Source organism: Hyperoodon ampullatus, assembly GCF_949752795.1.
Source record: "Hyperoodon ampullatus genome assembly, chromosome: 6".
NCBI lineage: Eukaryota > Metazoa > Chordata > Mammalia > Artiodactyla > Ziphiidae > Hyperoodon > Hyperoodon ampullatus.
This window is the reverse complement of record NC_136919.1, coordinates 116,469,487-116,601,569: the sequence shown is the minus strand read 5'-3', so window position 1 is coordinate 116,601,569 and position 132,083 is coordinate 116,469,487. Positions and strand designations below refer to the sequence as shown.

At 39.4% G+C, this 132,083-nt stretch overlaps 1 protein-coding gene across 2 annotated transcripts; it reads right to left on the bottom strand.

Annotated features, from left to right (window-relative positions):
- Nucleotides 1-16,505: 16,505 nt before the first annotated feature.
- PPP2R2A (protein phosphatase 2 regulatory subunit Balpha) lies at nt 16,506-101,529 on the bottom strand (the record flags this gene model as incomplete). 2 transcript variants are annotated; one of them, XM_079705670.1, is made up of 10 exons in its annotated part: nt 16,506-17,506; nt 20,047-20,138; nt 22,620-22,789; nt 23,715-23,879; nt 25,693-25,870; nt 26,583-26,695; nt 33,859-34,024; nt 48,121-48,218; nt 99,364-99,438; nt 101,288-101,529. In XM_079705670.1, the coding sequence occupies 10 exons, from the start codon at nt 101,292-101,294 to the stop codon at nt 17,227-17,229; spliced, it is 1,344 nt and encodes a 447-aa protein (XP_079561796.1). In that variant the 3' UTR covers nt 16,506-17,226. The 2 variants fall into 2 exon arrangements, with proteins under 2 accessions (XP_079561796.1, XP_079561795.1); XM_079705669.1 differs by lacking the exon at nt 101,288-101,529 and adding an exon at nt 99,841-99,877.
- Nucleotides 101,530-132,083: the final 30,554 nt, after the last annotated feature.

The following is a 132,083-nucleotide window of genomic DNA, read 5'->3' as shown; positions in this document are numbered from 1 at the left end:
CCATCGAATCTGAATGAGATCCTTGCGGGGTAGAGTAATCTTGGTTGTAGATTCTTCCCTTTCATCACTTTAGGTATATCATGCCACTCCCTTTTGGCTTGTAGAGTTTCTGCTGAGAAATCAGCTGTTAACCTTATGGGAGTTCCCTTGTATGTTATTTGTCATTTTTCCTTTGCTGCTTTCAATAATTTTTCTTTGTCTTTAAGTTTTGCCAATTTGATTACTATGTGTCTAGGTGTGTTTGTCCTTGGGTTTATCCTGTATGGGACTCTCTGCACTTCCTGGACTTGGGTGGCTCTTTCCTTTCCCATGTTAGGGAAGTTTTTGACTATAATCTCTTCAAATATTTTCTCTGGTCCTTTCTCTCTCTCTTCTCCTTCTGGGACCCCTATAATGTGAATGTTGCTGCATTTAATGTTATCCCAGAAATGAATGTTGTCTTTATTTCTTTTCATTCTTTTTTCTTTATTCTGTTCCGCAGCAGTGAATTCCACCATTCTCTCTTCCAGGTCACTTATCAGTTCTTCTGCCTCAGTTATTCTGCTATTGATTCCTTCTAGTGTATTTTTCATTTCAGTTATTGTGTTGTTCATCTCTGTTTGTTCTTTAATTCTTCTAGATCTTTGTTAAACATTTCTTGTGTCTTCTTGATCTTTGCCTCCATTCTTTTTCCAAGGTCCTGGATCACCTTCACTATCATTATTCTGAATTCTTTTTCTGGAAGGTTTCCTATCTCCACTTCATTTAGTTGTTTTTCTGGGGTTTTATCGTGTTCCTTCATCTGCTGCATAGCCCTCTGCCTTTTCATCTTGTCCATCTTTCTGTGAATGTGGTTTTTGTTCCACAGGCTGCAGGATTGTAGTTCTTCCTGCTTCTGCTGTCTGCCCTCTGGTGGATGAGGCTGTCTAAGAGGCTTGTGCAAGTTTCCTAATGGGAGGCACTGGTGGTGGGTAGAGCTGGCTGTTGCTTTCGTGGGCAGAGCTCAGTAAAACTTTAATCCACTTGTCTGCTGATGGGTGGGGCTGGGTTCCCTTCCTGTTGGTTGTTTGGCCTGAGGTGACCCAACACTGGAGCCTACCTGGGCTCTTTGGTGGGGCTAATGGTGGACTCTGGGAGGGCTCACGCCAAGGAGTACTTCCCAGAACTTCTGCTGCCAGTGTCCTTGTTTTCACGGTGAGACACTGCCACCCCCTGCCTCTGCAGGAGACCCTCCAGCACTAGCAGGTAGGTCTGGTTCAGTCTTCTATGGCGTCACTGCTCCTTCCCCTGGGTCCCAGTGCACACACTACTTTGTGTGTGCCCTCCAAGAGTGGAGTCTCTGTTTCCCCGAGTTCTGTCGAAGTCCTGCAATCAAATCCCACTAGCCTTCAAAGTCTGATTCTTTAGGAATTCCTCCTCCCATTGCCGGACCCCCAGATTGGGAAGCCTGATGTGGGGCTCAGAACCTTCACTCCAGTGGGTGGACTTCTGTGGTATAAGTGTTCTCCAGTTTGTGTGTCACCCACCCAGCAGTTATGGGATTTGATTTTATTGTGTTTGTGCCCCTCCTACCATCTCATTGTGGCTTCTCCTTTGTCTTTGAGTGTGGAGTATCTTTTATGATGAGTTCCAGTTTCTTCCTGTCGTTGACTGTTCAGCAGTTAGTTGTGATTCTGGTGTTCTTGCAAGAGGGAGCGAGAGCATGTCCTTCTATTCCTCCATCTTGAACCAATCCTCTCCATTTTTTTTGTTTTTCATATATGATGTGAGGAAATGTGCTAATTTCATTCTTTTACATATAGCTGTCCTGTTTTCCTGGCACCACTTATTGAAGATACTGTCTTTTCTCAATTTTATATTCTTGCCTCCTCTGTCGTAGATTAATTGAGCATAAATATGTGGGTTTATTTCTGGGCTCTCTGTTCTGTTCCTTTCATCTACGTATCTGTTTTTATGCCAGTACCATACTGTTTTGATTACTGTAGCTCTGTAGTGTAGTCTGAAGTCAAGGAGCATGATACCTCCAGCTTTGTTCTTTTTTTCTTAAGACTGTTTTGGCAATTTAGGGTCTTTTGTGGTTCCATATAAATTTTAGGATTAGTTGTTCTAGGTCTGTGAAAAATGTCATGGGTATTTTGATAGGGATTGCATTAAATCTGCAGATTGCTTTGGGTAGTATGGACATTTAAAAAATATTAATTATTTTAATCCAAGAACACAGGATATCTTTCCATCTTTGTACCATCTTCAGTTTCCTTCATCAGTATTTTATGGTTTTCAGAGTATAGCTCTTTCACCTCCGTAATTAAGTTTATTCTTAGTTATTTTATTTTATTTTTTATGAGATTTAAATAGGATTATTTTCTTGCTTTCTCTTTCTGATAGTTATTAGTGTACAAAAAAGCAACAGATTTCTGTATATTAAGCTTGTATCCTGCAACTTTGTGAATTCATTTATTACTTCTCCAATAGCTTTTTGGTGGAGATTTTAGGTTTTTCTCTGTGCAGTGTCTGTCATCTGCAAATAGTGACAGTTTACTTCTTTCTATATTTTCTTTGGGAAGGTGTCTGTTAAGGTCTTTGGCCCATTTTTTAAAAATCAGATCGTTTGTTTTCTTTGTTGAGTTTTAAAAGTTCTTTGTATATTTTGCAGAACAGTCCTTTATGAGATATGTCTTTTACAAATATCTTCTCCCAGTCTGTAAATTATCTTTTCTTTCTCTTGTCAGTGTCTTTCAAAGAGCTGAAGTTTTTTATTTTAATGAAGTTCACCTTATCAATTATTTCTTTCACAGATTGTGCCCTTGGTGTTGCAATGAAAAAGTCATTGCCAAAAGCAAGGTCTTCTAGACTTTTTTCCTATGTCATCTTCCAGTTTTATAGTTTTATGTTTTACATTTAGATCTGTGATCTGTTTTGAGCTAATTTTTGTGAAGGATGTAAAGTCTGTGTCTAGATTCATTTTTCTTCTTTAGCCTATTGATGTGATGGTTTACATTAATTGATTTTCTAATGTGAACTGGCCTTGCATACCTGGGATAAGTCCCACTTAGTTGTGGTATATACTTTTTTTAATACATTGTTGGCTTTGATTTGCTAATATCTTTTGAGGATTTTTAAGTTTATGTTCATGGGAGATATTGGCTTGCAGTTTTCTTATAATGTCTTAGTCTGGTTTTGGTATTTGATACCCCAAGTTTGGTATTTGGTATTAGGGTGTGCTGGCCTCATGGAATGCATTAAGAAGAATCCTCTCTGCTTCTATCTTCTGAAATAGATTCTAGAGAATTAATATGATTTCTTCATTAAATGGTTGTTATAATTCACCAGTGAACCCATCGTGGCCTAGTGCTTTATGTTTTGGAAGATTTTTAATTATTAATTCAATTTTGTTAATAGATATAGGCCTATTTAAATGGCCTGTCGCTTCTGGTGTGAGTTTTTGCACATCTTATCTTTCAAGAAATTCATCTGTTTCATGTAGACGGTCAAATTTGTAAGTAGAGAGTTATTCATAGCATTCCTTTATTTTCCTTTTAATGTTCATGGGATCTGTATTGATGTTCCCCTGTTCATTTCTTATATTAATAGTTTGTGTCCTTTCTCTTTTATTCTTAATTAGCCTAGTGAGTGGTTGATTGATTTTATTGATCTTTGAAAAGAACCAGCTATTTGTTACTTTTATTTTTTCTATCAATTTTCTGTTTTCTATTTCATTGATTTTTCTTTTAGTTTTTATTACTTATTTTCTTCTGTGTAGTTTTGACTTAATTTGTTCTTCTTTTTCTAGTTTCCTAAGATGGAACCTTACATTATTTATTTTAGATCTCTCTTCTTATTTTAATACATGCATTCAATAGTATAAATGTCTTTAAAGCATTGCTTTCACTGCCTTCCACAGATTGTGATTACTTATGCTTTAATTTTCATTTAGGTCAAATATTTTTATATTTCTCTTGAGATTTATTTGTTGACCCATGTGTTATTTAGAAGTGTGTTGTTTAATCTGAGTCTTTTGTGATTTTCCAGCTTCTTTCTGTTATTGAATGCTAGTTTAATTCCACTGTGGACTGAGAGCAGTTATTATATGACTTCTATTCTTTTAAATTTGTAAAGGTATGTTTTAGGGCCAGAATGTAATCTAGCTTGGTGAATGTTTGATGTGAATTTGAGAAAAATGTGTATTCTGTGGTTTTGCATGAAGTAGTTTATAGATATACGTTATATCCAGTTGAACAATGGTGCTGTTGATTTCCACTATGTCTTTAATGGTTTTCTGCCAGTCTAATCTGTCCATTTCTTACAGAGGTGTGTTGACGTCTCTGACCATAATAATGGATTCATCTATTTCTCCTTGCAGTTCTAGCTGTAAAGTATAAAGCTTTTTTTTAAATTAATTAATTAATTTATTTTTTATTTTTGGCTGTGTTGGGTCTTTGTTGCTGCACACGGGCTTTCTTTAGTTGCAACGAGTGGGGGCTACTCTTCATTGCAATGAACGGGTTTCTCATTGCGGTGGCTTCTCTTGTTGCGGAACATGGGCTCTAGGAGAGTGGGCTCAGTAGTTGTGGCTTGTGGGCTCTAGAGCACAGGCTCAGTAGTTGTGGCGCACAGGCTTAGTTGCTGCACGGCATGTGGCATCTTCCCGGACCAGGGCTCAAACCCACATCCCCCGCATTGGCAGGCAGATTCTTAACCTCTGTGCCACCAAGGAAGTCCCCATTCCTTTACTTTTAATCTATGTTTGTTTTTCTGTTTAAAATAAACTTTTTTGTAGGTAACATGTAGGTGGGTGGTGTTTTTTGATTCACTCTGACAATCTCTGTCTTTTATTTGGCACATTTAGGCCATTTATATTCAAAGTGATTATTGACATAGTTGGATTAATATTTACCACATTTATCACCATTTACTTTTTTTTTCTTTTCTTTTTATTCAGTTTATTTAAACTAACTAAATAAAAACAGTTTACCCATTTCTCCTACCCCTGTATTGTGCCTCTGGTGACCACCAATCTCTTCTCTGTATCTATGTGCTTGGTTTTATTTATTTATTTATTTGATTCCACATAAAAGAGAGATCATATGGTAATTGTCTTTCTCTGTCTGACTTATTTCAGTTAGCATAATGCCTTCAAGATACATCCATGTTGTGGCAAATGGCATGATTTCATTCTTTATTATTGCTGTTGCTTGTTACTGTTTTCTGTTTTTTGCCCAGGTTCTTCCTATTTTTGTCTTCCACTCTTTTCCTGTCTTATGTAATTTTATGGGACATTTTATATGATTCCATTTCTCTCCTTTCTTAGCATATCATTTATACTTTTTCCCCTCTTTTTTCAGTGGTTACCTTAGAGTTTGCAATATACATTTACAACTAATTCAGATCTACTTTCAAATAACACTGTACTGCTTCCCAGGTAGTGTGAGCAACTTATGATAACAAAATAATCCTAATTCTTCCATCCCTTCTCTAGTATTATTTATTTATTTAGGGCTCTGTCGGGTCTTCATTGCTGCACGTGGGCTTTCTCTAGTTACAGTGAGCGGGGGCTGCTCTTTGTTGCAGTGCATGAGCTTCTTATTGCGGTGGCTTCTCTTGTTGCAGAGCACGGGCTCTAGAGCGCAGGCTCAGTAGTTGTGGCGCATGGGCCTAGCTTCTCTGCGACATGTGGGATCTACCCGGACCAGGGCTCGAACCCATGTCCCCTGCATTGGCAGGCGGATTCTTAACCACTGTGCGACCAGGGAAGTCCCTTCTCTAGTATTATTGTTGTCATTTATTTCACTTACACGTGAGCATATACACATCGTTGATATTATTATTATTTTGAATAAACTGTTATCTGTTAAGTCAGTTAAGAATAAGAAAAATACCTTTTTATTTCACCTTCAGTTATTCCTTCTCCAATGCTTTTCCTGTCTTTCTGTAGATCCGAGTTTCTGACCTATATCATTTTCTTTCTCAAGAAAAACATTTCTTGCAAGGCAGGTCTACTGGAACAAATTTCCTCAATTTTTGTTTGAGAAAATCTTTATTTCTCTTTCAGTTTTGAAGAATAATTTCACAGTATACAGAATTCTAGATTTTTTTTCTCTCAACATTTTAATATTTTACTCTCTTCTTGCTTTCATGATTTCAGAGGAGAGGTCACTTGTAATTCTTATCTTTGTTCCTCTATAGATAAGGTGTTTTTTTCTTTAGTTTCTTAAGAATTTTTTTCTTTATCTTTGATTTTCTGTACTTTGAAAACAATATGCCTTGGTGTCATTTTATTTTGTTTTGTTTTGTTTTTTAAATTTTATTCAATTTTATTTATTTTTGGCTGCATTGGGTCTTTGTTATGGCACGCGGGATCTTTTCGTTGTGACCTGTGAGGTTCTCTCTAGTTGTGGTGCGCGGGTTCCAGAGTGTGTGGGCTTTGTAGTTGCAGCACGCAGGCTTAGTTGCACCGTGGCATGTGGGATCTTAGTTCCCTGACCAGGGATCGGACCCCTGTCCCCTGCATTGGAAGGCGGATTCTTACCACTAGACTACCAGGAAAGTCCCTGTTTTGTTTTGCTTTTTTTTTTTTTGTGGTACACGGTCCTCTCACTGTTGTGGCCTCTCCCGTTGCGGAGCACAGGCTCCGGACGCGCAGGCTCAGCGGCCATGGCTCATGGGCCCAGCCGCTCAGCGGCATGTGGGATCTTCCTGGACCGGGAAACGAACCCATGTCCCCTGCATCGGCAAGCGGACTCTCAACCACTGCGCCACCAGGGAAGCCCTTGTTTTGCTTTTATCCTGCTTGGTGTTCTGTGTTTTTTGTATCAGTAATTTGGTATTTGACGTTAATCTAGGGGAAAACTCTTAGTCATTTTTTTCAAATATTTCTTTTTTTCCTTTTTCTCCTTTTTTCTCCTTCTGTTATAAGCTGTGTATGTTACACCTTTTGTAGTTGTCCTACAGTTCTTTTGTAGTTTCCCTAAACGGGAAAACGATGAAGGAGATCATAGCAAGGAACATCATAATTATGTGGCCAAAAAAAAAAAGTGATAAAGAGAAAATCTTAAAAGCAGTAGCTAAAAAACGACACACGACTTACAGAGAGACAAAGATAAGAAAACAGCAAACTCCTCATTGAAAACTATGGAAGGCAGAGAGTATTGGAATTTCTTAAAAGTGCTGAAAGTAAAAAGTCTACCTAGACTCTATATCCAATGAAAATTTCCTTTAATAAATACATTACAAGATATCACATCATCATTAAATATGCCAACATCATAATAGCTACTGTTTAATGCCAGGAAGTTTGCCACGTAAATTACTTCATTTGATCCGCATCACACCCTGTGAGTTTAAGTATCATTATCAGTATCATTTTACCAATGAGGAGTCTAAAGCTTAGATACATTGAGTAGCTTTAGCAGGGTTATAGAGGACTAATCAAAAAGCCAGGATGTATTCACTCAATCATTCAATAAAATATTCTTTGAGCACTTATCAAGTGCCAGGCATGTTTTGGCATCCAGATCACTGCAGTTAAGAAAGCCTCTTTATTGTAGCTTCCTATCTCAGTAGTGAGACAGGTAATTATCAAGTGTGTGATTGAAATAACTTCAGATAGTAACGAGCACCGAGAAGAAAATAGAAGGTCAGTGGTTGGTGATTAAGACTCACTGAAGGAGATGTGGACTAGAATATAGTCTGCAGAAACCTCTCTGAGGAGTAGACATTTGAACTAAGACATAAAGGAGCAGCCTTGTGATGATCGGAAACTTGGCATGCTCAGAGCGCAGGCAGGAGGCCTGGGAATGGGAGCAGAAGGCACGGACGGGAGCACGAGAAGAGGAAAAGGGAGCGAGAGACAACGGGCTGTTCTTTAGCACTTGGTAAACTGCATTAGGGTTTCCTTGAGGTAGGGAAGCAGATTTCAGTTAAGGCAAAGTACATTACTGAGTAAAGCCTGAATTACTCCCAACTGCCCTGGTCAATGTCCCTTTCCCATATTTATTATGATGAGAAAAGCCACATGCGAGTTCCTAGTTAGGGGGGCAGGACATGTGGCCTAGCCGGCCCCACTTTGGGGGAAGGCCTGAAGATGAGTCTATACCATAACACATGTTATTTACCATGAGGGAACATTTGTGTATTACGTATGAGTTAAGCTGGGTCTAGATGCCAAAGAGTTTGTAAATACTACACTGTATGTAGTGGATGTATACACATTGCCTTCATCCAAACCCAGTTAGCTAATACATCAGGTAGAAGGTGGTGTCAGACATTTACAATAGCAGCTAAAGTTATTGTGTACTTAATATGAGCCAGGCTTTATAGGTACCTCATATAGATAATTTCCTATTTAGTTCTCACAACAATCTTACAAGTTAGGTATTATTACCATTTTACAAATAAGAAATCTGAGACACTTGCAAAGTACCATACACAAGATGACAGTGATAGAGCTAGTACTCGAACCCAGAACCATTTGACTGCAAAGTACAGACTCACCGCTACTATGCTCCCTTTTCATTTTCACACACATGTGAATGAAGTGGCCAGTGTATTCTGGTTGTAATCTAGTTTCTTGGCCTCCAAGGCACTGTCTAGAAAAATGGCTCCAGTTGGGCCAGATTCTTCTTTACCCGGATTTACAGAGATCCCACCTGAACACATCAGCTGCACTGCCAGGCACCCTTCCTTCAGAACTTTTTACTAATCACAGAGTTCCTACTTATTAGTTATGGGGTTATGCGAAGTTTAGTCTATGAGGTGTAATTATTTAGCATTTGACTTGTAGGAAAGGATTGGTTTCCTTTCAAATGCTCAAAAAAAAAAAAAAATGCTGGCTGCCTGTGCATTCACCCGGGGAATGATTTCTCTCAAATTATAGTTTTACTCTCCTGTCAAGAGAAAGAGCCACAGTTGTATCATGCAGAAAATATTTTGCCTTGATCCCTGAAGTTTCATCGAGTTTGAGAACTCTGCAGTGTTATTGCTTTTGGAAAAATAAGGACCAAATGATATAAATCAGTCAGGAAATGGACGTACTGATCCACAATTTTGGGAACTGCTTTGGCACCTGTAATATTGATATCTAAATTAGGATCTTAAGGGAATTCCCTGGAGGTCCAGTGGTTAAGAATCCGAGCTTTCACTGCTAAGGGCCTGGGTTCGATCCCTGGTGGGAGAACTAAGATCCCACAAGCCACACGGTGCAGGGCCAAAAGAAACAAACAAAAATAAATTAGGATCTTAAGCTTGTCGCACTAACAAAGCTTTGTCTACACCCTTTCTGGTGGATACTGTGTATCCAAATTTTAAATGTAGTCTATTGATCTAGAACTTTCACTTTCAGGAAATTGGCCTAACAAAATAATCAAAGAGTCTGTACATGGATAGTCATTGCAGCATTATTAGCAACAAAAAATTTAGGAAAAAAAACTAGATGTGGCCAATAAAGTCAGTTTAATACGCAATGGTATATCCTTGTAATTCAGTCATTAAAAATGAAAATGTTTATCAGTGATGGGAAAAATGTGGGCCATAATGTGAAAATAGTTTACAGAACAGTACGAATAGCACTCCATGTTTTGTATATATGAAAGCAAAACAAATGATCTCTGAGAGGTAGAACTGTGGACGGACTTTTTTTTTTCTTTACTGGCAGTCTAAAGTAGTGGTAGGACTGTGGGCTCTGGAGATGACCAACTGGGTAGTATTTACTAGCTGTGTAGCTCTAGGCAGGTTATTTGGAGAAAATTAATTTATGTAAAATCCTTAGTACAGTGCAATTATCATCATCGTCATCACCATTATAAAATGGAACTTAGGTAAAAATACAGATGTCTTTAACCTCAGAGAGGCATTGTGTGTAATGTAGCGCAAAAAACCATGGGACCCGGAGTACGAAAAACCGGGTCCCGTGTCCAGGCTTACCAGTGGTGAGACGCTGGGCGAGTCACATCCTCTCTGAGCCTGATCAAGGGTCGAACAGGGACAGTCATCCTCTCTCACTATCTCAGGGATGTAGTAGGGATCAAATGGGATGTTTCTAAGAGCGCTACATAAACCATGATGTACTCTGCAAACTATTTTATAATTATTAATTATATTCAGTATGAATTCCATGTCATACCCAATTACAAATAATATTGCCTTGTTTTGGCCCTAATTCTAAAGCAGAAGAGGTGTAAACTTAGTGGTTTCAGAAGGAAGAGAAGTAAGTAAACATGGTAGAATAAATTGAAGAATGAGCTGTTGAGAGGCCTTCTCATCCAGTGACCAAATCAACTTTTCTGCAAGATCGGTCATCATTTGCTGCCAGCTGAGAGTGAAGGGAGGCTAAGAGGAGGAAAGAACTTTATAATATTTTCTTAGACTGGCAGGGTTCCAGGCGTGGCATCACACCACATCCTGACCACCTTGTTCTTTGCCACTTAAGGTAACAACTACATAACCTGATCAGTGGGCAGCAAGAGTCTGATCTAGATTGGGGCTAATAAATGAACATTTTCGTAGATACTGTGAGGAAGCAAAATGTCACTTGGAAAACTTCAAATTATGGTGCTTCATTCCGCGGACTCTGCTGAGAAATTCAGAGAATAATACAATAATAATAAATTTCAGTTCTCCAAAGGGACGTATGTTACAGTTCTCTTTGTAGAGTTACTCACAGCTGTTGTGACCCTTGACAGAACAATTTTATATTGTGTCATCTTTCAAATGAGGAGTCTGGTTTAATGACATTTGAGGTCCCTTTAAGCCATAAAGTAATTCTTTATTGATGTATATAGATCAAGGTTAATTAATGCTACTGGGGCACATTATTTGGTATTTTGGAGTGAATACTTCACCTATACCAAATTTTCCGTCTTATAACCTTAATGGAGTTCAGAATTAGAACACCACTAATAGAAATGAGAATGCAATGAAGGAATAAAATGATTCATAATAAAACCATCAAACATAAAAATGAACATAAAATAACTTTTTCTCATTTTAAGTTGGAGAAGGACTTTCTAACCATAAATAACTCTTTGGTTTGACTATGAAATAATAAATGAAAACCCAGTTTATGGTATTTTGTTAAAGTAGTCTGAGCAGACTAAGACAAAAGATAAGAGAATGTTATGAATAACTGTGCTCATAAATGTGACAGCTTAGGTGAAATGGACAGTTTCCTTGAAGGGCAAACTGCCAAAACTCATTTAAGAAGTGATAGATAATTTGTGTAATTTTATGTCTTCAAAACAATTGAATTCAGATAACAACCTTTCAGTAAGGAGGCCCAAGTGGCATCACTGGTGAATTCTACCCAACATTTAAGGAAGAAATTATATGAATTCTATCTACAACCTTCAATAATACAGGTGAGGAGAGAAACATTTTATGAGGTCAGTATTACACTGACCAATGACATTAAAAAGTAAGGAAACTAGAGATCAATATCTCTCATGAACCTTGAAGCAAAAATACTGGTTCCACAATTAAAAATCAGTGTAATTCACCATGTCAACATTATGAAGAATGATCATTTTAATAGATGCAGAAAAAACATCTGACAAAATCCAACATCCATTCATGATTAAGAACTCTCAGAAAACTAGGAGTAAAAGGGAATTTCCTCAACCTGATAAAGACCATCTACAAAAATCTACACCTGATACACTTAATGGTAAAAGACTGCATGCTTGCCCCCTAATACTGGTGACAAGGCAAGGATGTGTCTGATATCACCATTCCTTTCACCATCATACTGGAAGGTCTAACCAGTGCAGCAAGACAAGAAAAAGAAATAAAAGGCGTTGGAAAGGAAAACTGGAAAGACTGGAAAAAAATAAAACATTTATTATAAATAATAATCTGCAGACATGACTACGTAGAAAACTTTTTAAAAATCTACATAAGTGAATCTGGCAAGGTGTCAGGATACAAGGTCAAAATACAAAAATCAATTGTATTTCTAGATATTAGCAATGAACATTTTGGAAATTGAAAATTTTTAAAGTACCATTTACAAAAGCACACACAAAAAAACCCATAAAGTACTAACAATATATGTGCAAGATCTGTATGCTAAAATCTAAAAACACCGATAAAAGAAATCAAAGACCTATATAAATGGAGCAACATGCTGCATTCATGGATCGGAGGACAAATATTAAGAGGTCCACTCTCCCTGGTCTATGGATTCAGTGCAATCATCAAAATCCAAGCAGGTGGTTTTGTTCTTGTCAACAGGCTGATTCTAAAATGTACATAGCAAGGCAAAGGAACTAAAATTAGCAAAACAGTTTTCAAAAAGAACATAGTTGCATTACTTATGCAAAGCTACAGTGATCACGCAATGTAGTATGGGTGAAAGCTCAGACGTATAAACTAATGGAATAGTTCAGAAATAGACTAATGCTGTGTCAACTGATTTTCAGCAAAGGTGCAAAGAAAAATGAACCTCAATCTATATATGGTACATATATAATTTTTATATGTAAACAGATACAAAAACCAACTCAAATCAATCAGACGTAAATATAAAAACTGGAAACTATTAAACTTCTAAAAATATTAAAAATTTTTGTCACCTTAAGTTAGGCAGATTTCTTAGATATGACACCAAAACATAACCCATTAAAGAAAAAGTTGAAAAAGTGGACTTCTGTGAAAATTAAGAATTTCTGCTCTTCAAAAAGCTCTGTGCCAAGACAAACCTCATACTGGGAGAAAATACTTATAAAGCATATGTGATAAAGTCTGGTATCCAGATTATAGAAAATAATGTCTGACTAGAAATATGTAAACACAAATTGGGTTACCATTTTTGACTTTTTCTGATTGGCCAAGATAAAACACGAGGTTTTTGTCCATTATTGAGAGTGTGAAGATAGGGGTGTATTTGTGATGGAACTTCCATTTTTGGAACAGAAATTTGACAATATGTACCAAATCTTAAATACACCCATATCCTTTAATACAGTAATTACAGTTCTAGGAATGTATCCTAAAAATCTTACACACCAAGGCTGGTATGTATGGTCACTATTCCAATATTTCCACTTGCAAAAATGAAAATAAAAATCAATCTTGGTAACAGGCACCAGTTAAATAAATAAAGGATCAGCCACAGATTATGAGGCTATGCAGAGGGGAAATCTGGCTTAAAGTATGCCCAGAAGAGAGAGAACAAAAGAAATTCATACAAATGTGAATGGGAGTTTTCTCGGCATGATTAACTGCTGGGGTATTTTTTCTTTTTTTTTGGTCTATTTGAAGAACATGTATTCAGAAGGCAGAAGTTACTTTTTTTGTAAAGGAATTTAGACATTCCAGAGTTAACTCAGCATAAACGTGCAACCTGAAATTCCCGGTCTCCTTGTAAAGGAGAAAGCTAACATGGTACCTAAGGATCTGATTTTCCCAGGGGAAGGGTGCAGACTGAGTCATCTGTGAGAGGGCAGTTCATAATTCTCTTCCCGTTTCATTTTTGCTATTCCTCCCGTAAGGTATGACCATGACAGCATAGTTGGTATTTGGGTTCCCCTCCATCACTCACTCCAGGATCATGCTGAATAGCGGTTTTATTTGGGCATAAATACACTTCGGACTTTCCCTTTATCAGGTTCCCAATTTCGTTTTTAATAATGAAGCTCTTTCAATATAGAAACAGAATCTCATTTATGCATTCTCAAAAATCGAAACTTGTGTTGGTCAAGGCTTAACTGGTGTCCCCTAGTGGGAAAGTCCTCAACTAACTGGCTGCTGTTCACGTAAGTGCAAAACATTTTAAAAAGGTAAATAAATACTAGCTTTCTCCCTTTAGGCCAGTTTAATTATTTTTGTTTGCCAAATTCCTCCTTTTGCAGGAAACTGAAGTTTGTAGTGCCTTCCTTTTTATAGGTACGTGCTAAGGTGGGCCTTTTCATACGTATTATTAACTTTAAGCCTGCAAGGTGGGCGTTCATTTCTTACGCAGTAGGTCACAAAGTTCAATACCATTATGCAATAACATGTCAAGGAGACAAAACTCAATTTATCATTACACTTAAAACCAGCACCTGAGAACCTCAAGATTTTGTAAATTCTCTAAGCTTTTGATCAACACCAAAGAGTGAGATATAGTGTCTTGACCTTATATGCACAGTTACAAGATGAAGCTGAACGAGTTTCCAAGGCTTTCTGGAGAGGAGGGGTGTGTAAACAACCTCTTTTAACCATGGTCTCTCTCTCACACACACACAAAGCTTTAATTATCAACCGTCTGAACAGATAAATATCTAAAATAGTAGTGCTCTCAAATACTACAGTAAAACTGACTTGATTCTTGATTACCTAGCATATACCTGTCTTTTCTTTCTGTTTTGGGGGTAGGGGTTGGGCTTGGCTTTGTTCTTCCAGAAGTGCACATTACTATCTCCCCTTGAGTTTTTATGTGGTAGAAAGAAGATGCTGAAGCAGTGTTCCCCAACAAGGTAATGGTTTAAATTTCACTAAAATACTTCTATCAGTAACTGTTTAGCTTTCACAAATAATTTTCCAAGAATAAACACGTTACTTGTATAAATACTGTTACAAACTAAAAGAACCTGTTTTATTATTTTTAGCTTTCCTTAGGAATGTCTGTGAACAGAATAATCCTCACATTGAAGGTTTTTTTTTTTTTTTTAAATCCTCACTTAATTTGAAAGGAAAAAGAGTGTGAATGTACTTTTCTATTCCAGAAAGTCTCAGGGCTTCACAGAAGAAAGCTTAATATCCAATAGTTAAGTTATATAAACATGAGTTTATACAGATACAGATTTTATATAACTATTGCCCAGCCACTAAATAAAGATCAAGAGATTAACAGAATGAAAGTTCTTTTTCCTACCATAATTTTTCAAAAAGGTTAAGACAGAGGAATAGAATATGTATATATTTGTAGGTGTCAAGAGAAGAGGAGAATACAAGCAACTTGACAAGACTAAGTTTATTCTATAAAAGATTAACCATGACCATGAGTGGCTGGGCTTATAGTTTGCTACACCAAAGAAATTAAAAATTGATACTTGAGAATATTGTTATAATAATTTATGATAGCATTCCTTTATAGAGGCATTTTAATTTAAGCAGTGTTTCTCTCTTAAATACATAAAACTAACCCCTAGTGTCATGGATGAGAATCATCATAGCTACTGCTAAATGAAACAATTTCCAAGAGCTGTTTGATGGTGTTATTTCAATACCTACACCCAAACTTTAGGGAAACAATCTCCCAAAAAGATCTTCTGGAAAACTGCCTGATCAGAGATAAAGAGTATCAGTGTCTGCTCATGGCAGGGGAATAGCCCACTTCCAAGTCAAGCATGAAGAAAAACACAAATTATGTATGTACCCAAGATCCCCAAATAAATTAGTAAAAGTACCATTAAGAATTATCAGACATATAATCAAAGTGTTTAAATACAAATTCAAATTTGTTAAGTCCAAAAGATACAGTAATTTTATTACATATAATTTCTCCTGTGTGCTAAAAACGTTAACTTACAAGACATAATATCTGTATAAGTGTAGAGGGAATTACGGTGGAATTCTTTATAATCATTTTTCATTGGTGAGAAGAGAACAATAAGGTAGTGGACAAATAATAAGCAGCACTCAGAGTCCTCAAAGATTCAAGGTTGTATATTACTGCTCAACCAAAACATACTACCATTCTCTACTAGAAATGCCTACTCATTTATCTTTTAAAAATAAAGGTCATTCTTTCTCCATTAAAGCTTCTGCAAGACTGACACAAAGGTTCATTCTACCTACTAAAAATAGGGGTACTCTTCATCTTTGGATAAGGTCTCACCATTTAGGGAAAATGTAGTCATATACATATTACTAAATTTTTATTTGAGGCAGCTGTTAGAATCCATTAAGCACTTTTGGAACACTGTACCTTTAAAGTTTGTCTTTAACATTAATAGCTTTGGAAAACCAAAAATAAAAGAAAAACATCTATGACAAAGTACATTTCATTCAGATTTGATAGCAGTAAAATACAAAAAAAAATTTAGTGCAGTGTCAATTTTATCTTTGTAAATCCCTTGAAGATAGTTTTATGTTATGGTTTATGACTGACTGATAAAAAAAGTTTTAACTTGTTTAAAAAGTTTAAGACTTTGACTTAGTATTTAGTAACGCAAAAATGAGATTAAGCACTGTAAAGTCTTTAAAAATGAAGTTCTACAAATTTGGTTCCCATTTACAACAGTTTCATTAACAGATAATGAATGAAGTGTAGATACAATGTATCCAATACCCTTATAACTACAGTAAAAAAAAAAAAAATCTCTAGTAGCATGTATAGATCATGATATCCTTAGTAATATCAATATATAGTCAAAACATGTTCGTACAGAACCGATACCTCTCCTTCTCCATGTAAAAGGACACTGGTTAAAAATAATTAACAAAAATTCCCATAAAACAATGGAACCTCATTTCATTTCACTGCACCCAAAGCTATGACACAAAATATTGGCTTAAAGGGGTAGATAATTAAAAAGAAAAAGAAAACCAGATTCTCCATTCTTTGTCACTTTTATTCAGTAGTAGTTTTTTTTTTTGTCCTTATTTTCAGTGCCAGACACGGCAAGGAGTGATTACAGCCAACTGTTATGAAAACATTTGTTCGCAACACGCACCCCCTTTACCACTGACCCCAGACTGACTCGTTCCGTGTGCTTTCGTTCCTGCCTTGTTTCTACCACCACCAAGACTGGGCGGAGGGGCGAGGGTAAGAGAGGTGACGGGGAGAGTCCAGGAGGCCGGAAGAGGAGGAATGCTGCAAGCCACAGTAAGAAGGAGCGGTATTTAATTTAAAAAAGGGGGGAGGGGTGTACCCCACAAATGATACAGGAATGAGGATACACAATTAAATCCCATAAGCATGACTGAAGGCTTTCACTGTGTTTGACGTCATCACAATGGAAGGCATAAAAAGTGGAGTAAATCAATGTTGATACAGTCCAATCTAGTCCATTAGGCAAGATGGTGCAAGAAGTCATTTAAATTAAAAGTGCCCTACCCTTACCTAAATGGCTAGCAGACATGGAGAACACCACAGGGAGGAATCCACAGAGCTTTCTCCATGTAGCTATTAAAAATGTGTTGTCGAATGGCACATTGTCAAACACTGGAAAAGGGGCGCCACAATGGACCTCTCTCTTTTTTAAGTATGAATGCTAGATTCAACTATCTCAACTAAGCAGGAAGTGGGCTCTTCTGCTAGGAATGCCAACCCTAATTCACTTTGTCTTGAAATATATACAGATTGTTTGTAGTAGCTACAGCAATGATATTTTCCTTGGGGTGCCAGGCTGTATGAAGTATTTTCTTGTTGAAGTCTAGGCTGTCAACACTTATTTCATCTTTCTTTCGCTTGCCACTTGCACACACTTTGCGTGGCTTCAGAACTGTGCGAGGTTTATTGTTTTCCCGTGATGCTTCTAGGGTTATGTCTCGCTTTGTGTTCCGGTCAAACATTCTGAAGAAATTATTGTAAGATCCAGTCATGACAACACTGTAAAAGTAGACAAAGCACTCAGTCAAATAATGAACATTAGTTTTCATTGGTGAAACCTTGCCTAGTACTCCAAAGAAAGAGCTACTTCAAGCAGATTTGGATTTAAGGAGGGGGCGGCTGACACCAATCCAGGGAACAATCACTGGAATAAACTAGGAATACAGTATTAGTAAACTTGATTTTCTATTAATGACTCCTTTTTCACGACTACCAAAACTGTCACCAAAGTTGAAAGCATCCTCAAGTAAAGCTTGTAAGCAGTACTGAATTATCTTAGTTGAATGTTTTTGCAACTTCAGTCTATGCAACCAACCAGACCAGCCAGCTTCTACCAACCAACCAACAACAGAAAACAAAACAAAACGATGGTATACAGCTTAATGTAAGAAACCAATGCTTTATTTTATGATTTACATTATAAGCTATTTATGTCCCCAGGACCCTGTCTGGTTCAGACAGTAATGCCTTATGTATGCTTGTAAGAAATCTGCTTCAGAGTATATAAAGGAAGTAGCATATAATACAACTATTATTAACAGAAAATCGTTTAACCTATCATACTAAATATATTTTAAGCAAGTATTTTTTGACCAATATTTTTAATAGCATCAGCCTGCAGGGGCGCCACGTTCTTGCCTAAACCCTAAGACAATTTCTCTGTCAGTCCTACTCGCCATCCATCACGGCTCAACATCTGCAAAGCAGCCCAATGAGCAAAACTTCACATGTTTGAAACCATTAATAAATTACTTACATCCTTCCCACATGGTTTAAATTATTATTGTAAATAAGATTATAGGACACCGGGAACTGTTTAAGGTAATGCTTGAAAACATCTCTGAATACTTACAAATATTATACATTATACAGGGTCACATATTAAATACAAATGATTATGACCTATTCATTAATGTCAGTTCTCCCAAAGTACACGTCACAACATTTTAACCAAACTCAGGTCGGTGCACATACCTGAAGGTAATAAAACTATTTCTTTTAAAATAATTTCTGTAGTTTAGACTGGCATCCCCATGTTAGCTGAACTTGTGAGGTTTTAATGGATTAGGGCACCTAGTCTATGCTATTTTAAAAGGTGTTGTTAGCCAGCATTTCTGTGGTATTCTTGCCAAAAATGTATAACTGGAATCTAAACACGAGAGAATATTAGACAACACTCAAATTAAGGAAAATTCTACAAAATAAATTGCCTGGGGTTTTCAAAAAAGCCAGGGTCATGAAAGACAAGGGAAGAAGGAAGAACTCTTACAGATTAAAGGAGACTAATGAGATGTGACAATTAAATGAAACATATACTTTTGGATTGGATACCAGATTTTTTTTCTCTGCTAGAAAGGACATCATTGAGAGAACTCGTGTTCTTTATGGGGACCTGTGGATTAGACGGCAGTACTGCATCAATGCAAATTTTTCTGCTTTAGATGCCTATACTGTCATTATATAGGAGAGAGTCTTTCAAAAAAAATTTTTTTATGTTAAGGGAAATAAACAATTTTCCCTGACAATGGAACACGATGTTTAAACACACTACGAGGACGAGCTGGCCGTAGCACTGCGCCATATCCTGCTCCACCAGTGTCGCCTTCCCTTTCCTGTCTCCTTGAGGCCTCGGGTGAGCAGTGGCATTCAGAGACGAAGCCTCCTTGCTCCTACTCCAGGTGTGCTGTGGCCAGCCTACAGGGCCTCATATTATAATCAGATAAAAACAATTTTAAAAATCAGACAAAAGATAAATTATCCAAGTTCTATTATCTTCAAAAGCACCATGAAACCTGACTCATATCAAGCTTCAGCAATAAAACTATTGTTGAATAAAATACTCTAATGAGTACCTTGAAAGCAAGTTTAATAATACCAGAATTATGTTTTCTTTTACTATTGTCTGTTCTATTGGAACATAATAAATGAAATACTGACATTTAAAAATGGAATGATTAAGACTTACTTATCCTTCGAAATAATGGTACACATTTTGATGAAGTTGTGGATTATAAAAAGCTTAATTACTCATGGTAATATGGTTAAAATAATACATGGTAATTACCTCTTCTCTTCTATGAGGTATTAATGTAGTACCTGGAAAAACCAGTGTGTAATGCTGCAAATGAAGTATCTACTGCCTAAATATTTCTAAAAACAATTTAATAGCAAAGTAACAACCAAACTGAAATTTCACCATTTTAACCACTGGCATGTCAAAAATGTGACTGATCTGTTTCATAAAAGGTAAAGTTTAAAATTTATATCATAATATATCTAGAATTTTTTGGTATACTTTCACATTTACTAGTGAAACATAATGTTTAATTTTTATCTGCCAATACCGCTGTAAGATTACTAAATTTATTTCAAGGAAGCCCTAGGAAAAATGAAGTTGGGAAATGTAATTTATGTCAGTTTAAAAACAGGTTGGCCGTTAGTAAATGCAGCAACCATACTAGGAGTCAAGTAGTAAAATTCTCTCCTCTAATGAAATTCAATTTGAATAAGAGGTTCAGTTCAAATTAAAATCAATTTACCTGTCAGATCCATTCCAACAACATTCAAATTTGTCAAATATGCAGTCATTTTCATATAGTGAACAAAGTTTACTTCTGAGGTATTCATGCACCTGGGGAAAAAACAAATATATATGTATACTTAGCTTACACCTTAAGATCTGCTGCTCTTGAAATTAGAAAATGGTTTAACAAGTCTATATTTTTTTAAGGCATATACAAACACGTATACATACCTTTTAATCTCATTAAAACTCAATTCTCAAAACAAACAAACAAAAAACTCAGTTCTCTGAGAAACAGTAAAGGTATTTTATCCTTTCACAGACATCTGATCCCCCTTCCATGAACACACATTTTCCTCTCGTACAACAGAGAAAAATACCCCTCTGGGCATGGCACATGTACTCCACAAGCTCGACTGAAATATTTAGGCCAGAAAACATTTAAAACTGGCACAGATAAGAGACTAATTAAAGAATATTATAGCAATATTTGAATTTGCTAACACTTGATTTTCAGCCCATTAATTGTTGATAAAAAACACGCAATACTGTGGCTTTACTTCCTTTTTAACTACCATTTTTGGGGCATAAATAACTGAAGCCTACAATATCTTATTAAGTGCATACGTTATGCATTGCATGACCCTGCCCTAGTTTGGTGATAAATTATATGGTTATTCCAGGTATGTGTTATGGAAATATTTGATATACTTGTAATTACTTATACAATATCCAAAGATAATGAAAATGTAGCTCTGTTTTTTGAAGTATAATTCTACGTTTACTCACTAGTATTTCACAAAGGGATCAACTAGAAAATAAATTAGTTACATAAAAAGTATTCTGAGAAATGATACAATTCTATATTAATATTACTAAATTACAAAGGACAGTTCCAAAGTATTTGTTGTGATCATAAGGGGAAAAAAAACAAGTTTCTATCTCACTATTCTTTTTTACTTAAAGAGAACCTTAAAAAGAAGTAATGATAGAAAAGAGTAGGTACCTTGGGACTTCCCTGGTGGCACAGTGGTTAAGAATCCGCCTGCCAATGCAGGGGACATGGGTTCAAGCCCTAGTCCAGGAAGATCCCACATGCCGCGGAGCAACTAAGCCCGTGCGCCACAACTACTGAGCCTGCACTCTAGAGCCCACAAACCACAACTACTGAGCCCACGTGCTACAACTACTGAAGCCCGCGCGCCTAGAGCCCATGCTCCGGAACGAGAAGCCACCGCAATGAGAAGCCCGCGCACCGCAACGAAGAGTAGCCCCTGCTCGCCAACTAGAGAAAGCCCACCTGCAGCAACAAAGACCCAACGCAGCCAAAAATAAATAAATAAATAAATAAATAAAGAGTAGGTACCTTCTCAATGCTTAGAATTCTCTATGAAACAACCTAAAGTCACTTTAAGTGTCCATTTCAATTATACATATTCAATAATAGCTGAATCTGCATTGCTACATTTGAGCATGATGTGACTGTACTCCCAATCACTAATCTAGTACAGCATAGGTAGAAAAACTTGCAAATCAGGTAAAATAGGTAAATCATGATAACTTCAGCCAAGTTTTAGAGTGCACATACAGGGTTTCTCACCAAACAATCTAAGAGAATGAAGTTAAGGTTCAGATCGATTACTCTCAGTGGGAATGGGGTGGTGGTGATAGTGGTGAGGATCACTAGAATAGATCAGAATCTTGGCAGTTACACAAATTAATTTAAAAACAAAGCAGTATTGTATCCCTTTGTTGTTTCAATGTAGCGTTTATTTTGAAATTTCAAATACCATTAAGGAGACTCCTAAGTGGTTCATGTTTGTCAAAGAGGATTAAAAAGCTTGAGGAACATCCTTCTAATTTTACTGAGAACGTACAATGTGAAGAAGGTACCATTTATAAAGTCTGTGTTCCTATAGCAGTGTTAAATGTTTCCTACACTGCAGCTTAGGGCATAACACAGGTTTCTACTGGCCCCCCGACCCTGTTCCCAGCTGTGCACATCTTCATTCTCTTCTCCAGAAGAAAGGGATCCACGGTAGCGGCTCGGCTGACAAGAAGAGAATCCAGAACTGACATCCTACAACAGAAAGGCAGCTCCTAAAGCTGTCTGCTGGGTTCTCACAAGTCCTTCTCCTTTAGGTTAAGACAACAGTTATTAGCCAAAAGGAGAATGCCAGTTCACTTGACTGGGCACACCAAAGCTAAGCTCTAGTTCAACTAGCACGATCCAGACTCCATCCAGGACACCTCGACTAGGACTGACCATTCTCCCCAATCCTCTTCCCCCAGACCTTGATAGAGACCGTAATCCCATCCTCACTTTAAATGTAGATAACGGGAAAAAAGTTATTACTGAACCAAATTGGTAGCTTTACACTTTGAATACACAAACACAACCTATAAAAGTATATATAAATTTAACATAAGGAAAGGCAGTGTACTCATGGATCTCTGAAGGAAAAAGCCGAATGGTGAACACGCACTGCATGGAACTGGGATTAACACATAGTACAAAATCCTTCTCTATAAACACTTAAAAGTAAGTAAACAGGTTATATACTCACTGAAAGAAAAAATTGCAAATACCTGGTATGTTTCCACAGGCCTGTTTTCCATATTTAAGTCCCAAATTTTGACTGACAAATAGTCTCTAGTCATCATATATCGACCACTATGGCTGAATTTTACATCAGAAATTGAAGAGATGATTTCAGAAAAAAAAGACCTGTTACTCGGATCTTCAGGTTCTTCAAACACTAAAAACAAGCAAAATAGGAGGGCTGAGGGCAATTTGTAAATATTCTGGCTTGGACAAAGCATTTACTCAAAACACCATTCATCAACTTCCTAAGAGTGAGCTAAAAATGGCAGGGTAATAACCGAAAAACATCTCTCTGGCTATAAGAACATACCCTCCCTGAGAGCTTCTTAAGAGAATGAGAGTGACTTAGTACTGAAGTCGAAGATGCAAAAGGACGTATGTAGCACAGCACCTTCCAGAGTCACTGGGCTAATTCAGCAGAACCAGATTCACTCAAGATGTCTGACTTCAGTGCACCAATCTGAGGTCCTGCACATACCTCACTGACTTTGCCTGTACTGTCACCATGAGAAACACACCATCCTCACCATTCCAACTCATACCCGCATTTTATTTTTTTAGTGGCCAGGTAAAATTATTTTGATAAGCAGCATGTACCAATCTTCATGAGTTTTTAAAATCTTCAACAACTTGAAGATAAGAATAATGCAATCCTTTAATTTTTTTAACCTGGTACTTTTCAAACTTGTTTAAGCCAAAGAAACCTCATCTCAGAAGAAATCTTCCTAGGAAGCTCAAAACATAAAGGAAGAAAGGAAGGGAGGGAGCAAAAGAGAGAAGGGAGACAGGGAAGAAAGGAACTGCTCTACTTGAGTACAGGACTGGAGAACCCAACCCAAGTTCCCAAAGAATAAATAGCATTCCATTAACAATACATCCACTGGGACTCAACAGACATGCCCCCAAGACAGCCTTCTATGCTCTTCCAGTACAATAACCTATAATCCCTCATGTTGAGTCAGGCAGCTTACCAAAGGGAACAGGAGGTTTAAGACTTGTAAACCTATGTAAATGTAGTTACCATGTCTGAAGACAAACAGAAAATGTTATCTTTTGAAAACAAGATGCAATAAACTTACGTTTAGAATGCCTATCACAGAGGGCGGATGCCCTCATGTCACATAACCGAATAGTTCCTTTACTGCTGCTGTATACAAATGTGTTACAACTGTTTGGATGGAATTCTGCTGCTGTAATCACCTCTGTCAGCTCCTCCATATTGGCAGGCTTGATATCCACAATATCTGGACAGCATTTTATTAAGGAATTTCCACTTAGAAAAAAGGTCAAGCATAATTTTATGTTTTTCAAATCTAAAATTCATTCATAGACTTAATAAGCACAACTATTAATTCTAAACTGCATATTACTACTTACATGAGTATAAATCCCAGAGGGATCAAAACTCTTAATGTGTGAAAAAAAGTCTGAGACGAAAACACGGGTGAATTTTAAATCACCTTAGAATGTAGAGGTCTTTTTTTTCTGAGTACGATACAAACCCCAGAAGCCATAACAAAAAGACTGACACGCCATCTTCCTAAATATTAAGAACTTAGTGTACACTCCAAACAAAACAAAAGGAAAAATCTGAAAGGCGGCAAAAAAGGGAAACTGTTTGCACACAAACAATGGAGATGATTTACTTGATGTCAAAAAGGTGCTTTAAAAACAAAGAAATTCCAATAAGAATATAGGCAAATCCAACGAAAAATATGGAAAAGAACAAAAAGAAATATAAATGGTTGATAAATATGAAAACATGCTCAAATCTACTCAGGATGAAAGAAGCGAATCAAAACAAGAGAAGTTTTCACTAACTACACTGCTAAAGGTATAGGAAAACAGGCTCTTTTATACACTATAAACATACCTCGTTTCATTGTGCTTCGCTTTTATTGAGCTTCACAGATACTGCATTTTTTTATAAATTGAAGTTTTGTAGCAACCCTGCATCTAGCAAGTCTATCAGCGCCATTTTTCCAACTGCATTTGCTCACTTTGTGTCTCTGTCACATTTTGGTTATTATCACAATATTTCAAACTTTTACATTATTATTACATTTGTTACGGTGATCTGTGATCTTTGATGTCACTATTGTAATTGTTTTGGGGTGCCATGAACTGTGCCCACAAGATGGTGAATTTAGTCAGTTGTTGAAAGGACAACCAAGGGCTTAGAACATTACATAAACTTAGTTGATAAAGCAGCAGCAAGGTTTGCGGGTACTGACTCCAGTTCTGAAGGGAAGTTCTACTGTGGGTGAAATGCTGTCAAACAGCACTGCAGACTACAGAGAAATCATTCATGAAAGGAAGAGTCAAAACTGACGTGGCAAACTTCGCTGTTGTCTTATTTCAGAGAAGTTGCCACACCTCCTCCACCCTTCAGCAGCCACCACTACAGGTATGCCTGTATTGGTAGAGTATGAATAATAGTAGTGTTAATTTTTCAAATGATACCTATTTGGAAAGACATACATTAATACTAGTTATAATAACTAACATTTATCAAGAACTTAAATACTTAAAAACAAACATATATATACATTTCTATATTTATATGTGTATAGTATATGTGTGTGTATATATCTCATATATCACACATTTGTATATGCACAGAAAAATTTCAGGAGGATAACATAAACAATGAAAATGAGGTTTGGGAAAGTATTTATACTGCCATGCATCATGACTTGTATGAATTTCTTTTTCCAATCTTATTTTTATAATTAAAAACATTTTTTAAGAATAATACTCCACATATTTGTTTCTGTTACAAGAAACAGCTATTTAAAAATTTTTCTATTTTCATAGGTACAAAACAGATGAATTCCTTAAAATTCTAAGAATCCAATTTTTAAATTGATACATTATGCTTTTTATCAAATAACTTCAGCCAGTGTTTAATCGCTTAAACACAAAGAAAAAATGGTATAAAGTAAGAAGCTACTATAAAAAGAATCAAAACACACTAAGGAGAGATGAAAATAAATCCAGTATGGGCACAACATGCATTCTTTACCAAACACCCAAAAAAAGAAACCAAATGGATACTAAAACTCCTGTCTGTAATTTCCAGGTGCCAAAGATTAATCCGCAAGTCATCTGCAGATAAATACGTTTCATAATCACTATTAATAGAAATTGAGTTGATGTGATATGTATGAGCATTGGCAAATATTCGTCGTGGACTGGCCTCAACCATTAGATCCATGGGCCTAAAGACCGGCACCTGTCAATAAGACACATGAAAAACCGTTGATTACAAGATGTTTATTGTTTACAAGAGCGCTGAAGGTCCAGAACGCTGCATTACTCCAGTTTTTGAGGGAACATAAGACAGTATAATATTACACAGATATAGTTTTATAAAGCAACTGATGTTGACTGCTTATTTAAAGTGTTGAAATGGGAAGAAAAATGAAAATTTACCTTCTTTTACAGACAGCAGTACTATGAGAATCTGCAGTTTTTCCCAGTTTCAATCTTTTGCTTGAAAGACTTGCAAAGCTAATAAATGTTTATAATTTAAAGTGGCTAAAAAGGAAATTAGCCCAAAGCATCTAATTCTTGGTATTTTTTTTAATTGCAACTAGAAGATTTAGTCCATTTCTACTTTTTTCATCTCCAAAGAAAGTTAACCTTGAAACTTAACCTTCTAACAGCTGACAATCAAACCATGAGAGCAGAAGAGAGTACGGTGGCACAGTATAAAACACAGGCTTGTGCTGAGTCCTGGTTCAGCCCCTGACCACAGTGAAACCTCTCTGTAGATCAGGGTCTGTTTAAAATTTGAGTTATTAACGTTCTATGTGGTTACCGAATCTTGGGAAAGAGCAGACTGTAATTATTCCTATTCATGTTCTGCTGAGTATCTATAACAGGAATACAAAACGTAATTCATCAGAATTAGAACCTTTTTTTTTTTTTTTAAATGTACTTACACGTAGTGTAGTGACTGTAGTAGGATCTCTATACCTTCCATCTTCCTCTTTCAAGTTATACCCTTCTGGTCTTTTGTCCCTTTCACTGATTTTCCATAATTTTATTGTTTTATCTGGGGAGAAAATAAAGAAAGTCCTCAAAAAAAAGATTAAAACTGATGGAAGAAGAACACTTTAAGATATATTTAAACACACCATTTCGTATCCCAAGAATAAAATCCCTGATCTGACTTAACAGAAAACAAATTTCCTACTACCAGATGAATAAAAACATCCATACATAGAAAAACAGTAAAGAAATCGCACATTTATGTTAATGGCACTTGTAAAATTCCATTTGATATTAAAATCAAGTCACAGCCAGGTCCTTACCCTTCAAAAATAATTAAAGCTAAAGGGAAAAAATTGTATATTTATGTACATATAAACACATATATGTCTATACATATATACAAACATATACATATATAATGCTTAATATTTAATTTTGCCAGGAGATGGAAACAACCTAAGTGTCCATCATCGGATGAATGGATAAAGAACATGTGGCACATATATACAATGGAATATTACTCAGCCATAAAAAGAAACGAAATTGAGCTATTTGTAATGAGGTTGATGGACCTAGAGTCTGTCATACAGAGTGAAGTAAGTCAGAAAGAGAAAAACAAATACCGTATGCTAACACATATATACGGAATCCAAAAAAAAAAAAAAAATGTCATGAAGAACCTAGGGGTAAGACAGGAATAAAGATACAGACCTACTAGAGAATGGACTTGAGGATATGGGGAGGGGGAAGGGTAAGCTGTGACAAAGTGAGAGAGGCATGGACATATATACACTACCAAATGTAAAATAGATAGCTAGTGGGAAGCAGCCGCATAGCACAGGGAGATCAGCTCGGTGCTTTGTGACCACCTAGAGGGGTGGGATAGGGAGGGTGGGAGGGAGGGAGACGCAAGAGGGAAGAGATATGGGAACATATGTATATGTATAACTGATTCACTTTGTTATAAAGCAGAAACTAACACACCATTGTAAAGCAATTATACTCCAATAAAGATTTTAAAAAATTAATTTTTACACAAACAACAAAGTCAGTTAAAATAGCCTACTATTTAGAATAAAAATGATAAAGAATATCTATCTCCCTTGGTCACACACTTCCTAGCAGTTGCTATCAAAGACTCCATAAATTTCTTCATAGGTCTGGATGGATCTGTTTTTAAAATCTTTCTTTTCCTCTGTTGCATCAGGGATTCAATTCAAGTAAGTAACAGGGCCTGAAAATAATTTACCAATTAAAAGCATACGTCCCCAAGTCCTTCGATCCCTGGTCTGGGAAGATCCCACATGCCATGGAGCAACTATGCCCGTGCGCCACAAATACTGAAGCCCGCGCACCTAGAGCCCATGCTCCACAACAAGAGAAGCCGCTGCAATTAGAAGACCTCGCACCGCAACTAGAGAAAAAGCCCATGCACAGCAACAAAGACCCGATGCAGCCGTAAATAAATAAATAAATAAGAATATGTTAAAAGAAAAAAAAGAATATATAGCGTTTTTTAAAATAAGCTTTAATTGTGAAGTAAGTTTAGAGTTACAGAGCAGTTGCAAAGAGTGTTTCCATATACCCTTCACCCAGTTTTTTCTAATGTCAGCATCTTATGCAACCTCAGTACATTTGTTAAAACTAAGAAATTAACATTTTACATTACCATTAACTGAACTCCAGACTTGACTCTGATTTCACCAGGTTTTCCACTAATGCCTCTTTTCTGTTCCAGGATCCAAATAACACTGTATTAGTTGTCAAGCTTCCTTGGTCTCTCTGACCTTACCGATTTCTCAGACTTCCCTTCGTTTTCCTCACCCTGACAGCTCTGAGAAGCAGTGGCGAGGTGCTGTGTAGAACGTCCCTGAACTGGGTATGTCTGCTCTTTCCTCATGAGCAGACTGGGATCATGGGTTTTTAGGAAGAGCCCAGAGGCGAAGCGAGTGTACACATAGCACCAACGTGACTTTTCCGCTGGTGATGTTAGATTTGATCACTTGGTTAAGGCAGTAACTGCCAGGTTTCACTACTTCCCCCTTGCCATACTCTATTCTTTGGAAGTGAGTCACTAAGTCCAGTCTACACTTAAAAGGACAATTAAGTTACAGTCCCTGCACGGAGGAATATCTGTCCACATATTATTTGTAATTCTCCTTTGTAACAAGCGTTCCTTCTCCCCACTTATTTATTTATTCAGTCAACCATTTATATCACTATGGACTCAAGCACGTTCATTTAATATTACACTTTGTGTTACAATCCTGAAACTACACTTATAAAAGTATCACATTCTTCTTTTTTTTTTTTTTTTTTTTGCGATATGCGGGCCTCTCACTGTTGTGGCCTCTCCCGCTGCGGAGCACAGGCTCCGGACGCGCAGGCCCAGCGGCCATGGCTCACGGGCCCAGCCGCTCCGCGGCATGTGGGATCTTCCCGGACCGGGGCATGAACCCGTGTCCCCTGCATCGGCAGGCGGACTCTCAACCACTGCGCCACCAGGGAAGCCCAAAAGTATCACATTCTTAATGGCCCTTCATAAGCAAATGGATATAACACAATTTGAAAAAGCAGTGCATAAAGGCACCGTAGAACTCTGTCATAGAGAGGTAGCAGGGACTCCTCCAGCCTGGCCACCCCTCTCTGCCTGGTACAGAAGAGCATGCTAAGCTGCCCCTGGGGGTGCCCTTTGCAGAGGTGAAGTGTACACAGAGAAAAACTGCTAACTTTACTAACTTGTAGCCTAGTATTTCATCTGAACCCTCTGTAATCTTGTTTTTCAGCTATATTGCAGTTAAGTTCTATGTGTTTTCTATGTGCTATTTAGTTTATATATATTTATATAATTTAGGTAAAGAATGATATATTTTAGAATATTTAACTTGTCCCCAAATCTGTAATATAAATGAACCAAGGCCTGAATTCTACATTTTGGGAGAAAGTATCACCTAAATATGATAAGGATGACCCCCCTCCCCCGGCACATACACATCCCCATGACTATCTTATGGCCTGTTCAAATTCTTCATCCTTACTAAAGATCCAAATAAAGAAATCACGATACACTTATCAAACATTTGAAATAAGACATAATTAGTGTTTGTGGTTCCTAGTAGTGTTACAGGAAGAAAATTCTAAACAAAAAGAAAGAAAAAAACTTGGGTGAACAGAATTTTAAAACAAATTAAACTTCAAAACAAAAATTTTTAAGTGATAAAATTTGTAACTTAAGAGACTTTTAAAAACGTTTAATGGCCTAAACAAAGGATCCAGAAGTACTACACAGTTTTAGTGCAGTGCCTGGGAACAAGGCAGGTCAGGAACTTTTTAAAAATCAAAATTCTTATGTTCTACAGTAGTGACCTTTTTATCTGGAGTTTTTGGTCCACAGTTGGAGGTACATGAGAATAATCAAACTCCATAAAACTGCATGCACGATTATGTGAATATACTCATTTTCTGTGAAGGGGATTATTAGATTCCTCAAAGAGAACTGTTGCTTCCAAAAAGTTAAGAACCACTGCTCTGCAGTGTTTCCCTGCACTGTGAACACTGATAACTTAAGAAGTCCACAACCCCAGCACCCCCCTCACCAGAGGGTCAGACCAGGGAGAGCCATGCCACCAACTCTCCTCTGTGGGTGTGCAGCTTTTTACATAAAATCCAAAAAGCTTCTTAATAATAAGCTGTTAAAACACAACCTGTTTACGAGTGAACTTTGTATTATTCATATATTCAAAGATCCAGGGTCAAGAGATTAGAGTTGGACGTTTTTGCAATGTAGAGAAACTGAGGAGAATTCAGAGAAAGGCAAAAGAAGGTGAAAGAGAAAGAGAATAAAACCACTTGAACAAACATTAAGTGAATAAAGTTATAAGAAGGTGACTATGAAGTTATTTAAGTAAAAACAATCTGGGAGGGCTTCCCTGGTGGCACAGTGGTTGAGAGTCCGCCTGCCGATGCAGGGGACACGGGTTCGTGCCCTGGTCTGGGAGGATCCCACATGCCGTGGAGCGGCTGGGCCCGTGAGCCATGGCCGCTGAGCCTGCGTGTCCGGAGCCTGTGCTCCGCGACGGGAGAGGCCACAGCAGTGAGAGGCCCGCGTACCGCCAGGAAAAAAAAAAAAAAATCTGGGAAACACTGAACAGTTTGTGATGATCGTGGAAAGCCAATACAAAGATGAAAGTAAGATTAATTTGGGTTATTCAAAGCTGGAACGTTTGATCCTGTTTTCCACCGCTCTCCCCAGTAGTTTCTAATCTTTTTGTGAGTGTAAAGACCCATTACGTGTGGGGGGAAAAGGTACTACTGTGCTATATCTCACAAAGAAAACTATACGAAATAACAGAAAGATACTGCTCAGATTTAACAGAAGTTGACATTTTCCCATACTTGCTTTCTCTCTTTTGAAAGAGTAAAGCTTTTCAGATACAGAGTTTTAAGTCCTACTCCTCCTATCCTTTTCCCTATCTCACCAAACCCAGACACAGCAGTTTGTAAAATGTCCATACTTGTTCTAGCCTTCCACAATGGACTCTATTTTTAGCACAAAAAATACAGCCCCCACCCCAAAATTTGTATTTTACTTAGTATTCATTAACAACAAAAAGACAGAAACCTACAATGCACTGTGTAGTGTCCTTTAAAATAATCTGTATTATTAATCAATGATTTTTCAAATTTACACAGGAATCCTATTTGGGAAACACTGTTGATTCTGTCCATAGAAAAATATTACATAGATTCACATAACCCGACCCAACCACTGCAATTTCCAGTGGTTTCTCCTTCCACTGAGCTTTTGTAGAGTTTAGTGTCTAGAAAGGCTCGCCTGGTTAAATGATGCCTTATCTCAAATCACAGAGAAGCACATGGAAACCTGCATGGAAGACACATGTGGATATAAATAAGAACTGAAAGAGATTTAAGATTTAATCCATAAGTGAACTGAAATGGGATTTGCTTCCAAATAATACTGAGAAGGAGGGGGAGGAGAAGTACCTGAGAAACACAACTGGTGATGAACTGAGAACTGTTGAAGCTGGGTGTTGGGTATATGGGGCTTCATTATTCTGCTTCAGCTTGTACTTTAAAAATTCCCCTCTATAAAAAGTAAAATGATTTAGCCTATAAGAAGTGAACTGGGACTTCCCTGGTGGCGCAGAGGTTAAGAATCCGCCAGCCAGTACAGGGGACGTGGGTTCGCGCCCTGGTCCGGGAAGATCCCACATGCCACGGAGCAACTAAGCCCGTTCGCCACAACTACTGAGTCCGTTCGCCACAACTACTGAGCCCGCGTGTCTACCGCCCGTGCTCTGCAACAAGAGAAGCCACCGCAATGAGAAGCCCGCACACTGCAACGAAGAGTAGCCCCTGCTCGCTGCAACTAGAGAAAGCCCACGTACAGCAATGAAGACCCAACGCAGCCAAAATTTTTTTTTAAAAGTGAACCGCCAAAATTACTAAGAGCAAACACACTTCCTGGGACATTTACTTCCAAAGCAGAAACTACGTAAATGGTGTAATTACATATTATTTGTGTCAAAGAGCAGTGTCTGAAGTGCTATTTGAAATAACTTAGTTACCTATGTAAATTAAAACCGAACCAAGATTAGAAGCCAACATGTGACATGAGTAAACATATGACCTCCATCTAGGGTGCTCTAAGTTAAAAGCTTTAAATCATTATTTCTATTTATTTTTCTCTTAGTAAGAAGAGAGGGGAATGCAGTTTATGTGCAAAGAGAGGGGGTAGGTGGTACAGATTTCAATGGACTTGTTAGGGAGAGCTTTGACAACCAGAAAAATTGGCACCGAAGAGGAAGCAAACATTTATGTTGTCAGCTAGTGGTAGCATTCTGGGGAACGCATTTCCAATAATTGGATACAATGGGTGATAAGGCCTAAGGTGGATGAGGGCAGCACTTAATACTGTCTACTGGGTCACCCCCGAAGTCACCTGAATTTACATTCTGCAAGTGCTAAAGAATGGTGAGGTCTAGGTGCTAAAATCTGATTTTATTAACACCGAGGGGATGAGAAAATGAGAGGTTTTCCCCAATCCTTGTGCCAGCCTCAAAAAACTTTTAATCTAAGTTTTTACAGACTATGGCTACCCAGAACAGCTGGACGTACCCCTCAAGCACTCTAATGCTTCTCTTTAGACCCAAATCCACAGGGACAAACCAGGTCACACTAACTCATGTGAAAAAAATTTAGAAGAACAAAAGAAATGACCCACTTCTTAACCTGTCATAAGGGACTTTAAATTCTGGTAGAGTCATTATATAATTCTAACCCTCACTTAATAACGTTTCCTGAACAAACAAAACAGTATAAGAAGCATCTTCTTACAGCCATAAGGCTCGCTGGGAAGAATGCAATGAGTCAACTCCGGTTTGTGTCCTTCCTGGATGAGGATCAAGTAAGAGGAGCGCTCTCCTAGAGAGTATCCTGGAATGGGGGCCGTCCTTTGACAGAGTGTTTTGTATTTACAGTTTGAAATACTCTTTGGAGAGTTAGGCACACTTAAAAAGGAAGAGGAGGGCTTCCCTGGTGGCGCAGTGGTTGAGAGTCCGCCTGCCGATTCAGGGGACACGGGTTCGTGCCCCGGTCCGGGAAGATCCCACATGCCGCAGAGCAGCTGGGCCCGTGAGCCATGGCCGCTGAGCCTGCGCGTCCGGAGCCTGTGCTCCACAGCGGGAGAGGCCACAACAGTGAGAGGCCCGCGTACCGCAAAAAAAAAAAAAAAAAAAAAGGAAGAGGAAAGGAAATTAGTATTTACCGACCACTCACTATGTACACTAGGAGTCATCACATTCACTCCTCACAGCCGCACTGTAACACAGATATTACCATCTCCAGTTTGCAGATGAGGGAAACTTGATTCAGGGTTAGTAACCTGCCCAAGGCGACTAAGCCAAGAAGTGGCAGAAATAGGATCTGACCCAAACCCAATGGCAAAGCTCATTCTTTTCACTACAAACTGTGTGGACTAAAAGAAGTGGACACCTGAGGATCTCTTTCAAAGAATTTAAAAACTAAAAGACAATAAAAAAGGGAAGACAAAAAAGAAGAGTTTACATTCTATATAGGGAAAAAATATTTCCAAATGTCTATTTGCAGAGATCTCTTAACAACTACTCCTCTTTGAAAAGGGGAAAGCATCCTACGGGCTATGTGTAAATACTGGGCATATGAAAAGAAAAAATTTACACTTACCATTGGTAGACAATAAAAACTGAGCAGCATTTTTCTGGGGTAACCACCTAATTTTGTTGATCTTTTCTTCTATTTCTAAACTTTTCAAGTAGTCAAACTCTGGTTCATGGCTCTGAAAGGTGCTGTAAACATTATATTCTCCTCTGCTATGAGACTGGATTTTGTTCTAAAATGGAAACAAAAATATTTGGACCAGTTGAGAAATATTTCAAATTAATCAAACATATAATCAATTCCAACAGACCCTGAATCTTATATACGTTATATTGTTTTTTTATATTTAAAGGCTTTCAAGGAATAAATATAAATGCTTAAAAGAAAAAAAAAAGGAAAAGCTAAATAAAGCCTAGTAATTAGGCCCAATTCATAAGGAAAAGCGTTATTAAAATACGGATCACTTTGCTGATTACTTTACCTTTATCTATGACATAGTACAGAGGACTACTGAGCACACATAACAAAAAGTAAAGATTAAATAAGAAAAGCTCATCAGGAACAGCTGGCTGAGGCACACCTTCTTTCTCTGCCCACTGTTTTAAGGATCAGTTCTCTATCCGTTACTTAACATGATGTATTGTCCTCTTCCTTTCCCTTTCTCATGCCTGCCTTTAGGTCAATTCACTGCTGAAAAACTCTTTAAGAGAACAGCTCTCATAAATGCAACAGCACATCTGACCCCGACCTCCCCCACCCAAGACCACAGTTACAGGGCTCTATTACCCACTGAGCCCACATTCAGCAATACCCAGCAGGCCTCACGCCATCAACAACTGCGTACCTTCCTTGAATTATCTTTCTTATATTATGAGCCTAGCACGTACCAACGATTTATTTCACTTAGTATCAGTGTGAGTGAAAATAATTTAAGCTATTGGATAAAGAGTCTACCTGTGAACTTCTTCAGTTAACACTACCTTAGCAAAAATGAGAATTATAACCATGAATTTTACCTTTTAATCCATCATCACATAATCTCACATAATCACACATCAAAAAACCTTTCCACCAAAAACATTAAATGTCTAGTTCAAAAAACCAATGGAAAAATAGTTTAAAAGAAAGATATTATTTATAATCAACTGTTTTAAGTAAAAGTGAATTAGCAAATGAAATGTTTAAGATTACTTGATAATAAGAATGACCTGTTAGTCATTATTATTATTTCTCCTTATAAAAAGAAAACTTTATTGAGTCATCATCTTGTAAGTGTATGTTCTGGGTTGTTTTTTTCCAGTAGCTTGATTATCTGGATTGATCATTCATGGTTACAGTTGTATGTGGGTCCTCTGACAGTAGTGTCAATCATTACTGAGTGGGTTTGCCAATACTGAGAATGCAGAGCATACCATAGAACAAAATCCACACTGGGGATATGGAAAGGGTAAAAATCAAACTCAGAACCTTGGTCTCATTACCATACTCTTACACCAAATCTGATAACTAACCCATTTAATGTGTACATGCTAATATCTCACCAGAAGAAATTCCGTAAGTCTTCCATTGAAAGTTACTCAGTCTCTAAACGTTTGTCATGTTACTCTCCAAAAAAAGCTACAATATAATGCAGTGTTTTTAACTTAAGCAAGAGACTACAGTACTATGTACACTAGGTCCCAGAGGTACAGAGAAATTTAATAACACAGAATCTCTGCCTTCCGGTAACTTGTGTGTGTGAAACTTTAGTCGAAAATAGAAATTAAGGTCCATATAATTCAGGTAAGCAAAACAAAGAGCCCAGGTAAGCAGGGCCAAGGTATATGCAGAGACTAGGGTCTGTATTTGATGATAAGGAAAAGAAAAGCACAACCATATAAAAATATTTTCTACAACAGAAAAATAACATCATCCTTAAGACTCAAGAATAACTACATGGGTCTAAACATGATCTATTACATGATTCAGAAACAAAATCATTGGAGGTGTTTGGCCGTCTCAATGGATTGCAAGAAGCACTGTTTCTTTCCGACAGGAAAAAATATATATATATATATATGTATATATATACACACACACACACCACACAAGGAGAAAGTTACAGCTGACAAGTTAAAGATACATGAGGCATGTGCACTCTCTCCTCAAACTATGCTAAAATTACAGTGAATTTTTAAAGACAATGGATAAGAACAAAAAAATAACAGCAGAGATGACAGCAGCAGTAACAAATGAAAGATGTCATAAAACAGATGCCATAAAACAATGACCGACTTAACGAACTGCAGAGAGCCGGACCCTAGCAGACAGTGCGATTTTCCCTAAAACATGGGGAGGGATGTTTACATTATAATGGTCACGACAGCACTGTTCTCGGCATGAACTAAGTACACTGAGCAAACGAAAAAAAGGAACATAATCCCATGTCCTCAACACTGTGCCATTCGAACAAGAATGCATCAAAGTCAAAGAAGGCTATTTTTGTTTTAAAAACTCTCCTACAATCAGAGAGAATCATGATACATTCCAGAATGCTTCATATTTGGGTTTTTTTGCACAGCTTTCCAGAATCTATTTTCTTAACCACACAATCTATTTATGTGAAATCTTCTTAATGAATTTAGAAGCGCTTCATCCCAACACCCGTAATAGTATCTGGCATATAACAGGCATTCAATAAAAATTTTCTAAATGAACAAAAATAAAAGCAAAAAGAATGAATAAAAGGTGGCACCAGTATGGTAAAGGGAAGCTGGAATTAACCTGGCAAATGGAGTATGGTGCAGAAATGAGGAAGAATGGGTTAGATGCACACACAGCAAGACAGAAGGTTCTGGAAAACACAGCTCTCAGTGATAAAGTAGGACACAGAATGAGGTGCAAGACAGGGTATTCTTCACATACATTAAAAAACACAGTCCACAAAAACAAAATCACATACTTCAACATGGACACAAACAGAAGCCACAAATACATAAAGGATACTATATCATGATCAAGTTTTAAAGCCACAATGAGGACAGTGTGGTGCTCACACGAGAACTGACAAATATACCAATGGAATAGAACAGATGGCCCAGAAACAGGCCTGAATTTGGACAAAAGTGGCACTGCTGAGCCAGGATGGTCTTCTCACTAAATAGTTTTTGGTTAATTGGCTATTCATATATAATAAAACAAACCCTGACCCTTACTACACCTCAAGCCACTCATGTAAACTGATTCCAGGTGAATCAAAAATATAAATGTGAATATGTCTAGTTCAACACTGTCCAAGCGAGCTTTCCGCAAATAGTCTGTATCTGTGCTGTCCAATATGGTAGCCACCAGCCACATCTGGTTACTGAGCACCTGAAATGTAGCTACTGTGACTAAGGAAGTGAACTTTAAATTTTACTTAATTTTAATTAATTAAAATTTAAATAGCCAAAGGGATCTACTAACTACCATACCAGAGAGCACAGATCTAAAAGATAACAGAAATGTAGATCTTCCTGGACCTTGGGGTAGAGAAGTATTTCTTATACAGGACAGAAAAAGCAGTTAAGTCTAGAGAAAACATTGATAAACTGAATTATATTAATATTAATAACCTCTATTTGTCCAAAGATACCATTCAGAAAAAATGAAAAGGTAAGTCACAGAATGGAAGATAGATACTTCCAACAAATACAACTGACAAAGGGTTCATATATTCAAAAAGTGCAAAAAGCCTACAAATCAATAAGAAAAATGACAGACAACCCAGCAGAAAACAAGTGCAAGAGATTTTAGTAGGCACTTCACAAAAGATGATATCCAATCGCCAATAAACACATAAAAAGATGCTGAAACTTGGCGTTAATCAAGAAAAGTACAAATTAAAACCACCGTAAGATACCCTCATAACCTCTGAATGTTTAAATTTTAAAATTACTGACAATACAAAGCACTGGCAAAGATGTGGCACAGCCAGAATTTTCATATATTGTTCATGAGAATAAAATTGGCAGAACCACTTTTTACTGTGTTGTCTACCAAAACTAAATGCCTACCCCCCCCATGACATGATAATTTCATGCATGACAATGTGCACCAAAAAATCTGATCAAGAGTGTTCGCAGCAGCATTATTAAGCCATGAACTGAAACAACCAAAATGTCTGCATCTATTTATAACAGAATGGACAAATTGTGGTACAGTTTTACAAAAGAACATTATATAGCAATGAAAGTGAGCCAATTATTACACAAACATAAACTGAGCAAAAAGGCCAGACATAAAATACTGTAGATTCGACTTATAAAACGTTCTATAACTACAAGCCAAACTAAGTGTTAGAAGACAGGCTTCCAAGGGGAGGAAAGAGAAAGGAATGACTGGGAAGGGGAATGAGAAGGGTTAAAGGAAGGATGGGAAGTTCTGTGTGTGATAATACACTAGTGTTTTGTGCACTTTTCTGTGTATCTTTCAATAGAGCTTTTTAAAAAACAGCATATAAACTGTGCAGCCACTTTGAAAACGGTATGGGCGTTCCTCAAAAAAATAAAAAATAGGGTTTCACTGGTGACACAGTGTTTAAGAATTCACCTGCCAATGCAAGGGACATAGGTTCGAGCCCTGGTCCGGGAAGATCCCACATGCTGTGGTGCAACTAAGCCCGTGTGCCACAACTCCTGAGCCTGCGCTCTAGAGCCCGCGAGCCACAACCACTGAAGCCCATGAGCCTAGAGCCCATGCTCCACAACAAGAGAAGCCACCGCAATGAGAAGGCCGCGCACCGCAACGAAGAGTAGCCCCCGCTCGCCGCAAGTAGAGAAAAGCCCGCGCGCAGCAACGAAGACCCAGCACAGCCAAAAATAAATAAATTTATTTTTTTTTTAAAAAAGGGGACTTCCCTAGCGTTCCAGTGGTTAAGACTCCACGTTTCCACTGCAGGGGGCACAGGTTTGATCCCCTGTCAGGGAACTAAGATCCTGCATGCCACGAGGCACAGATGGGAAAAAAAAAAAAAAAAAAAGAACTACCATATGATCCAGCAATCTGGTATACATCCAAAATAATTGAAAACAGAATCTCAAATGAGATTATTCACAATAGCTAAGAAGTGGAGGGCTTCCCTGGTGGCGCAGTGGTTAAGAGTCCGCCTGCCGATGCAGGGGACAAGGGTTCGTGCCCCGGTCTGGGAAGATCCCACATGCTGCAGAGCGGCTAGGCCCGTGAGCCATGGCGCTGAGCCTGTGCTCCGCAAGGGGAGAGGCCACAACAGTGAGAGGCCCGCCTACCGCAAAAAAAAAAAAAAAAAAAAAAAAAAAAGAAGTGGAAACAACCTAAATGTCCATAGACTGATAAATGAATAAAGAAAATGTGGTGTGTGTGTGTATAATATACATTTAATGGAATATTATTCAGCCTTAAAAAAAAGGAACTCCTGTCATAGGCTACAACATGGATGAACCTTAAGGACATTATGCCAAGTGAAATAAGCCAGTCAAAAATGACAAATACTGCATAATTCCACTTATACGGGGTATCTAAAGTAGTCGACCTCATAGAAACAGAAAGGAGAATGGTGACTGCCAGGGACTGGAGGGAGGAAGGAAGTTGCTGTTCGGTGGGTACAGAGGTTCAGCTATGCAGAACTGGGGGATTCTGTTGCATAACAATGTATATGTGGTTGGCAAAATTGTATTGTACGCATGGATATTTTGCCACAATTAAATAACAAACAGCACACAAAGACAAAATACAAATTATAAGAACACATTCAAATGGTTATCTATGAAGGAGAGGTGCATGGGAGAATGGGAGCACATTATGCAAATAAAAGTTAATGTACGTGTGACTACACACGTGCGTGCACGTGTTTGTTTACTTAAAGAAAGGGCCTCACCATGATCTATAATGGTAGTGTCATGAACTCAAGTATGCCCCTGAGGTTCAGACAAGCCAAAACGGAATATAAAACAGCAGTAAAATCCAATGATGTTTGAGCCAAACAAACATTTGGAAAGAGAATTAGAACTTCATTTCTTACACAAAAATAAATTCCAGAGGGAACAATTAAATATTTAAAAGTAAATAAAAGCAGCCAAAAGAAAGTACAATGGCAACTTTCTATAGAATTCTGAAGTGAAAAAGAGCTTCTACGTATAAAAATGAAAGCAAAGAGCAGAGAAAGGTGGACGTCTGTCTGACTAGGTAAGAATATTTAAAGGTTAAAAAAAAGTATACTGGGGAGAAAAGTGCATCTTAAGACAACAGGTTACTATCTTTCATGTGTAAAAGGTCCTTAAAAATAAGTAGGAAAAATATTAACACCCTCCTCTGAAAGATGAAAAGGTCATTTACTTAAAAAATGATCAGCAAATATATGTATAACTACTCATCATCATTAGTATTCAAAATTAAGGAATAATGTTTTGCCTTTAAACTGATGAAGAATAAAAAAACATGATAATGACCCCTGTTTTAATGATGAGAATATGGACAAAGTCATATAAAGTATAAGAGAGAAGTATAAATTTACACAACTTTTCTGGAGGATAATTTATCCATACTTATTGAAAGCCTTAAAAAGGTACTCAACAATTCCACTTCGAAGTATAACCTAATGAAAAACAATGATGAAAAGATGTATGAACAACTTAATGCATAAACAACCTAAGTAAATTATTCTTTGTGGAAATGATACACAGTTTTCATATTTTCCACGATAAACATATTAAGAATAATCAAGAGTTAAAAATGACTTCTTTGAAGGAACATCACTTGACGTTCTATAACAGCTAATTCTAAATATATAAAAAACTGCCTTGTGTTTTTACTAACTTCCTCTGCCTTAAATGAAACTCTGTGAAAATACAGAAAATATTTACTTTGCTCCCAGACCAAAACACAAAAAAGTTTAGAAAACATTACATGTATTTTCGTTTGATCACATAAAAATGAGAAAAAAAGGGATTTTTTTTTTTTTTGGCGGTACGCAGGCCTCTCACTGTCGTGGCCTCTCCCGTTGCGGAGCACAGGCTCTGGACGCGCAGGCTCAGCGGCCACGGCTCACGGGCCCAGCCGCTCTGCGGCATGTGGGATCTTCCCAGACCGGGGCACGAACCCGTGTCCCCTGCATCAGCAGGCGGACTCTCAACCACTGCGCCACCAGGGAAGCCCAAAAAAAGGACATTTTTTAAGCTTCCACATAGAACACTATGAAAACTTAGTTACTGTTTTTTAATGCTCCTTTAATCCTATTACTTGTTAGAGACAACCATTTGTTTTATATTTCAAAATGTAGTTGACTCTTGAACAACATGGGAGTCATGGGCGCCAAGTCTCTCTGCACAGTGGTAAGTCCACGTATAGCTCGTACTTAGCCCTCTGTATTGTGGCTCCACAGCTGTGGATTCAACCAACCATGAATTGTGTAGTACTGCAGCATTTACTATTGAAAATAATCCATGTGTAAGTGGACCCACGCAGTTCGAATCTGTGTTATTCAAGCGTCACCTACAGTTAGTTTAAAGAGTTTTTGAGTCTTGTCAAACAGCAATTCAGGGACAGTGACAGAAATGGTACAAAACAAAATCAATTCAGATCAGATAACAAACCACTATCAATGCACTCAGCAACCTAGGGGAGTTTTCTAGAATAAAGCAAAATACAAGATGGTGTAAACATAAAACAGACAAAAAATTTTCAAACTTTTTCCAAGCTCATCACAGTGATGGTAGTTGAAATACTTGAAGATTTTACAGGATCCTATTAAATTATATCCAATAGTAATAAGCTAATGCTCATTCACTGAGTGCTTATTATGTACTATGCTAATCAATATGTAATCTAGAAGAATGTCAGTCATAATTTCCTATTTACAAAACTACAACATAGGGCTTCCCTGGTGGCGCAGTGGTTGAGAGTCTGCCTGCCAATGCAGGGGACATAGGTTCGTGCCTCGGTCCGGGAAGATCCCACATGCCGCGGAGCGGCTGGGCCCGTGAGCCATGGCCGCTGAGCCTGCGCGTCCGGAGCCTGTGCTCCACAACAGGAAAGGCCACAACAGTGAGAGGCCCGCGTACCACAAAAAAAAAACAAACTACAACATAGTGGGAGAGATAAAAAGGATACCTGGTTGAATCAATTAGAAAAGCAAATCAAGTGGTATTATTCTTTACCTATGATATTCAAATAAAATTTAAAGAAAATGTGTTACGTTACAATTAATATACAGTTGACCCTTGAACAACGCGGGTTTGAACTGTGCAGGACCGCTCTTACATGGATATTTTTCAATAGCAAATATGACAGTACCACAAATCAGTAGATGTGGAGGGCTGACCATAAATTACATAGGGATTAACCCCATGTAGTTCAAGGGTTAACTGTAATGCTTTAAAATGTTATAAAATCTAAAAGAGTTAATGTGCTATTATTCAGATTATCTAACTACCCAGAATAATTTATTTCTAAACCATGACACAGAGTAAGAGCAGGGCATAGAGCAAATAATTTTAATTACTGGGAATATTAAGAGGTAAACTGAAACTAGAAATCTGGATAATAGATGGCTGAACAAGAGGGGTGGCTGGATGAACGAGTGAATACAACCGAGGACTGGAACCCAGGTCTTTAAACTCTCAGGTCTTTCAAACTCGTTCCAACTTTTCTCTCGCTAAGCCTCTACAGAGAAAACATCATACCTTAATGGCTACTATTAAGAAGTCTGATAAGCACTTTTCTCATTACTATAAAGTTAATGAAACTGATTTTCTTGTGTGATTTACACCATTTAGGCTCATTACTTAGAGGAGTAAGATTTTTTTTCATTGTGGATATTCATCCCAATTTATACAGAATTAGCTTTTTTTTTTTTTTACCCACGACTAGCTGTGTGATCTTAGAGGAAACATTTATCTTCGCTAAATCTCAATTCATTTATAAATCTGTAATAAACTGAGGCATAGTAAGTGAGCATAACATCTTCGTTATTTTACTGTGAAGATTAATAAGATTTAGGGAGCTTGGCAGAGGGTCTGGCATATAAACTGTTGCTGCTATACCCATGTCAGAATGGAAAAAGCAATGGACAGGGAATCGGGATATGAGGGTTCCAGAGCAAGGGTTCACTTCTCTGTTAACTGTATGACTCTCCACGAGTAAACCTGCTGTCTGAGCCCCCCAGTTTCTTTATTGGTAAAAAGAGATTGCATTACCAGAGGTTACAAATTTGGGGCCCACAGACTACTCAACTCCCAAGGGTCCATGGGATTTTATAAACTCGGATGTGGTAGAAATTTACATGTTATTTTTACTAATCTCTAGCTGAAATTCAGCATTTCTTTCAATTATGGATGTAGCAGCAGGCCACAGTGTTAGCAATACCACGACTTTGTCACTATAGAAATGACATGTTTTAAAATCACACTTCAGCTGTTAGTCACAAAAAAACACAGATTGCTCAAAAATAAGTGTTTTTAATAAATTGAAAAATATATTTCAATCGTTTCCTTCACAATCCTATGTATTTTATGCACTTAAAACATTCTTGAGAAATCCACAGACTTTACCAGGCTACTGAAGGAAGCTACGGCACAGAAAGGATTAAGAACCCCGCAAACCCTATAAATTTTAGCTCTGAATTTCTATGAACACACCATATACATAAAAAGTTCAAAAGAGGCAAAACAAATTCACAGTTAGTTCGGGATAGGGGGTAGTAGTGACAGGATAGAGAGGCTTCTGGAGTGCCAGTAATATCCCATTTCTTGACCCAGATGATAGTTACACAAATGTATTTGTTGTGAAAATCCATAGAACTGTACACATATAATTCTATGCATTTTTCTATATGCATGATCTATCTTGGAAAAACAGTTTAAACATATTTTTAGATAAGATAGCCTTGAAGCTGTATTTTGGAGCTTTTATCATTATCCTGGTATTGGAATGAAGTCAATTTTAATTTTAATTTTCTATCAGGTTAAGTCCCCAAAGGAGTTTATTAAAAGTAAGTAAAAGTAAGTAAGTAAGTAAGTAAAGTAAGTGAGTGAGTGAGTGAGTGAGTAAATAAATAAATAGATAGATAGATAGAGGAAAAGTGATAGTGTCTCTGGCTTCCAGAAATTCTGATTTGGTGGTTTTGAAGTGCAATCTAGGAATCTGCATTTTAACATTCTGAAAATTTTTAGGTGGCTAGGTGCACTTTTAGGTGATTCTAACATTTTGTACTCTGAAAGCACAACCTTAGATTAAAAAAATGAATGAAAAATGAAGACAGGTAAAGCCAAGCCTGGTAGCTTAGAAAAGGAAGCTTATTTTATAGATATTTTGCTTTGGAAGAAACCACAGTGGTAGTATTTTCTTGAAGTTCTCCTATTCTTTCCACAATACTCCTGACAGATGGGCATCCAATTCTTGTGTACTTATTTCCATACACAAAATAAACTAATCTCTTCTTCCACATGAATCCCTAAGTTACAAGGCTCTTCGTCGTCTCTTCTTCTCCTGGCTTTACAGCCTTAGTCCCTCCCACCATTCCTCCCCAATGTTTCTAAACCTGCTATTCTGCTTGGCGCACAGTAAGTGCTATGTTAAGTGAACGGGGCCACATCACTCTAAAACAGTAGGATCTGTCCCTCCACCTAAACAATAGACTAAGCCAAGCCCTTTGTATAAACGACATTGAATTCCGTTAAACCACATCTTGATTTTGAGTCCCATTCCAGTCTTTCTAAATAATTCAGAAAGGGAATACAAACATATTAACAATACTATCCATCTTTTGAGATAAGCACACGAAGCTTTCTTCTATACTCTGTTAAGGAGTTTTGGGAATACCACATTAAGAACAAAAAAATGAGAAAGAAATCCTAGAAAGTAACCAGCAGTCACAGAAAACAGAAAACAAACGCTGCTTAACAATCCAGAAAGAAATCAGAAAGGAACCACCTCTCTGCTCACTTTTCTCCTTAGCTGTCCCTTAAAAATATCAACCCTCCCCCAACACTTTAGCTTATCATGTGTATCAAAAAGCCTCAGAGGAACGTGAAGAAGTTCTGAGCAATCCAAAGCCAACAGGAAACCAACTACTTCAACAACTGCTGATCACCTAATATGAGCACCCATAGAAACAAAGAACCCTTAAAAACTACGGAACACCGCAACTTAACAGCTGCATGGAATCTCCCTCCAAATTATCATTATCAGAAGGAATGTATTGCACCATCCACTTTGTTGTCCAAAGCCATTATATACAAGCTGTGAACACTAGTAAGACGGGTCAGTTATTTCAGGACATGCTACAAAGAACACTGGATTAGACTCAAAGTTTTGGACTCTGACCATGTGATGCACATGATGCCTAAAGTCGATTTACCCTTGTGCCTCAATTTCCCTACACGCCCTGCTTCTATCACAGAGATTCTGTCAAATAGAAAACTATTCAAACGTGTTAGTTATAAAAATACTACTAAATAACAGCAGAAAATGTTACAGGAACACCAGGCTGAAATATACTCAAACTGAATGAAGACCCTGTTTATTGGCCACCCAGTTTCTCTGCCTGGGAAACAGATGGACAGGCAGCAAAGTGTGCCCGACAGGATGACAGGAAGAGGACCTGCCACACCTGAAGGGTAAAAGTGAGGCAGAAAGGTGGGTTAAAGATGTCAGAGTTTGATGTGCAAGGTTCACTGCTGCTACAGTATGATCTTTTCTTCTTAATTAAGGGCAATAAAAAAAAGTGAGTGGAAATATGTAAATCTCCAGTCAAGGGAATTTTAGCAAGGAACGCTGACACTGTAGACACGACAGTTCAAACATCATTGTGTTTTGCAAAGAGAGCTAGCATCACCATCAGGGTCTAAGAAATGCTCACTTGTTAAGTGCCGGTGTACCTTGGAATGTATGTATAATAGCTGTGGTTGTTAGAAAAAGCTGGATTAAAATTTAGAGATCCAAGGTCTAATCCCAGCGCTTTGCTATTAAACTAAGCAATATAACTTTGTTATGTAAACTTTTGCTAGGATTTACCTAAACATTAGGAAAAGACTATCTCTAAGTTCTCTTCCAGTTTTTACACTGTAACACTATTTTACAGACGTATAGCTATGAACTCATAAAATCTAACCTAAATATGTTAGGCATTGATATAAATGTAAGGTACACACATTTATAATCAACGACATAGATGCTGAATGTCCTGAAGACAGCATTATATTAGAAGCTCCAATATAAGACAGGGCTTAAAAATGTGTAAAATATATTAGATAAAATGCATCAGATTAATATTAACAAGATCAAGTTTCAAGAGGGAAAGCCAGTAATTATCATCTTTGTTATTTAATCTATCCCTTAAAAAATACACTGATATTTATATTAAGTAATTTTCAAAAGACACGCTACTAATCTGAGTTTCTAGATAATTAATTTTTGTCTTTAACTCTTTTTTTTTTTTTTTTTTTTTTTTGCAGTACGTGGGCCTCTCACTGTTGTGGCCTCTCCCATTGCGGAGCACAGGCTCCGGACGCGCAGGCTCAGCGGCCATGGCTCACAGGCCCAGCCGCTCCGCAGCACGTGGGATCTTCCTGGACCAGGGCACGAACCCGCGTCCCCTGCATCGGCAGGCGGACTCTCAACCACTGCGCCACCAGGGGAGCCCTGTCTTTAACTCTTAAATGCAGTTAAGAATGACAGACAACTTACACTTTTAAAGAACACAAAGCCCCCCATGTGAAATGTAGGCTCTCTCAGAAACCCTCAATGTAAATCCCTTCAAGATGGAAGTGCTTAGGAAACAAACTTAATTTTAAATGCTTTTCTCCAAACACCCTTCTTTAAAACAAAAGTGTAGACTGCCATTAATTTTCAGTTTAAAAAAAAAATACACGGAAGGGCAGAAAACGCCTACGGGAAAGCCAGCTCTAAATGCTGAATAACAAAATTAACACTCACATTTTGGTTACCTAACATGAAAGACATCAGAGCGCACTGAGAGAGAATATGTTGGAAGTTCTGGGTTCTGGTTGTTAGCTCTGCCACAAAGAAATCAAGTGATCTCTTAATAGCCTGGCTTTCTCATTTGTAAATAAAGGGAAAGGGTAATGACCTGTAAGGTTCCATTTCGACTCTTAAGTATTTCAAAATTCTTATGGTCACGTTTTTAGCTGCTTGAAAACAGGAACAGAAAACTGATTTTGCCCCCCTTCCCACAAGATCATTCTCTGTCAAGAAAAGCTTGAGTCTTATTTTCATATTTTCTTCCAACCAGAAAAAATAATAAATAAAAGGAGACATATTTAGTGTTTGTGCATCTTCGAATCAGACACTATTAATCATTTCTTTTAAAATTAAATTACCTACCTCACTGGGTGTTGTGAGGATTAATTCATTAGTGTTTGTAAAGCACTTTGAGATCCTCAGGTCAAAGGCGCTATAGAAGTGCAAAGTAGTAGTATTATTACTAGATTCTTGCTTATTTAAGGAATTTCACAATCCTTTAAAAGCTAACTCTGTGTTATGATTTAGACATCTATTTGTAAAACCCTGCATTTTATCCACATTACTTTTAACTCTTCTTGAATATCTTATAGATAGGGGCAGAATGTTTGGAAACAAATGATAAAGGTTTAACTTTGATCTACGAATGGAGGGAGAGACTAAGGGAAAATCCATTGTGACAAATTTTGTTCAGCATAAAATTTTAGTGAGAAATCTTGTCAACCAGATTTAGAAGTGTGCCTAAGTTGTACCCAAAACAAAACCAAACCCTACTTTAATCACAGATTCTGCAATGAGAAATTCCTTTCTTCAAAGAGAAAGGGAAACAATTTTCAAATCAACTCCACTTTAAGAGGGGTACTGAGCTTATAAATTACGTTACATGCGTATATATGCAACTGTCATTTAAAACCTTTATACTTAAACCACAGTAATAGTATTAGTATAAACTGATGTCAAAATAATTGAGCAGCTTTTTCTTTAAACTACGCTCCCACCCCCAATTACACAAAGCAAACTATGCACTGAAAAAGAGGTCAAAGCAATTTTGCTTTATGGAATTTTAAGAGGAAAAAAAAGAGGGCCAAGGCTTTAAAACCAGTTAAAATCTTTTATTCCACACTTCCCACCCCTTTCTCTAACCAAATCTTCTAACAATTAAATCAAAACAACACACACACGTACACATACACACACAGAGAGCTAAGAGAACCAGAGCCGTCTATACATTGGATACTCTGCTCGATAAACACACTTCTTTACAAATCTGCCCAACATCCTCTGATGAGATTCTCCAGCATAAGCTCCAGTCCCAAGAGCAAACTGAAATTTAGATATTAAACTTTAAATACTTACCTCCTGCTCCTGTTGAAAGATGACGACTCTACCACCTTTATCTCCGGTTGCTAGTAATTCTCCAGAATGATTAAATTCTACTGTAGAAATTATATCTGCTGTATAATTGAAACAAAAATGAAAAAAAAAAGATATTAGTTCTTCTTTCCCAACTCACTACAGAGTTTCTTAATGAGAACTTAGCATGTTTTTCCTAATACATTCCAAGTCTATATATCAACCTGCCATCACAAATAAAGTAAATCTAAAGTTCTTTCATGAATATTTTGGTTCATCCAGAAGAAAAAAAGCTCCCCGGAGTAAACCAGTGACACTATTTTAACAAACAGGAACACAACAAATAATAAACACTAGTGCTTTATTAATATTTCACTAAATTCATGAATGTAAAGAAATCAACAACTTGTGAAACATTCTATGACAGCACCATTAAACATTAATATCGGTAATTATTGTGCTAATTTTCTTTCTGATATACTTTTGATAAGCTACTTTATGCAAACCCAAAGATGGTCTATAAAATTAAGACAGATATAAATAAAATGGGGAAATTTTTTAAATGTAAAAATAATTGCAGGTGGAAATTTAACAATCATAAATATGTAAATTCAAATTATGGCTTCTTAAACAAATGTTTGCAAATAGAACACACTTATACCAGCAATGCTTTGTGCTATGCACCTTCAACATGCACAGCTCTTCTTGTGGCTCCCAAACACAGCAGGGGCTACTAGAATCAGTCATGTTACACCCAAAGTCGGTGCTAACTTCACAGTCAAGTTCAAATAAAATTATCAGGGTTTTTTCCTTGCTTTTTGACACCAGAGCCATTTTCCTAAAGAAAAAAATCTAAGTTACAGAATTGGGCATTAAGATAAAGCAATTAAACTATACAATTCACCATTTTTACAAGCATTATGCCAAATTAGGAAAGACCCCATCATATGCATGTTATATAAACAATCAAACTTTTACTACAGGAGAAGGGTCATTTTCTTGCCTATATTATTAGCTAACTGTAAGAATTTTAAAATGTGACTTTATATAGTAAAGAACACTGTATACTTTAAATTTTAACACTTACTGACCAATGTATTATATCATATCAATAACCTGTCCAGCACAGCATTTTACCATTTTCATTTTAGTGATTTTTCCAAGTTCAGCTTGATTTTAGAAAGCTTTCTTTGCTTCCTCCATTGTCTAGGTCCAAGGCACCTTACCTTTTTGGAACTCTCTGAGAACCTACTGAAAGTTCACATGCTGTCCCAAGAAACTGTACATATTTAAGTACACACAAAAATTTGCATATAATTTCAAAAGGTTTGGACAGCATCCCACCTCCAGGTTAAAACCTTTAGCCCAGACAACTCACCGTGGCCGGTGGTGTCAGGAGGAAAGAATAAATCTAGTGTTTACACTACATGCATATGCAACACCACGGGGTAAAAGTGAATATACTGTACTATTCTGTAAAGCCCAACGTCAATAAATACTTAAAAGCCACTCTAGTAGGTGCTCTGTATTTACTTCTGTAGTAAATAGAATAAAGGATTAAAAACACACAGAGTCCCTGCACTTAAAGCACATTATAGTATAGTTACAGAGAGAAAGTAATTAGGAGCTAACAATATCAGCACAAATAGTTACATCTGATTTGAAGGTTAGATTCTAAAATCAGGGAGTAAGGTAAAAGCCATACATAGTAAAAATTATCTTTAAATTCAAATCCCTCCGACAGGCACCACTTTGGAGATGAAAACTGTTTCTCTTGTTCTTTTAAGTCCAACTCAGCCAATTTTCCCTACAGCATTGATAGTTTGTGATTTCTTTGGCTAACTCATCAAATGAACTAGTTAATTTGAATATAAAGTCATGCTTCACCAAAAACACCTTATCTCTCGACTCCAGTGTATGCTCTTGGCTTGGTGAAGTGCTCACACCTGACACCAACTCCAGATTCACTCTCCTTTTCACTCAGTGGAATAACAGGAAGAGTAGGCTCAGTATTTAAATTATTTCCTCTTCCGCCAGGTCCAAATTGTTGCAGCCACCTAAATTAATTCCTTGTTAGGTAGATGAACTATCACAGATAAGACTTAACAGGGCATATGTCAGTGATCACGGTATGACCAGCCTGGCTGGCCTCTCTGTTGGGCAGCGGTTAAAAAGTAGGCAGGACAGAACGCTGCAGGATGGGCTCCATTTCTAATGGGGAGAAATGTCGATCTTCCTTAGGTGAGCTGGACAGGGGGAAATCTAGAGGTGATTAAGTCAGTAAGGAGATCATTATAATAAGAGGATTGAGGAGATCTGGGATGGGGGTGGTGGCAGTAGGGATTCCACACCTGTATTATTCTTAGAGACAGAACAAGAATCAAGGAATAAAACAGCAGGCACAATACCCCCAAGTACTGAAGACATTACTGACTCACACAGCTGGTTATAATGAGGTCACTGAACAGCGGACGGGGAAGGGAAGGAGACGTGTGCGCACGTGCGTGGGGGGAGCACATGCATGGGGTGTGGAGGGGAGGAAGGAGAAGAGGAAAAGACCAATAATTTAGTGCAGGACGCAACAGGAATAGTAAGACATCTGCTCTTACAATGTGTCACTTCTTATCCTAAGAATGGTTATTTTACAACAAGAGCTGCAGAGTAAAGTGAAATGATAGGTGTTTAGTACCAAACCAGCTTTGCAGCAAGGGTACAAAACTCTAAGAGGTACACTTGAGACAGGCTGAGGAACCCTAGACACAAATGGCCTACACGGTGAGAGGCTGAACGTCAGGAAACGACAAGAAACAAAGATCTACATCATAAAAGTCAACCCTCTTTAAATCCTTGAGGGAGAGAAATATTGAGTGAAAGGCATACAATTTTCTCATTTTAGATATTTTTAATACACTACTGTTTGTGACTATCTTGCCAAAAGCCAATGAACAAACAGAAAATTTTAGAAATAGCTAACCAAGCCACTGATGCTTAGTGAGTAGTGTAGAGGAATTTTATTTGGGGGAGGGGTGGGCAGGCAGATTCATGGCCTCCTTGCTGTGATTTTTATACTGCATATATTTAATATAGCCATATTTCAGATAAGTAAATTATTTTCCTGGCTTGTATGATGAAGTTAAATAGGTACCACGCCATGGTGTTCCCTCCTCCTTCCCCACAATAAAAGAAAGGGGAGAAAAGAAACACCATGATTTCTGGATGCTTGGTCATCCGCACATGTGTGAGAGAGCCACCATATACACAAGCACCTATTAAATCTCCAAGTGTATGACTGCTTTTAAAGTTTTTCTGAGTTGTAAAATGCCTAGATGTCACAAGTTCTCACTGAGAATACGACATAAAAATGATGAATAAAAGGGAGAATAAGATCAAATTCTGCTTTGTAGACCAAGAAAAATACCCAGGAATCCGTTATGGAGTATGCTATGAAACTGAGCTTTGAGCTGTATGTGCTTCTACACCCTGGTGTACCAAGAAGGGGATATGGGTTTGACTGGATACGGCAAGCACCCAAAACCTGTAACCTCCAGTTTTGAGAAAGCTCTTTACCTCAGTGTGCCATACAAACATTTCTGTTTTCAAGTGTGCCAGGATGTGTAAAAGATGAGGAAGCACAGCTCTAAAAATAGTGCTCCCACATCATGTGCACTGATACCCAAATGAGCTTGGTCAAATACTGCTTGCTACCTATGTTTTTGAAAGTAACAGTAACTCTGCTCCTAGGAAATATTCTTCTAATGTTCTGATTCCTATGCCACTGAAAACTATTACAGAGTAGACGACTGCAGGAAGTCTACAACAGCACCGTTCGACAGAACTCTCTCGTTACCATGGAGGTGTCCTGTATCTGCGCTGTTCATACAGTAATCACTAGCCACAGGTGGCTCCTGAATTTTTAACTTTAGCCGTGTGTCTAGGGGCTATCATACTGGACAGCCTAGGTCTAAAACATTACAGAGTGGACACTGACTTCTACTGAAAAGCCAAGAATGCTGGAACTGGGAGAATTTTGAACCTTTAAACAGTGCACTATGGGTAAAATAAAACTACTGTGCACACACACACCCAGATTGTTACCTCAAGGAGCAGGTTGAAAATATAAATGCATTTCATGAAAATTTAGATTCCTGAATACTATTTTTAAAACAAACTGTTAATGAAAGCCTCAAAAACTTGAGAACACTTTACTCTTGAGATTAAAGTCACTATCATATACTTTAAAAAGGCAAAGACATTAGCCTCACTGTTAGAGTCATATTACTGAACTCAAGGCAGGGTCCAGTATAACACATCAACTAGGTCTGTTCTCATAAACCAACAAAAAACTTCCTCTCCTAAGGAGAAAAATAGGAATCTTTCCTATGACCAATAAAAATGTTATTTCACAATGGAAAAAAACACCTGTGTTAATCATCTAAAGAACATTCTAATACAGTTAATAAAAAGGAAGGACTCTATCAGAACATCAGTCAACGGTCCCACTGTGCCTTAAGTCAACACACAGCCATTTTAGGCACACACTAAAGTGAGATTTAAAAGGCACAATCCCATTTTTGGTAAGAAAACTTAACACAACGTTTTTGACCTTTGTTATGAAATTCTATATACTATTAATAAAAACCAAGGAATTTATAATGTGTTATACAAAATGGAACTCTAATTTCTTCCAACCTCTTCGTTCTAGACTGTCAGCGCCCAGGTTTCATCCTAAGAAGGTGAAATAATCACTTTCTCTTGGGGGTGGAACGGTAATCGGTGGTGGTGGGAATGACAACAGCTGTGTTACTGGTCTGTCTTCGCTTCATCAGGCGCACCACCCCGTCCCCTTGTTACCTACCTTCTCTATTTCTTATGGACTCTAATAAACAGACTAGGACACAATCAATCAGACAACCGAAGGTTCAAAAGTATAACACGCTCAGCATAAAAATCAGATGAGGGAAAATGAATAGATAGTATCTATAAATGGTAGTAATGAACAATAATGACTAAATATTAAGTGATCAAATTATTAGTAGCTCTGACATTCTCTAAATACTTCAACTCCTGCACTGTAAGACACCTGATGGGGTTACTCATTGATTTTATCATTCCATTTCAGGACTACAGTCCAAATAAATAATTTGAAAGAAACCGATTAAAATTAGTACCCACACGGTTACAGCTGAGTTATTAACACACTGGCATACGTCATTTTATTGCACTTCCCTTTACCATTCTTCGCAGGTACTGTGTTTGTTTACAAATTGGAGGTTTGTGGCAGCCCTTCGAGGACAAAGTCTATCAGCACTGTTTTTCCAACAGCGTTTGCTCACTTCATTTCTGTGTCACATTTTGGTTATTCTCTCAATATGCCAAACCTTTTCATTATTATTATTATTTTATTTTTAACAGTGATCTGTGATCAGTGATCTTTGATATTACTATTGCAAAAAGATTATGATCGCATTTTTAAAAAATAAAGTGTTTTTTCAATTAAGGTACGTACGTTGTTTTTTTTAGACATAAATGCTATCGCACACTTAAGAGACTACAGTGTAGTGCAAACAACTCTTATATGCATTGGGAAACCAAAAAAATTCATGTGACTCTATTTACTGCAGTCATCTGGAGCCAAACCCTCAACATCTGAGATGTGCCTGTTATGAAATAAGCCAAACGTATTTCAAACATCCGATAACGAGGAAATATAAAAGTAACCTCTAGTACACAGGTTGGAAAATTATGGCCCACCAGCTGTTTTTGTAAATAATGTTTTATTGGAACCCAGCCATGACCATTTGTTTATATATTGTCTTTGGCTGCTTTCACTTGACAACAGCAGGGGTGAGCAGTTGAGACAGACTGAAAATATTTACTATCTGGCCCTTTACAAAAAATGCTCCCCAACGCCTGCTCTAGAATATTAATATAATTGGATATTAACATTAAATGAACAAATATGGCTTATGTGGGTACAGAGACACAACAAACTAATGTCAAAGCACACACTGTCTACAGACAGGCACAGCTGTAACGTGCCAAGCACTACACTGAGTGAGCATTTACATATCCCTCCTTTAATCCTTGTAATACCACTATGGCATAGACATCATTTTCAATTAATAGGAGTGTACGAAAGCACAGAGAGATTAAGTAACTTGCCTATCACACCTCTGTCAAGTGTCAGAGCCAAGATTCAAATTTAGCAGGTGTGAACAATCATATGGATAAGGTGGCAGCACAGAATCCTATAAATCACTGGATGACGAATAAAGAAATAATATATGTGTTCAGTTTACTGCTTCTTTTTCATTGCCAAAATGTCTGTGTTCAATATAACATGTAGAGTCAAACTACATCACCTTTATACTATTTACTAATGACCACATGACAGTTACTTGTAGCCCTACCATAAAACGGAGCATTTTTTTCAGCACCTGCTGAAAAAACTCTACTATATTCAAGGGGCTGGGTGATCCACAGTCTAAATTCTACCGTCTAAAGGGGATTATAAGCAGAATGTAATCACAACAGATAAACAGTTAACCAAGAAAAGATTTAGTAAATGTTTAAGAGAACCAAAGAAGGAATATTGTAAGGCAAAATAAACAATTATAAAATGAATTCTAAGACATAAAGACTGAGTAAACATATAAAGATGCTCCCTTCATTTTAAAAATAAAGGGGGAGGAATCAACTAGAATAAGCTGCTTACATATTTTTACCCATCTGGATTACAGATTCCCAAAAGTTTCACTTGAAACATTTAACACAGCATCCACTGAATGCTGACAAACCTGATTCTGTTATTTTTCTCAATATGATTAGTCTATTAAAAAAAATTTTTTACTGACCTAAGAGAATTTTTATTGTTAAATATAGATACACTTTTTAATGAAACAAGAATGTGCAGTATTTTTTCAATAAAATTATGTCAGATCACAAACGTTTTTACTTAATCCTAAATTTAACTTAACCTGGTCCAACCTGTTATTTATTCTTACTCCGCCCAGAAAACAATGCATATACTTTAACCCGTATCGCAAATTCACGTGCTCACAAAAACATTACTGAGCACTTACTTTGCTATCACTGAGACATCAGTATTAAGAGCCCCCCCCCATAAGAGCAGCTCACACTTACACAGTGCTGGGTACTGTGCTAAGTACCCCTCAATATGATTAGTCTTTAAAGCTAAGTAACACAGAAGAAAATTTAAAAGGTTAAAATTCATAAAATACTATAAACATTGCTGCAGCAAATAATTCTAAAAAATTCAGGCCTAGCTACTTTATGCATCACAAGATAGCATAAATCTCATGACAAGAGGCTCACAAAAATTCTATGAATAACCACGGTTTCTTAAAATTCTACATTTTAAATTTCATCTCAGAAGGGACCGCTCTGGCGAAAAAAGCAAGTGTCTGCGAAGACTTGCTGCAAGGGCAGCTGCCAGCGGGGCCTTCTAGGCATCAAATGAAACTTTCACGCCTGGAAGAAAATGAGCTCATTAGCAAGTTGGCTATGCTGAATCTTGCTTTTTTGCAAATAATATTTAATTTCCCACAAAACTCTACTAGGTAATCAGTCTCCTTTCCTTTTTGTTACATTTCAGTAAAAACAAAGGTTAACAAAGAACACTACAACTAACTGCATAAACGAAGGTGTCCCAAAAAAGTACCAATAAAAATGTGAAGTAACTTAGCACTTCCTCTTTCAAAAGTCTGAAGTGAAAGACAGAAGTCAAAATTAAAAATCTGTAATTGGTCTTCCGCTTCTGGCCATGGGGGAGTAAGACAATCTGGATTCAGCCTCTAGCTATGAATGACTAGAAAACGGAACAAAATATATGAAACTGTTTTCAGACAATGGACAACATGGAGTTTAGGACTGTGAACCCTTAGAGAAGAGTAAGTGAGCCCTGTATTTGCCCTAACTTACCGCCTGGACAGTGCGGTGAGTCAGGAAGAACCCAAACATAGGCCAGCAACCTCACCGAGTTGTGGAGTCAGAAACTGGGGGTTAGGGAAAGCCAAAGCAGTTAGATTTTTTTGGATAGAGTACAAAGAGAAAGTTCAAGGGATCTACAGAGATCACTAAAAATCTTTGGTTTAGTACTGATCTGAAGACATGTGGTGTGCCACTCCACAAGGCCTAGAAAAGAACCATCAGAAAGTTTACAAGGGTTCAGAATAAAGAGGTCTCCCACTCAGTCAGAGTAAAGAAACCTCATAATTAATAAGGCATCAGGGAGAGTCCTCAGAAGGGTATCACCTTAGTGGTGAGACTCAATCAGCACCCTATTGAATTTGTCCTGACAAAGCTTAAAAGCAAACATTGAAAAACTGATCTCAAGTAACTTAACTACGTGCAAGGACGGAATCCGACAACAACGTAAATTCACCTCTGGCATCTAAAATCACCAGGAATGTAAGGAAGCAGGAAAATATGACCCATAACCAGAAGAAAAACAAACCAATAGAAACAGACCCAGAAATGACAAAAATGATGGAAGAATCATTTTTAGAAGACAAGGGCCTTAAAATAGCTGTTGTAAATATGCTCCATATGCTCAAGACAAAGAAGGAACATCTGAAAATGAAAAGTACACAATTTGAAATGAAAGATGCACCGGATGGGATTAATAGATTAGATGCTGCAGTAGAAAAGGTCAAGAACTTGAAGGCCTAGTAACAGAATCAAAACAAAATGATGCAGAGGGGGGGAGAAAAAGAACAAAGACTTGATTTCTAGGATAATATCAAGTTTTCTAACATACGTACCACTGCAGTACCAGGAAAAAAGGTGGGGAATATTTGGAAAAATGACCAGTATGTAAGTGCTCAAGCATGATGACAGCATATGTAGAATAATCAAACCAAGGGATAAATGCAGACTTACAAAGGTATACAGTAGTGGCAACTCAATAAACTTCATTAGTTTTTTGTTAGTGATGTGACTGCAAAATCATGAAGAATTCCAACATTTCAAAGCATAATCTTCCCCTGATTTACAAAGTAAACTTTAGTATACACATTAAACACATACTAAAAGTACCAAATAGTTGGGTTTTAGGCTTAGAAAATAAAGTCTTTTTCAGCACCACGAACATTTGGCAGAATATTCTAAATCATGCAGACCATGCGACAACTTCTTCCTGTTCAAGACTGTCCTGCAAACTGCAGAATAGCTAGCATACTCGGCCCATGCCTAGTAAATGCCAATAATGCCTGTAATCATTGGTAAAATTAGGTAAAAAAAAAGAATTCAGTAGGACTAGAGTTTATTAATATGTATATATTTGATAAAAAGGTATGGTGAAGATGTAATGGTCATAAATCTTTATACTCAAAGATTTTTACTTTATACTTCATATACTTCAGAGTTACTAGGAATAGAAGAGTTGACAATAATTATAGAAGGTGGACAAATCCTTTTCCACACCTGACAGATTAAAAATAGGTAGGGAGGGCGTCCCTGGTGGTGCAGTGGTTGGGAGTCCGCCTGCTGATGCAGGGGACACGGGTTTGTACCCCAGTCCGGGAAGATCCCACATGCCGCGGAGCAGCTGGGCCCGTGAGCCATGGCCACTGAGCCTGCACGTCCGGAGCCTGTGCCCCGCAACGGGAGAGGCCACAACAGTGAGAGGCCCGCGAATCGAAAAAAAAAAAAAAAAAGGTAGGGAGGCAGGGAAGGGAGAAAGAAAGGACAGACACTTGAAAAATATAATTGATACACACACACACACACACACACACACACACACAGAACTTTATACCAATATAAAAATACATATTTCTTCCAAAGAGCTTTGCAATTTAAAAAACTCAGGTGCAGCGACAGAGCCCCTTAAAAAATTCTACTTATAAAGACCACATTCTCAATCACAATAAAATTAGCTAAAGATTAATAACCACTGGTTCTAATCAACCACTTAGTAACCTTAAACCTCTAAGGGCAAAGATAAAAATCAGTACTGCAATAAAAATATTTTAAAAGATTTACAAAAACATAAGTATATAAATATTTAAGTATTGTTCTTTTTTAAAGAGATACAATGATCACTGTAAAACTAACCAACTTATAAAAACTGAAAGAATAAAAAACCTGAAATCCCACCACAAGGGATAACCATAGGTAATGAATGAACCATCTCTTAAGCAAACTCATGCAAATTGCAAAATATGTATGAGATGTATTGATATTTATATATGTTATAACTTCTGTAAGACCAACTTCAGTAATGGAATTATAATTAAAATTAACTTTACTCTTTTTTTTGATCACACAAATAACTACTTTGTAAAACACTGTAGTCATCTACTCTTTTTTTTTTTTTTTTTTTTTGTGGTACGCGGGCCTCTCACTGCTGTGGCCTCTCCCGTTGCGGAGCACAGGCTCCGGACGCACAGGCTCAGCAGCCATGGCCCACGGGCCCAGCCGCTCCGCGGCACATGGGATCCTCCCAGACCGGGGCACGAACCCGCATCCCCTGCATCGGCAGGCGGACTCTCAACCACTGCGCCACCAGGGAGGCCCAGTCATCTACTCTTAACCCCTCTTCTGAGAGAATTCCAGTATAGTATATCCTTCCATAGTTTGTCCACATGTACTTCCCATGCTCAGTACAAAAAAATACCTATTGTGCTGAGAAAGAATGTTATCTACATTATATCGCTGTTAAAAAAAACGTTACAAATCATATTTGATCCTACTTGTATAACATAAACAAAACGATCAGAGCATTATGGAATTGGTGACCAGAGCTTAGACAGGGAGACCAGTAACAGATACACGAATGACAGACGAATCTCTACAAAGTAAAAAAAAGTAATGAGGTAGCACTACACACCATTCAAATGACTAAACTTTTATTTAAAAATTGACAATGGCTGGTGCTGGTATTGAGCAACTGGAGCCCTTACATACAGTTGGTAGGAATGCAACCCACCTTGGGGGAAAAATTTGACAGTTTCTCATAAAGCTAAAAACAAACACCATGCAACCCAACGACCACATTACTAGATGTTTACCCAAGTCAAATGAAAACTTACATTCACACAAAAATCTGAATGCAAATGTTTATAGCAGCTTTATTTGTAATCACCAAAAACTGGACACAAACCAAATGATCCTCAACTGGTGAATGAATAAACAAAATGAGGTGTATATCCATGCAATGAAGTACCACTCAGCAAAAAAGAAAAAGGAACAAACTACCAATAGAAGCAGTAACATGGATAAAATCCAAAATGCATTATGCTAAGTGATAGAAGCCAGATTTAAAAGGCTACACACTATATGATTCCATTTATCTGACATTCTAGAAAAGGTATAACTACAGGGATAGGTGTGGGGTAGAGGCTGACTACAAGGGTAGTCAGGCTGACTTCACGAGATGGTATCTTCCTCGCTTTTATACACAAGTCAGAAACTACTTAATACATGTACACATAACAGAAAAGTTCCCCATTTTTCAAGCATCATGGAACAAAATCTATATAACACAAGAGTTAACTGAGCTGGATCTTTTCGTCTTCTATAAGTTTATTTTATCATAATTTTGGACTTACAGAAGAGTTACAAGGACAGTACAGAGAGTTCCCATCTACACTCACCTAGTTTCTCCTATTGTTTACATCTTACATTACCAAGGTACATTTGTCACAACTAAGGGATTAACACTTGAATATGATTACTAACTAAACTCCACAGTTTTGTTCATATTTCACTAGTTTTTCCCTACTGTTCTTTTTCAGTTCCAGGATACCACATTAGCTTCCTATGGTCTGTGACAATTTCTCAGGCTTTTCTTGTTTCTGTTGACCTTAACAGCTTTGAAGAGTACTGGTCAGGTACTTTGCAGCATGTCTCTCCATTTGGGACTGTGTTTTCCTCACAGCCAGACTGCAATTATGGGTTACTGGCAGGAAGATCACAGAGAGGAGGTGCCATTCTTATCACATCAAGGGTACATCCTACCAGCATGACTTATTGATGACAACCCAGATGACCTGGCCAAGGTACTGTCTGCCAAGTTCCTCCAGTCACTCCACCCCCCCAGAATGTACTCCGGAAGAAATCACTAAAGGGGCAGAGAGAGAGAGGGAGAGGGAATGCGTGTGTGTTAAGCTCCATCCCTTTGAGGGGGAGTAGCTAGTTAAATTATTTGGAATTCTTCTGTATAGGAAATTTGTCTCTTCTCCCTCATTTGTTTATCCAATCAATCATCTATCAGTAGGAACTCACAGGCATTAAGGTCATACTTTGGGTTATAATCTAATAATATGTAATTACTGTGTTGCTCAAACTGTCCCTGATTTGGCCACTGAGAACTCTTTCAGACTGGCTCCTGGGTCCCTCTGACATATTCCCATCCTTCTGGTTTTTTTGAGCACTTCTGGAATATTTATTTTAATGTGTAACTTTCAGATATTCTTAATATTACCACAAATTAAAGATGACTTCTAACTCATTCTGTAGTGACCTACTAAGTTTTAAGAACGGAATTCTCTCAGTTCTGAAGAGAAGTATAAATATACTGAGAACAAAAGGAAAGACTAGAGCACCGTAACTAACTCTCATCCTGGGATTATCTGACCGAGACTGAGACTTCTATCCTGGAATAGATTCTCATTTGGTCAGCTGAGGTTCTCAAAGTTAAGAAACTGTGTGTGTTAGCCTTCTTAGAAGTCTTAGCACATGCCTACAACTTGGATTTCATAATTCTAATCTTCCGGTACTCGCTGCTTTTTTTTCTTCTCAGATGTTGGGGAAGTGGGGTGAGAACACAGCAGGCAAACTACTTTCCGTTATAGTCAAGGGCCTGCTGTCAAACCATCCTGGCAGATAACGGCACAGAAATTCTCATTTTGATCCAGTTTGTTTCAGCACTTAGAGTTCTCATTAAGAAGCCTGCTATCTTGTAAAGCAAATAACGTCTAATAAAGATGTTAAAAAATAAAATAAATGTAAAAAAAAAAAAGCAGCATGTTATCCTTGTTCGGACACACGACCATTTTCACGGTCTTTTCTCCTCTCTTCATTTAGTATACCCTATGTGGAGAACACTGAACTTCAGGATTGCCCCACACAGCTAAGCAGAATGTGATTCACCCAAATTTCTTCTCAAAGGTAACTAATTACTCCCTAGCATAGAAAATACTTTGCTGGACAATGCAGCTATAAAATGCCAGTTTTTTGATAAAGGGTAGGCAAGCTGAAGGTACAGTTATTTCCCTACAGACCGCTATGATGTTCCTTTGTCACTGTTGACCTCTAGAGGGAGCTCAAAGTTCTCTTTACTTTTTCCCAAAGGTCAGGACACTCCTCCCACAAGTCTGCTGTGGCCAAGACTTAAGAACATTTTATTTCGGCAGCCCAAGAAGCAAGTTAAGTGTGTGCCGTCCCTTCAGCGATCTCTTGCCCCGCAGAAGTGAGCGAGACGTGACCTGATCACCTGCTGCTGCGGCGAGCAGGCCCCAACCACTTCCGCCTCGCTCCCTTCCCGACTCTTCTTTCCTACTTTGCACTGGCTAAGGCAGATCACTGTAGCCTGAAAGGCGGCAGGGAGGGCGGCACTCCTGCTGACAGTAGCAGCCAGTGCACCTCCACCTCCCTCCCGCCAGGGCACATTGGCACGGAGGGGAGGCGAGGCTGCTCACATCTGCTCCAAGGACCGAGGGATCATTACCTTAGCACACCTCTACCACATTCTTGGGGCCACATCTGCAGGGAACTTGTGCAGGAAATGACCAGAAGTCAGACTGGTCATTTCCCCACTGTCAAATTGCCATTTCTTCTGTCTGTATGACCCTAAGGAAGTAACTCAGCCCCTTGAAAACTTAATTTCCTTATCCTTCAATACCTACCTCAGAGTTGCTTTTAGGGCTAAACAAGCCATAAATGCAAAGAAATGATCCCTGAATGAGGCACACAGTAGGCACACTGGTTAAAAGAAGATGTGGGCTGGGGTTTGGGCTCTGTTGCACAAAGAAGAAACAAGTAGTTTCCCTTGTTTCTAGACTATTCCAGTGAATCAATCTAGCCTACGTAAAAAAAAGTTCCCCAAATGGTTCAGCTGAGCTCCCAGGAGCCTGAGGCTAAAGCCCAAACTAGGAACAAAGTATTGCAGCTGCCCGGCTTGCTGCTTCTCTGTAGATACACTCAAGAGGCCTCAGGTTGAAGCACAACTGGTTGAGGATAGGATCCTGTACTTCTGTCTCTTGGTCAAAATATCACCTCGATTTTACCATGATTTCCAAGAACAAAGTAAGTGCTAACGGCCTTCATAATAACCCTTTCTCAACCTCTGACTCAGTGACCGGGAACACATTATGAGATAAGCTCAACAAAGACCGCTGGCTATTGATGCTCATACAGAACCTACATTGTAATGTTGCCATGAGAGTCAGGGTCCATAAGGTGATTTCCAGAGATGTGTTCTGGAACCAGCCTCCCTTCTTTTTTACTTGTTCCTGGATAATCTGATATCATGTTTGGATAAAATGGAATGGAACAATACCCTCCTGCAACAAAGAACAGAAAGATAAACAGTTGCTAATACATTTAGTCTACAGGGGTGATTTAACAAACAAGGCTTGGTGTATTAATGTTATATATGTTAGAAAGTAGAGCTCTAAATTGACCATTCTAAGCCTAGTTACCATCTTCATTAGATGTTCACCAACTTTTAACGGACTCATAATTAAGTCCACTAAACAAATCATCTCATTAGGTTGCCTTATCGAAATAAAGTGCAAATAGTTTCTCGTGGAGGTTATACAAACAAGCAGTACTGCACAAAGCTCCTGCATCTATGCATGCATTATTAAAATATTTTTATAACCAGATGGGTATCTGGTTATTAATATCTGCCTAAAATCTTTACAAACTAGGATTATTATGGCCACGCTATAAGAACCTGAAAGCACTTCACTGACCAACCAGCGCAAATTTGTTTTCTGATAGAATTCCTTCAGCTCACCTACAAACTGGGTACAAAGAGGCAGAATATTTAGAAAAAGAGGTTAGAGGACTTTAAGATACGATACAAATAACGTTATCGAATTTATTCTGATGACAAAAGGAAGCCCACTGGGGAGCTTTAAATATGAGTAATCCAATTAGACATGCACCTTAGATTACTCAGGCTGAAGTGGACTGGGAATTGGGAGAAGGTTAAGTAGAGGGAAGTCTGGAGACAAACCTAGAGTTACTCCAGAAATCCTAGTAAGCAATGAAGGTGACCTGAGTGAATCAGTATTAGTGTAGTAACAATATTATAAGTAGCCAACATTTAAAATTCACTTACAGTATGTTAGGTATTTAATCTTCATAACAAATCTATGAAGCTAGTGGTATTAATATACCCATTTAACAGATGAAGAAACTAAAGCATGGAAGCAAAAGAGGCGACAGAAGTGTACAGCCTTTACAATTCATTTATGAAGTATATAAAGCAAGGCTTGATAATCAGTAAGCTGGGGAGAGCTGAAGATGAAAGCAAGAATAATGTCCAGGTTCTCATGCTGGCTGAATGTATTTATTACCATCAATGGACAGATATTTTACCTTACTTTAGGTATTCTTTAATAGCATCTAAATGGCAGGTCCAACTTCAGGTAAAAGAAAAAAGCTAAGCACCCATTGGCTAAGTTCAAAAGAGCACGTCACGAATGATTTCACCAAAACTCTTAACCAAAAGGAATACATCATACATTACTACAAAAAAAGTAATTTCGTTCAGAGCATTCTTTTTCCTCATCTTTTCCTTTTTTATCCTTTTCTTCTCGGTTCTGGTAGGTTAGTCTGCTCTAGGTGATAGTTCTCTGACCTTGTTTCAATTGTATTTACACTGCAACTCATTGTTTCTGCTATACTTTTTAAACAGTTATAATCGTATTTTTCAAATAATTTGAAATTAATTTCACGATTCCATTTTCAAAGATGCAATTTCTTTCATGAATCTTACTCAAAGAGAATTAAAGTTTTTCTCCACTTACTTGAACTAAAAAGTTCATTCCTCTGACAACTGATTTTATTTTTTATAAATCCTGCACATTTTTGTTGTTTTGCTCATTCCTTCAACAAATTCTTAAGAGAGTCATTCCTTTAACAAATGTTTTACTGAGCATCTAATACATGTTAAGACACTCCAGGTTATGCCAGCATTTCTAGGTGCTAGGGATATGGGAGTTCATAAGACAGACCAAAAAATCCCTGCCCTCATGGATCATACATTCTAGTGATGCGGGCATATGATAAACAAATGAATGATAAATATAAAATGTACCGGGTAGTGCTAATAAGTACTATACAAATACAGTAGGGTAGTCAAAGAAAGCCTCCCTGAGGAGACGACTTAGGCAGAAACCAAAATGAACAGGGAATTAGTCATCCAAGCTTGTAAAGTAAAGCATTCCAAGCAGAGGACCTAAGTAGAAATGAGTTTGCCAAACTTGATAAGACGAATGCAGAAAAACGTGGTAGAAAAGATGGAGCATTTAACAGAGGCCAAACCATATTCAGCCTTGTAAGCCATGGTAGGACTGTAGATTTGTTGTAAGTGATAAATAAGAAGCCATTGGAGAGTTTTTAATTTATGTTTTAAAGTGCTCATCTGGTTCATAAGTTATTGCAGTAGCCTGAGTAAGAGATGATGATGGTCTGAACTCAGGTGGCAGCCAGAGAAATGGATGAATTCAGAACACAATCTGAAGACAGCACTGCAGAACTTGCTGAGGTTTCAAAAGAGGTGTCACAGGAGGTGTCAAAGGATGGTTCCAAGGTTTTAGAACCACGTCCAATGGAGGAAAGTCAGTGCCATTTACTGAGGAGAGACACACCAAGAAAGAGCAGGTTTGGGGTAAGAAAGGAGCCAAAAATTCCATTTTCACATCTTTGGTGTTGATTTCGACCAGACACATGTAGAAATGTCATCCAGGCAGCTAGACAGATTTGACAGCTTATGGGAGGAAGAGGAGATATAAATTAGAGTATCATCAATTAGTAGAGGCATTTAAGGACTAAATGTGATTTCCTAGAGAGCAAGTACAGATAAGAAAACAAGGTCTGGTCTGAGGACTGAGCCTTCAGGCTCTCCCACCATTAGCTGAAAAGGAGAAAGCAGCTAGGAAAGGAGATTGCACCGGTACTACTGGTGAGGTTAAGAAGAGCTTTCCTGGGCTTCCCTGGTGGCGCAGTGGTTGAGAGTCCGCCTGCCGATGCAGGGGACACAGGTTCGTGCCCCGGTCCGGGAAGATCCCACATGCCGCAGAGCGGCTAGGCCCGTGAGCCATGGCCGCTGAGCCTGCGTGTCCGGAGCCTGTGCTCCGCAACGAGAGAGGCCACGACAGTGAGAGGCCGCGTACCACAAGAAAAAAAAAAAAAAGAAGAGCTTTTCTGGAAGCCAGGCAAAGACAGTCTTTCTAAAAAGAGGCAGTGATGGGGAATTCCCTGGTGGTCCAGCGGTTAGGACTCCACGCTGCCACTGCAGGGGGCAGGGGTTCGATCCCTCGTCGGGGAACTAAGATCCCGCATGCCACACAGCGCATCCAGAAAAAAATAAAATAAATAAATGAATAAATAAAAGGAGGCAGTGATGAACTGTGTCCGAAAGTGCAAAGAAATCAAGGGAATGCTGAGAATTAAACTTGGATTTGGTGACATGCAGATTTGGGGGGTGATTTTGACAGAAGTGGTTTCAGGGAGTTGGTGTCCTTAAAATAAAAGTTATTTTCTGTGGCTTTATTTTACAGTTGTCAGGAGAAGCAGCTCTGGCACTGAGCTGTCCAGGTTGAAAGCACTGCTCTGACAGTCTGAAATCTGGCTTGTGAAGGGCACCCTCTTTACATCTGACACTGATGAAGATCTTCCCTGACTTTTATACGTCTTGGATTATTCTGGGAAACAGAGGGTTAAGCAAACACTGAAGCTGACTCATCATGCTCCAGAGTTGCTGACTTCTCAGGGGGCTGGCTATACTGAGTGTAGTGTGTTTTCAAGAAAAGCACTTGAGTGATACGCTGGGTCATTCCAAGCCTGAAAAATGCTATTCTATTGCCCTATGTGAATGATAGTTTCACCAATTTAAGATTCTCAGTTTACACAGTTTTTTCCTCAAAGTTTTCTACATGGCACTCCACTCACTGTCTTTTAGCACAGCATGGTTCAACAAAACCTTCTGTGATCACAGAAATGTTCTATTCTGCACTGTTCAACATGGTAGTCACTAGCCACATGTAGCTATTTACTGAGCACTTGAACGGCCAGCAGTGAGAGAACGAATTTATTTTAATTAAGTTTAACAGCTACATATGGCTAGTGGCTACCACTAACTGGACAGCTCTAGCATACAGAAGACAAACACAATGTCTACTTGATATACCTTCCTTTGCCAGTAACCTGTTTCTTGTCTCAATACTTGTACTATTTATTTCCACATCTTAATATTTAGAAATCCACTAGGCTATTTCTAGGTGTGGATCCCGTTTATTTTGCTTGGTATGCACTTCAGTTATCTGTAAAAGAAGAGTATTAACAGACCCTTCCACATGGAAGTTGTATAGAGATTTATAAATGAGTTTCAACTTGCCAAACACGTGGCACATAGTAAGTGCTCAGTAAGTGTTAAATATATTCTCTGAGCCCTTTTGATCTGTTCTCTCTGACCTCTCACTCTGAACTTTTATTCTACATGGAATCTACTATTTGTATTTCTTGTATTTTTGTCTATAATATTCATCTTATATTTTCCTCTGAGTTGCAGGGGTATTTCTACAGCCCTGCTACTTCCTGCCTCCAAAGAGTCAATAGTTAAGAATCACATATTTCACTTAAGAATTCCTTTTTCTGCTCTCTGATACTTTTTCTTCAAATGCTCAAGAGTCTCCTTGAGAATATTAATTAGTTCTTCTTTAAATTTCAATGTCTTCTCTTGTTTCTTGAAGTAAGTCTGTCACCTTCTCTTAGACTGCATCTGTGTCTATCTTTTTGTGTATTCAACTTTAAAGAGAAAGGTCTATGTTTATGCAATATTGGGAACTGTGTTGGGTTCAATCAAAAAACATTTAGAACCAAGTTCAAATCTTTGGGGATGGGGAGGTGTTTACATTGTTACTTCCTGTATTAGTTCTCAACTGCTGCCTAACAAATTACCCCAAATTTAGCAGCTTAAAACAGTGAACAAGTATTATCTCACAGTTCCCGTGGATCAGGAATCTGAGTGTGGCTTAGCTGGGTGCATCTCACTCAGGATCTCTCAAAAGGCAGCAATGTGTCAGACAGGGCACCTGCCATCTCCAAACTTGATGAGGGCTGGTGGGGGAGGGTCTGCTTGCACACCAAACTCACGCACACGGCTGCTGGCAGGCATCGCATCGGGTCTTCAAGGGCTGCTGGCCACATGAGCTCCACAGGGAAGCTCACAAAGTGGGAGATGGCTTCCCTCAGAGCAAATGACAGGGCTGCCCAAAAGGCTTTGGTGGAAGCCAAAGCTTTGCTGTAATCTAACCTTGAAAGTGACATCCCATCCCTTTTGCCACACTTGTGGAAGCAAGTCACTAGGTCCGGCCATACTCAAGGGGAGGGACATGAGTACACAAGGACATGAGTGGGGGGCAGGGGTCACTGGGGGCCATCTTAGAGGCCGTCTGCTACACATTACCCTTAGTCAGCTTATCAATTCAGCAATATGTGGTCAGGAAGCAGGACTACAAGGCCAGAGAAGGAAGCTTTAGAGCAGGGAGTTTTAACATTGTGCTTCATGGTTAGTCTCTCTCTTACAACCATGGGTAGCCAGCCCCTCTCAACTGGTCACATTCCCCTTGGTAAGAACCACGCCGAGTCATTCAGCGTTTAACCCTGCTTCAAAGTACCAGATACCTCACCAACGAACTGCCCCACGAACCACCTTCAATTCTAGCTCTGGCTGCTCAAGGTAGGTTCCTTTAGTCACACCCCAGGAGGGATTCTCAACTACATAAATGAATCCAAGTCAGCTAATAAGGACTTCCCTCACTATGTTTCTCATCTGTACTGTCTCCTGCCAAAATTCTTTTTAGTTTTGTTACGGCACTCTTCCAGGGTTTCCAAGGAAACTGAACTCTCCCCATTATGCTTCTTGGTCATTTCAGTGTGTTTGTCTGTTTGTTTTAACACATGGGCTTAGATCATCATCCTCCACTGGAAGTCAACACAGCGATTTGTTTAAGTAAAGCACTTTACACATTCCTTCAAAGACTCTGTTTTGATAAATATGACAGGAAATACTTGTTGGTTTTCTTAGTCATATAATTCAATCCTGTTGTTGGATAAAACAGAGACGTTTCAATCTACACCAGTTCCCAAGATATATTCTACTATGGTAATTTAAATAACTAAATTTTGCTGATTTCTAAAAAATGCAGTGTCACCAAACTTAGTTCAGTTTAAGACGCGACTAATTAGAAAACTTAGCACAGAAACGCTTTAACATTATCTTTAGAGGAATCACACACACAGCTGCTCTGCAGGATGAACTAATCAGAGAGCGTTGTAAAGAAGCCTCTACCACTATGTGTCCAGCAGGGGGCACCTAGCACTATGGGATGGACATAACACTTAAAAGACAAATCTGAAGTGAAAAACACCAACAGCATTCTCAATCACAAACGAAAATACCCATTTTTGGTTTAACAATATTTTCCTATACCGTATTATTCCTATACCCCACCCTCATTCCCAGGAAGATAATTTATTCACCCTATTTCCTTAGCATACTAATAAAGTGGGAAGGAAGAGAATCAACAAAAACTCAATCAGATGTCAACAAATTTTCTGATGTGATACTCTGGTACTGGATAATCGGAATTCAGGTTCTTTGTCGTCTGCTGATGAATATGTAGAAAACAGAATTAAGAAATACCTTAAGTAGACACAAGGCCACCACATACTGCTGCACAGGATCTAACCTACACAAGCAGCCATCCTGTACAGACATAAAAGGCACAGTGCCTAAGGCTTAACCCTGTATCTGATCTCAACAAATTTCTAGGTGATATGTTCTGAGTCAAACAGCATTTTCAAACATTTTAGCACTTCATTTAAGGAATAAAATTACTTGTTATCTTAGCAAAGTTGTAGGATACAAAACCAATGCACAAAAATCGGTGGCATTTCTATATATTAAAAATGAGCAATACAAAAAGGAAATTCCTTTTACAATAGTATCAAAAAGAATAAAATATTTAAGAATAAACTTAATAAATGCGGTGAAAGACTTACACAAGGAAAACTACAAAACGTTACTGAAATAAATTAAAAACATAAATGGAAAGACATCCCATGTTCATGGATTGGGAGATTTAATAGTTAATATTGTTCAATATTACCCAAAGTGTTCTATAGACTCGATGTAATCCCTATCATCCTGATGATGTTTTTTGCAGAAATAGAAAAATCCATCCTAAAATTCATGTGGAATGTCAAGGGACCTGAAAAGCCAGACCAATCTTGAAAAAGAACAAAGTTGGAAGTCTTACACTTCCTGATTTCAAAAGTTACTGTGAAGCTAAGAAATCAACAGTATGGGACTGGCATAAATGCAGACATATAGTCCAATGGAATAGAGAGCCCAGAAATAAACACTATTCTACTCCACATCTGATCACACATGACCCTTCCACACATGGTCAAATGCTTTCTGACAAGGTCGTTTCAACACATGGTGTTGGAAAAACTGGATATCCATGTGTAAAAGAATGAAGTTGGACTCATACCTTATACCATTTACAAAAACTGACTTAAAATGGATCAAAGACCTCAACGTAAGACCTAAAACTAGGACTTCCCTGGTAGCGCAGTGGTTAAGAATCCACCTGTCAATGCAGGGGACACGGGTTCGAGCCCTGGTCCGGGAAGATCCCACATGCTGCGGAGCAATGAAGCCCATGCACCACAACTACTGAACCTGTGCTCTAGAGCCCGTGAGCCACAACTACTGAGCCCACATGCCACAACTACTGAAGCCGGAGGGCCTAGAGCCCGTGCTCTGCAACAAGAGAAGCCACCGCAGTGAGAAGCCCAGGCACCGCCACAAAGAGTAGCCCCCGCTCACCGCAACTAGAAAAAGCCTGCGCGCAGCAAGGAAGACCCAACACAGCCAAAAATAAATAAATAAAATAAAATTTTAAAAACACCTAAAACTATAAAACTCTTAGAAGAAACACAGGGGAAAAGTATCATGGCACTGGATTTGGCAATGATTTCTTGAATATGACACTGAAAAACAGGCAAAAAAAGAAAAAATAAATTGAACTTCACCAAAATTAAAACCTTTGGTGCAAAAGACGCAAGTAACAGAATGAAAAGGCAACACATGGAATGAGAGAAAAACGTGCAAATCATAATCATATAAGGGATTAATATCCAGCATATATTAAGAATTCCTACAGATAAACAAAAAAATCCCCAATTTTAAGACAGGCAAAGGACCTGAAAAGACATTTCTCTAAAGATATACAAGTGGCCAATAAACACATGAAGATTTGCTCAGTATAACTAATCATCATGGACATGTAAATCAAAACCACAGTGTAAATCAAATCCACTTGACATCCATGAGGATGGCTATTATCAAAAACAAAAACAGAAAATAACTAGTGTAGGTAAGGATATGGAGAAACTGAAGCCCTGTACAACATTGCTGGTGGGAATTAAAATGGTGCAGCCACTATGGAAAACAGTACAGTAATTCCTCAAAAGTTAAACACAGAATTATCTTATGATCCAGCAATTGCAATTCTGGGTATATACTCGAATGAATTCAAAGCACAGACTTGAACAGATATTTGAACACCAGTGTTCAAAGCAGCGCTATTTACAAGAGCCAAAAGGTAGAAACAACCCAAACGTGCATGACAGATGAATTGGATAAACAAAATGGTATATACCTACAATGGACTATTCAGCCTTAAAAAGGAAAGAAATTCTGACACATGCGACATACAACATGGATGAGCTCTGAGGACTGTTATAGATGGAATGTTTCTGTCCCCCCGGCCCCCAAAATTCGTATGCTGAAATCCTAACCCTCAGTGTGATGCTCATTAGGAGGTGGGACCTCTGGGAGGTGATTAGGTCATGAGGGTAGGGCCTTCATGAACGGGATTAGTGTGCCCTTACAAAAGAGGCCCCAGAGAGCTCTCTCTCCCCTTGTGCCATGTGAGGACACAGTGAGAAGACAGCAATCTGTGAACCAGACACAGAATCTGCTGGTGCCTTCACCTTGGACTTCTAAGAACTGTGAGAAATAAACTGTTATTTAAGCCACCCAGTCTCTGGTAGTTTGTTACGGCAGCCTGAATAGACAAAGATGAGGGGCATGTTAAGTGAAATAAGCCAGGCACAAAAGAACAAACACTGTATAATTCCACTCTTATTAGGTACCTAGAGTAGTCAGATTCATAGAGACAGAAAGTAGAATGGGAGTTACCAGGGGCTGGGAAAGGAGAGAACTGGGGAGTTACCATTTAATAGATATAGAGTTTCAGTCTGGTTAGATGAAAAAAAGTTCTAGAGATGGATGGTGGTGAAGGTTGCACCATAATGTGTCATGTACTTAATGCCATTGAACTGTAAACTTATGTATATTTTATCACAATAAATTAGTTATCTCCCATAAGAAATTCCAAGGTAGGGCAATTAAATCCAATGTTAGTTAATTCACCAACTTATTTAATTAAAGATCCAGGTTCTTTTCATCTTTACATTCTGACAAAAGATAGCTACAGGGTTGGGATCTAGAGTTCTCAGTGTGGGAGAAAAAAGACATAAATACAGAATGGGAGAGGTAAGGAAGAACTCTGTGGCAGTCCATCGAAACTGGCCAATCAGTATAAACTGGTATTTTAAAAATCTTATGACAGAGTTATTTCAATCATATATGAAAGTAGGTAGAGAAGCAAAGTATAACAAATTCCCACGTACCCAGCTTCAGCAATCACAAACTCATGGCCAATCTTGTTTGATCCATAAAGTCATCCCATATTATTTTTTGCACATCCCAGATATCAAATTATTTCACCCTTAAATATTTCAGAAGTTATCTCTAAAAGATAAGACCACCACTCTTAATATAGCTAAACACCATACCTGAAAAAAATCAATAGTACTTTATCCCACCTGAAAAAAATCAGTATTACAAATATCAAATATCCAGTATATGTTCAAATTTAAAATCAGTATTACAAATATCAAATATCCAGTATATGTTCAAATTTCCAATTGTCTTGCGTCAAAAAAAAGTTTAACTATCTGAATTACGATCCAATACGGTTTTCAAACTACAATGGACTGATACATCCTTTTAGTTTTTTTAATCTATAGGTTCCCCCCCTTTTTTTCCTTGTAGTTTATCTCTTGATAAAACGTACTGCAGTTCATCCTATGTGAACTCACGATTTAAAAACAAAACCCAGGACTTCCCTGGAGGTCCAGTGGTTAAGACTCCAGACTCCCAACGCAGGGGGCACGGGTTCGATCCCTGGTTGGGGAACTAAGATCTCGCATGCCTCACAGTGTGGCCAAAACAAAAACAAATACGCCTTTTAATTTCCTAGTTCTGTCTAGAAAAAAATGACAGGGCCTAGGAATAAAGATATTCCAGCAGTAAAGAATACACTTAGTACATATGATGGTTTCCAAATACCATTCTCTACTAAAAGAACACAAAACTTCTTAGAAAAATAACTCCCAGTATGGCAGGGGGACAAGTACAACTGGAAACATCTTGTGTCAAAAGAATAGGGAATATTAAAAGACTGACTGGGACACGTAAAGGGAAGAGACTTGATGGGTCTCTCACTGGCCAAATTTAGGACAATTTGAGCATCAAAAGAAATGGTGGCATTAACAGATTGGGTGGCATTAATAGATTGTTAATACACTGAACAAAAAAGAACCTACAAGTCCACATTGACACTAAAAAGGAAAAGAGTCGGGAAATTAGAAGATCACCATTCTGCATCCACCAATGTAATAACTGCCTCAGGCAAGGACCATCAGTGATTCACTTATTAATTACAAAGGAGGGAAAAGGGCCTTTTCTGAGAGATCTAGTATATACTATATGACCAAGAGATCAATCATCAATAACAGGACAAATTTATTACATGATGTGATGCACCAGGAAGCACACTCTATGTACTCTTATGTAATATGTCTTCTCAAAAATGTTTAACATTGATTTAATTATGAGGAAACAATTGGTGAAATCCAGAAAGTGAGATATTTTATAACAAGCTTTGACTCTTCAAAATTAACAGAATGCTTTGGTTGGATCCTGAATTGAAAAAAATAATTTTTTTTTTTTAAGGACAGTTTTTGTGTCAGTTGGGGAAGTTTAAAAATGGACAGTGTAGGGCCTCCCTGGTGGCGCAGTGGTTGAGAGTCCGCCTGCCGATGCCAGGGGATACGGGTTCGTGCCCCGGTCCGGGAGGGTCCCATATGCCGCGGAGCGGCTGGGCCCGTGAGCCTGCGCGTCCGGAGCCTGTGCTCCGCAACGGGAGAGGCCACAACAGTGAGAGGCCCGCGTACCGCAAAAAAAAAAAAAAAAAAAAAAAAAAAAAATGGACAGTGTAATAGAGAACATTTCTGAATTAATGCTAAATTACTTGGATATCATAATGGTACTGTGGTTGTGTAATAGAATATTCTTGCTCTTAGGAGATAAAAGCTGAGTTATTTAGGGGTAAAGCATCATGCTGTTTCCAATTTACTTTCAAAAAATTTAGAGGCCGGAGTGCAGGTATAGATAAAGCAAATGTGGCAAAATGTTTACAACTGGTGAATATAAGTAAAATAAAGAATGGTTATCATCATATCTATTTTTCAATTTCTTTGTGGGCTTAAAATTTTTCAAAATGAAAGTTGGAAAAGGAAGGGATACAGGGATATAGCAACTCCAGATACATTCTCGTACAATGGCAGCAAAAAAGGAAGCTCTCTCCTCTCTGGGTCTCTTTTCAATGGGTTGCAAAGCCTTTCAGGGAACCACCCCTCTGGTTCCTGCCCCCAGGAGAGAGCTCTTCGTATTTCATTGTACAGATCTAATATTATCTGTCTGACCTCATTTCACATTTAGCTTAGTCCTAAAACTATGAAGCCACCTATAATAGGAAAAAAAAAGCCGGACTGGTCTTTTCCTATCTAACCAGTGTGAAAACCAAGATCTAAGCTGGCATGTTTCTCCCAGATCATCACTAAACCAGATCATCTCCCCTGTTCTAACCAAGCTATCTATATAGGGCACCCGTGACTGGGGGAGAGGGATTCGTGCCTCTTACAAAGGAGATGTAGGCCTACCCCACCCCACTTCAAACAAGACACAATCAAAGTTGAAGATTTTAACGGTCACTACTCTAGAACCTATTCCATTCTGCATTAACCAACATTTTATCTGACAATGAAAGTTACAGTGGCATTTTTTAATTTCTTCATTTCTTGAAGAAGATATCTAATGTCAGTTAGGTGCAGATGAGGTAGGAAGGAAAGAGCACTGAACTAAGGAATCATCAGGCCTGAGTAAAAAGTTCTAAGACTGACCCTGCAAGTGGCCATTTCCGTCTTTCTCCTTTTAGTAACAAAACACCCTGATACTCCCCACCGGGGGGCCCTCCATCCACACCCCCAGCAAAACCACGCACACAGTTTTTAACAGGAAAGTAGAGGTTACATTTCTTGGGCTCTTCTAAGGCCATGTGACCAAGTTCTGAACAATGGGATATGAGTATAAAATTTCCATGGCACATCCTTAAAAAGAAGCTCCTTGTCCTCCTCTCTTTGTCTCCCTCCCAAGGGCTGAACACAGATGTGAACCAGATCCGGCCATGCAGATAAGAGCAATACACTACAGACGAAGACATAAGAAACCTGGGGTGCTGGATAATCCCAGGAAAAAAGCAGCTTATCCATTTCCGACTCCTCTCTACCACTGGTGGCTTACATGAGAGAAATAAGCTTCCAATTTGGGGAACCACGGGGTATTTGGATCTTTTACAGCAGCTTGGTCTATAATAGCTTGTGTGACTCAGGGTACTTTTCTGGGCCTCATTTTACTGGTTCACAAAACTGAGATGAATGATATGAATGCTATTAACTTCTTTAGCTGGCTGTATTTTCTTTTGTTTTAAAAAACTAATATATACATTTAGTAAAATAAAACATTGAAGTTTTATATATGTTTAAATGAATGGGATGACATGTGAAAACACGCTGCACAATTTATATACCCTTTCAACAAATAATTACAAAATGCCCACTGAGTGCGCCAAATACTGTTACGTCCCTGAGATTATTCAAGATGCTAAGAATAAAGTGGTAGAAATAAAGAAATAGAGTTCATTGCCTCATGCGTGAAAACTTTAAACTTGAGAGAAAGCCTATAATAAGCAAGCAAACAATAAATAAGATTATTTCAAATAATAATGCGGGTGAAAAAGAGGGAAAAAAGCAGATAACACTGAGTGTACTTTGGGGTTGGGAGGGGACTCGAGTTAACTTACACTGGTAGTAAGGCCATGCAAAAATTTGGGTAATGTACATTCCAGGTTAAAAAGGCAAGTTGAAAGCCTTCAGCAAGAACAAGACTGTGTATGTGTAAGTTCATGGAACACAAGGAGGAGATGACAGAAAAGATCTCAGAGATAGGCAGAGGCAGCCTGGTACTAAGTATACAAATGGTATAGTACTAATATCAGGGGATGAGTGCTCCTGATAAAAAGAGAGAAAAATTATTACTCCCTTAATTCTGTCTTGGTTTCAGGAATAAGTGATGTTCGCAGTAGAAAATTATGAACTTAGTTGCCCTGCAATCAGTAACTGACTATAATCTTAATTTATTCACTTTGGGACAAACATTTCAACTAATTAAAAGTGATTTTAGAAGTAGGAAAAAAACCTTAAAAGGCATTAATATCTAATAAAGCTCAAGCTTTCTCTTGACATTTTAAAGATGTGAACAAATTTCACATATGCATTCAGTCAACAAGTATCTCATGAGCTTCTACTACGTGTGCAGTTGCTGAAGGTATCACAGTAAATAAAGACCTGGTCCTTGCAGAGTTTAATGTATCAAAACACGCCTCAAAGTTTAAAAATTATAATAGTAAATTTTTTAAAAACTCACTCCTTTTGGCTGATTCTTTAATGTCTAAAATTTGGTTTGAAAATAGTGTCTTTTACTTTAATTTCTCTCATTTTTTGCTCTAATTGAGGGAAAGATTCCACAATTTTCCAAGGCTTATAGTATATGGAGAATAATAGTACACAACGTTAGAATTTAAATATGAGAAAACAATTAAGTCTACCTTTACATTAAAAGAATTAGAAATATGAATTCTGTGAATTCTCCTGTTCCATGGCAGAGAAAGTGATTACCAAGTGTCCTGCCACATGAAGGAAACAGAACTATATTTATTGATCTACCTGTTAAACGTGGAGATGCCAAACACTTCATTTAACTCTCCCCTTTAGATCCCACTAAAATGACAATAAATGAATAAAAACAGTTTAAGATAATAAGAACAAAGGAACATGCAGGGAAACAGCAGAGGACAATAACAAATGTGCTGGAAAACAGAAAGCAGGTAACTTAGCAAAATAAAGGAAACCGAAAACTAAAAGCACGTGGAGGGGGTTGCCAAGGAGAGACGAGGAGATTCCCCCTGCAGACTCACCCCGCAGACCATGCAAGGGGCCAGCACAGGACAACAGTGAGACATGGGGCTCAAAACAAGGCTACTGGTTGAAACATCTACATAAGATGCAGAGAAGTCCTACTCTCAAGGAGAGAACTATTTAGTTTCTGAAGAAACTGAGCCAGAGAAGATATCGGTTGGAGCTGAAGGTAAAGTACCAAACTGAAAACGAGATCAAGTGAAAGGATGCATACTCAGCAATGAGCTGACCTTCCTGGCTCTCAGGATGCCAGCAGCCAGGCTTAAGATATGACACCCCCCACACACACCTGCCTCTGAAAGTGTTCCTTCTGTTAAGATGCTGAGAATCCCCGGCTCATCACCTTACAGTGAGCCCACCAACTGATTCGCTCTGTCAAAGGAACTCAAAGGAAACGGAATGCCAAGATTAGACTGATCTTCTCAAAGATACTCCGTCTACAAAACAGAGGTTGCTGAAAAAGGAATACTCCACAAAAAGCTTTTAAAAATATAATAACTGAGGGCTTCCCTGGTGGCGCAGTGGTTGGCAGTCCGCCTGCTGGTGCAGGGGATGCGGGTTCGTGCCCTGGTCCGGGAGGATCCCGCGTGCCGCGGAGCGGTTGGGCCCGTGGGCCGTGGCCGCTGGGCCTGCGCGTCCGGAGCCTGTGCTCCGCGGAGGGAGAGGCCACAGCAGTGAGGGGCCCGCGTAGTGCAAAAAATATATATATATATAGGGCTTCCCTTGTGGCGCACTGGTTGAGAGTCCGCCTGCCGATGCAGGGGACACGGGTTCGTGCCCCGGTCCAGGAAGATCCCACATGCCGCGGAGCGGCTGGGCCTGTGAGCCATGGCCGCTGAGCCTGCACATCCGGAGCCTGTGCTCTGCAACGGGAGAGGCCACAACAGTGAGAGGCCCGCGTACCGCAAAAAAAAAAATAATAATAATAAATTATATATATATATATATATATATATATATATATATATAAAATAACTGAAATTGGAAAAATCAGCGAAAGAGTTGGAAACAAAATTGAGGAACTCTCCCAGAAAGAACAAAATGTAAAAATGACGGAAAATAGAAGGGAAACCCCCCCCCCATAAAAACTAGAGGATCAATGCAGAAAGTCCAAGATTCACATATTAGGGGTTTCAGAAACAAACAGAGAAGAAAAAAAACTAAAGGAAATGAATCTGCAAGTTTAAAGGGGCCAACGAGTACTGGCCCAACTAACGAAAAAGACTCACACCATAGCACATCGTCCAGAGAGGAAAAAAGAATAGTGTGCTACAGAATAGCAACAGGCTTCTCAAATGCAACACGGGACAGTAGCAGACAGAAGAAATGCCTTCCAAATTCTGAGGAAAAATGATTTCCAATAACCAGCCAAACCCAAAAGTGTGAAGGCAGAATGAAGACATCTTTTCGAAGCAGGTAAGATCTCAAAAACTACCACCCATGAAATCTTTCTCATGACCTACCAGATGCTGTACACCACTAAAATGAGGGAGTAAACCACGAAAGAAAAAAACATGGCATCCAGGAACAAGGAGATCCAACACAGGAAAGGCAAAAGGAGTTCCCACGATGTTGATGTGAACATGATAAGAACAAAGGAAAACCCCAAGGCGAAGCAATAAACTTAGAAAACACCCAGAGTATCAGAGGGACAGAGCTCAAGGCAAAAGTGAAACTGGTAGAACATACAATGTGCTTCAAAACACTGTCAGGAGAGCCAGTCTCCTGTCAGAGGATTTGAGGGCGATTCAGTGATAGATTCACAGAAAATGGAGCAAATCACTTCTGACTGAAACAGCATGACGGAGAACTCCAGGGGCCGCGGGGAGAGGAAATAATTGATTACCTGATTCTTTAGACCATGTAGAAAACTGTATTGAAAGGCTACTGAAAGGTGTAGAAAGGAAACAGTGATGGTAGATTAAAACAAAAAAACAAAAACAAATGGAAAAACACGGTGATTATTATCCCTAGAAAAAACAATGTTATAGCAGAAAGGATATAATCATAATTCATTACCTGGCAGCGTGAACAGTATTTATATGGACATAATAATGTCTACTTTTGTATTTGTTTCCTATGACCACTGTAACAAATTACCATAAATTTGGTGGCTTAACACAACAAAAATTTATTTGCTTACAGTTCTGGAGGCCAGAAGTCCAAAATCAGTTTCACTGGACTAAAGGTATTGGCTAGGCTAGCTCCTTCTAGAGACTCTAAGAAAGAATATGGTTTTCTTGCCTTTTTAAGCTTCTGGAGGCCACCTGCATTCCTTGGCTTGTACTCCTTTCCTTGCTTCACTTCAACCTCTTGCTTCTGGTGTCACATCTACTACTTCCTCCTTAGATCTTCTTATCTCCTCCTGTTTTCCTTACAAGTACCCTTGTGATTACATTTAGGGCCTAGGAGGATAAGCCCAAATAAACTCCCTGTCTCAAAAACATCCTTAATTTAATCACCTCTCAAATCCCTTCATCATATAATATTCACTCATTCCCAGGGTTACAAAGTGGGGATCTTCTTTGGGGAGGGGGAGGGAGGCATTATTCAGCCTGTTTAAACTCACTCTAACATTGGTTTAAACAATAATAATGGTACAACCACCCTGAGGAAACAGAGCAGGAGCAGTAAGAGGGACAGAATAGAGCTCAATCCGTAGCTACTATTTATACCTGAGGATGTCTAAAACTGATAAAGAGCCGTAGGAGCAAACTCCCTAGAACTAGGAAAACAAATTCCAGAAGAAACTGCTAGAAGAGTGTGAAGAAGCGGAGTCAAGGTGAGGATAGGTGAGGAAGGACACAAAACTCAAAAGCATTTTGAAACCAATGACTTGTTGAACTATGTCCATGAGCTGTGTGGATAAAATGAAAATCAGCCTAAAACAAAACGAAGATTAGGTGGCCGGGGAGGGAGAAAGCCTCATTGGAGACTGAAAAGGTCACTCAGGGCTAGTGAAACAAACAGAAGAACCACAAACATAAAAATTAAAAGGTTAGTCATTTATCCTTATTGAAACCTGTGTTAGAGATTATGAAACAACCAATTACGGAGTTAAGATTTCACTTCTTAAAGCATCCTTTTCACAGCCCTGGGGGACAATCTACTGATAAAAGCAAATTAGCAAAAGCAAGCCCATAAATATAGTAAGATCTTGGCCTGCGCTAAACTGAACTTGCAAACATGGATTTAACCTAACAGTTAGGGATGGCTAAAGTGTAGTGTACTATGATGCAAGCTGTTCTTTTAACAGCGAGTACAAAGCTTCCCAGGAGGTGTTTATTCATTTATTGAACAACTGTTAACTGATGTGAGAAGAGCACAATGGGTCTATTCAGTATGTCAGAAATGCTGAGTAAAAGAATTAAGAGACTACCCTACCTGTTCCCCTTCCCCTAAAAAAGGCTATAAACTGCCTTGGCGCTCAAAGTGTGGACCGCAGACCACCAGAGCAGCCGCAGCAACAACATGGCCGTCACTGGAGCTGGTTAGAAGTGCAAAATCATAGGCTCCACCCGAGACCTACAAGCAGAATCATAATCTCCATTTTAACAAGATTCCCAGGAAATTCGTAAGCACATAAATCTTGAGAAGTACCTGTACTGGGCTAACACCATCCCTCTGACAACAAAACAGCACACCTCTGAATAAGGAATGGAGGAGAGAAAAAGGGTGCTCACTGGTACAATAAAACTTGCTTTCTCTTCAGACGCCTTTTTTATGAGCTATCCATATACTCGTCAGCCTACTCAAGGTTTGGTAAAGCATTCAGATCATCATAGAAACAGCTGAGGAGTGGAGGAAAGAAGAGTGGGAAAATACTTATAATATAAAAGAAGACTGTACTTATAATGTTGCCTTAGATGGGGCGGGGGGTACGCGACAGGGCTTTTTTAGAGCCTCAGCAATTAGGGGTCAATACCTGTAACGGGATTTTCCTGATATCACACCTTCAGGTGTCCCAAACTCCACTCTTACCTGCTCAGGGAAAATGAAGCTAATGGTGAAGGCTGCTTTGGGCTCCACTGCCTGTTCCAAGTTCCCCCCCCACTCCCGAAGTATATTAGTCTTGAGAGACGATGTAGAGTACACAATCACACGGAAGAACAAAACACTGGAGGAACTTGAGAAAAACGGGAAGATGAGGCAAAAAATTTAAAATTAAAAAAAAAGCTTGAAATTTTGTTGCCCCACGTTTTTTTTTAAAACATCTTTATTGGAGTATAATTGCTTTACATTGTTGTGGTAGTTTCTGCTGTACAACAGTGAATCAGTTATACATATACATATATCCCCATATCCCCTCCCTCTTGCATCTCCCTCCCGCCCTCCCTATCCCACCCCTCTAGGTGGTCACAAAGCACCGAGCTGATCTCCCTGTGCTATATATATGTCTTAGCATATGGTATTTGCTTTTCTCTTTCTGACTTACTTCACTCTGTATGACAGACTCTAGGTCCATCCACCTCACTAAAACTAACTCAATTTCACTTCTTTTTATGGCTGAGTAATATTCCATTGTATATATGGGCCACATCTTCTTTATCCATTCATCTGTTGATGGACACTTAGGTTGCTTCCGTGTCCTGGCTATTGGAAATAGTGCTGCAATGAGCATTGTGGTACATGACTCTTTTTGAATTATGGTTTTCTTAGGGTATATGCCCAGTAGTGGGATTGCTGGGTCATATGGTAGTTCTATTTGTAGTTTTTTTGAGGAACCTCCATACTGTTCTCCATAGTGGCTGTACCAATTCACATTCCCACCAACAGTGCAAGAGTGTTCCCTTTTCTCCACACCCTCTCCAGCACTTATTGTTTCTAGATTTTTTGATCATGGCCATTCTGACTGGTGTGAGATGATATCTCATTGTAGTTTTGATTTGCATTTCTCTAATGATTAATGATGTTGAGCATTCTTTCATGTGTTTGTTGGCAGTCTGTATATCTTCTTTGGAGAAATGTCTATTTAGGTCTTCTGCCCATTTTTGGATTGGGTTGTTTGTTTTCTTGATATTGAGCTGCATGAGCTGCTTGTATATTTTGGAGATTAATCCTTTGTCAGTTGCTTCGTTTGCAAATATTTTCTCCCATTCTGAGGGTTGTCTTTTGGTCTTGTTTATGGTCTCCTTGGCTGTGCAAAAGCTTTTGTTTCATTAGGTCCCATTTGTTTCTTTTTGTTTTTGTTTCCATTTCTCTAGGAGGTGGGTCAAAAAGGATCTTGCTGTGATGTATGTCATAGAGTGTTCTGCCTATGTTTTCCTCTAAGAGTTTTATAGTATCTGGTCTTACATTTAGGTCTTTAATCCATTTTGAGTTTGTTTTGCCACACATTAATTTTAAATTAGTCAAATGAATAGGCAAAGTGCCAAACCCCAGCCTGACCCCAATCCTGATGAAATTAATCTTCCCACTTCTGTCTTTGGATTTCCCAAATTCCTAACCCAACCAAACTACAGTTGTATTCATTAATGCAACATACACTTACTGAAAGTGCCTGTAACCTGCCCCAAATCTCAAAACCAACTAGATTTTTTTAAATTTATGGGCTCATATAGGCTTTTATTCTTCTGTTAATTGTTAATCTGCTAGCATTACGTAACTAAATAACTGCACCTACTAAATTTTCTGAGCACTTATTATGTGTCAAAACTAAGCACGCACATACATTTAATCCTCTGAATAACAAGGCAAGTCTATTAATTACCCCCATTTACAGATAAGAAAACACACAGTAGTTCTCAAATGTTTGTTTCCTTACCCTTTGGCCTTCCTTTGCCTGTCAAAAACAAACAAACAAAAATCACTTCTTTTAGAAAGTTTTCCACATCTACTCTTGACCCAAATTATTTCTTCTCTGTGCTTCCATACAACCTCCCTCAGGTATAATATGATGCGGGGGGAGGTGGTGCTAATACATATGAATAAGAAAGACAAGCACCCCCAAAGAACAACACACAAAGGACAGGGACAGAATCTACACACTTAAACACACGCAAACAAGTAAGTGGAAAAGATTTTTCTGAATGGTAGTATTGTGCCAGACATTGTCAACAGGTCAGGAAATGGGCACTCCCATTTACTGGTGGAGGAAGGGAAACCCAACACCACCTTTCTATGGCAATTTGGTAATACATACCATTAGCCTCAAAAAAAAGATCACACCTTTTGACTATTATGTTCTACTGCTAGAAATATACCCTAAAGTAATGATAAAATTCTCACAAGGATGTTCATCATAATTTATAATAGCAAAAATCATAAACAAATGAAATGTCCAAATTAAATATACCAGACATCCAATTAAATAACATACAGCCATTTATCTTCTGAAATGTTAACTGGGAAGAAGGCATAATACAAAACTATACGTGTAATGCCAGCTTTGAAAATATACATTCACAGCAGAAAAAGGACTGTACACTGGAAACATCTATGCCAAAATGTTAATAGATGTTATTTAAAAATGGTGAGATTGTATGTGGTTTTAGTTTTTTCACTTACTTATGACGGTTTTGAAGTCAGAAGAAACCAAGGTTCACCCCCTGGCTCCCCCACTTACCAACTGTGTGACCCTGGTCAATTTACTTTATCTAATCCTTGATATTCTCATGTATAAAATGAAAGTGGTAATACCTATCCTCCGAGATTAAATGAGATAATGTATGCAAAGTGCTTACACTAATAGGCAATCAGCTAAGTTCTGTGAGCACTTTTGTGTGTGTGTGTGTGTGGTACACAGGCCTCTCACTGTTGTGGCCTCTCCCGTTGCGGAGCACAGGCTCCGGACGCGCAGGCTCAGCGGCCATGGCTCACGGGCCTAGACGCTCTGCGGCATGTGTTATCTTCCCAGACTGGGGCACGAACCCGTGTCCCCGGCATCGGCAGGCGGACTCTCAACCACTGCACTACCAGGGAAGCCCAATGAGCACTTTTAAAAAATATATCAACATTTTATGTTTATATTCAGAAAGTTATTTTTCCTTAAAGAATAAAAATTTGTAACATTAGCAAATTACCATAACAAGAATTTGGTAAAGCTGTATTCTCATCAACTGAGCAGTATACAAATCAGGACATTTTAGCATTTTAAACAATGTTAACCAAATCCCCAAGAAATTCATCTGAGAACTAGAGATGGTGGATATGTGAACAAAGGGACCTATGTATTTATTGAACAGTCAGAAAGACACAGTAGAAAAAAAAATTAGGTCCTTGGGATCTAGCCTACTCTATAACATCTACTATAATCTTAATTAAATAATCACCAAAAAGACCAGGTCACTTCAGACTCTACCAGGAACAGTAAGATTCAATTCCAGAAAGCTCAAGATCTAATTTAATAAGGGGTAAGACACAGACCCCAAGTATCAATGAACCCAAACTGTTATTTTTAAAGACTCTGATATCTTAGACATTAATAACTATAAATTTTACTTAGCTTTATTGCACACTAATTGCAAACCTAGATGTACATCCCAAACATATACAACCTTCTCAGCAACTCTTCAGGCTGAAGATACAGAAATCACCAGTTAAAAGAAATTGGTAGCTAAGGGGGCCTACAGACCTTTCCTATCATGGATTTCTGGAATATATTTTCCTACTTTTAAATCTAAAATGATGAACATGCTCCATTAAGTTAAAAACATGCAAATATGAAATACTTCTGGAATAACATATAAGAAATTTGTGACAGTATCTCTGGGGACACAGAACCTGGGAGAATGGGGTAAGAGGGAGACATGCTTTCTATGTATACCTCTCGTACTGTTTGTCTTTACCACTGTATACGTCTGTGTGTGTGTGTGTTTATATTAAATTCTGGTTAGTAAAATACAAAAATAATTGCCTTATGTTTGGTTTGTAAAAAAGATATGCAAACTAGATTTGCTTACTACAGTGGAGAGAGTCAGATGTAGATGTGGTCTGTATATGAGAAGTACTACAAAACAAAAGTTTTTTCTTTTGTAAATGGGAGTTTTTAATTGGCTCTAGAAATTTTTTTAAGAAACAGAATCTTACCTTGTCTCTCTTGTTTATTTTTTAGTTTATTTTTTCAAATTCAGTGTACAAGTCAGCAGTTTTTACTGTATTCACAGAATTTTGTGACCATCACCCCTATCTAGTTCCAGAACATTTTCATCACCCCTTAGAGAAACGCTGTACCTGTCGGCAGCCACTCCCCTTACTCCCACCCTTCACGAGCCCTAGCAACCACTAATTTACTTTCTGTCTCAATATATTTGCCTATTCTGGACATTTCATATATATGGAATCATGTAGTATGTGGATTCTGTGACTGGCTTCTTCACTTAGCATGCTTTCAAAGTTCATCCACGTTGCAGCATGTATCAGTACTTCATTCTTTTCTGTGGCTGTGTAAACATTCGTGTTCAAGTTTTTGTGGACACAGGTTTTCAATTCTCTTAGATATATACCTAGGAGTAGAATTGCTGGGTTACACAGCAAATCGGTGTTTAACTTTTTAAGGAACTGCCAAATTTCAAATGAAGGTTTTGAAACACAGGATACAAAGGAAAGGGACAAAAGGGCTTGTAAACTACCACAAACATTTGCCTGGAGAAATCTCCACTTATATTCATTAGTAAATTCGACTCATGACCATCTGAAAACACTGAAAGACATATTTATGTCTTAAAAAGACTTGAGACATGCTTAACAAGTATGTGTTAATAACAGAATGCTCCCAGAGTAGAACTGAGCATTCCCGACTTAAAGGACTATAATTCTAACAGTAAAGGAACTTCCAAATAACTTCAATTAGCTCTCACTTTATTTCCATGAGGCCTCGGGTATCAGTTACATAAATAAAATACAACACTTCAAAGTTATAGTGGGGTTTTCTTTCTAGTTGGTATTGGATTTTCTTACCATCATAGCTATAAATAACATATACAAACATCTCCATATGCCTTCAACCTACACCCATGACAACTGTCATCTACTTTCACAGAATAAAGGCCCTCCAACTGATAACAGCTTATTTGCAGTTAACTCTTTCAAAAATGTGGAAAATGCTCATGTTATGAGACCTCAGAATTAACACTACTACTTAATGTTATACACTCCTAGTTTCTCTAAAGCATAAATATAGACATCTCATTAAAAAAAAAAAGACGAGATATATGTGATTCTTTGAACAACCAAGTATGTGTACTACAACACCATCTCAATATCAAGCAAAGTCAAGTCAACTTGGAAAAGGGGAAATGATTTACTACTCATATCCCAGCATTACCTATAAAAGTTTTACATACGATTAGTCAAGGATCTCCTGGTGACATGAACTGGTTAATACCAAAGGCTACAATGGAGAATGCTTATTGTAATAAAACTGACCTTCCTTAATATACCTAAAGTGATGGATTCATGTCTTCTATTTCTCTCACATTCTCCAAAATATTGGGCACTCAACAAGTACTTGTTGACTTGTAGATGAATACCTAAGGTCTCACCTTAGCACCATTCCCTATGAGAACCCGAGATTTAGATTTAATCAAATAGTATTTTTTTAAAGCTGAACCACATAGAAGCAACATGGGAGCCTAAAAAGTAGACAGAACAGTTTTACTAACTCATAGTCTTAGATTAACATTGCTCAACTTCTTGGAGCTTCAGTGCCCTTGTGTACAAAATGACAATAATGTCTACCTCAAAGGCTATTGTTAAGAAACGCAACCTTGTTCATTCCTTATCTACAATTTCATTATAAAGAAATGCAATGCAGTTATCACATTTTCCTATTATGGTGAAGACTCAGCCTAATTAAAGTACACACAAAACAACATACTGACTGTCTTTACTGTTAGTTTTACAGTAATGAAATGTGACTTACAAAATCTATGGGATTTTCTATTTTTAACCAGAAACTGCAAATGAGGTGAAACTTTGGTCAAAAATTTAGATTTTGCCTAATCTTATCCTGAAATAGCCTACAAAATAAAGTAACCCAGTTCTTGTCCTCAAACTGTTAATCTGGGATAACAGATTTGTATCACAGCAGTACCGATCTGTATTCTTTAATATCCTCTAATCTGATACTTTCATGTTCTGCTTAGGGTTCTTCCTGTCCACCTCCAATCACTTACAGAAAGTACTTATAGGATGTTCCTCCCCACAGAACCCCAGCTATATATAAAAAGGCTGGAAGTACACAATAGCTAAGAGATGGAAACAAACTAAGTGTCTGTCAAAAAATGAATGGAAAAACAAAATGTGGTATATACATAAAATGAAATCAACCTTAAAAAGGAAGGAAATCCTGTCACATGCTACAACATGGATCAACCCTGAGGATATGAAATAAGCCAGTCACAAAAAGGCAAATACTGTATGATTCCACGTGTATGAGGTATTTGAAGTAGTCAAATTCACAGAAACAGAAGGCACAGTGGTGGATACCAGGGCAGAGGAGAGAATGGAGAGTTGTTGTTTAATGGGTCCAGTATCAGTTTTGCAAGATGAAGTTCTGGAGACCTGTTTCACAGTAATGTGAATACAGTTAGCACTACTGAACTGTACACATAAAAATGGTCAAGATGGGGGCTTCCCTGGTGGCGCAGTGGTTGAGAGTCCGCCTGCCGATGCAGGGGACGCGGGTTCGTGCCCCGGAGTGGCTGGGCCCGTGAGCCATGGCCGCTGAGCCTGCACGTCCGGAGCCTGTGCTCCGCAATGGGAGAGGCCACAGCAGTGAGAGGCCCGCGTACCGCCAAAAAAAAGGTCAACATGGTAAACTTTATGTTTTTTTACAATGAAAAAAACATTAGGGAGCTAAAAAGTACTTCACTTAAAGATGTGGTTCTGCTGCTAGAAAAAAATAATTCTTGTCAAGGGGAAAAAAGAAGACTACGAGCAATCCCTTCCCTACTACAAATTCTTATAACCATTTTTAACGTTGCATCCCTACATAAGGAATCTGACAAGAGTTACTGATTGCCTACAACAGCTTGTTTTCTTGAAATACAGCCTTCCCAATCTATTAGCCAACAGAAAATATTAAAGATTCCTCTTATGCTATCTTAAAAACACATCTACTCCAGGCCCACAAGACTCTCACCTTGTGGTAAACTGGGAAAGAAAAAAAAAAGACATGGGGAAACACCAAAAAGGTTGTTTCCACTTTCATAGGCAGCTGACCTGAAACTACAATGGCAAGTTCTAAAAAGTAACATTGTTCCAGATTTTCAAATAATTTAAAAAATGTTCCCACCAAACCCTTTTACCTACTTCGGCTTCTCTCTTAATACAGACTACTGAAGAAGAATTTAGATTCCTTCTGAATGAAGTATAAACAAGCAGTTAGATAAAAATCCAATCCTGTAATATTTTTATCCATGGTTAAAGAGACAGTTTCTAATTAAAAAAAAAAAATCAAGATGGGAATACACTAAAGCTGTCAGGTCCAGTATCTTAGGAGATTCATCCCTCTAATATTATATCAGTAACAGTAAGTACTAAGAAGATTCCTAAGAAAGAATACCCTTTTAATAGTCCAAAAACTATCGTTACCATATAAAATATCCTTGACTCCTCCAACTTAACCATATAGGCATATAATCATAGACAAATTGTTAAAGCAGAGGCTCTTAAACAGGGTCATTGGTCCATGAACCCCCGTGAACTGGATAAAAGAGATCACTCAAGGACTTCAGAAAAGAAAATTCCAGTTGATATCTGAACATTCAGAGAGAAAGTCAACCTATAGAAACTAAAATTACAAGAGCCTGACCCTTGGTAAAGTGGCACACAGAAGCATTCAATAATGAATTGCCAGGAATTCCACATATGCCACAGGCAAAGATCTAGATGACATTTTAATCAGCTACAGCTAACATTAACTAAAAATGTCCATATTAATAAAAAATTAGCTATTTTTAAAATAAACTCAATGTTTATTTTAAAATGTTTAAATGTTTAAACATGGATGGAAAATTGGTAAAGCTAGTTTTAAAAGTCCTACATACTTGGACAATTTTTTTTAAACGGTAGAAAAGTAGCCACAAAAAAACCCTGAAAATACTAAGCAATAAATAGTTGATACTGCATTCTTCGAATGGGAAACTCAGCAACTATTTAAATATAGAATTATGCTGCATTTTAAAGTAGAATTTAAAGAAAAACACTGTTCCTTCTCCTTTCCTCCCTTTAGTGGTTAAGAGTTGAAAATAGTTACCATGCCAATTCTGTGCCTTTCTTACAAGAAAAAAATAACACATCAAACCACTACATGTCGGGTTCAAAATAAAACGCAATGTCAAGGGCACCAACTCATTTCTAATGACCAGGTAGCCAACCCAGAAATGGCACTAGACTAGGCTTTAAGGAATTCAGTAATCCTACATTAAGTATTAATGATAGCTGGACCTCAGCAGAGATAGTGGGAAAAGCCCTAAAAAACTGAAGGCAGATTTAATTTGGTACCTAAAGAACAGCAAGGGAGGAAGTAGGCTGAAACAATCTGAAGTCATAGGAAAGCTTTAAATACACATGCACAAAAGCAGCACTTTATGATTCTTTCTGATCACTTACAGTTCTTTTTTTTTTTTTTTTTTTTTTTTGCAGTACGCGGGCCTCTCGCTGTTGTGGCCTCTCCCGCTGTGGAGCACAGGCTCCGGACGCGCAGGCTCAGTGGCCATGGCTCACGGGCCCAGCCGCTCCAAGGCATGCGGGATCTTCCCGGACCGGGGCATGAACCCACGTCCCCTGCATTGGCAGGCGGACTCCCAACCACTGCGCCACCAGGGAAGCCCCCATGAGATTCTTTTAAAGCAACAGAACAATGAAATTAACAGACTAAGCCCACAGTTGTGAGGTATTTCTGGATGGCAGAATTTCCTTATACTATTAAAATCTGAAGACCCCAAAGATATTTTAAATTTTCAAATACTTTCTTATTTTAAAATGTAATAAGCAGGGACTTCCCTGGTGGCACAGTGGTTGAGAAGCCGCCTGCCAATGCAGGGGACACGGGTTTGATCCCTGGTTCGGGAGGATCCCACATGCCCCAGAGCAACTAAGCCCGTGCTTCGCAACTACTAAAGCCTGGGCGCCCCAGAGCCCGCGAGCCACAACTACTGAAGCCTGCATGCCTAGAGCCCGTGCTCCGCAACAAGAGAAGCCACTGCAGTGAGAAACCCATGCACCACAACGAAGAGTAGCCCCCACTCGCCACAACTAGACAAAAGCCCACATGCAGCAACGAAGACCCAAAGCAGCCAAAAAACAAGAATGTAATAAAAAGCCCTACACATTAACAAAAAAGTTATAAAAAGAAAAAAAAGAGACTACTGCCCCGCCCCCCAAAAATTAGTGAGAAGGCTCCCCTGGGTGGCGCAGTGGTTGAGAGTCCGCCTGCCGATGCAGAGGACACGGGTTCGTGCCCCGGTCCGGGAAGATTCCACATGCCGTGGAGCGGCTAGGCCCGGAGTCATGGCCGCTGAGCCTGTGCTTCTCCGCAACGGGAGAAGCCACAACAGTGAGAGGCCCGCGTACCGCAAAAAAAAAAAAAAAAAAAAAAAAAAAATTAGTGAGAAGAACGGCATTGTTTTACATTGCTGCAAATCTTTTTAATGTCTGACTTAACAGAAGATGCTGAGATTCTCTTAATTGCTTCTGCATTCAACATACTACACTATGTTGTGTAGGTTAAATATATATGAAAAAATCCAGTCTTAGGTATGTAGTTGGTAACGCAGGTATAGTTTCTTTTTTTAATAGATGTTGACTTTTATTTTTTTAAGCTTTATTTATTATTTATTTAATTTTATTTATTTTTGGCTGTGTCGGGGCTTAGTTGCAGCATGCGGGATCTTCCGTTGCAGCACACGGCCTTCTCTATAGTTGTGGCGTGCGGGTTTTTCTCTTCTCTAGTTGGGGCGCACAGGCACCAGGGCGCGTGGGCTCTGTAGTTTGCAGCACACAGGCTCTAGCTGAGGTTCGTTAGCTCAGTAGTTCTGGCACAAGGGCTTAGTTGCCCCGAGGCATGTGGGATCTTAGTTCCCTGATCAAGGATCAACCTGTGTCCCCTGCATTGTAAGGCAGATTCTTTACCACTGGACCACCAGGGAAGTCCTGGGAGGAATAGTTTAATAGGCTTTTCAGGTAGTTACGGATATCTCTTTGATACTACAGCAAAACTCAACACGTGATAGTTTCTTAAAGGTTTGTGGAGTCTGAAACCATATCAGTTGTCTGTTATATTAGAATCCAATGCTCTATCTTGCACTTTTACTTATGCATAACTTTTTAACATCACAAGCATTGGCCATTCAGTTATGCAGATTTTCCAAATGTTGACACATTTCATTACACAGTATTAAAAATCACAATCATTAATATTACTACTGATCTCATCTGAAATATCTGTAAGTATTCAGAAATTATCAAGCTCAGGAGATACACGTTTTCCAAAACTTTGAGTTCTGCTTGAAAGCTCAGATTTTATCATGGGCAACAAATACTGTCCATTGAGGTAACAGATTCACCGTTCATTTGAGAAAATGTCTGTCAAATATACAAGTCTAGGTAGTTTGTCAGTAGCTCTTTCTAGTAAAAATAATGTTCCATGAAAAGAGCAACTACTTCAGCTTGAAACAAATAATTGCACCCATACTTTTCCTTCAACCACTGTACTCTGTCTGGCCTAGAACAATGCTTTAAGTGTACTTCCCATTCTGTCACACAGAATGCTCACCACGCATGTACTCAAGAGCCAAGACTTGGGCTTCCCTGGTGGCGCAGTGGTCGAGAATCTGCCTGCTAATGCAGGGGACACGGGTTCGAGCCCTGGTCTGGGAGGATCCCACATGCCGTGGAGCAACTACACCTGTGAGCCACAACTACTGAGCCTGCGTGTCTGGAGCCTGTGCTCCGCAACAAGACAGGCCGTGATAGTGAGAGGCCCGCGCACCGCGATGAAGAGTGGCCCTCGCTTGCCACAACTAGAGAAAGCCCACGCACAAGAAATGAAGACCCAACGCAGCAAAAAATAAATTAATTAATTAAAAAAAAAAAAAGTCAAGACTTTCAATAGCAGAGACTTGACAAAATTAATTTTTACTGTTTCATCAAAGACATTACATAAAACAGGCATTTTAAAACTGCTGGTACATGGCAATGAAGATTACCATGACTACTGGTACCATTTGGTGCCAAGGCCTTGATACATGCTAAGATGCCAGCAGATTTACCAACCCTTGCTTTTGTACCATTGGTGCAAATGTCAACACAGTGAAAAAGGCAAATATTATCTTAGTATTATTATGAAAATAGTTTCAACTTCAGAGACCTTCTGATACAGTTGAGGGGTTGCCAGACCACACATCAAAACTGAATAAATGATCGCTATTTTGACTGTGGTTACAGACCCCCTGTGACCAGAAAAATGCACCTATGTATAAGCACACACATTACAACTTTACATACAACATCAGAAGGCTCAAAAATCCCTTATCGAATGTCCTAGCTTAAGAATTCCATTAGCAAAAGACTCAGTAAATCTCCAAATTGGATTTAATTACTTCAAAACAACAATAATCTACTTGGCATTACAAATAAACTCTAAACAAGTCACATTCCAACAACCTCACACACCTTCACCTAAACTAAAAGAAGCAGCTCAAGTTTTTAAATAAATAAAATTACATTAGGGAAATATAAAGATTTGAGGTAAGAATCCCAGCTCTACCACCTGCTCAAGGAAACAGTTAGTAAACTAGCCTTCCTAGCCGAGTTTCCTGTCTCTATGGAAAAACAACAGCATCTATTTATTTCAAAGATTAATAAATTAATATCAATAAAGCACCTAAAACAGTACCTGGCACATAATTGAGAAATCTAATTTATATATTAACAGACTTTACTTCTCTTTCCTTCTACTAAGGAAGCAACTTGCAGACCTTTGATTACTCAATTTTAATTTCCATTATAACCTAAGAGAAGGGAAAAGAGATTGTAATTGAGAATATTAGCTAAAACATCTATCTCCAACCCTTTAATTTTCCGATTTAACAGCATAAGAAGCTTAAAATAAAGTTTACCTTTCTTCCTGCAACTCAACTAGGCAAATATAGATGTATAAATATGTAATATATGGTAATCTTTTTACTGATTTAATAAAATTAATTCTTTGCTTCAGTCTCTCATCATTCTGCTTATTCCACAATTTTCAAAAATTTTTAAATATAGTTCACTATAAGAGAGTACTAAAAAATACCTAAGTGTAATTTTTGGTTTATTTTAGTAACCTGAGACAAAATGCCATTATCTCTTGTATTTTTTTTTTTTTTTTTACCAATAAAGGGGTAAGGAAAAATTTAGCATCTTAAAAGAAAACAAGGATACTTGCCTAATACTAGATAAATATGATCATTCATGTTATTTAATGGGCGAAGTTACACTACTTTAAGTGATGGTACTGCATTAGTACCAGACTTCTGTCAGTAGTAATGCTAGTGCTGAGAGAAAGAAGTGTGACATGTGAAACAAGGTAAGAATGTTAACTAATACCTTTGCTGTGAGTCATTACGTTTTGGAATACAGCTGATGTGCCAATATTCTGAAATTTGCAAAAAATGGGGTTCTACTATTTTCTTCTACTAATTGACCCTAGTGCCTAAATCTAACATGCATACTACTCTAAGAAACACAGAACACAAATGATCTTAAAATCTATTTATATTGTAGCATAAAACATACTGAATGGATTTAAAACCCTGAAATTTTGTGTGATACCCCAAAGATTATTTGCTTCTCAAATTTTATTTATGTCCTTATTCAGGGAGTATTTAGACTCTCCCAATGAAAGTTTTTTTTTCCAAGAACCAGTCCACAAGTCTAAGTCCAAAAATAAACAGGAAGCAGTGTTGAAAAGATGTAATACATTTAGATCCAAGTTTCACTGACTTCATGTAATAAAATCATACCCTAAAATAATATCCTATGAAAGAAAGTTTTAGAATGTCAAATATGGAGATGAGGAAAATTATACTTACATTAATTAATGAAAATAAAAATTTATTATTTAATACTTAATATTAAATGGTGAAAATTTGCATTAAAATAATTAAAATAACCATATTGGTTAATTTTTCCTTATCTTTCACCCAAAATTACACACTTCAGATTATCCACGTGTATTTGAATTTTTAATAATTTTATTTTCACAAGTAAAATTTGAACAAATTAACAAATTATCAGAATTGCTACTGCAAAAAATCATGAGGAAAAATTCCTTACTGTTTCACATTAAAATGATGAACTTGGTTTTCTAGTTTGTTGAATCTAGATTTTAAAAACAAAACCAATAATATCTCTATTAGTAAATAACAAAGAACTGTGAAGGAGTCAAGTCATGCAAGTTATAAATGGGACAGCACTGGCCACATGTTGATGTTGGGTGATGGGAGTTCATTATACTATTCCCTCTTCTTCCTGTAATGTTCAAAATCTCCATAATGAAGGTTTTTAAAAAATCGAAAAGGACTAGGCAAATTAAAAAACAGGCAATTATTAGCTTCAGGGAAAATGAAGGGATGCACAAGAAATGAGCAACACTACAGTGTAGTACCGGCTCAGGAGGGAACATCTGCATCCTCGTAACAATGTAAGCACTGACTTCTAATTTAACCACAACATGTGATGTAACGCTGGGGCAAACGGACAAAAACGTCAAAAACAGCTTAATCTTCATCTACCATGGAAGGAAGTCAATTGAAAATGTCTAAAATTGAAAGAAATAGAAGTATAATTTTATTCACAAAAAAATGTAATTAAGCCCAAGGGAATACAGCTAGAAGAAGGGTTCAACATAATTGCCTTTAGGAGAAGGGCTAAGGAGGATTAGGGAGTGAGTGTGGAAGGGATTGCCATTTTTCATCCTTTAGTACAGCATGGGATTTTTTTAAAACCTTTTTCATTGTGAAGTCTAACAAATATAGAAAATCAAAACAACAATCTTCAGGTTAATCAGTTATTACAAACATCTGTACAACCACCATCCAGGTCAATTTGCCATCCCATGAGCCTTCCCAGAACCCCTGGCAATCACAACTGCCTATCACTGCTTAAAGATAACCACTACCCTGGCTTTTACAGTTAATTACTTTGTAGCTATTCTTTATAGAGTTTTACCAGCTTCATATGTGTCTCTAAATCTATGGTTTAATTCTAAATGTTTCTGAACTTTATATCTGTGGAATCAAAGAGTATGTACAAAACATACACATACCATTTTCCTCACTTTGGCTGATGAGAAGCTTTTAGTAGCATTTAAAGACAATTGCCCAGTTTCCTCATTCTCCTGCTCTCCCTTACTCATCATAAATATTCAAGTAATAACAATAGCTAAACCCTTATTATGTGCTGGGTTTCTGTTTTAGGAATATTAACTCATTTAATCATCAAAACAACATCCGAAGACCAGTTTTACTGCCATCCTCATTTTACAGACGGGAAAACGGGCACAAAGAGGTTGAGTTAACCCGCCCAAGACCATACAGCTAGTAGGTGACTGGGCAGGATTCACACCATGGACTTTGTGCTCTGACCTACCTTCTCATGGGAGAATAGCTATCAATAAAGGAAAAACTAAAAGTGCAGGATATGATAAAATGTTATTACTGTTACTATGAAGGTTAAAATAAAAACTACATGAGAATGATTTTAGTGCCTCATCCTTCTCCCAAACAATTAGCTATATTAAAGGTAAACTACTTAAAGTGCCTGAAGAGCCGTGTGCGTAGAATAAGCACCCCAACACAGGCTATAACTGTCCCGTAGGGCTTACATGGGCCAAAAGACAATGAGAGTATCTGATCAAATGTCAAAATTCTGTCTTAGTTCTGTAATGTTATTTAAGGAAAAATTCTGAGCCTTGAGTAACTAAGTCCACTGTCTTATTTTTAAATTAAGGCCCCCAGAGAGTCTAACATCTCAAACAATTTAACTTACCAGTAATAATAATGTGGGGCTGTCTCTTTTCTAAGACATCTTTGAGAGTTAACAAGATTAAGAGTGCAAGAACAACCGAAATCAGCTAATCCAGTTCTGTTTTCTTAAGGTTAAGCATACTGGAACTCAGAAGAGTACTTACCCAAAGTGACATACACTAGTCTGTCACTAGGATAGAAACCCAAGGTCTCCTCGCTTCTTTCTACTACACGGCTATATACCATCAGTCCACTTACAAAGCTGCCAAGTAAATAAATTCACGATTGCCAAAAGTATGTCTCAGTCACACCACCTTTCACCCATACTTGACCCCCTTCATAACCTCATTATAGTAAATTTTCTTCCTCCATTCAATAAATACTGGACACCTACTGTGTTCCGGGCTTTCTTTTAAGCATAGCAGTTTATATACAGAATGTCCCACATACAGCTCACGGTAGAACAGTAGAGGTTTGGGGTACTAATATAAATACAAAATGCTACGAAGGAAGATTCTTAAAGTACTCCCGAAAAAGGGAGATGAGTAAAAGGGTTACAGGCATGACCTGAAGGATAAATATGATTCTGACAAGAGAACTGTGGCAGGAGTATCAGGCATTCCAAGGTAGGAACAGCAAAACAAAAACAAAAACAAAAAAACCCACGAAGTCCCCAAGGTAAGAGTGTACAGGACTTGTTTGAAGAACAGTATCCATTTAGCTGGATCGTAAACCACACTAGCAAATAAACTTAGAGAAGTAGGGGCCATACCAGTGAGAAGTCTCACATTCTAGACTAAAATATCTGAATATAATTCATAAGCCTGTGGATACAGTGACCACTAAAGATTTCTGAGGAAAATAAAACTGGGATGGCATTTAAGATTAACTTAGAAGCAAAACATGACAAGAAGCAGGGAATCATTTAGGAAGTTAGAGCAATCCTGATGAGAGATACTGAGAACCTTAACCAAGGTAAAAGTGGGTATGGAAAGAAGATTAAAGCATTACAGAAGTAAAAAGAGTATGCCATGACAGCTGAATACATGTAGGAGGGGAAAGACAATTTGGTGCCTTTGATGGAAAAGAACTTCGGATGTACTGTTAACAGAAAACAGGCAAGCTAAACTAAAGGTTGAGCCAGATGTAACCCATTTAGAGACTATAATCTAAACCAAGGGGGAAATGTATTAATCTTACTTTATTTCAGAAAAGTAAACCTTCTCTTAGTAAAATAAACATAATAGACTATGATGTGCAAACTACAGTATGCAAAAAACCCAAATTAAAGCTGCATAATTTGAAAATTGGGTGCTTTTTATACTTACTGCATTTGTATAGACATAGGTACTAGAATAAATCATGTTTCTCTTAAAATATACATACCAAGCTTCAGCATAAGATACTAGGAATGCACTGTATGTTAAATTAATATTTAACAACCACAGATGAAAATTATTTAATGAATCAGTTGCAAAATGCAGTTACTAAGTATTAGCAGAAGAAAATTACCACTGATCCATCATACATGTCACAAACTATCATTTGGTTCAGTTAAGTTTGGAATCATCAATTTCTTCTGATTAAATCAAATGCATGTGGTCTTTGCCTGTTTAACAGTGAACTACGTGCAGGGTTTGTATTCTAGACACCTTGGAGCCCTAGTGCTCAGCATTTAGGAGGCCCCTAGAAGATCTTTGATAAAGGGAATAAATGGGCATCAACAAAGGAATGTTTTTCAAGTATACAGCACTTTCATAACTTGGCGAGTATTACACAACAGCACAGAACTAATGATCCAATATCTGAGTGCCTGCTGTTCAATAGGTAATGGAATTACAAAATGAGGAACACATGACTCCTCCCTGGAACTTAGGATTTATTTCTCTGAACAAGCCAAACACCACAGGCTTCATCGGAAGACCCTGATTTACACTATTTGTATGACCATCAGTGAGTCTCTTAACTTCTTTAGCTTCCAGTTTCTCATCTGAAAGACAGATGAGGATTCAATAGAAAGAAATGTGAGAGTGTTCTGTATCAGAAGTACAGTGTATGCCAGGTGGCTCCCCACACAACTCAGAAAACTCATCAGGTACTTAATTAAGAATGACATCGAGGACTTCCCTGGTGGCACAGTGGTGAAGAATCCGCCTGCCAATGCAGGAGACACGGGTTCGAGACCTGGTCCGGCAAGACCCCACATGCCGCGGTGCAACTAAGCCCGTGCGCCACAACTACTGAGCATGCGCCCTAGAGCCTGCGAGCCACAACTACTGAGCCCACGTGCCACAACTAGGGAAGCCCGCGTGCCTAGAGCCCGTGCTCCACAACAAGAGAAGCCACCGCAATGAGAAGTCCGCGCACCGCAACAGAGTAGCCCCCGCTCGCCGCAACTAGAGAAAACCCATGCGTAACGAAGACCCAACGCAGCCAAAAATTTTTAAATGTAAATAAATTTAAAAATTAAAAAAAAAACAAAACCGAATAACATTGACACAAGCAAATCCAAGCATTCAACCGGCTCAACACAAGGCCATCGTCCTACCGTCACCTGGAAAAACCCTCAAAACAAACAGTACACTGACAGTAAGTCAGAAATAGGATCTTATTATGAGGACAACACAATCCAGAGACAGATAATTTATAAATTTTCACTAGACAAATTTTTGAAAATTAAAAGTACATATTTTAATTTATCTGAGTATTAGAAAATTCCTACTGTAATTCAAACACACAATACTATTAAAATTCAAACTTTAATATTTCTGAACAATGAAATAATAAAACTACTTTATAGAATATAATGTATCCTCCATCTCAAGACTTCCTCCATCTAAGACCATCTCAAATGAATGCAAAATCCTAAAGTTTCAAAACTTTAGAATTTTGAAATACACTAATAAACAAATCTGGGGAAAAAAACTAAAGCCCTTCCACTGATCAAATCCAGCTTCAAAATACACAACAATAAGCTCTCCAGAAGACATGCTATATATCTATAACACCGTTATTTTCTTATCCACCTAAGTTAATCTTTACAAGACAATTAAATGCAACATTTGAGCCAGCATTTCTTCACAGAATATGCCAATCAACACCACACGCTCATAATAGGCAAGTGCAGAAAAACTAAAAATCTCCCCTCAAAAATGGAAGATGCTATCAAGAATATTTCTGAGCTAAACACTGATGGCACCTATTTCAACTAAATTATCTAAAAACAGTGTACAACCATGAAAATGCATCACCATTTATTTGTACGTGAAATTTACACAGCAAGGACACCTTTACCGCATGGACCTTAGACTTTTCTTGTGACGGTTTTATATATATCATCATCTAGTGCTCCTGACTTTATTCAGGAAAAAAATAATAATAAAACACGGCATAAGTAATAAAAAATTTAAGATTATGTTCCAGAAAGGTGACTTTTAAAACTGTTCTTTCCCTGCTTGGACAACAAACATAAAACGTCCTTAAACTAGAACAGACTCAGCTGAAAGGAAATCCTTCAGCAACAGAGATTTTGTAAAGATTCTATATCCAAATTCTGCATTATTAAATGCTTTCTTACCTTCTGCTACATCATCATCTACTGCTCCTTTCACCTGAGAAAAACACCACTGAATATCATTCCCTCCTCCAGCTCCTGGAAAAAGAAAACATACCAATTAAAACTGAGTCTTACTCATGTTTACTCTCATAAACACAGAGATGGCATCCATAGTTGGCATGATACTAACAGCCTGGTACTGCCCACACATACAACCACCACCCCACAGCACTAATCTGGAAAAAGGTTAGTCCCCAATAGTTGGTATTGCATTAAAAAAGAGAGAGAGAGATTCCAGGTCTGAAATATTTAAAGGCCATGTACTATCGTTACCATTGTACATCAGTTCAAAAGTTCCCTTCCATTTTCCCTTCCCCTCAGACACAGTAAAAGCCTTACTTCAAGCAAGACCTACCAGAAAAAAGTAAATACCGAAAGTTAAAGAGTTTTCCTTTAAGGCTACAAAAGGCTGCAGGAGAGTTAATAAGGTTAAGCTACCATAAAACACGGAACGAAGAGAAAACTTCAGGAACATCACTGCCCGACTGAGAAGCGATGATTCATATGACCCCTATCACCACAGCGTACAGACAGCAAACACAACCTCACCACCCATTTCTTTGCAGTTCATTACCAGCAAATCACTGGCTCCAGAGAGGAAAAGAAACTGAATTGAATGCTGGTGAAGAGATTGCCAAAAGGAAGCTTGGTTTGCCTCCCTTCACCTAATCCGTCAGAATCCAAAGGACCTGGCAAAGAATTAATTTCGCTCATTTGTCATCATCTTGGGCAGAACAATTTTAATTACACTTAATCATTCAACAAGGCCAAAAAGCAACTTATGCATAGCAAACCCTAAGTCAATCCAATATGTTAACTTTTTTACAGGTTTGATTATCTATCTAAATATTGATAAAAGCACGGAAAACTGGTTTAGTCCCTGAATGTTTCCATTTCACTGCCAAGCAGGGAGGGGGCAATGTCCTGGATCTATGGAGAAAGAAACTGAATCTAGATCTAGGACTGATTCTACCAGAGGAAGGAAGATATTCAGCAACACCAAAATGTACAAAAATAATCCTCGAAGCAATTACCTTTCTCTTCCTTCACCTCCATTCCTTGCTAAATATTCCAACCTGGTTTTCTCTCTGCATCTCTCCCCCTCCGCCCCAAGCTTTTACCTAAATCTCTCTCCTCTTGGCTATTTATATCTCTGAGCTCCACAACTATTTTAACTAACTCCATGAAACCCTTTTGGGAAAAGGACATCTGCACAAAAGCTAACATGCAAAACGGAAAGTTTAAATTACATTTTTCACGCAACTCGCTGTATTAGAGGCCTTGCACTCTTTGGACCTAAAGGGTAAAAAAAAACGAAAGGGAGATGGTTCCAGACAAAAAAAAAAATTCAGGCTTACAGTCTCAAAAATATACGTACCCACAGTGGAAAGAAATACACGTTATGTCCCCATTGTATTTTAACTTATAAAGCACTCTTCCTTCTCAGTGCAAAATGTATTTATTTGTAGGAACACCCAAAAAGGCTTGCAGCAGGGAGAAACATAGGAATTAAAGGAAGAGCCGCAGAAAAGCCCCCTGGGGGGGGCGGGGGCGGAGGTTCCACCGGGCTCCCAAGCGCAGGGACGAATCGGCACTCGCCCCTACCCCGCCCCACCCACGCCTTACCCCTCGGCTCGCCGGCACACACCCCACCCCCACCCATGCCCAGGCTCCAGCCCTCCTGTTCAAAGCCATTTCGATACCACAGCGACCACTCGCCTCTCCAGAACCCGCCCCACCCCCACCCCAGCCCACTTCACCAATTCCCCGAAATCCCAGGGGTGCCCCATGGCTCTCCGAGAGGCGCAAGCAGTCGCTAGGGGGTGATGGAGGGAGGAGGAAGGAAGCAGTGCCTTGTCAGTGGAGAGGGTGATTTCTCCTTTACCTGCCATGTTGCGCTGCAAATGGTGACCCTGCTGGGTTCCTCGGGGTCTCCGCTTCCTGAACTCACCCCCCTCACCTGGGGATGGGGGGGTAGAGAGGGCGGATGGCGGCGGATGGCACCTGTGGGGGGAGGGGGCGGGGGTCGGGGGAGAAGGAAGGAGGGGCTGGCAAACCAGCCGGCGGGATGGTGGATTTCACTCTTGGTCTTCCCCACTCTTGCTCTTTCTCCAGCGGCGGCGGCGGCGGCTACGACAGCGACGGCGGCGGCGGCAGCGGCAGGGCAGGCGACTCCACTTTCAAAATGGCGCCGGCTGGCCTGGCCAGTGACGTCACCAGGAGGGCGGAGCCGCAGGCCTGGGCCGGAGGGGCGGGGCGGGGCGAGGGCTGGAGCGGGGAGCGGAGGGGGAGGGGCGGGGGAGCGGCCCGGCGGGCTCCTGGCCCCGCCCCTTCCCGCCTCGCCCCGCCCCTTCCCGCCTCGCCCCGCCTGCTGCGTCCCCTCCGGCCTGGCCCGCGCGCTCCCAGTCTCAGGCGGTTCCCCCTCTGCCCGCCCTGCCGGTCCCAGTCCGAGGTCCTGCTGCACATCGGTGCCCACACCGTCGCGCCAGTGCATGGACTCTGGGGCCGGCTCAGTGGTCCAGTTAACGTGGTCGCTCGTAGAGATTGGTGGGGTCCTGTGTCTTTGCAGAGAATACCCGTACTGTATTGCTACTTAAAATAATGACACTGTGGGGCAGCCCCGCGGCCAGTGAAATACAGGGACGGTAGCGCTGACTCGTTGCTCAGGCAAGGTGAAAGTTCGCGGATCTGAGGAGAACGTAGCTGGGCTGGTGCCATCTGGGTGAATTAAATTACCTTCTCATGGGCCCTGGAACTGAGGCGAGAGCCCTTGGCAAAGGAAGGCAGTTAAGAGTGGTTTCAAAAAAGAAAACTGAGTTTGCTAGCAGCAGAATATGCCCGAAAGGGTGGCCCAGGTCTGTCTGGCCAAAAGTGTAGAAATAGTAGTTAAGATGGGCTCTGAAGCCAGGATGCCAAACGCTGACTCCACGCACGAGATGAGGGTAACTATCCTACCTTATAGAATTGTTTCGAAGATTAAATGACTTAATTTGAGTACATGATAAACGTTAGCTGCAGTTATTATTAGATTTGTACTGAAAGCATCTTCAGTGGAGTTAAAGGGTATAAGGAAAAAAATAAACCGGAAACACCAGTCATCAGTCAAGAGGGGATGTGTACTTCTTTCAAAGACGCACTAAAGATGCAGTCACTATATACTGTACACTTTACATATCTCACTTAATCTCCACAATATTCCTGTAAGAGAGAACCACAATTTCCACATGAAAACTGTGAAAACATCCAGGATTTAACCTTCAGGCAGAAAGGAGTGATAAGGCATTCAGAGACCAAGGAGAAGTTTATGATTATTTATATACTTCCTCTCCATTATCTCCACTTTCTGCCTTATTCTCTTTTTTTTTTTTTCCTCCGGTACGCGGGCCTCTCACTTGTGGCCTCTCCCGTTGCGGAGCACAGGCTCCGGACGCGCAGGCTCAGCGGCCATGGCTCACAGGCCCAGCCGCTCTGCGGCATGTGGGATCTTCCCGGACCGGGGCACGAACCCGTGTCCCCGGCATCGGCAGGCAGACTCTCAACCACTGCGCCACCAGGGAAGCCCTCTGCCTTATTCTTGATCTGCGGAGCAGTTCGGTTTCAAAATTCCTCCACAGTGGAACAGCTGCACCGTTGTATTATTATTCCTCCATTTCTACATTAATATTTTTCATCTAACCAATGAACAAACCAAAACTAAAAATCCACCCTGTATCTGTCATCTTTCAGCTACCTGAAAGATACAAAACTTTAATGCAGTGTGTGCTGTACTGACTTCTATTTTGGTTGATTTCGTAAATGTATTTCTCTGGATATGCCTTTACTCTTTGTTTTCCTTTTCATGTTCTCTGCCCTTGTTCGATAGCTCAATCCTATACTCTCTAAAAAACCTTAACCAGAAAAGAGAGAGAATAGATCATTAAACTAGAGGACTGGCACCCCTATACACAGGTCATTTTTCTTTTTTATGCTTCATTTTTTGCCATGTGTTAAGATTTGTGTCTTCACACTTCCTGAAAAATGATTTGGTCTACATAAATGATTTGTTCTTCTTAGGCACCAAAGGGCCTGCCTAGAAACTGGGATAATTTTAACAAAAGTTCATATAGCACTGACTATGTGCCGTGTGCTGTTCTAAGAACATTACATAGAGTCTTGAAAGTACTACATGTCCGTGGAAGCTGAGATGAGCCTAATAAGCAAGGATCAGTGCCCTCTGGGGCCCTGGTATGAGTGACCTGGCACTTTTTGACCCTGGGCAGTCTTTTCAGTGGACCACAAACTCCCTCCCTTTCCTTTGAATGGCACTTAGGAAGAGAGGCCAGAAGACCCATTAGCCCAATGACAAGAGTTGCTCTTGTTCATCTCCCTGTCCTTATCTTACATTCTATCTTCCATCCTCTGCACTATGGCTCTGTCCCTGCTACTTCACAGAAACAGTTTCTGGCAAGGTCATTAACGATCTTCAAGTTACCAAATGCAATGGTCACTTCTTTGGTTTTCTCTTTCTCTCCTTCCCCAAAGCATTTGAAGCTGCTGATCACCCCATGCTTAATGAGACCCTTGTTTTTCTTGACACATTATTGGTTCCCCCCAAACTTTCTAGGCACCCTTTTCAGCTTCCCTTGCTGGCTCCTCCTCTCAGACCACCCTCTAAATATTAAGGCAGTCCTGTCTCTCTGGGTCTTCTTCTCTAATTTCACACTCTTCTGGGCAACTTCATTCAGTATTTACAGATATTTACAGGTGTAAATACCATGTATTTACCAGTGACTGCCAAATCTAGACCTCCAGCTCTGTTCTTGCCTTGGAACTGCAGACACACACCTCTACTGGCCTACGTGACATTTCTACAGATGTCCAATAAACATTTCAAACAAGGGACCTCCCTGGTGGCGCAGTGGTTAAGAATCCACCTTCCAACGCAGGGGACGTGGGTTTGATCCCGGGTCGGGGAACTAAGATCCCACATGCCGTGGGGCAACTGAGCCTGCACGCCACAACTAGAGAGCCCGAGTGCCACAACTAGAGAGAAGCCTGCACGCCACAACGAAAGATCCCGCGTGCCGCAACTAAGACCTGACACAGCCAAATAAATAAATAAATAAATAAATATATTTTTAAAAAAAGATCCCACGTGTCTCAACTAAGACCCAGTGCAGCCAAAATAAATAAATAAATATCTTTTTTAAAAAATGTAGATGTAACTACCTCCAGGAAGGCTTCCCTGATATTTTCCCCGTTCCCTACCCACCTTAAGCTGTGTTAGATGCCCTTCCAAAATATTCTCATAAAATCTAATGCACTGGGGCTTCCCTGGTGGCACAGTGGCTAGGAATCCACCTGCCAGTGCAGGGGACACGGGTTCAAGCCCTGGTCCGGGAAGATCCCACATGCTGTGGAGCAACTGAGCCCGTGCACCACAGCTACTGAGCCTGTGCTCTAGAGCCCGCGGGCCACAACTACTGAAGCCCACGTACCTAGAGCCCGTGCTCCGCAACGAAGAGTAGCCTCTGCTGGCCTCAACTAGAGAAAGCCGGTGTGTGGCAACAAAGACCCAATACAGCCAAAAATAACCAAATAAATTAAAAAATAATAAATTTATTTTTAAAAATCTAATGCACTTCTCTCTTACTAGATCATGTTAGAATTATCTAAATATGTGTCTGTTACTAGACTGAGTTCTGTGAGGGTAGGAAGTATGTCATATTCACCTCCATATCATAAGCCACCTAATTTGTTGGATTGATGGATGAGTGAATAAATCTCTCTGGCTTGGGAAGAAAACCACTGACATGTTGGCTCCTTATCACTTACTGTATCCTAAGTGTTTTCCCTCCCCCTTCTTAATCCTGGAAGAAAGAGACATTTTACAAATTATCTTGGTCATGCTGATCTACATTTGTTAGGCAATAGTTGGTTAAAGATGTTAAGTTGCTTATAGGCAGAGTCATCCCCACTACTTCCAACTGGTCCTTTGTCCCCGAATACATATTATCTAAGAGAATCCCATAGACACCATTCCCTCACCAACGTGAACCACGTGCTATTATGCAAGCATTTTTCCACGTGAGCCTGAGCCAGAACTTCAACAACTGACCACATGTCAGATGCACAAAGTAATAGTTCCTAGCAGAGATGGGTTCAGCTTAGGCACACCAAGAGGAAAACTCCCTCTGGGTTTTCCTGATGATATCCTTCAGTCTGTAAGGCCTGGAGGTGTTTTGCTTCCAATCTGAGCTGAAAGGCACTAAAGGACACCCACAATCTCACCAGCAGAACGGAGCTAACGGGACTCACCCGTGGGTTTTTGCAAGAAGGCTTTTTAAAGAATGTTATATGATGAGAGGAGAATCACTTGAAAGTTGTTCTTTTCCTTGGAGTTAAGATGAACACAAACCTCCTCCACAGTAAGTAGAAGTGGCACTTAGATGTTCCTCTCCTCTAGGCAGTTAGAACTTAGGGTGTCTAGGAAAACCCATCAACTCAAAGGTAAAAGGTGAGGTCCCTGGGACTTCTCTGGCGGCCCAGTGGCTAGGACTCTGCACTTCCTCTGCAGTGGGCACAGGTTCAATCCCTGGTCGGGGAACTAATATCCTGCATGCCATTTGGCGAGGCCAAAAAATAAATAAATAAAATAAAAATAAAAGAGAGAGGTCCCTGATTAGAAAATGATATCATTTAGGAACTATATTCAATATCCTGTGATAAACCATAATGGAAAAGAATATGAAAAAGAATACATATATATGCATAGCTGAACCACTTTGCTGTATAACAGAAATTAACACATTATAAATCGACTATACTTGAATAAAATAAATTTTAAAAAGAGAAAATGATATGGTTTAAAACACTGGCAAACCCGTCAGAGCCACGCTTTCTGATATGGAACAGGTTCAAGGGCTTTACAGGGAATATTATAAGCAGATGTCAGCTTTTTACAGAATTTCTTAATATCTATAAATTTGGCCTGGAAGACAGTTTCCCAAGACTCTGCAGAGTCTAGACTATAATGACAATTCACCCCACAATGTTCAAGGTGTAGAACTCACTATGAAATCACCAAAATATCCTACACTAGCAGGTGTTTAAGAAAAACAATAGTGAACCCACCAGGAGGATTATTATGTCATCAAACGTTTGGGAAAACAACGGAAATTGCTTGTGCTTTAGGAAAAGGATACAAAATACTGATACAATATGATCAAAGTAGTACAACAAACATACACCAGATATGTAGAGTCCAAAATACAAAGGAAATGCACAAGGTGCTCACAGCAATGTCTCTGGGCAGTGACACAATGAGTAATTTTTTCTCCTTTGACATTTGCATTTCTCCAAATATCCTATAATCTGTATATATTAGGGAAAAGAATAAACTTAATTTTAAAATCCATTCTAATGCTGGTAGTAGAGCATGATGATAAAGTCTATGTTCCAGATTTCCCACATTAAAGTAAAGGTTGTAGTCCATTATAACTGTATACACAGATGTGATTTAATCCATGGCTTTACCCTAAAACTGAGAAATTTCTGTTTTGGTCTTTTAACATTATGTATATTTAAAGATGAAGGAAAGATTAGTAAATTCATGCCATTACCTTCTGTTTATAAATTGCAACCAAAAATCTTGTCTTATGCTTTCATGGGAGATACGGTCTATAAATATACAGCCTGAAATCTCCTTGGTGTGACATGTAAACTTTATGAAATTAAACATTATCTCTGAAATCTACTTTCAGTCTTGTTTATTAAATGATCATAAATGTTCTGTAACATAGACAAAGTATTATTCAAAAGGCCTACTTGCTTGAAGTATGTCTGTTTCCATGCTGTAGATCTTCAAGGTGGCATTTGAGTTTAGCTATGGCACCAGTACATGTTTTACGGTTAAATAACAGAAATGTATAGGCTCAAAGTTGAAAGGAAATTCACACTAACTAGTCCAGTTCTCACAATGGATATTTGAATTTCCTATTCAAGATGCCCTCCAGTGTTCATTCAGCCTTTGCTTAAAAACTTCCAACTAACCAAGGACTAAAATCTATTCTATTCTTAGATAGCTATAATCACTAAGTCATTCTTCCCTGTATTGTACAGAAATGTACCTCACTGCAGCTGTATTCTGCAGAGTCTGGCTCTCCCATCTGGGACCTCTTCAACATGAGCACAAAAGTGGTTTAGATATTGGAATATAATCATGTCTTCCAAATTTTCTCTTCTCCACAGTAATTAACTTAGCTTCTTCAAAGCTTCCTTCCTTGATCCAGCTTTGATCTATGTATCAGTGTATTATCTCAGTCAATATCCTCTGCATATAGTCTAACTGTTCCAAACCATCATATAATGATGCCCAGAACTAAATATAACAATGCAGGCCTGACAATTACCCATCTGAGTGAAATTGTTACCTGCCCTCTTCTGCAAACCATATTTCCATTAGCCAAGAGTCCACTGGATTTGACAATCACATACTGTGATCTGGGCCCTTTTCCCTGCATAGCTGTTAACACATACACAATTCCTTAATCTTTTTTCCCAGTGGTTCATTTTTTGGATTGATACATAATCTCTGGAACATAGTAGGAACTTGATAAATATTTGGATAAACAAATAGAAGGTTTTATCTTATTCTCTATTAATTGTTTCCTTCATAATTGATATTTTATTGGTAATAACTTGATGACCAGTTCATAGAAATTATGAATAATTTGTAAGAAAACCTAAAAAGGCATGTAGTTATAATTCTTTCTACAGAATTATTCCAAATACTTGTCAACTTAAAATTTGGTAGCAAAATGTTTTTTATTTTTATTATATTTTAAATTTATTTATTTCATCTTATTTATTTTTGGCTGTGTTAGGTCTTCGTTGCTGTGCGTGGGCTTTCTCTAGTTGCTGCCAGCAGGGGCTACTCTTCGTTGTGGTGCGTGGGCTTCTCAGTGCGGTGGCTTCTCTTGTTGTGGATCACGGGCTTTAGGCACGCGGGCTTCAGCAGTTGTGGTGCCCGGGCTTTGTTGCTCCGTGGCATGTGGGATCTTCCCCGACCAGGGCTCGAACACATGTCCCCTGCATTGGCAGGCGGATTCTTAACCACTGTGCCACGAGGGAAGCCCGCAAAATGCTTTTTAGACGAGGATGTCAAATATATTATCTTAAGGCATTGATAAGTTCTTACATCTGGAGCCCCCTGATTCCATGATTATCAGTCATACTACATGCTCAAAAATTTATACATTACACACTAACAAATTATTAGGAAAAAGTGGACTACCACACCCAAAGATATTACTGCTAGCTCATATGTCTGACAGGGGTGCCTCTTTTTTTTTCTCTCTCTTTTTTGGCCACACCACATGGCTTGTGAGATCTCAGTTCCCCAACCAGGGATTGAACCCTGGCCCCAGGCAGTGGAAGTGCTGAGTCCTAACCACTGGATCGCTAGTGAATTCCCAGGGGATGCCTCTTAAAAAGAGCTTTCGGGACTTTCCCGGTGATCCAGTAGTTAAGACTTCCCTTTCCAACGCAGGGGGTTCGGGTCTGATCCCTGGTCAGGGAGCTAAGATCCCACATGCCTCATGGCCAAAAATCCAAAACATAAAACAGAAGCAATATTATAACAAATTCAATAAAGACTAAAAATGGTCCACATCAAAAACAACGAAAATCTGGGCTTCCCTGGTGGTGCAGTGGTTAAGAATCCGCCTGCCAATGCAGGGGACATGGGTTCGAGCTCTGGTCGGGGAAGAACCCACATGCCGCGGAGCAACTAAGCCCGTGCACCCCAACTACTGAGCCTGCGCTCTAGAGCCCACGAGCCACAACTACTGAAGCCCACGCGCCTAGAGCCCATGTTCTGCAACAAGAGAAGCCACCGAGATGAGACACCCATGAACCACAACGGAAGAGTAGCCCCCCCCGCTTGCTGCAACTAGAGAAAGCCCACACAGCAATGAAAACCAAAGGCAGCCAAAAATAAAATAAAATTAAATTAAATTATTAAAAAATCTTTTAAAAAAGAAGAGAGAGAGAGAGAGTTTTCAGGGAGTTTCCTGGTGGCCTAGTGGTTAGGATTCTGGGCTTTCACTGCCGTGGCCCGGGTTTGATCCCTGGTTGTGGAACTGAGATCCCACAAGCCACGTGGCCAAAAATAAATAAATAAATAAAAATAAAGGGAGCTTTCAGGCTCCAATTCCAAAGATTCTAATTTACTATGTCCCTTAAGAAGCTTCCAACCATACGATCCATCAATCCCATTTCTGGGTATATATCCAAAGGAAATGAAAGTAAGACCTCAAAGAATTATCTGTGCTCTCATGTTCGGTGCAACATTATTCACAATAGCCAAGATATGAAACAAATCTTAGAGTCTGTCAACAGAAGAATGAATTTTAAAAATGTGACGTATATATAGGGATATTATTCCGCCTTAAAAAGGGAGATCCTGCCATTTGAAGCAATATGGATGAAACTGGAGGACATTATACTAAGTGAAATAAGCAAGACACAGAAAGGAAATACTGCATGATTTCACTTATGTAAATCTGCAAGAGTCAGACTCATAGAAGCAGAGAGTAGAGTGGTGGTTGCCAGGGGCTGGGGGGGAGGGAGGAAGGGGGAGACGTTAATCAGAAGGGTACAAAGTTGCAGTTACGTAGGATGAATGAGTTCTGGAGATCTAATGTACAGCATGTTGACTATAATTAATAATACCATATTTATCATATACTGAAAATTTGCTGAGGCTTCCCTGGTGGTCCAATGGTTATTTCCACTGCAGAGGGCAGGGGTGCAACTCCTGGTCGGGAACTGAGATCCCACATGCTGCGTCGTGCAGTCAAAAACAAAATTTGCTAAGACAGTAGATTTCAGATGCTCTCATCACACACACACACACACACACACACACACACACACACACCCCAGTAACTGTGAGGAGATGGATACCTTAATTAGCTTGATTGTAGAAATCATTTCACTCTATGTGTATAAAATGCCATGCTGTACACCTTAAGTATATACATAGTTTTTATAAATCAATCTTCTAGATGAATCTGATGTGCAGTCAAATTTGAGAATCACTGACGTAGTATATCTACACATTTGATCAACATGCTATAAGGTGTCTGATGGAAATTATTAATAGGAAATGTTAAGGGGCAGGCTACTTACAGCACACCCACAAAACAGTGTTCTTCAATCTATTTTCCACAAGATATTAAGTATTCTGTGGGGGGGGAAATGGATTCTATGGTCAAAAATGTTGGGGGACACGAGGTGTAAATGGGTTCTTTACTGTGTGATTTTTTTAAATATACAGTTGACCTTAGCACAACACTGGGGTTAGGGGCACCCACCCTCTGAACAGTTGAAAATCTGCTTGTAACTTGTAGTTGGCCCTCTGCATTGGCAACTCCTCCAATCCGAGATTCCTAGCCACAGATTCGACAAATCACAGATTGTGTTGTACTGTAGTATTTACTATTGAAAAAAACCTGCTTATAAATGGAACTGTGCAGTTCAAACCTGTGTTTTTCAGGGGTCACCTGTACCTTGTGAATCTGTAGCAGATGAGATCTAACGTGAAGCACTCCCCCAAACGTGGGGGACAAGAGACTGATCCATTAGCCAGTGTTATTTGAGTATAATCATTCAATAGTGAAGTATTAATTTAAATGAAGAAGAATCTAAACCCACATTTCTCCATATTTTCTTATAAATAAAAAAATTTCACTGCAATTCCATTTATTTTCTTTTTTCTTTCCTTGTTATGTTTTTAATTTTTTTTTTAATCTTTCCCTAAAGATGCTCTTTTTTTTTTTTTCCCCCTAAAGATGTTCTTTCACTCATAGACTGTGGTTGCTGGAACGAGCTTGTACTGGCTCTTGAGAGCTGATTGTTAAATTTTTTAGGAATTTCGTGAGCTGGTTGTCAAAAAACAGACATTATTAGAAATTAAATTATGTAAACATACAATTAAATCATGTATGTTATAAACAAAGGTAATAAATACTCAAATCTCATCACTTCTTAATTATTTTACTACATTTTACTATTTACTAGGTTCTTGAGGTTATTTACATCTATTGTAACTGTGTGGTGGGAACTGGTCGTGATGGGAATATTTGTACCTCAGAAATAAGCAAATGCTAGAAATCAGGGCCCCTCCCATCCCACATCAGAAAGCTGGAAAAAGTTGTTAAACATTTACCAGCACATCATTGCCCATGCATTGGGCAGTGACTTTCCCCCATAAGTGAATCTCTGTCCTACAGCTGTACTCTGCTTTCCTTCCTAATCAGTATATTTTTACCCTAAAGTGTTTCCTCCCATTGACATGTTCCAGTTATGATGACCCTCATCTCCATGATAAGTCTGAACTTTTTATTTTAAGATTTCAATCTTAGGGGAGTTCCCTGGTGGTCCAGTGGTTAGGACTCTGTGCTCTCACTGCTGGGCCCCAGGTTCGATCCCTGGTCGGGGAACTAAGATCCCACAAGCCACTTGGTGCAACCGAAAAAAAATTCAATTTTAGGATGTTTACTAATACATGCCTGTACATTGGATGTGAACCTTTTTTCTACTGAGATGGCAAAATAGTGATGTTGGAACACGTGTGGTCACAAATGAAGATTGACCGAACAACATCAAAAGAAATCAATGCTTACAAATAAATGTTGCTTTTGAGTTGCAGTAAAGATCGATTTGGATATGCTAGAACCTGTTACTTATTCATTTCTAACCCTACTGCCAGTTAATATTGCTTCCATAATTTCCCCCCAGAAGTCAGTCCACAACTCTGCTCCAACGTTTGATAATGTACTTTAGGATTTATTTAAGTTTTTTTTTCTGTGCTTCAACCTCAGTTTGGACATCCATTATACTAGGTTTATTGTATCTTGCCATTATCCCCTCCCTACTCATATCTAGCTCAGTGCACTCCGTAGTTAAGTCACAAGAAATTCTTTAGTGCTAATAGTTCTTCCAAGCCCCTGGTGGGAGATTTGGCACTGTCCTTCATTATTCTCATTGACACCACTGATGAAACAGCACTTCTCTAAGGTCTTACTTACACACATTTCCTTACTAACACACATTCTTAGTCATGGAACATTCAACCCCCAGTCCTAGATCTTTGATGTAGGATGAATAGACCTTCTATTCATCAGTTTCACACTAACTATTTAGATAAGCTATTGGGTCTGATACATTCAAGAACCGAGGGGTCCTCTAATATTGATTACTGGATCCTATTCAACCATATCCAAGTTCAGTCCAAGTTGCCTCTAGGCCCTTCAGCAACAAACAGTTTGTCACTTAACCATCCAGAAAATAGCCTTTGATATTGACACATACTTCCCAATGTCCTACCTCAACAATAGCACTCCTGGATTCAAACGTTGGTCCAACACTGAGTCTGCTTCAAGCGCTGAAAGCCCCCGAAAAGTACAGGGAAAGAGATGCCTTTGCAGGTCTTCCTGTGTTCGCCTTGTGCATTTTTGAGTGAGCCAAAGCCCTGTTCTTTTCAGTTTTTACCACAATTCAGGTTTCAGATCTCATATTATTATTCATGACAACAAAATCAACAATAATATCCTGCATTTGGATAGTACATTCGCTTTGTCATGTATATTATCTCAAAGATGTTCATGAGATAGATGAGGACACATTGGGGTTCTAAGAGATTAAGGCATTTGTTATTAAATGCTGGTAGCTTGCTTGAGGTCACCCAGCTGGTTAGTGGAGAGGCTGGGAGCTGAGAGCCAGTTTTTGGCTCAATCCACTCAATTTAATGTTTATTCTGTTATCCTACCCAGCTGTTTGTTTCTCTAGTGTTTTCCTTGGTACCGTACTTTGGCCCAGAGCACTTACAGAAGATACATCCTCAAACACACACATTTTAAAAACAGTCAAACTAGAACTGGCTGAGTAAAAATTCCCTAGGGGGGGAAAACATGTAAACTCACCTATGAGGCTCCAAAATAATAGTCTGGTATGAGTGTACCCCTCATCTTTAGAACAGACTCACCTCCAAAAAGCTTATGAATTCTTCCACCAACCCTTGAAGATGACTTTAGAGAAAATTGAAAGCTTAATGAATCAAATCCAGCTTACACTTAATAGACCTGCAAAAATCTCTCTGACATGGTGTGTTGGTAGCTTTTTGCAATAAAAATGTTAATTTAATAACTTCTTAATTTGGAAGGCAATAAAGCTATGACAAAAGATGAACTTCAAAATTGCTTTCAGCAAGGGAAATTAGGTGAGGTACCACTCTGCAAATGCTATTTGAAGCAGCCACCTCCAGAACCTAACCTCCTCCACTACAGCAAAGTTCGCAATCCCCACCATGTTGCAGAAGGAAAAATACGTGGTTCTTTGGAAGGTCACATGAGGATGCTATCGAGTGCCCCACCTATGTCTCCTGCCAGAGTCCTATGTCTCCTGCCAGAGTCCTTTCCAACCTAAGAAGATTTACCTCCAACGCAAGTACCCGCCTCCATAATTTAGCCTCTTTTATCACTATAGGTTTCATGGCCCCAAGCAACTCACCTAGGGGGAAATACTGCTTTGTGTCGGGAGAGGGAGGCTAATCAAAATCAAGACAACATGATAAGGTAGTAATAGCTCCAACAAAGTTGGAAGACAGTGCCACAGTTAAAGAATAAATGGGCTTAAGCTGTTTCCATTTAGCAAAATCTACAGTAACAGCAAACGAACTGAAGACCCCCAGGGCTTGGTAAGCCACTCATTTAAGATCATTGAATTAACCAGACTGCGATGTTGGGAAATGAGACAGCAACAGTTGGGTGGACGTTGAAGTATTGATAACTGAGATCTAAATATTTTAAAGGGATTGTGTAGCCTTGAGTGAGTCCTGTTCCCAATTGGTCCCAATCTTGATGAGAAATGGAGACCCAAAAGACAATCTCAATCTTATACTAGGAGTTCGCTCCATGTCGATGCAGAGAGATCATAAAAGGCTTACCAAACATCTCAGAATCTGGTAACTACATTCAACCCCTTGGGGAAAAACCCAGGTGGTGCAGGAGAACTATATAATTAGCCCATTTGGAAACAGCATCCTTCTCAGATAAGGAGATGGTGCTCTGTTCCTGGAAGGTCCCCAAAGCGTAAAAGTGTAACAGGGTCGCTCATAAGAGCTGCACCTATGGAAAACTGACTGGAGGTCCCACTGATATCACCGACCAAGACTTGGCAGATGTTAAAATCCAGCCCTTGGTGGTGGTGGCGGGGGGAAGGTGGTGGTGGGATGAACTGGGAGATTGGGATTGACATATATACACTAATATGTATTAAATAGGTAACTAATAAGAACCTGCTGTATAAAAAAATAAATTAAATAAAATTCAAAAAAAAAAAAATCCAGCCCTAAGCAGACAGAGCCTAACTTGGAAAGAGGGCGGGTCTGTCTTTTTTTTTTTAATGAATTTATTTATTTTTGGCTGCGTTGGGTCTTCGTTGCTGCACGCGGGCTTTCTCTAATTGCAGTGCACAGGCTTCTCATTGCGGTGGCTTCTCTTGTTGCAGAGAATGGGCTCTAGGCGCGTGGGCTTCAGTAGTTGTGGCACGCAGGCTCTAGAGCGCAGGCTCAGTAGTTGTGGCGCACGGGCTTAGTTGCTCTGCAGCATGTGGGATCTTCCCGGACCAGGGATCGAACCCATGTCCCCTGCATTGGCAGGCGGATTCTTAACCACTGTGCCACCAGGGAAGTCCCGGGTCTGTCTTTTAACAAGCAAAAAATGCGGCAGAAATCAAAGCATCGTCCTCTCAAAAAGGAAACCTATGGTGGGTAAGAGAACCAGTGTGCTCAACTGGGAAGCAACACTGCATCTCTGGGAAGGAGAGAAGTCAACCCAGAGAGGCTTCTACAGAGTGAAAGTTTTATAACCGGAAACCCCACGAGGAAGGAAGTGGAGTACAAGATACAGGACACACATCTGAGACCTCACTACCACTGAAAGTGTGTTCGTGAAACCGTTCTCTCAGAGTCCACGTGTTACCCCATTGGAATGCTAGAATCTAGATGAAAGACGGAAAAAGAGCAGTAACCAGAGTTAGAACCAGCCAACTTTTCTTTTTTTTTTTTTTTTGCGGTACGTGGGCCTCTCACTGTCGTGGCCTCTCCCGTTGCGGAGCACAGGCTCAGGAAGCGCAGGCTCAGCGGCCATGGCTCACGGGTCCAGCCGCTCTGCGGCATGTGGGATCTTCCCAGACCGGGGCACGAACCCGTGTACCCCACATCGGCAGGCGGACTCTCAACCACTGCGCCACCAGGGAAGCCCCTCAACTTTTCTTTTGATTGACAATTTGGTGTTCTCAATGGGAAGAGCTGGCAGATGAGTTCAAGGACATTGAAAACTACTAATAGCCACTCTCCACACAGGATCATTGATGGTAGAATTATCAGTATGGTGACAGATAATGTAAAATGACAGGTAATGGTAAATGGGTTTTAGAGGGAAATAAGGCCAGATTTGCCTGTTGTTGTTATTTTTGTTGCTGTTTTTTTCTTTCAAAAGTGTCTAGGTTTGGCTGATAAGGTGTATGGCCACCTCATTAATGAGTTACATTAGCTTTCTCTACTCACCTGGTCTCTCTCAGCCATAGGAGCCCCAGTCAGCCTGGCATCATGGAAGATGAGAAAACACTGAACTCAGAAGACCTGGGTCCTGGGCCTGACCCTGCCACTCACAGCTGAGACCTCAGGCAGGGACATCACCCACTTGGATGGCTTTCTCATCTATAAAATGAAAGAAGTGGCACTTGAGTCTCTCAGGGGTCTCTTTGAGTTCTAAAATTATGACTATAGGAAAAAACCTTTTGTTTTTTGCCTACTCAACCCCACCCGCTCAGTCTTCACCTTACTCTTCACCTCCTACAACGAAAGGAACATCACTCTGTAGATGTTTCTGCCTCGTCTCTGGACATCTTCACTCACGCAGATTTAACTGAGTCACCTACTTCTTCAAAATCAGCTTAAAAAATTTTTTTTTTGGTCCCCACCACCTCTTTGTCTTCTGCTCTTTCGGTAAAGCATGCTCATGAGATCGGATGGAGTTTAATAATCCAGGGCAGCTTTGGTTTTCTTTTGCTTCTTTTTCTCCCCATTATAAGCTCTGAGTCAGATGACGTCTTTCTTAAGTGGTGGTTGAACAATACATTTCTTAGTGACATACTAAATAACATGAGGTGAAAGGCAATTATTAGCTTAAAGAGGAAGTTGTTATACCCCACACAGAAAAGACACAAAGTCACACAGGAAGACACAGAAGACACAGGGGTTTGTAAGGGGCTGGAATGCCCAGATTAACTGAAGTATGCTCTTAATTATGGGGAGGCAGTAGAATAGTATTTCTCAACCATGATCTAACATCCAAATCACCCGGGAGCTTTAAATACTGTTGATGCCTTGCTCCCACCCTCCAGAAATTCTGATTTAATTGATCTGGGATGTGGATTTGGACACACCTTGGGATTTTTAAAACTCCCTTTGGGATTCTAACATATAGTCAAGACTGAGAACGATTACAAGAAGAGAAGTTGAAAATTATGCTGAAAACAATTGGATCCAGAGATTCATCTTATAAAGGTGTGGCCTTGGAATTCGGCATTTGAAACAGTCACCATGGAGATGGACCTCAAAGAATTTTGGAAAGAAGATCCATTCCAGAACTTTCTTTATCTAATCCTCCCATGTCTATGGGAGAATCCTAACTTGAGGTCAGTGAACCCCATGATACTGCATGCAAAATATTCTCTGCATATGTGAATGTGCACTGTTCCGAGCACAAGACCCATAGTTTTCATCAGATTTTTAAAGAAGACCATGACCTGAAATATTAAAAACAACTATTTATTGGAAAGAAAAAGATTATATGAGATGATTACTTTGGGATAGCAAATATCCTTATATTGGTTGAATACTGGTCCTTTAAGGATCGTCCCTGGGGGTCAGTGTTCCTGGTTTAAAAAAGTGTCACTCACAATAATGTATTAAAATTTTTTTATTTTATTGAAGTATAGTTGATTTACAATGTTGTATTAATTTACAATGTTGTATTAATTTCTGCTATACAGCAAAGTGACTCAGTTATACACATATAGACATTCTTTCTTTATATTCTTTTCCATATGGTTTATCACAGGATATTGAACAGGGGAGGTAGGGAGGGAGAGGGATGAACTGGGAGTTTGGGGTTGGTAGATGCAAACTATTACATATAGAATGCATAAACAAAAAGGTCCTAATGTAGAGCACAGGGAACCATATTCAATATCCTGTGTTGTATTTTTATTAGGTCCTCTACTCTGATGAAATGGGGTTAATGCCACCTGTTCTGTCCCACAGGTGTGTCATGTGACACAGCAGGATGGCCAGTTTTGCTGTTGATGCTAAGTGAATGAATTGCTTTCAGGAGGGAATAACAATGGCAACAGAAGAAGCAAATATTTACCTCGTACTTCCTAGCAGTGCCAGACACCCGTCTAAGCCCTTGACATACATTAACTCATTTGTGCTGCACAGCAGCCCTAGGAGGTAAGGACCACCATCCTCCTTTTACAGGTAAGAAAATGGAAGCAGAGAGTCTAAGTAACTCAACAAGATCTCTCAGCAAAGAAGTGGCAGAATTGAGACTCAAACGTAGGCTGTCTGACTCCAGGGTCCACCCTTAACTAAATGTCACAGAAATGAAATGACCGATTGGACAACTAGTAACAAATGTTTTGAAAAGCTGTCACGACTGCAAAGCAAGTCATACACTTTATCGTCATCACCATTATTACCAGGCTAGAGATTTAGGGTGACAATAACAACTAGCATGACAACCCCGTAGTTGAGAGAACTGAAGGCAGTGAAATACGCTCTTTTTCTGTTTGTTTACCAAGAATTTCTACTCTACAGGTGCTGCTGAGAACATGACCTTCCTCCTAAGTGCCCATGAGAGACATGCCTTTGAAGAAAGGCAGACCGATTACTCCAAACCTTGAAGATGACAAGCAGGCTGCTTTGGTTTGACGTGGCAGTCATCCCCACTCTTCTTTGTCACTAGACTGAATTCCTCTGCAGAAAGTCTGAGAGCACAGTCATGATAAGCATGCGATTTTATACCACCACCATCTGCTGGCGCTCCATAAATGATTCCACGCTAAATACAGGTCCTCCTGATTACCCAAGGAGCTACCGCCTCCAGATCGTGCTTGGAGATGTGCTTCACAGTTTTGGACCTAGAAGGAGAAAGAACTTGGACATCCTTCAGGGTGAAACTTCAGGTCCTTCCAGAGAAATCAACTCTGGGGCCAAATGCAAACTATCCGTGACCTCCATCATGTCACTCTAACTCCTAAACGTTGATAGAAAATGCTATGATATTCATCCATGTCACATTCTTTTTTTTGGTCAGCCAAAGCTCTGCGATTCAGAATTTCACTGTGAAATCCTGAACCTTCTTCTGCAACTAAATGGCATGCACTTGCTTTACCAATGACCTCTAGGAGGCCAGTATCCCTGAAGACTTGCTGTCCTCTGTCACCAAACAGAACATCCTGGGGAAACTGTGCAGCCATGTTACGGATCTTGTCTGCCTGTGTTGCCACCAGAAGTCACATAGTGACACAAACAAAGCACAGGGAAATGGAAAGGCAGACATGTGACATCCTCACCCTCCCAGAGGAGTTGAACGTGTTTCTGCAAGTGTCAGAAACATAATAGAATTGTCAAAAGTTGACTGAATAGCTTATGTGTTGTGAAATGTCACAGGTTTTTTATTGTTCGGTGACAATGTAAAAACTGCAAGATTTTTCATCAAAATGGAAAAGAAAAATGAAGAGTAGCTCTAAACACAGTGGTATAAGTCAACAGATGATCACAGTACCTGTGTTGTCCCATCCCCACTTGGATGTCACCGCCATGTTTGTTTATGTATCTGCTTATAGGCTTTACTTTTTTTTTTTTTGGCTGCACCATGTGGCTTGTGGGATCTTAGTTCCCCCATCAGAAATCAAACCCAGCCCCAGCAGTGAAAACACCGAGTCCTAACCACTGGACCGCCAGGGAATTCCCCAGGCTTTGCATTTCTACGTGCACGTGTTTCTGACTCTCTCTCTTGACCACCTGCTGAGAGATGCCAAATCTCCAGAAGGTCTCCTTGGATTCTTCCCCACAGTTACTTGGCTTCTTTGAGGATGCCCTGACTACTGAGTGGGAGGGAATTTGATCCAGTTCAAAATAAGCCTGCTTCCTTCCTCTGCCCCCGAACTCCTCATCCCCCACGTGCAATTACATAATGGATGAAATCCAAAATACTGTCTTGGGAGAGAGAGAAAAAATATTTGTGGGGATGTAGAAGGGACTTTTTGGTTATATGATGAGCCTGTCTCACATGTGATGAGGGCTAATGGATCCACCAGCCAGCTGGCTACCTAGGACCTCAATCTAAAAGGTATATTCAGGGGACTTCCCTGGCGGTCCAGTGGTTAAGAATCTGTGCTTCCATTGCCGAGGGCATGGGTTTGATCCCTGGTCGGGGAACTAAGATCCTGCATGCCTTACGGTGCAGCCAAAAAAAAAAGAAAAAAAGAAAGGTGTATTCAACCATCATTGGAGTCAAGTTGAACAATCCCACCCAGTTAGAGCACCCAGTTATTTCACCTAAGTGGTGAAATATAAATCAGCCCTGCTACCACCAAAGAAGAGCGTGCCCTGGAAGAAAAACAAAGCCCTTCCCCCTTGTACCTTTAGCATTTTGTGGCACACGCATGTAAGGTCCAGGTACAACTTTATTCAGGTCCTCCCCCAGCCTTGAAGGCAGCCAGCTGACAGTGGTCTGAATAATGGATGACACTGTGCTGTTTACCTGGAACAACTTATTTTTATTTAAATTGGAAACTATGCTCTCTGCCTTCTAAGGAGCTGTCTGGTTCAGAAATTCAGGGGGAAAAAAATCTCATAAATCTATTATTTTGAACATAAAGAGGTGTGCACTATGTATTATTTCTTTTAAAAAAATGAGTTCCTCTTTAACCCCGCTAAATAGATGATATAAAAAAAAAAATACAGGGCTTCCCTGGTGGCACAGTGGTTGAGAGTCCGCCTGCCGATGCAGGGGACACGGGTTCGTGCCTCGATCCGGGAAGATCCCACATGCCGCGGAGCGGCTAGGCCCGGGAGCCATGGCCGCTGAGCCTGCGCGTCCTGAGCCTGTGCTCCGCAACGGGAGAGGCCACAACAGTGAGAGGCCCGCGTACCGCAAAAACAAAAACAAAAAAAACAAAACATTGGTTTAAAGGGTGCATAATCACTGGTCTGCCTGAGGCCGACTAGTTTACATCAAGTTCTATATATTCACATTATATCAGCCTGGTAAACCACTCTGATGATCTGTAGTCTTTTGAAAACAGTCAAAATGATATATCAAATCCTACTACCTGAGAAATGTTAGAAATACCTGGTATACTGAGGCCTACATTTTATTCTGTACCAGAATCATGTGGAAACCTTTTCTTTTTTTTTTTTTTTTTTTTTAAACTACAGATTTAGGGCTTCCCTGGTGGCGCAGTGGTTGAGAGTCCGCCTGCCGATGCAGGGGACACGAGTTCGTGCCCCGGTCCGGGAAGATCCCACATGCCGTGCAGCAGCTGGGCCCGTGAGCCATGGCTGCTGAGCCTGCGCGTCCGGAGCCTGTGCTCCGCAACGGGAGAGGCCACAACAGTGAGAGGCCCGCGTACAGCAAAAATAAATAAATAAATAAATAAACTACAGATTTATAGGTCCTAGCTGAGACCTGAATCATTCAGAAACGGAGTCTAGGAATCTCTATCTTTTAAAATCCCGATGCATTTCTTCTATGACCCATTGGAGAGCCAGGATTTGAGAACCTCCGATTCAGTCCACGGACCCTGATGAACCAACCTCATACAGATGACGAATGTGCAGCTCAGGAAGGTCCCAGGCCGTTATTCAGCATGTGCCTATGGAGTCTTTGCTTTGTGCCAGGCACTGTTGCATGTGCAGAGGCTACATCAGCAGACAGAATAGGACCAAATATACTAGTTCAATTGTTTGTTCAAAGTAATTCATTAAATTATCACCTACCCATCATGTATTTTTTTAAGCTAAGTTCTGGAAATACGAAGATAAAAGAGGCATTGTCCCTGCCTTCGAGGAGCTTTTAGTCTAGTGAGAGACAAGTATGGAAACAGATCATTACAACACAATAAGTTAAATTCTATATAGTAGAGATCCACGTGAGGCAGGACAAAAACAAGTGGAAACAGGGAGGACTAGAGGCCATTCACGCCCATGATGATTTTTAACATCACTCTCTGTTTTTATGCAGTTTTCTTATTCTGTTAGTATGTCCTTCAGTTAGTCATTTGGGAGCTATGAATGAGATGTAAGACTGGAATGCTGATTTAAGTTTTCGGTGTCACTAAGGCCTGTATGATTAAACTACAATACAACTGCGTGAAATTAATTGCTAAGCTGGTAAGGTACTACTAAAAAGTGCCGGGCTTCCCTGGTGGCGCAGTGGTTAAGAATCCACCTGCCAATGCAGGGAGCACGGGTTCGAGCCCTAGCCTGGGAAGATCCCACATGCCGCGGAGCAACTCAGCCCGTGTGCCACAACTACTGAGGCTGTGCTCTAGAGCCTGCAAGCCACAACTACTGAGCCTGTGTGCCACAACTACTGAAGCCCGCACACCTAGAGCCCATGCTCCACAAGAGAAGCCACCGCAATGAGAAGCCCGTGCACCACAACGAAGAGTAGCCCCCCACTCACCACAACCAGAGAAGAGCCACGCACAGTAACAAAGACCCAACACGGCCAAAAATAAATAAATAAATAAATAAATTAAAAAAAAAAAAAGTGCCATTGAGGGGTAGACAAGTAGTAGTGCGAGTGGGACTGGTAGGTGGAGGGAATCCAAGATGGGAGGGGAAAGGGAATGGACTTATTTATATATGTATTATACTCCCAGGGCACATCACACCTGCTACCTTATGAAAGCTTCATTGGAACCTTCAAAGCAGTTATTATTACCAATCGTCCCTCCTCTGACAGAGGAAGATACAGAGGTTCAGAGTGGCTGAGAAACTTGCCCAAAGTCACACAGCTCTAAAGCGAGAGAGCTGGCCTGCAAATTTCAGGTTTTCCAAGACTCCCAGCCTTGGGATTCTCCCATTCCACCTCCCAAGGGTCCTGCATTTCCCGAGGTTCCCGTCACTGGTCTAACAAAGCCCTAGACACAACCCTCTGTGCTGGATTACTGACTTGGAAGTTGTATTGGAAAGGAACGTGAACCATGCATGGGGTGCCCTGAACCTCTAAGCATGCAGCTTTCCTAGGCATTGGAGACATCACCCAGGGTTCAGCCAGAGGAAAGCATTGTTTGAGGAACCAGGCGCCGGCGATGGCCGGGGTGAGATAAGGCTGCTGACGATTGCCGAGAGGCTGCTGCAGGGGCCCGCTCCATTCAAGCAGGAAAATGTGTCACTTCCTCCTGGCTCCTATATCATTTCTCTGCGGGGGAGGAGGGGGAAGGAGCCAGGCCTTGAAAGAATTTAGAATGGGGCCGGGCGGGGTGAGGGGGAAGGCCAGTCGGGGTGGAAGACTAGGGTTTAACCGGCTCTGGCTACACCCTATTTCAAAGCCCCGGCATATTCTTACTCCTTGACTCCTGGGAGGCCTACCCTTCTAACTGCGTCCTCATCCTTTTTTCAGTTCAGTGCTGGAATCTCAGCACATTTACTCCTCCTCGACCTCCTCCTCATATGCAAATCTCACTCCTCAATCTTGGCTGCATTTATTTTTCTGCAAAGCTGAAACGTTTAGAGCTGGCTGAATGCATTCCCCCTTCTCCACAGCCCCACCCAATAGAAATGTGTACACACACACACACACACACACACACACACACAGACACGGCACCCAGTGCCTGGTTCCCACAGAACAGCTATTTTAAAGAGTGCTGGTTTTGCTAACAGCTCCACTCAGCTATTTCTCCCTTGTGATCTCATTGGAAAAGTAGTGAAAGGAAAGGAAAAAGTAGGGTTAATGCTAAACCAATTTGCGTTTGCAGAGGGGCTCCAGTCATTTTGAAATGGAAGAGCTTATCCTGTTTAACTTTCTGCAGAGGAGAAAACTGGGGCCCGCAGAGATTAAATGACTTATTCCCAAGCTCACAGCTGGTGTGGAGTGGAGCCCAGGCTGCAGCCTGGGTCCCCACGGTGGACTTTGCTCTGTTGTTAGAGATCAGGCCAGAGGGGGCTTGGACAGGCGGGCATTTCCAATGCCCACAGTTCTTCTTCCTTCTGTAATTCTCTACGTGTGCATAACTGCACCACTAGGGCTTTTGTGGCATTTGAGGGCCTTCCTTGAACCCCGCCTTAAATGGCTGTCTCCTCAAACATCCTGAAAGCTGGGCTCGCCGCTCAGGTGCCTTTTGAGTTTCACAGGAGGTAACTCCTTCAACCTTTCCTTCTGAAGCCACCTAGACTTTGGCAACAACCAGCTTCCTTATTTGCCCTGTTCCTTATTTGGAAGCCGCTGAGCTTTCCCCCAAACATGTTGGGACCATTCTAATTGGCGAGGTGTGTGTCAACACATGTAAACTCACCGGCCAGCTTGCATTGTTCACCTCTCAAAGTGCTTCCAGGAGAGAAGCCGGTTCCCTTCCCAGCCCTCGCTGGATACCACACACACCCAGCCCACGGGATCAGAAGGGCTTGTGCAAGGAGAATTTCCTGTTCTGCTGACTCATCTCCTGCAACGAGATGGAAGACACGTTTATATTTTCTTTTCCAGCTGTTAAAGGGCAAAGGGAGTCTTACGAGGTTGGGGCTCTTGGAAATGAGGTCCAGTACAGGCAGCGCGCGGCACGTAGTAGGGCTGAATAAATGAGCGTTGTTGAATATATTCATGGTGGCCCCAAGAGCCCACTGAGAGTGGTGAGTGCTCAGGGGAGGGGTGCAAGGCTGGCTGGGGGTGGACCATCCCTAAGGGGCTTTGAGCTTCCATTTTGGAGGGAAGCTTCTGACTCTTGGCCAAGAGGACAATTTAAAGAAGGCATGCCTGGGTTTCATTTGTGAATGGGTAACAATGCAGCAGCCAGACTTGGTACCCCATATGCTTTCCGACTGAAAACAAAGGCATTCCTCTTCTCCAAGCGAACCTAAATCGAGGGAAGGATGATTCAACACAGTGTAGGAAACAGCAGGAAATCCGTCAATAGCATTTACATCTGGGAGGCAATAGAGCCAGATTTTTGGCAAACGAGACTGGAATTAAGGGGGAAAAAAAGGATCCTGATAAGATTTGTGTATTTCAATGTATGTACATTTTACCTTAAAAAATTATGTACATACTAATGGAGTAGGGCGTGAGGAGGGATGGGTACATGAGGTCCTATGATAATATTCTGTTTATTTTGTAATGTTTGAAATTTTTCATAATAAAAACATTTTAAACACTTGGATCCTATCTTTTGGCTCTAATTTTCAGTGCTTCCTCATGACTTTTATTTCTATACTTCAACATCTTCATCTAATATAGGAATATCTCGATGTATTCCTTCTTGGTAAGGATATTCAGAGTATTTGTGAAATCATGTATAGGAAAGTACTTGGTAAATTACAGTGGTCTAAGGAATGTATTAGTTAGAAAAGACACGTTTACATGGTAAAGGTAATCTGAGCCCATACTAAAAAAATTCAAGCCGAACGAAGATATAATGTGGAAGTTTCTCCCAGTACTTTCCTCCGAAAGCAATCACCGTTATAATAGGCATTCCACGGATATGAAGTTTCCTATTTTCACATGAAATTTTTTAAGTAACTTGAAACTTCTAGGCCGGGGTGGGTCTCAGACTTTAGGAGAGATTCATTGAGGTGGAACCCAGAACTGCACATTTCTCACCAGCCTTTCAGGGGCATAGGAATCCCTTGTTGCAATGCAGATTCTGACGCAGTCGGTCAGGGGTGGGGTCTGAGAGTCTGCATTTCTAACCGGCTCCCGCACGATGCTGGTCCAGGACCACACTTTGAATGGCAAGGCTTTGAACATTTCTTACTCTACCTGGAGAACTCCTTAGAAGAAGGAGGCTTATTCCAAATACTTGCAGTAAAGTAGTGAAGCACATAGAATTCTAAGAATTAAAACAATACTGAAAAACGCCCTGAAATCGATAAACATCCTGTCCAAAATCACCTCAGACGTGCTCTGAACCTGAGAACCAGTGAGCACCCACTCAAGGAGGGCAGGTTCTTATAACTTCATTTCTTCTGGGCTCTAGACTCTACAGCAAAAAGGGAATCCTCTGTGCCACCCAACAGGTGCCCCCCAGGTACAAAATCACATTTTCTACCAACATACAGCTCCTAATTTTCTCACTTCACTGCTCCCCTTAAACGACACCTGATCTCAAAAGATCTTTCGAGCTTTCAGCTTCAGCTTTTTGTGGGCTAAAGTTGAACAAAGAGATAAGGTTCTGACAAATGTATATATTATATACATATATATATGGTATAAATAAATATAAAATTGGGGACTTCTTGTCAGGAGGGCAGGGGTTCATTTGGCATATGTATTGATTAAAGTTCGGGGAACTAGTACAAACAGCCCTGCCTTTAACACTTGGAAGAACATCTGTGAAGTCATCCACAGGGGCATAAAAATTATTTTGAGCTGAAGACATTGGAGGGTCAACAGATGCAGCAAGAGGCTTTGTCTGACCACCCCCCAACCTCGCCCTTCCCCATCACCTAATCCGACTAAAAGAATATTCTGGGAGTGAGGCTGTCATAATTCCCCTCTTCTCCAGGAAGGAGACCTAGAATGAAACTCCCATAAATTCCTTCTCCGAGGGAGTTTCATGCCCCCAAAGAAGATGAAGAGGACCACTCATCCGTGCATAAACAAACATTATTACAAACTATCTTATCTCCCATTTTGTTCTCCTAAAAGCTTCTTTGTTTTTCCTAAAGAAACCCATTTGGTCTTTCCAAAAGAACCCTTTTCTCCCTCCTCCCTTTTCTCTATTAAATTATTTAAATAACCCCCTAACTTAAGGTATTGAGCTGAGCTACTTTCTATATGCGCTCCTGAGTACCTATGTGAATAAACATCATCTTTTCTCTTGAAATGCTGGCTTTTGTCAATTTAATTCACAGGCCCTCAAGCACTTAACTTACCTCCCTGACACCTATTAATAGTACCTCATATTTGGTAGAAAACTCTTGAAGGAGAGCAAGTATTACTTCTTTTCCATTTGAAAAAAAATTTTTTTTAATTGTGGTGCAATACACATAACATAAAAATTACCACTGTAACCATTTTCTGAGTACAGTTCAGTATTATTAAGTATAAAGTAAGTCCCTGATATACGAACGAGTTCTATTCTGAGAGTGCGTTCATAGGTCCAACAAAGTTAGCCTAGGTACCCAATTAACACAGTTGGCTGTATAGTACTGTACTGTAATAGGTTTATAATACTTCCCACACAAATAATACATTAAAAAACAAACACAAAAAATAAAGAAAACATTTTTAATCTTACAGTACAGGACCTTGAAAAGTACAGTAGTACCAGTTACACCACCGCTGCTTTTACGCTTGCTTCTGGACATCCTGGGCTTGAAATAAAGTTATTATACTACTGTAGTCTATACAGTACTGTACAGTAAAGTACACAAAAGCATAACCACTTGTAGAGGATGCACGCACGTGTCAATGTACACCAGACATGTGAACTAACTTACGTTATTGGACATGCCAGCGCACATTTGCATCTTTGAAAGTTTGCAACTTGAAGGTCTTCATGTAGGGGACTTACTGTATTCACATGGTTGTATGATCCACTCCCAGGACTTTTTCCCCTTGCAAAACTGATACTCTATACCTATTAAAAAAAACAGTTCCCCCGCGCGCCTAGAGCCCGTGCTCCGCAACACAATGAGAAGCCCGCGCACCACAATGAAGAGTAGCTCCCTCTCGCCACAACTAGAGAAAGCTCGCGTGCAGCAACGAAGACCCAACGCAGCCAAAATAATTTAAAAAGACTCAAAAAACAAACAGCTCCGCATTTCCCTGTCCCCCCAGCCCCTGGCAACGACCATTCTACTTTCTGTTTCTATGAATTTGAATAATCTAGTTGCTTCATACACATGAATCATACAGTAGTTGTCTTTTTGTAACTGGCTTATTTCTCTTAGTATAATGTCCTTAAGGTTTATTCTTTTATTTGAAATGTTTTTGACAAAATGAATACTCATTCATAGAGGTATTCCAGAGTCAATGTCCCGTGAAGTTTCCTCTTGTCAGATTTTATTTTTGTAAGGATGAGTTTTAGCTGAGTGTGTGTGCATCTGTATGCATGTGTGCCTATGTGCGTGTACGTGTGAGTATGCATGCGCTCACATGCATGCCTTGTGCCTGTCTGTATGATTTGTTTTATTTTTCTTGTCAAGGCTGGTACTTCACCATCTGAAAAGCTCTAAGTGATTCACGTCATCTTACCTCACACTATTCCTGTTAAGTCATGAAACTAAAATAAATAGACATTTGAGAAACAAGTGAGTCGTTGGTTTAAAGTCAGATTGCAGGGCTGTTCTGTTTGTGTCTGAATTGTCTCCAGCACTGTTCTAGGGGAGACAGCGTCTTGGTTGTAATCCCCGAGTAGGTCAGCTTGGTGTGTGTTCCGTGGGCAACATAGCCACTTCTAGCCCTGCCCCCTTCTTGATTCACAAAGGGGGCGCGTGACCATGGGAGGGCTCTCTCTAAAATCACCCAAGGCCTGTGTCCTATGGCCTCTTGGAAACGGCATTATCACCACAAACAAGGACACATTCATGTCCCTGGCTTCCTCCCAAATGTCCTTCGATTCCTGCCAGAAGGGACTGAGAAAAATGAGGCTCCATCTTCCTGGAAATTGTCTTATTTTGATCACTCTGAATGCTGATCCTCTGAGGAGGCCAGGCCAGAGGGCCCCCCCAAGGGCACTGTGATGGAGGGAGGAGGAGGACTGAACCTGAGTTCTAGCCTTGGCACTGCCATTCCCATGTCCCTGATGGAACCCACCGGTTGCTGCGCCCCAGAGCTTGGGCCATGCTGGACACGTGGTAGGCACCTAGTAACTATTTACTAAGAAAAAGAAGTGAGTTTTCCCACATAACCTTGGACAAACCAGCTAACCTCCTTCATCTTCAACTACCTTCTCTGTAAAATGAAACAACGGGCTAGCATGAGCTCTGTTTTTCCTCTCAACTTGAGTATTCTTTGATTTGAGAAAGAGCTATCTAAATTTAACTGTTATCACTTCTACGTCAGCATGTTCTGGGTAGGGATAAATTTCAAGAGAACAGTTTTTTAAAATTTATCTTCCCAGAGAAATAAAATGGCTTTTCTCCTTAGGGTAACACTTCAGAGTTGGAGTCTGGGTGGAGAAAAGAAGCAGAATTTTGGAGATTAGTCATCAGCCTAGAATAAGAGTCTATAGATGATTGCCTGTCACTGCCTCGGGTCACTTTTGGGACAACAGGAATGTCCTGGTAAGGAAAACACAAAGATGCTCTATTAAAAAAAAAAAAATCTCCTTACGAAAGTGAGGAATCAATAGTCAAACAATCCAAATTATCCAGCAAGGATACTATGTGCTTGTATGCATTTGAAAGACCACCATGCCCTTTACAGTTTACTGTATATATTTGTTATACAGGATTTGATTAGTCTGTGCTTAAAGCAATTTGCTTTTAGAACAAAAAAACAAAAAAGAAAAGAAAGGAAAGGAAATCTGTGATAGGCAAAGTTTTTTGTTTGTTTGTTTTCTCTTGATACGTCGATTGTTCTGTGAAATGCTGGGTAACTTAGACTGCTGCCTTATAGCAGGACCATGAGACAGCCTGTTGTGGTCCTATTTTATAGCTGGGACATTTCTGGTGTAGGCAGATTCGGTATAAAATGAAAGTATAATCATAGTGCTGTTCACAATGATGTTATTTTCACTCCTGGACAAGGATGTGTACTTGTCATTACCAAACCCTGAGAAAGATACAATGGAGCTAGAAGTAAAGATGCTTGGGCGCTCTGATTTGAGCATTATTCTTTCCTGTATAATTATCAAGCACTTGCATTACTTAAAGGGGATAGAAGGAGGCACAGAAATCTGTCGGACAGACACTCAAGAGACCTGGCACAGAGCGTGCATCTGGGGAAGGGGGTCAGTGACTGGGAGACTGAAGTAGGGGTTGAGAGAGAGACACTCAGTTTTCATAAGGTACATTTTGTATTTGAATTTTTCGAAACCATATGCATGGAGTATATTTTCACTTTTTACAAAAAACCATAAATCACTACTCAAACTGCCAGGATAAATTTTGGTGTAAAACATGGACCAAACTGTCAACAGGCTAATATGTAAAAAAGCATAATCAAACTGTAGAATCAAAGTTGAAAAAGACACCATAGCATGTTGAAAACAACGTTGGCATAGCTGTCAAGAGGGACTTACAGCTGTCTGGTTTGGTTATTTCTCTTTTTTGGTTCTCAGTTGCCCCAGGGAATACGAGAGGGTTGATCTGGGTCAGTGGTTCGCAATCCTGGCTGTGGATGTTTCTACCGCATTAGAAAAATAGTTTAGGAGGGAGGGATAAATTAGGAGTTTGGGATTAACATATACACACTACTATATATAAAACAGATAACCAACAAGGTCCTACTGGATGGCACAGGGAACTACATTCAATATTTTGTAATAACTTATAAGGGAAAAAAATCTGGAAAAGAATAGATATGTATAGGTATAACTGAATCAATTTGCTGTATACCTGAAACTAACACAACATTGTAAATCAACTATACTTCAATAAATAAATTCATTCATTAAAATTTTTAAAATACTTTAAAAAATAGTGTTGGGGATTCCCTGGCGGTCCAGTGGTTAGTACTCGGCACTTGCGACAGGAGAAAAGTTTGGCTGCTGCCCATCTAATGGGTAAGACCAATAACAGCTATACTACTCAGAGTGTGGAATTACTTCCAGTAAAATGTTTTCAAGTAAGTCTTTTTATTCTGAAGGAACCTTTTACACGTAGGCTGGACACCTCATCATAGCATTTCTTTGCTTTAACAACAAAAAGCTCAGAAAAGCCTAGAAGTTCTAAATATGCTTTTGTAAATAGAGCCCTAGTTTTAGAACTCAAGTTCGATCTGAGATACTTGTGATGCCATATTTGTGGACACTGATCCCGAGTTCTGGGGCTTCCTTCCTTCTGGTAAAACTCTCTGTTCCTCACCTCATTTTCATCTGAATGCACCTGCGAAAACTTTTGATCTAAATTTGAAGATTCAGGGTCAAAGGAGAGAGTGAGGGGTGGAAGGGAGATGTCAGCCTATAAAATGAAAAAAATAACAAGTAAACAACAACAACAATAATAATAAATCTGGACACTCAGGTTGGCTTGTGTTCCCTCAAGGGTCTGACAATACAGTTGGTAAATCAGACCATTTTTATGAAAAGTTGAGTAATAATATAAGGTATCATTAAATAGGAGGTACAGATAATAAGGAATTTAGAGGAGGGAGTGCTCCCTGAGATCTGGTGTCAGAGACATTCAGGAATGCTGGGGGTGGAAATACCTGCATATGTATAAGGCAGGAACAAAAGTCAGCTGAAGACTAAAAAGGAACAAAGTTCATCGGGTTAAACTATTCAAGAGAAGTTTGGAATGAAGTTTCTCCTCTTAATTCTCGTTCTTCAAGCTGCTGCTCCTGGAGTTGTTCCTCTGTCTAATAGTACAAGTCTAGGAGAAAATGATGTGCTGTTTGCACAAAGATACCTGGGCACCTTTTATGGCCTCCTGGTGGAGAGAACTCCCATGCTCAAATGAGAATCATTAGCAACTTCGTGGTGGGCAAAATCCAGGAAATGTGGCAGCTGTTCTTGGGGCCAAATGTGACCGGCCTTTGGATGCCTCTCCTCTGACAATGAGGTCTACACCAAGATGTGGGAAGCCCAGTGTTCACCAGTTTGGCACAGTGATGGGGAAACCAGTATGGACAAAACATCATGCCACCTACGGAATCAAGAATTACCCTCCATGGTGTGGAAGGACGTTGACTATGCCATCCCCAGGCTTCTCAAGTACGGAGTGATGTGACCCCCTGCAATTCAAACAGAAGAAGCCTGAAGAGGCTGATGTTATCATATATTTCCCACAAGGAGCTCATAGAGACTCTAATTCTTTTGATGGCAGAGATGGAACCATCACCTGTGCTTATGGGCCTGGAGCTGGTATTGGGGGAGGCTTGCATTTTGAAAGGGCTGAAATCTGGATTTAAACACACCAAAAGCATACATTTGTTTCTTGTTGCTGGTCATGAGTTTGGCCATTCCAAACATCCAAAGGCTACTATGTTCCTCCTCTACATTATGTTGACCTCAACAGATTTTGCCTCTCTGCTGAGGTCATTTGTGACATTTGGTCTCTCAATGGAGGCTCATAAAGGCAGTGTCACAGCCTTAGACCATGGAACCAGCCACCTGTGGCTCCAATTTGACTGTTGATACTATCATTACAATTGGAAGAAAAATTTTTTTCTTTAAAGATGAGTTATTTAAAGATGGTGGAAGCTTCCTGAGCTATTAAGCCACATACGAAATTG